Source organism: Saccopteryx bilineata, chromosome 5 (genome assembly GCF_036850765.1).
Source record: "Saccopteryx bilineata isolate mSacBil1 chromosome 5, mSacBil1_pri_phased_curated, whole genome shotgun sequence".
In the NCBI taxonomy this organism is placed as follows: Eukaryota; Metazoa; Chordata; class Mammalia; order Chiroptera; family Emballonuridae; genus Saccopteryx; species Saccopteryx bilineata.
This window is the reverse complement of record NC_089494.1, coordinates 263,435,380-263,574,988: the sequence shown is the minus strand read 5'-3', so window position 1 is coordinate 263,574,988 and position 139,609 is coordinate 263,435,380. Positions and strand designations below refer to the sequence as shown.

The 139,609-nt window shown below is 58.2% G+C and overlaps 3 protein-coding genes across 7 annotated transcripts; 1 reads left to right on the top strand and 2 right to left on the bottom strand.

Annotated features, from left to right (window-relative positions):
* Positions 1–3,804: 3,804 nt before the first annotated feature.
* LOC136337874 (peroxisomal acyl-coenzyme A oxidase 3-like) lies at positions 3,805–15,703 on the bottom strand. The gene is made up of 3 exons (XM_066279775.1): positions 15,566–15,703; positions 12,959–13,116; positions 3,805–4,494 (listed from the first exon to the last, which is right to left on the bottom strand). Exons 2-3 carry the CDS (start codon positions 13,100–13,102, stop codon positions 4,153–4,155), a joined length of 486 nt encoding a protein of 161 aa, XP_066135872.1. The 5' UTR covers positions 13,103–13,116; positions 15,566–15,703; the 3' UTR covers positions 3,805–4,152.
* Positions 15,704–33,608: 17,905 nt separating this feature from the next.
* On the top strand, positions 33,609–71,503 carry ACOX3 (acyl-CoA oxidase 3, pristanoyl). Of its 5 annotated transcripts, none has more exons than XM_066278950.1 (20): positions 33,609–33,830; positions 35,369–35,498; positions 35,999–36,099; positions 36,597–36,837; positions 37,230–37,463; positions 38,608–38,682; positions 39,586–39,675; positions 40,824–40,967; positions 42,320–42,408; positions 48,143–48,239; positions 49,955–50,137; positions 50,690–50,812; positions 52,274–52,394; positions 55,469–55,591; positions 56,041–56,154; positions 61,222–61,337; positions 65,865–66,039; positions 67,588–67,655; positions 69,344–69,430; positions 70,944–71,503. In XM_066278950.1, the coding sequence occupies exons 3-20, from the start codon at positions 36,074–36,076 to the stop codon at positions 71,061–71,063; spliced, it is 2,226 nt and encodes a 741-aa protein (XP_066135047.1). In that variant the 5' UTR covers positions 33,609–33,830; positions 35,369–35,498; positions 35,999–36,073; the 3' UTR covers positions 71,064–71,503. The 5 variants fall into 5 exon arrangements, with proteins under 5 accessions (XP_066135047.1, XP_066135044.1, XP_066135049.1 ...); XM_066278947.1 differs by having other exon boundaries at positions 37,200–37,463; XM_066278952.1 differs by lacking the exon at positions 35,369–35,498 and having other exon boundaries at positions 36,680–36,837; positions 37,200–37,463.
* Positions 71,504–103,943: 32,440 nt separating this feature from the next.
* HTRA3 (HtrA serine peptidase 3) lies at positions 103,944–139,106 on the bottom strand. Its single transcript, XM_066232575.1, has 9 exons — positions 138,516–139,106; positions 126,638–126,737; positions 122,886–123,108; positions 121,519–121,713; positions 120,858–120,890; positions 118,135–118,249; positions 108,300–108,348; positions 107,072–107,167; positions 103,944–105,019 (listed from the first exon to the last, which is right to left on the bottom strand). Exons 1-9 carry the CDS (start codon positions 139,024–139,026, stop codon positions 104,854–104,856), a joined length of 1,488 nt encoding a protein of 495 aa, XP_066088672.1. The 5' UTR covers positions 139,027–139,106; the 3' UTR covers positions 103,944–104,853.
* Between the last annotated feature and the right edge of the window lie 503 nt (positions 139,107–139,609).

Genomic DNA, 139,609 nt, shown 5'->3' with positions numbered 1-139,609 from the left:
TAAACAACACAGTTATTCTCACCTAATTGGCCCATCGCAACTTTTGTAGTGTTTCACATCATTCAGTTGGTGTTAATTTGAAATAAGTGTCAGTCAAAACTGTTGTAAAAGCTCGTTGATTTAATAAATATACATATATATATATATTGTATAGATATAGTTGGTAAGTATTTGATTTTATTTTTATCAATATTAAACTCTTTATTAAGTACTTCTTGCATTGGGGCTAGAAAGCACTAATATTTTATAAATATTATTGGGGCTATAATAGTGCATGCACGACAATTTTAATTTTAGAAGCATAACTTTCCAGAAAATTTTGTCAAGTGGAAAAAATATAGATACTTCTTGATTTGCGGTGGTAGTGTAGTAAATGTGTTATATACATTTAAATAAATATGAATTTTTAGTATACGTTTACTCTAGGTCACATTGAATATATTTTAACACATATTTTAATATTAGTTTTTAATTGACCTTATTTTTATTTCTTATAGCCCATAGTAAAATGAGTGGTGCAAGCAAGAAAAAAAACTCGTCAATATTCGGAGGAATATTTAAAATTTGGGTTCATACCCGCTGTTTACGATGAGCGGATTCCTTTTTGTCTTTTATGCCAGCAATGTTTGACCAACGAATCAATGAAACGAGGTCGTCTTGAGGCGCATTTGAAGGCAAAACATAGTGCTCATATTAATTCAAATTTGAGTTACTTTAAAACTTTAAAGAAAATTTTTGAAAAAAGAACAACATTAAAGTCTCTATTTACTGCTCATACTTCAACTAATAATCGTGTTCTTGAGGCTAGTTATCAAATTTCTTTATTCATCACTAAAACTGGAGAAAATCACACTATAGGAGAGAATTTAATAAAACCGTCAATATCAGCATTTCTTAAAATGATTCTTGAAAAAGATGACAAAGATGTAAAAGCTATGCCACTCAGTGACAATACTGTTAGCAGAAGAATAGATGAAATGAGTGAGGATATTGAAAAACAACTTATTGAAAAGGTGAAAACAAGAAAATTCTCCTTGCAAATGGATGAATCAACTTTGAGAGACAGTGAGGCAGCATTGATAACTTATGTAAGATATATTGATCAAGGACATTTTGCTGAAGAAATGTTGTTCTGTAAAAGATTAGAAAGCACCACTACCTCCAAAGATATATATAATAAGCTAAAAAACTACTTAGATGTCAATGATATACCAATGAAAAATATAACATCTTGCGCTGCAGATGGTGCTCCCAATATGATGGGCAAGAAAAATGGCTGCTTAAAATTGATGAAAGATGCGAATCCAGAAATGATTCTTGTGCATTGTGTTATTCATAGGGAAAACTTGGTAGCTAAAAACATCTCGCCTGTTCTGAATGAAGTATTACATACAGTAATAAAGTGTGTTAATGCTATTAAAGCTAGTGCCAAATGTGAGCGTCTTTTCAAGCTATTTTGTGAAGAAGAAAATGAAGACCATGTGAGACTTTTACTTCATACTGAAGATGGCTATCTAAAGGAAACTGTTTGAAAAGATTTATGAAACTGTTTGATACTCTTAGTGATGTTTTAAGCGACAAACCTGAAATGAAGTATCTGTTAACAATAGATGGTAAAGCATTTGTGAGTTATTTAGCCGATATCTTTGAAAAACTAAATATATTAAATAAGCAACTTCAAGGAACAAATAAAACTCTTGTCGATGCAAAAGCAAAGATATTTGGTTTCATTACCAATATTGAGTTACGTCAGAAACATATTAACAACAAAAACTTTAAACAGTTTCATTGGCTCCAAAAATGTGAAGTAACTGATACCGCTTTACTTGTTATTGTCAATCATTTGAATATTCTATCGGCTGATTTAAAAGAAAGATTTTCTGATTTAAAACAAATTGATTTCCCAACATGGATGATGCAGCCAATGTTAGTGGATTTGTCTGATATATCAAATATGCAGTATCAAGAAGAACTCGCAGAATTGCAAAATGATGAGTCAGTTAAAGCTTTATTTAATATCAAAGGAGAGATGGCATGGCTTTGTGAAGAAACAGAAATCAAATACCCAAATTCAACCAAATGTGCAAGAAAACTATTGCTACCATTTCCATCTTCATTTTTAGCTGAATGTGGATTTAGTGCTGTAAATGATTTACTGGTAAAAAAAAGAAATCGGCTGGATATAACACAACGTGGAGACTTGAGACTAAAGCTAACCAAATTGGAACCTAATATAAAATCTCTGTGCAGCAAGCATCAAGTGCAAGGATCACACTAAATTAAAATAATAAATTAATATAGAAAAATCTGTATTAAAATTATTTGGAATTTAAATTTCTGTTTTTCATTATATGTTTTGAAATTTTACTTACTGTGTTTTGTTAACAATTTCATAGTGATTTCTTCCTAGAACCTATCATTTATGTTTATTAAGTGAACAAATCAATTTTTTAATGTTAAAGATTATGTATGTTACATAGGGGGGGAACATAAAAATTTTAGAAAGGTTAAGGTGGGGCATGGCACAAAAAAGGTTGGGAAACACTGATTGGGCCCTGCTTCAATAGTGGGAAGGAAGGTCATTGAGCTAAAACTTGCCAGGCTTCTCGGCCCCCACCAGGACATGCATTTGCTGTGGGAAAAAAGGGACACCGGAAGGTAAGCTGCCCCCTCGCTCCTCTAAGGGAGGGTTCAGTCTCTTCCAGCCCTGCTCCAGCCTGTGACCTAACCTTGCCCAGCCTGCTGGGACTTGCCACTGAAGGCTGAAGGTGCCCAGGGTTGTCGGTCCCATCTCACGTCACCGTGGATGAGCCTAGGGTATTTTTTCCAAGTAGCCGGTAAACTGATCTCATTTCTTATGGACACAAGGGCCACTTACTATGTCTTGCCTGAATATTCGGGTTTTTATTCATCCCCTCAAAGATTTCTGTTGTGGGTGTTGATAGTCCTATTTTCTGCTGCTCTGTTTAATATATAGTGTTTCTTTTATTCCTCCTGCCTCAATGCCCCATGCATACTTTAGTCTGGGATCTACTCCTAATTTAGAGCTCTCTTTCACCTTTTTGCCAATTTCTGTTACAAATTTACCTTTGCCACCCAGCATAGTGTATCCCAAGGTTCTCTTCACCACGGCACGGTTGCAGAGTTCCAGGGAAAAGCACCCTGGTCTCATCTCTCCAGTTTTGAAGAAAACAGAAGCTCCACCTCTACACATGCTGCAGGTGGCTTTTCCAGTCTACCTGAATCATTACCAGCTAGAAGCAGCAGTCATTGGGACTCAGATGCGAGCTGCAACGTATAGAAATGTGACAATTCCAGTGCCATGTGAACTTTTCCTGGAATCCTGCTTCTTGTAACAGCTCTTAATGGACTGAACTGGGGTTGGGTTGCATTTGCAGGGATGTGAAATGGTGATGGTGCCAACTTGGACTTGGTGAAATTACATATTAAGGACATTTAACTATTATAAATCCTTTTATATTGGCTAAGAATTTGCTTAAAGGCTTTAATCACTGTAATGTATTAGAATGTTTGTTTGGGTATCTGTTTAGCATTGGTTATACTAATTTTGTGTTTATTCTGTATTTTTTCAGTCTGCCTCCAAATTAGGATCTGGGAAACTAGGAAATCAGACGAGTTCAAATCTCAGCACACAAACTTAAAATAAAAACGAAAAGGGGAATATGTTGTAGACTGCAAGTGGCAAAAAGCATTTGTAAATTCGAGGCTTAGCAAAAGGCTAAGTTCTCCCCCCCCTCCACCTCCATATTGGCTAGGATGCTGAGTATTTGCACCCACTTCACTTGTTTCCTTGAGTTGCGGGAAGCAAGACTCTTACTCTTTGTTTGTTCAGATGTTGGTTGATTCGCTTATGCATGGTGGGGGGATTCCCGTTTATGCCTTGGGAGAGTTCCTGTTTTTGCCTCAGATGTGTAACTTTGTATCAAGGATCTCCTTGATTTGCATACGGCTATATAATAAAGGAAACTGGGGCTATGGGGTGCTCAGATATTGCCATCAGCATTTGAAGAGTCCTCCCGATCCCATCCTTTTTTCTTAATGAGTATGTTTTCTTAATTCTGCACCGTTCTCACTCAAGACCCAGAATTACAAACCACGCTGGTCCACGGCACTTCAGAGTAAGTGTCCTTGTCACCTGCTTTGGCCCTGGCCCAGGCGACGACCCACCCCACACCCCACGGCCTCCCGGGGAGGCGTGAAAGCAGACGTAGACCTCCCTCTCCGGAGCCGCCCACTCACAAACACGTGCAGGAAGGCCTTGATGCACAGGGACCAGTCGTCCATGCCCAGGCAGCTGACCAGCGCCAGGACCTTGAGAGGGTTCTGGAGCACGTCGTCCATGCGCAGGAAGTCGTACTCAAAGAGCCGAGTGCAGCGCAAGAAGTTCACCTCCCGGTACTTCTCCATGGGGAGATGGCGTCCAGCGGGACAGGCGAAGAGGGGGTCGCTCTCCAAAGTCGAGAAGATGGTTTTCTGGATACGCAGGGGACAGGAAACAGGTGACTTGGGGGGCAAAACATAGAGGCAGTCTCACCACACTCTCACTCACCCCGGTTTTCTGGAGGCTGCTGGCCTCTTGGAACACACAGTCACCCCAGAGACTCTGAGACGGAGAGATGGAAGTTCTTCCCGGATGAGGCTTAGGAAGCTTAACCAGTTTGTGCTCGTCTCTAGACGCCTCGACCATCCCCAGAGTGTTGTGGACCATAAATGGCAAAAAGCCATTGTAGATTCGAGGCTTAGCAAAAGGCTAAGTTCTCCCCCCTCCACCTCCATATTGGCTATGATGCTGAGTATTTGCACCCACTTCATTCAATTGCTTCCTTAAGTTGCTGGGAGCAATTTACATGCCCTTTCTCTTACTCTTTGTTTATTCAGATGTTGGTTGATTTCACTTATGCATGGTAGGGGGATTCTTGTTTATGCCTTGGGAGAGTTCCTGTTTTAGCCTCGGATGTGTAACTTTGTATCAAGGACTTTCTTGATTTGCATATGGCTATATAATAAAGCAAACTGGGGTTATGGGGCATTCGTATATTTCCATCAGCATTTGAAGTGTCCTCCTGGTCCCATCCTTTTTTCTTAATAAGTCTGTTTCCTTAATTCCGCACCATTATTAGGAGCTGTGCTGGTCCGCGGTAAGTGGCGCCTGAACAGAAGACTTGAGTATGAGGAAACTTAAAACTGAAGGCAGGTGCCTGACCTGTGTTGGTGCAGTGGATAAAGTGTTGACCTGGAAATGCTTCAAAACCCTGGGCTTGCCTGGTCAAGGCACATGTGGGAGTTGATGCTTCCTGCTCCTCCCCCCTTCTGTCTGTCTGTCTGTCTCTCTCTCTCTCAACCTCTCTCTCCTCTAAAAATGAATAAATAAATAAATAAATAAATAAATAAATAAACTGAAGGCAGGTGACGGAACTCCCCAAAGTGAAGTGTGCACAGTAGGTAAAGAAAGTTTTGGGGGAAAGTATAAGTGGGAGTAAAAGATTATAGGACAGATAGGGTAAAAAATAAGGGACCTTTTTGTAGAAATGTTTCCGTATGAAGACAAATCATTGTCTGAAGAGTATCAGAGGGAGCCGGAAACAGAGGGATGTGAATACGAGGACAACTTGGACTCTGAGGATGACAGGGGGGATAAAAAAATCCACGACTATGGCTGCCTTAGCCTCGGGGCCTCCGCTGCCCTTGGCTCCTTCCTATATTCAACCCTCTGCTCCTCCGTTCCCTTATCGGGCTGATTCCGGAGTCTATAGCTCAAAATCTGGGAAATCCCTCCTCCAACAATCTATAGACCAGGCTCAAAATGTAGGGGAAACAATAAATGGCTTTACCCGTTTTCCTGTTGTAGAAAGATAGGATGATACAGGGAGACTAGTGCGAGAACATGAACCTGTACCTTTTAGAACTCTGAAAGAGCTTAAACTTGCTTGTGTTCAGTATGGGTCTACTGCCCCTTTTTCACTTGGTTTATCAGATATTATTAGTGCAAAGACTCTTTTCCCAAATGACTGGAAGGCGATTGCTCATGCTTGTCTCTCCGGGGGTGATTATTTGCTGTGGAAGTCAGACTTTCATGAAAAAGCCGTTGAGGTAGGAGAAAAATCTCAGCATAGTCAACCTGAGCCACCGGTTACAGCAACTATAGAATTTGAGAATGGATAGGAGACTCAGGAATTAGGAAAGTTACAGCTTTTCCTGTTATGGTCTGATTTTATTTAATGTTCTAACTACAATCTTTTGAACTATCATTTTGTTTTTCTTATCCTTTGCCTGGAAATTGAGGCAGGGGACCTGTGTTGGATCTGACTATGGAAAATATCCCAGCAGCTGCCGAGAGCAAATTTTCTCGGGGAGATTTTGTTTAGTCACATCCTTCAGTCCCTCTGTCAGAAAATGCCCCGACTAAAATCAGGCAGGCATCTTTCTAATCTGGTTGTGCTCTGAAATCCCGGTTTCTCTCTGGTTTGTCTGGTTCATCTAATTCTTGTTTCTGTTTAGTCTTCGTTTAATGTTGTCTAAACTGTGTCTGTTTTTAAGGCCTGAATTAAGTTCTTTTTTTGCAAGCAAAAATTGGAAATTCTGGCTCTAATATTTAGAAAAAATAAAATGTTTTTAAAACTTGTAAGGAGTGCTCATTTAAATTTAAATAGAATAGAATGTAGATCCTTAAGACTTACTGATTTGGTTAGTGCATTGTGAGGTGTGTTCAGAGTTAGGAGCCAAATAGCAATTTAAGTATTAGGATTAATCAAAGTTATATATTATACTTGTGTTTTCTGTACGTAAATTGCCTTGTTTATGTGTAAGCTTGTACTCAGGTAGGCAAATCAAAGGATTTGAGCAAAATTAAGAAGGGCCTTAATAAGTCATTTTAAGAATTTGTCTCACAGCTAATTCAAGCAGTCGAAAGAATAGTATTGGATAAAAATGTGGGAAAGATTTCAATAAAACAACTAGCCTATGAAAATGCTAATTCTGCTTGTCAGGCTGCACTTGGGCCTCACCGCAAGAAGGGGGATAGAGAGGACTGTATCAGAATATGCGCCAATGTTGGGCCTTCATACATGCAGGGTCTTGCTTTTGCCACAGACGTTAAGGCAAGATTTCCAGGACGATATTTGATAAAGGGCAGACCAAGTGAAAGAAGGAAGGTCAGGGAAGTACTTCTGCCCATGGATATTGTATCCATTGCGGGGGTTCGGGGCATTTGGCTAGAAACTGCCCTGCTCCCCCCAGAAATCAGTCTCGGCCTCGCCCTCAAGGACGGCCAGCCCTTAAGCTCCGGACCTCTGCCCGTTTTGTAGGAAAGGGAAACACTGGAAGAATAAGGGGAGGACTAAATATACTACCGGAGGGCAGGGAAATGGACAATGGGGCCCTCCCTGGCCCCATCAAACAACAGGGGTGATGTCGGTGTTTCCTCAGCAAACTCTGATTCCAGCAGGCCAAACATTGCCCAACTATCCCGGGCAACAGCAGGCAGTGCAGGACTGGACCTCAGTCCCACCTCCCAACTCGTATTCACTCCAGAGATGGGACCTCAAGCTATACCCACTGGAATTTTGGGGCCATTTCCCAATAATACAGTAGGACTCTTATTAGGCAGAAGTATTTTAACTATGAGAGAATTTTTTGTTCTTCCTGGAGTAATAGACTCGGATTTTACAGGGGAAATTAAAGTAATGGCTCACACTCTGAGGAATGAATATAGTTACAATCTCCCCTGACATGAAAATTAATTAATCCTTTTACCTCTTTTAAGACAAGGCCAAACCCTGCTAAAGGGGCCCCAAGGAAATTGGTGATTTGGCTCCTCTGATTTTGCCTATTGGATTCAAAAGGTAGCTCAGGAACGCCCTGAAATGGAACTAACAATACAGGGGTGTAAATTTAAAGGACTTTTAGATACTGGAGCTGATGTATCTGTTATTGCTGAGCTACACTGGCCTCCTTCCTGGCCCACTTATGCAGCAGCCACAGAATTACAAGGTATAGGGCAGAGAAAATCCCCTCAACAAAGTTCTAGTTTTTACAATGGGAAGATAAAGAAGGTCATTCTGGACTTTTTCAGCCTTATGTGCTCCCTGGATTGCCAGTTAATTTGTGGGGTAGAGGTGTTTAGAAAAATATGGGAGCATTGCTCATCAGTCCTAATAGTTTAGTCAATACTCAAAAACTTGATCAGGGATTTTTGCTCACTAAGGGACTAGGGAAAGAACAGTGGGGAATTCTCACCCCCATAGAAGTGGCACCCAATACCAGAAGGTGTGGATTAGGATATAAAAATTTAGCATAGGGGCCTTGGTAGCTCCTGCTACCCCAACAATGCATTGTGCAGACCCAATTACTTGGAAATCAGATAATCCTGTATGGGTAGACCAATGGCCCCTTTCTCAGGAGAAACTTAGGGCAGCTGCTCAATTGGTACAAGAGCAGCTACAGCTTGGACACATTAAACCATCTAATAGCCCATGGAATATGCCTATATTTGTTATTAAAAAGAAATCAGGAAACTGGAGGCTATTACAAGATCTGAGAGTAATACATAAGACTATGGAAATTATGAGTCCTCTCCAGCTAGGACTCCCTTCTCCTACTGCCATTCCATGGAATTAACACCTTGTAATTATTGACTTGAAGAATTGATTTTTTACTATTCCTTTAATACCCTCATGCTTGCAAACGTTTTGCATTCAGTGTTCCTTCACTTAATTTCCAGGCTCCAATGGAGCGATACCAGTGGAGAGTTTTGCCTCGAGGTATGGCTAACAGTTCTACCTTGTGCCAAAAATACACTTCTCAAGCTATCTCTCCAGTATGAAGGCAGCACCCTAAGATGTACATAATTCATTATATGAATAATATTCTTATTACTCATTCAGATAAAGATACTGTGTTGACCATTTTGCAACAACTAGAATATTCTTTGAAAGAATCAGGACTTTATATAACCCCTGAAAAGGTACAGTAATCTTTACCTTTCTCTTATTTAGGACAAATTATTGAGGAACAACAAATTTGTCCACAAAAATTAGAAATCAGAACAGGTCATTTGCAAACTTTAAATGATTTCCAGAAATTATTAGGAGACATTAATTGTCTTAGACCTTCCTTGAAATTAACTACTGAAGAACTGAAACCACTTTTTGATATTCTTAGAGTCTCGGCTGAACCAGCTTCTCCTCGGCTACTTACAGCTGTGGGACAGCAAGTTTTAAAGCTTGTAGAAAAAGCCTTGCAACAAGCACAACTAAAATGCATAAATCCTGAAGAATCAGTTGCCTTACTAATTTGTCCCTCAAGTTACACTCCAACGGGACTACTGTGGCAAGCTTCAGGTCGTATTGAACAAATTCATTTATCTGTTACTCTTAAGAAAGTTTTATCTCCATATTTTGATCTTGTCACCTCCTTGATTTTCAAGGGACATAGGCGACTCTTATAGCTTATAGGTTTTGAGCCTCAAGTTATTGTTGTTCCTTTTTCAAAGGATCAACAGCAATGGCTCTGGGAAACTTCCACTAAATGGCAAATTGCTTTTGCAAATTTTACAGGCCAAATTGATTCTCACTACCCAGCTGATAAAATAGTTCAATATTCATTAATTACTACATTTGTCTTCCCTAAGACAATTGTTAATGAGCCCATTCCTGAAGCACCTACAGTCTTTACTGTTGAGTCCAGCTCAGGAATAGCAGGTTGAATAACAGATGGACAAGTTTATACTAAAATAGTTTGCTTGAAATCAGCTCAAAGAGTAGAACTACATGCCATTACCATGGCTTTTCAGCATTTGCCATATTCCTTCCTCCTTTAATCTGTATACAGACAGCAAATATTTACTCATGGTTGTTTCCACTACAGAGACTGCTGTCTTAGGGACAACTGCTGATGAACTATTTCAGCAGTTTCTCCTTCTTCAAAGACTTGTACGTCAACATAGAGTTCCATGTTTTATAGGACATATTTGAGCTCACGCCATGCTCCCTGGAGCTTTAGCACAAGAGAATACCCTTGTTGATCAAACTACCCAAAAGAAAATTATTGGAGCAACCATGTTAGATCAAGCAATCCAGTCTCATACTATTCATCATCAGAATGCTGCAGCCCTGCGTAAACAGTTTCAATGTTCTCGGGAGGCAGCACTGCAAATTGTTAAATCCTGTCCAAAGTGTCCTATGCTACAATCTGCCCCTTTCTTTGGAGTTAACCTTTGAAGATTCCTACCAGGAAAACTTTGGCAAATGGGATGTTACTCATATACCTTCATTTGGCAAACAGTCCTTTGTCCACATTATAGTGGATACTTATTCTGGATTTATAGTAGTCTCTGCCGAACAGGAGAGGCTGCTAAGCATGATATAGCTCATTGCATGTATGCATTTTCTATTATTGGACTTCCTAAACTGGTTAAAACTGACAATGCTCCTACATATGCAGGAAAACAATTTACTATATTTTGTCAAACCTTTCACATTACGGGTATTTTTTACAATCTTTAAAGTTAAGGCATTATTAAAGTGTACTCAGCAAATATTTAAGGTAAATTTTAAAAAATATAAAAGGGGGAGTCATATCCTAGAACTCCTGCAAATCTACCGTATCTTAAAAAACTTCTTTTGAATGCTGATGAACAGGAAACGCCGAGTCTTTTTCTCCTGCAAACTTCTACCCTCTTTTATTTGATCCAGCTCATAACACTGTTTTGTCTTTTTCCAAGTAGTTCCAAATATACGAAAAAGGCTTACATAGGTGGATGGGGATCCTCAAACCCCTCATCGGGATCTTCTGAGCATGGTTTTTAAGGTCTATAATTACCAAGAGGCAGAAAAAGCCCAAAAGAGATCAGTTGAAATACCAGCTCTTGGCATACGCCCTTAAAGGCTCCAACGCCCCAAAGGGGCTTCGTAGAACTCCAACTGGGCCCTGCTTCAATAGTGGAAAGGAAGGTCATTGAGCTAAAGCCTGCCAGACTTACATGCCTTTGCTGTGGGAAAAAGGGACACTGGAAGGAAGCTTCCCACTCAATCCTCTAAGGGAGGGTTCAATCTCTTCCAGCCCTGCTCCAGCCTGTGACCTAACCTTGCCCAGCCTGCTGGAACTTGCCATTGTAGGCTAAAGGTGCCCAGGGCCGTTGGCCCCATCTCACGTGGACAAGCCTAGGGTATCTTCCAAGTAAGAGGTAAACTGATCTCATTTCTTATGGACATAAGGGTCATATACTATGTGTTGCCTGAATATTCGGGTTTTTATTCATCCCTTCAAAGATCTCTGCTGTGGGCCTGACCTGTGGTGGTGCAGTGGATAAAGCGTCGACCTGGAAATGCTGAGGTCGCCAGTTCGAAACCCTGGGCTTGCCTGGTCAAGGCACACATGGGAGTTGATGCTTCCAGCTCCTCCCCCTTCTCTCTCTCTCTCTCTGTCTCTCTCTCCTCTCTCTCTCCCTCTCTGTCTCTCTCTCTCCTCTCTAAAAATGAATAAATAAAAAAAAAAGATGTGAATTCTTTAAAAAAAAAAAAGATCTCTGTTGTGGGTGTTGATAGTCCTATTTTCTGCTGCTTTGTTTAATATATAGTGTTTCCTTTATTCCTCCTGCCTCAATGCCCCATTCATATTTCAGGCTGGGACCTACTCCTAATTTAGAGCTCTCTTTCTCTTTTTTTCCAACTTCTGTTATGAATTTACCTCTGCCACCCAGCTTAGTGTATCCCAAGGTTCTCTTCACCACACCACGGTTGCGGAGCTCCAGGGAAAAGCACCCTGGTCTCATCTCTCCAGGTTAAGAAGAACAGAAGCTCCATATCCACACATGCTGCAGATGGCTTTTCCAGTCTACCTGAATTGTTACCAGCAAGAAGCAGCGGTCATTGGGACTTGGACACAAGCTGCAAAGTATAGATATAAGATAACAATTTCAGTGCCATGCGAACTTTTCCTGGACTCTTGCTCTTTGTGACAGCTCCTAATGGACTGAACTGGGGTTGGGTTGCATTTGCAGGGATGTGGAATGATGATTTGTCAGCATGGACTTGGTGAACATGTTAAGGACATTCAAAACAGCAAAGGCTCTTTTATAGATGCTGTTATATTGGCTAAGCATTTGCTTGAAGGCTTTAATACCAGTAATGAATTAGAACACATGTTTGGAAATCTGTTAGCATTGGCTATACAAATTTTGTGTTTATTCTGTATTTTTTCAGTCTGCCTCCAAATTAGGATCTGGGAAGCTAGGAAATCAGGTAAGTACAAATCTCAGCACACAAATTAAAAATAGGAAAAAAAGGGGGATGTGTTGTGGACCATAAATGGTTAAAAGCCTTTGTAGATTCGAGGCTTAGCAAAAGGCTAAATTCTCCCCCCTTCACCTCCATATTGGCTGTGATGCTGAGTATTTGCACCCACTTCACTTGCTTCCTTAAGTTGCTGGAAGCAATTTACATGCTTTTCCTCTTCCTATTTGTTTGTTCAGATGTTGGTGGATTTCACTTATGCATGCTGGGGGGATTCCTGTTTATGCCTTGGGAGAGTTCCTGTTTTAGCCTCGGATGTGTAACTTTGTATCAAGGATTTCCTTGATTTGCATATGGCTATAACAATGCAAACTGGGGCTATGAGGCACTCGGATATTGCCATCAGCATTTGAAGAGTCCTCCCGGTCCCATCCTTTTTTCTTAATAAGTCTGTTTCCTTAATTCCACACCGTTACTAGGAGCCGCACTGGGCCGCGCTCCAGAGGCTCCGCCATCCCCGGGTGCAATAGGCGTCCGGCCTGTGCCCCACCCAGGAACAGCCCCACACCTTGCAGAGACGGACGAGAGGCCCCAGGAAGCCATGTGGCAATAAGGGCACAAAGCCCCGTCTCTGCCCATAAACTGAAACACCTGCCCGAGCCCTCTGTGGGTCAGCATGGACATCGCCGCGCAGCCGCAAGCCTCACCTTGAAGCGCAGCATGTCCTCGCCTTCCAGAAACAGCGCCAGCTCCTTCCAGTTGAAGGAGGCACGGGCGCGGTAGACGTCCAGGGGCCCCCTGGGGAAGTCGGGCAGCAGGGTATCTCTGCTTCCTTCCTGCGTGGGGGCCATCGCGTGACGTCGACCTGCACCAGACAGACAGGCTGGGTCAACGGGCTTCACCCATCGGTTCACAATGTCCACCAACAACTGCGTTAAGTGCGAGATGCTAGAAATAAGAGAAAGAGCTAACTCCAAAGGGCCGGCGAGACAGAATGACCACATTCCAAGCTAATGCTGACGTTCCCCAAACGGAAGGGGAGGGGAGGGGAGGGGAGGTTGCCTCCTTTCCACTCCTGAACAAAGGGGGCGGGGAGATGGATGCCAAGGGGGCAGGAGCCAGACAGCGCCAAGTAAACGGGCTGCGGTCACCATGGGCAGACGGCTCCCAAATCCACACGCTCATGTGGCAGTTTCCTGGGCACCCTGTCTCTCTCCTCTTCTGCAGGTCCTCAAACTCCGGATATTCAGCACTGAACGCACCTTGGCACCCTGACCCAGCCTGTCCTGTAGTCTCACTCCCACTTTGCCAGTGGCCCAAGGGTCAGGGCGCTATAAACCCAGATGCCATCCTGACATTCCCACCTGCTTCATGCCCAAAGCCTCCCACTCCCCTCTTTAATGCCCACTGAACCTTTCAGTTCTCTCCACTCCCATTAAATCTGGCAGAATAACCTTAGTTCTTGAGCAATCCCTGCATGCAGGTGGACACCTCAGTGGTGTCCAAGTACTATCTGTCCTCTAATTTTTGGCTGACAACATTGGGACTTGTGAGAGTGAAGTCAGTCGCCCAAGGCCTCACCATCAGGGGCCTTCAGTGAGGACACAGTACCTAGTATCGGGACTATTGGAATTAGCAAAAGGCACTAGGAACAGTTCCCAGCATGGAGCTGTGGCTCCCACACCACCACAGGGCCAGCAGCCACCTCCAGCCAGCTTTCCTCTCTGCAGTGGAAGAGGTAGCTTTAAAAATCAGATCTGCCCCGGTGAATAGCTCAGCTGCTCAGAGCGCTGTCCTGAACAGACCAAGGTTGTGGGTTTGATCCCGTCGGGGCACATACAAGAATCAACCAATACACGCATAAATAACAAATTGATGTCTCTCTCTCTCCCCTTTATTCTCTCTCTCTAAAATCAATCAATATAAACATACTTAAAAAATAAAATGCATCCTTATCAGTGGTGGCCCAGTGGAGAGTACATCGACCAGGGACACTGAGGTCCTAGGTCTGAGACCCTGGGGTTGCCGGCTTGTGCACGGGCTCATGCAGTTTTGAGTACAGGCTCACCAGGTGGAGTCCAGGGTCGCTGAATTGAGCCCTGCTCTCTGGCTTGAGCCCAAGGTTACTGGTGTTTGAGATGGAAATAAGCCAGACTTGTGGAGACTAAAATATGTCAGCAAGCCAACTTTAATCACTTCTGCAGAAGGGCGTGCGGCCACTAGTGAAAACCAGCTTGCAAGCGCATGGACAGAGGGCAAATTCTGGTTTTATCCCTAGCACAGGCACTAGGCTGCTGGGTCTTGCTCCACTGGCTGGAGTATTGACCATATAACCTCATTTTTTCTCAATTGGCTAGTTTAAATGGCCACACCAAGGTAGAAGGGAGAAATGGGGATATCATTATCTAGGTAAGGGGGTTGGGGAATGGTCAGAAAAAAACAAATGCACAGACAAAGGGGGTTGGGGGTTGATAAACAAGTTAGGTGGTTCTCATTCTACTCCCTGGTCAGAGGAACCCGAATGAAGGGACTTAGGAACTAGTTGAAGAAAAGGACATTCACTGGGACAGGGGTCGGGAAACTTTTTGGCTGAGAGAGCCATGAACGCCACATATTTTAAAATGTAATTTCGTGAGAGCCATACAACGACCCGTGTACGTTAGGCATTATCCAATAAAAATTTGGTGTTGTCCCAGAGGACAGCCGTGATTGGCTCCAGCCACTCACAACCAAAACATGAGGGGTAGGAAATGAATGGATTGTAATACAAGAGAATGTTTTATATTTTTAATGTTATTATTTTTTTTCATTAAAGATTTGTCTGCAAGCCAGATGCAGCCATCAAAAGAGCCACATCTGGCTCACGAGCCATAGGTTCCCAACCCCTGGCAAGGGGCCACGGGCTCAGCTGGAGGACCCCCTCAGCCCCGCCCATTCCATAAAGACATGTATGAGAAGTAACCTGTGAACAATTAAAGTGTTGCAACTACAAGTCTATGCTTCTCATCTCTCTCCTTTTCTCTCTCTCTTGCAAAAAAAAAAAAAAAGGGTAAAATAAAATGTAATGCAGATCTGATCACACTCCTTTTAGGTGACTGCTGTCCCATGACCTTAGGGGACTATGTCCAAATTCCTCAAAATGTCTCTCACGTTTACTCTCCGGAACCCCGGCCCTTGCCACCTGTGTGCCCCGCAATTCCACTATGTCAGACTCTGCACAGCCCCCCCACCCCGCCCCGGTTGCCCCAGGGCCTTTGCAGGAGCCGGATCCTCGGCCCCTCGGCCTCTCGCCCCCACGCAGACGCGGGCTTGACCTTCGGATCTCGCTGATCACTCCTATTCGCCGAGTCCTCGCTCCGCTCAGCGCACACAGCAGGCGCTCAGTAAATGTGCTTGGAGCTGAGCGCTAACCAAGAAGAGCCAAGGGCGCGCAGCTGCCTGGAGCCCGTTCGTCGGAGCCGCACTGCCTCTCGGCCACCGTCCGGCGCTGACGTCATCGCGCCGCCGGCCCGCCCCCGTCGCCCGGGAAACGTGGAACGCGGCGTTCTGCCCCGGCCGGCTCTGCCCTGCTCTGTCCTGAGCGCGGGGCGGGTACTCAGTCAAGTTCCAGAACCGTGGATGGCGCTCGCTCCCGCGTTCAGGAGAGGGTCCTTGGCTGCCCACGGCGGTGACCGCCTGGACAATGCAGCCTTTCCTAGCGTTTCCTTCCGCCGCACACCTCCCACTCCTCGTTCTGGCGTCTGCGGTCAGCTCCGTCTTCAAACACGTGCGCCCCAGGCCTGTCGCAGTCTCTTCGGGGGAATCCGCATCAAGACCAGCCCATCATGCGACATAGAATCAACTGGGCTTGACCAAGTGCCTTATAGAGGAGAGGGAAAGATCAAGAGGTGTCTTCCTTTACAGGGGACTGGAAGGTGGGCAGGGCAGGCAGTCGTGGGGAAGCGACAGGTAAGTGACAGGTAAGTTCCACTTGGGAGACGCGTCAAGTTTAAGAAAGATGTTGGGAGGACATCTGGATGGAGACTGCCAGCTGACAGCTGGACATTCTCTCTCTCCGCCTACGTTGAAAGAACCTTCTCTTTCATTCCATGACCACCTATTTCTTCACAGTTGTGACACATCCCAAACAGACTGAGGATGAGGGGTGTCGCTGCCCCCCGACCCCCCACCCCTGTTGCAAAAGCAGAAGAAAGAGAATGATGGGCAAACTAGGGCCCTGAATGGGTCCTGCTGAGCTTTCAGAAATCAGCCTCCACCTAGGCAGTGTTTTCCAGCCAGGGACCCCGTGTCCATAAGAGCACCCAGGGAAATGCAGATCAGATAATAGCTGTCTAATAAAAACACGCTCCTGTCTTCCAACTATCCTTGAAGATAGTTTGGAGAGCATAAAATCGCCATTCGTCCCAGAATTCACACCTCCGTTAGGTCACAGTTTCTTCCAAAATGACCACTCCTAGAAAGCAAGTCAGGTTCACACGTTTTATGGACGTTGGAAAAATATCTTTCCACCCGGAAGTTAGTTGAGTCCCCTGCGGGAGTGAGAGGGAGTGAGAGCTGAGAGGCTTTCTCCGCAGACGATGGAGGGCCGGCTACAGGTGAGCTTCCGGTGCCGGTGCCGCATGGAGCTGGTGTCAGCAGCAGGGGAGGTGAGCGCTGGTCTGTAACTCAGCTGACAGTGACAAGGCAGTTTGCCATCAGTCCCCACCCACCCAACTCACTCTTGTTCATTTTGACAGGTGTCCCATCCTGCCCTGTGTGGCACACCCATCCCCTGCTCATTTTTTATTATTATTATTATTATTATTTTTCTGAAGCTGGAAACGGGGAGAGACAGTCAGACAGACTCCTGCATGCGCCCGACCGGGATCCACCCAGCACGCCCACCAGGGGGCGACGCTCTGCCCACCAGGGGGCGATGCTCTGCCCCTCCGGGGTGTCGCTCTGCCGCGACCAGAGCCACTCTAGCGCCTGGGGCAGAGGCCAAGGAGCCATCCCCAGCGCCCGGGCCATCTTTGCTCCAATGGAGCCTTGGCTGCTGCGGGAGGGGAAGAGGGAGACAGAGAGGAAGGAGGGGGGGGTGGAGAAGCAAATGGGCGCTTCTCCTGTGTGCCCTGGCCAGGAATCGAACCCGGGTCCCCCGCACGCCAGGCCGACGCTCTACCGCTGAGCCAACCGGCCAGGGCCCCGCTGCTCATTTTTAGTCATTCACTCTATTGGCCATCATTGGAAACTGCAATTATTTGAACATATTTTTAACACTAATGTTTCCTTCCAAACTCTGGCCATTTGTCTCTCCATATTCCCCTCCCTGCTCCCCCCCCCCCCCCCCCCCCGCCACACACACACGTCCCTGGCTAGTTCAGCAGTCACAGAAGAGCTGTTGGAAAGGAGTCAGCAGGTCACTGGGTTGGGATGGGCCATGATGATTTGGTGCCAAGCATGGGGCTGTCACAGCTCTGCCATGGCCGCCGGCATGCAGCACCCACCTCCTTCACCCCAGTAAAATTTTAGAAGTCAGTTACATATGAGCAGAGAAGGAACGAGGGGCCAGGTGCAGAGGGTCACCAGGGCGGAGTGCCCCCAGTGCCTACAAGCCCTTGCACGACCACTCCTTTAAGCATGAACCCCTGGAGATGACATCTAGGCCTCAGAGGTGTGTCAGCTCCGGGCCCAGAAAAGCAGAACCAGGCAGAGTAACACCATGGCTGACATCAGGACCAGCTGCATTGACTCACGGCCCCCTGGTGCCGACCAATCAGAGGAGACCACAAGAGGCACACCTGGAAAACTGATGAATGTTCCATTGGGATCCTCCCCGAAGGCCTCCAGATAAAAGCCCTAGGTTCAGAGATGCCCCATGCATGCATGCTCTCCCTCTTTCCTTTTTTCTTTCCTTCCTTTCCCTTTCCTTCTGTTGGGTAAACAAATGTGTTGTCTTGTTTTTTAAATTTGCTCCTTGTCTGGGGGCGGAGCCATGGCCCTGTGTGTATAGTCTATGGGAGGCTGCAGGGGCGTGCCCTCAGGGCGGCAGATGGCAAGTCGCAGATTGCCTTCCTGCTTGGGAGGGGTGAATGTTTGCTATTCTTTGCTGGGGAAGGTTTTATTCCCCCAGGCTGCTTTGCAGAGGATTGCAGAGAGAATCCAGAGAGAGTCCCTAGAGAGAGAGTCCAGAGAATGAGTCTTGGGCTTTGGGAATCCTGAGGCGAGGGAAGCGGTCTTCTCTGCCTACTTACTCGTCCGCTGTTAGGAGACTTTAATAAAGGGAATGGTCCACCATTTTCTGGCTCACAGTTCCGTTACGTCTGCTTGATTCCAATGAGAACTTGCGTGGCCAAGGCAGCCACTGGCCCTACACTTTCCCTTCCCTTCCCTTCCTTTCCCTTTCTTCTTTCCTTCCTTCCTTTCTCTTCTTTCTTCTGGAGCACATTCTCTCCCTCTCCCTCTCCCTCTCCCTCCCCCTCCTTCTGGCCCTCTTTCAGTTCCCTTGTTCCTTCCCTCCCTCCTTCCCTCTCTCTTTCACTCTCCAGGGACCCTCAATTTGCCTCTGTAACTTGTTTCCTGAGCCCGTTTCTCCTACGCTCACTTCTACCTCTGAGTCTTTCTAAATAAACTCTCTCTTACAGTTTGAGTCTTGACTCTGAATTCTGTCTTATCCAGAACTCAGGTACTGAGGTTGCTAAACTGAGGTCCGGCCTGAGTCGTTGCTTACACCTGGTGCCATTTTCCCGCTGCTAATAAAACGACATCAAGTATAGAGGCAGCTGAGAATGGGAGGTGTGCTGCAGGACGTGGTTTTGTATGAGATGCACATACAAGGAGTTTGCAGATTTGAGTCATGGCAAATGTGCCTGGCATGAGCCAATGAAGGAATTTTTTTAAACTATGAACACAATGCAATCAATCCAAAGGGTTTAAATGCTGAAGGAGCGTTGGTGTCAGGGGAGTTTCTTGCTGAGGACCTGGAAGGTCATGGGGAGGCCAGGGCTGACGCCCACGTTCAATCACACGACGAGGCTGGCACTTCGGTGTGCCACACTCAGCAAAGAGGGCCTTCCTCTCACCAAAGCCTCAAGCACCTCCACCTGGCTTCCAGCACTTAGAGGATGAGGACAGAGCATGTGATGGTCTGGAGACTCCCACTTGGGTCTCTCTGGGGCTCACTATCCAGTACAATAACCACTAGCCTCACGCAGCTGTTTTCATGTAAATGTGCTCTAGTTAAAAGGAAATGAGTTGAGAATTCATTCCCCAGTTGGGCCTAGGAAGGGGAAATCAGGTTAGAAAGGGAAGTAGAACCACATTTGGAAATGGGAGCCAATAGGCAGGTTCAATGTATTCCTTGTTCAATGGGTGGGTTTCCCACAAGGATATTAGCCTGTATCAAATTTTCCTCCTCCCCGAAAAATTGGCCTTTAAATTTATGGCCTCTCACTCCAAGCCGTTGTAGGCCTCCTGCTTTCTGTTCAGAGATTGATCAATCGCTCTTTGCTATGCTCATGTGATATGCTGCAGAGCAATAAGACTCCATCAGTCAGTGTCTGGAGGCAGGGAGGCCTCAGGGCCACACAAGGACCCAGAAGCCAGGAGCCCAGAGCCTAAGAGATGAGAGTTGTGTGAGGAATGGAGCCCCCATTTCAAAGAAACTGCAGTCCTGCCCTACATGAGAAACCCAGAGTGGACACCTTGCCTTGTTGCCATCTTGATTAGGGAGGCTACGTAGTTAGGAGCTAGATAATAAAACGACATCAAGTATAGAGGCAGCTGAGAATGGGAGGTGTGCTGCAGGACATGGTTTTGTATGAGATGCACATACAAGGAGTTTGCAGATTTGAGTCATGGCAAATGTGCCTGGCATGAGCCAATGCACAGAGCTGGAGCTAGAGCCCGGAGCGCCTGCGCAGTAACTGTGCCAAAGCACATGGACCCAGGAGTGGCCAGTTTTTTATATTGTGTAGAAGGATTTATATATGTGACCCCCTTCTGCTGAAGTGAACGATAGCCAAGGCAGCAGGTTATGTAAGTGTGGGAGCAACTGCGCAGGCGCTCCCAATTTTGGGTCCTGTCTTTGGCACAGTTACTGCGCAGGCGCCCCAGGCTCTACCTCATAACTGGGCTCTCGCACTCCACCCTTCTAGAGTTCAGGGCACCTGGTCTTTTCCCTTAGGGCACCACCTTGGGCCCAGAGGCCACCACAGTCGTAGTAGAAGGGACAACAGGCTATTACTAGCCACCCTGCTATGTTTGTTAAAATAAGCAAGGCCCCCTTTTAGGATATTTTTAGGCTCTCCCACTAGTGGGAGAGAGGAACCTTTGACAGGGCCTGGATGGCTGACATTTTAGCATTTATTTTTTTGCACAGCCTCTCGGATTTGCTGTTGATTATCGGGGATATACACGCAGCAGTCCATATGCACAAGGGCACAAGTACCGCCCTGCACTGCAGTAAGTAAATTTAAGGCCATGCGGGTTTTTTTTTTTTTTTTTTACTGTATTTATTCATTTTTAGAGAGGAGAGAGAGACAGAGAGGGAGAGAGAGACAGAGAGAGAGAAGGGGGGAGGAGCTAGAAGCATCAACTCCCATATGTGCCTTGACCAGGCAAGCCCAGGGTTTCGAACCGGCGACCTCAGCATTTCCAGGTCGACGCTTTATCCACTGCGCCACCACAGGCCAGGCTTGCGGGGGTTTTTTTAAGACTACTTTCCGCTTCTGGGTAGTCTCATCAAGGAGGAGACTTAGGGAGTGGCGAGTGACATTTAAGGCTTGGGCTATGTGTTGGCCCAACCTCTTAACCTGTAATTTTATATTAATAGTGCCACCCCCACCCTGACCCCTGGGTACAAAGAGATTCAGAAAGTAAAACCACCAGTGAGCTCTCTTTCTTTTTTTTTTTTTAATGTCAGTGGTGATATACGGGGTCCCAATTTTGGGGTTTTTGTGGCACTGTCTGTGTACCATCTTGTCATAGCTAAACGGGCGACCCCAAGTATACTGGCCAGTCCAGTGAGCCGGCAGGTAGGGCTGGCCATACCTGTCACAGACTTACAAACCGTCTTTTGGCAGAAAATTTGTAGGTTTCGTATTTACAGGCTTCTTTTGATCCCATCAGTGATTCGTGGTGCAAGACACTGTCAGATTGGCACACACCTCTGTGGCGGCCAGCCCATGGTAAGGTTGGGCACACTGTCATTGCGCTGTTTTATATAAAGAGGGGGCTACCTGTAAAAGCTTTACATGAATGTCTGTCACCTGCTCCCAACTGTTATACACAGATTTTCCTAGCAAGGGTGGTTTATTGTGGCGAGAGTTTTGGAGAAGCATTTTAATAGTTTGTTGCATGCATTTGATTCCGGACTCATGTGATGGGCGCTCCAGGTACGTAACTTAGTCCAGCTCTGGAGGGAGGCAGGGGCAACAGGCCAGGGAAGCCCTTCCGCCGTCTCTGCAGGCAGCTCGGTGCAAGCCCAACAATGGGACAGCTGAAGCCCCCACGCAAAAGTGTGGGTGCATGTCACGAGACTGTTGCCGGCAGTCAGCTTGGACAATATGACAGGGTAGAAAGTGAAGTCGTCCTAGGCAGTCCCGCCCTCCAGGGAGAATGCAAGCCACCCTGTCGCCCTGTGAGAGCATGGTGGTGGGCATGGAAGAGCTTCCTGGTCGGTGGTCCCAGACTCGAACACCCACAGTCGGGGGAGGGGCCCCCACTAAGAGCCACTGTGTGCAAGAAGCATGCTGCACAGTCTGAGGGCAACCAGCAACCGCGCCTTTTAGAAGGGAGGAGGGAGCTGCAGCAGGCAACCTGGCTCTCAGCCTCCACCGGCCACATGGTGAGCCAGGGTGCGAGGGTCAAGTCTTTTTTTAGGCCTGTTTCTCATGGTTTTAGTAACACTATTTATGGACACCCCTTTGTCTCTAGTTTTTATAGCCAGTTTTCTTTTTTTTTCCCCATCCTGGGGCCACTGTGGATGGAGCTGGTAGCTCTAGGGCTCCGTCCTGTACCTGTATGTGTAGGTTTGTGGATCCAGAAGGGGTCACTTTAAGGCGACAAGTTGTCCCTTTCAGTACCCGGTCCAGAGGGCTTTATTTCTGTTTGGCGAGACTGCTCATTTAGCAGCTGCACTGCCATGGGAAGCTGTCGCTTTTACTGTTTTTTGTTTGTTGGTTGGTTGGTACTTGTGGGAGACTACAAGTAGCAAAGCTCTTGTACTGATAGTTTGAGGCTTAGCAAAAGGCTAAGTTCTCCCCCCACCACTCCTCCATATTCGCTATGAAGCTGAGTATTTGCACTCATCCCAACCTCTCACCTCACTTACTTGGTTAAGTTGTTAAAGGTGAAGTTTTTCTCCACACCTCCTGTAAGCTGTGATGCCCGATTGTACTCTTCCTATCCCCCATGTCCCTCGGAGAGACTGGAGGCAGTTTCCTTTTTATTCTTTGTTTCTTGAAATTAAGATGTTATGCAGGGTGGAGGTTTTCTGCACTTGGGAGAATTCTTGGGTTGCCTTGGAAATGTGACTTTGTTTTAATTATCTCTTTGATTTGCTAATGGCCTCACTTTGCCCTATAAATAAAGCAGGTAGTGGGGTGGAGACTCACCTTTTGCAAGCTGTTTTCTGTGTGGCAAAGAGTCCTCCTAAAAAAAAATAAATAAATAGCCTGACCTGTGGTGGCGCAGTGGATAAAGCGTTGACCTGGAAATGCTGAGGTCGCCGGTTCGAAACCCTGGGCTTGCCTGGTCAAGGCACATATGGGAGTTGATGCTTCCAGCTCCTCCCCATCTTCTCTCTCTCTCTCTCTCTCTCTCTCTCTCCCTCTCTGTCTCTCTTTCTCCCTTTCTCTCTCCACTCTAAAATGAATTTAAAAAATTAAAAAAAAAAAGAAATCTTAAAAATAAATAAATAAATAAATAAACTTAAAAAAAGAGTCCTCCCGAGCCCATCGTTTTCTCTTTAAGCCTATTAATTCCACGCCGTTCCCACTCAGGACCTGGGATTACTAGCCACGCTGGTTTGCAGCAGGTACTAGTGTCTTTAGCTTTTTTTGTTTGTTTTGTTTTGTTTTGTTTTTTTAACAGCCCGATGTAACATTTAAGCATGCCGGCAGCTTGAGGGTGATACGGCACATGCAACTGTCCGTGTACATCATTGTCCTCAGCCCACCTCTGGGTAGCTTGTCCAGTAAAAGGGGTCCCTTGGTTACTAGTAATTGTTAGTGGGCAGCCATAGGCCGCTGAAAGGCCCTTTAAAGCCTGTGTGATGTGTTTTTGATCAGCCCTGGCTACAGGGTAAACATTTCCCAGGCTGGTGGCAGTATTTACTGCTGTGAAGACGTACCGGACTCCCCAGTTTTCTGGCCTGGGCCTAGGGAATCTACCTGCCACGATGGCAGTGGCTTTTCCCCACTAGCTGTCTGTCCTGGGGCGGTAACCAGGCATCTCCTCCATGGGTATTGCTGTGCATACCACAGGCACTGCCTCACAGCCTCTTTGGCCTCTGCACGGGGCACAGCTAGTCCCCAGCGCTGTGTAACAAGGCCCATTGTATGAGCCCTTACATGTCCCAGTGTTTTGTGTGACCACGCTGCGATCGCGGCTGGCTTTGGGGTTTGCATGTTCGCTCGGACCCGTGCCAAGGCATCTGCAGCATCATAACCAGGGGCCTGCAGGGGTCGATGTCCAGAAACATGGTAAACCGTGGCTCCTTTCTGTAAGCCACGCTTTTACAGGTCCCACCATATTTTTTTTTCTCATCGAGGGCAGTGGCCAATAGCCAAGTTTGAGCAGCCCAACTGGGAAACCACAATGTCAGGCCATGACATACACAGCCAGATGTCTGTGCCGAAGTGCAGGTGTCCAGTGTCCCTTATTAGAACCAGCCGACTGCTCGTAGCTCGGCCCGCCGGCTGGCTTGTCCTGCACTTGTCTCAAACCCAGGGTCTCTGTTTGATGCAGCGACAGCCGTCCATATCAGTGGCTGCCCCTTACAGGACCCACCCATGTACATGTTTTCACGCAGGGGAGGCAGCTTCTCCTCTTGGTCCCATGCTCCTGTACTTTATCTAGGGCCGGCTCTGTTTCCCGTGTTGTTGTTGTTACAAACTGTATGGGTCCCAGCAAGGAGTGCAGCTCCCGCGTCAGGTGACGAGATGAGAATGGGCCTGCTGTTTTAGATACGCACCCCACTTGGTCAAGGCGGGAGTCTGCGCCACCCCACTTGGAGGGCGTTTAGCCCAAGAACGAAGCCAGCCTTTGACCGGGTGTGTGGTCTGCACTGTGACTGGCTGTGGCCCTGTGATCCTCGCACAGGCCAGCAAGGCGGCGCGCATCGCTGCCAACTGTTTCTCCACGAGCGGGTCCTGGACAGCAGCTCCCTTCCACGTCTGGGACCGAAAGCCAAGGGCTACTTTCCGACCACCCTGCTTTTGCCGAAGACCCCAGACAAACCCTGTTCCCTCAACGCAGACCGTCAGTAGGAACAGCAGGGCGGGTCTACTCCCTGTAACGTCTGGGCTTGTGCCACGTCCTGCTTGGTGACACTGAAGGCATGCTCTGTCTCGGGCTATGTCTCTGTCCTAGGGCTCACCCTTCCGGGTTAGCCGATACTGTGGTTTGGCCAACAAGGCCAAGGCTCGCCAGAACCCTAGCAGACCCACATAGGTCTGTAACTGTTTCACAGAGTTTTCAGTCAGGGCTATGTTTGAGTTTTGTCAATTACTGCCTTAGGCATCAGCTTGGTCTTACCCAACCAGACAACATTCAAGAACTTGACAGAGCAACCAGGTCCCTGGACCTTGTCCTCACTGACGGCCCACCCTCGGCCTGTCAGGGCTTTTTCAGACCTTGGCTGCCATTTTGAGATCTATCTGTAAGGGAATCAGAGGTTAGTATTGTGTCATCAATGTCATGGAGCAATTGCACTGCCCCAGGGTGGTTCCACGTGGCCAAATCCTGGGCCACCAGGCCATGACACAGAGTAGGGCTGTGCACATACCCCTGTGGCAGGACTTGAAGTGTCCACTGCCGGACTTCCCATGTGAGGGCCAACTTCTCTTGACGAGCAGCATCAATGTCCACAGAAGAGCAAACATTGGCCAAGTCCCTGCATAGTGGCATCAGCCCCATTCCACTGAGAATCAATCCAGCAGCTCCACAATGTTGGGAGAGCAGCATGCAGGGGCGGGGTGACCTTGTTCAGCTCTCGGCAGTCCACCGTCACATGCCAGGAACCCTCAGGCTTCTGGACAGGTCACACGGGGGAGTTGTATGGGCTGTGTGTTGGCCGAATGATTTTAGTTCTTTTCAGTTTTAAAATGATCCGGCCAATTTCTTCATGCCCCACCCCTCCTGGAGGGAATACTGCCTCACCGAGACACCTCGGGTCGCCTGGGGGAGGCGCAGGGGAGCGCGGTGGGGATGTCCTCTCCCCACCTCCCCACCGTCCTCACCGCTCATACCAGCACCCGGAATTCTCCCTGGGGCGTGTTCACAGCCAGTCCAGCCAGGACATCGGCCTCGAGGGTGGATTTTGCAACAGGGGATCTACAAACCTCATATGCCCTAGGAGGCAGTCTGCCAATCCCCGTAGTCACAGTGCTCTTACGAACCCGTATTTGGAACCTGCCATAGCCCTCTAGGGTCGCCAGGGGTCCCAGGAGTAATAGGTCTGGGTTGCTAAAAATCAAAGTAGAGTCTGCACCTGTGTCCACCAAAGCTAGGACATGATGGACATGGCAGGGGGACCAATAAATGGTTAATTTAACATGAGGCCTCCAGCCCTGGCCTTGTCGGCCCCCACCCCCGCAGTTAGACAGATAATTAGCGAGAGTCGGGTCTCGCTTCTCAATCATGCCAGAGCCGACACCAACCAACCTTCAGGAGCCCGCCATCCATCCGTGTGTCGGGCCGCACTACCCTTCGCCTTCTCACCGCGCAGCTGCAGATTCTCGCTCGCTCGCTCGGACCAGGGAGAACTGACCTCGGGGGCCCTGCCCGTATTTACACTGCCCAGGCTGTTCCAGCTCTCCTCCCTGCGCTGCAGCCGAGCCACCCGGCCCGCCCCTTCTCTGTGGGCTGCTGGGACCTTTGGTGCTCTAACTGTTCGAAGTTCTCCGGATCCTCTCTGGCCAGAGAGGGACCGTCCCCGGTCCTTTGGCAATGTCCAGTTTGCCAGATACGTTGTTACTGAATACTTGTGGGCTAACATTCCGCCTGCTGCTCCCCCCACCAACACTACCCCCCCCCCCCCGGGTTTGTGCCTCCACAGGGCAAGGCGTTCCTCAGCACCCAGCACCCAGCACTCACCTTGTTTTGAACACCCGGCTGGCTGTACCACGTGTCAGGGGTAAGAGGGTTTGGGGAGGTAAGGCCGTGTTGAGGGAAAAAAATGTACGAGGAGTCCGCATGGAGGGAAAGGAAGTTACAGAAGCGGCTACACACCTTATTTCCCAAGGCCAGTTTTATACGGTGCAGAAGAATTCAGGCATGTAGACCCCACTTCTGCTTAAGTAAAACTATAGCTAAGGCCGCAGGTGATATAACTGCGGGAGCAACTGCGCATGCGCTCCCACTCCCGGGTCCGTGTGCTTTGACAGTTAACTGCGCATGCGCTCCCACTCCGGGTCCATGTGCTTTGGCACAGTTACTGCGCAGGTGCTCTGCGCTCTATCTATCTAACTGGGCTCTCACAGTACGTAGTGTCCCTAATCAAAACGGCAACAAGGCTGTCCACTCTGGGTTTCTCATGTAGGGCAGGACTGCAGTTTCTTTGAAATGGGGGCTCCATTCCTCACACAACTCTCATCTCTTAGGCTCTGGGCTCCTGGCTTCTGGGTCCTTGTGTGGCCCTGAGGCCTCCCTGCCTCCAGACACTGACTGATGGAGTCTTATTGCTCTGCAGCATATCACATGAGCATAGCAAAGAGCGATTGATCAATCTCTGAACAGAAAGCAGGAGGCCTACAACGGCTTGGAGTGAGAGGCCATAAATTTAAAGGCCAATTTTTCGGGGAGGAGGAAAATTTGATACAGGCTAATATCCTTGTGGGAAACCCACCCATTGAACAAGGAATACATTGAACCTGCCTATTGGCTCCCATTTCCAAATGTGGTTCTACTTCCCTTTCTAACCTGATTTCCCCTTCCTAGGCCCAACTGGGGAATGAATTCTCAACTCATTTCCTTTTAACTAGAGCACATTTACATGAAAACAGCTGCGTGAGGCTAGTGGTTATTGTACTGGATAGTGAGCCCCAGAGAGACCCACGTGGGAGTCCCCAAACCATCACATGCTCTGTCCTCATCCTCTAAGTGCTGGAAGCAGGTGGAGGTGGTTGAGGCTTTGGTGGGAGGAAGGCCCTCTTTGCTGAGTGTGGCACACCTAAGTGCCAGCCCCATCGTGATTGAACGTGGGCATCAGCCCTGGCCTCCCCATGACCTTCCAGGTCCTCAGCCAGAAACTCCCCTGACACCAAAGCTCCTTCAGTATTTAAGCTCTTTGGATTGAATGCGTTGTGTTCATAGTTTTAAAAAATTCCTTCATTGGCTCATGCCAGGCACATTTGCCATGACTCAAGCTTCACACTCCTTGTATGTGCATCTCCTACAAAACCAGGTCCTGCAGCACACCTCCCATTCTCAGCTGCCTCTATACTTGATGTCATTTTATTAGCAGTGGAACAATGACACCTGGTATAAGCCAACGACTCAGGCCGGACCTCAGTTTAGCAACCTTGCTACTTGAGTTCTGGCTAAGTAAGACAGAATTCAGAGTTAAGACTCAAACTGTAAGAGTTTATTTGGAAAGACACGGAGGTAGACGTGTGTTTTTCCACTGTGTGTATTTTGCCCGCTGGGTGCGAGCTAGGATTAAAGCTAATGGCCCACCAGTTCTTGGCTCCATTGTTTCATTACCGTCTGTCTGAATCAACCTGAACCTGCATGGGCCAGGCCGCAGTGATGGTGGCCGTGGCTACTTGCTATACATTTGGTGTAGTCTGTGGCAGGATTCGGAGATCGGTATGGAGCCACTGCCACCTTTGAGTGGTGGAGTAGAGGACTGGCTGTTGTTATGGTTCCCCATGGCTGTCCTTTTGGGGACTGTAGGCTGGCTGACTTTTACAGCCATGCATGAGGAAACTGAGAGCTCTGTGGAAGAGGCTGCCTGGGACCTGCAAACCGAGCAGTGGAAGGAGCTGGAGCGAACATGGGAGAAAGAGATGCCGACCCTGGAGCTGGCGCAAGCACCGGAGGGGGCCGACCAGGTTTGTGAGATTCGCTTGGAAATGGAGCAGCCGTTGAAGAAGGAATCAGAGGTTCGTGAGTCGCAGATTGCCGTGGGCGTTGTGGGGAGCCAGTAGCGGTGGGAGTCTGGGGCAACAAGGCCCATGGAGCAGAAGGCAGCGGCCTGGGGCTCAATCCCGGCAGCTGGTGCTGATGTTTCCAGTTCCTCTTTGCAGGATGAGGAGAATCAGGCTGGAGTTGCAACCCACAGTCTCCAGAAGATGAGAGCCCAGCAGCAAAGAGTACCTACTATGCCACTGGAAGGTCTGTGATTTTAGGACATATGGATTCCATCATGCTCTCCAGAGCAGAGATGGAAATGCTGGCTGCCATTGCCATGTGCTCCTCTTTGGGAGAGTGTAAGACCTGCCAGGACGGCAGGGATGAGGGGGGTGGCTGAGGCCCCATGTTTGTGGATTGTTTCCTGGACTACAGCTGGAGTGAGCACTGGCTCCTTTGTTGGATGGACTTACGGGTTTTGGACAATGTGAAATACCTGATGGGGGTGGGGGCGCCTTTGCTGGAAGCACTCCCCTACCCCAGGGAAGCTTTTCCCATGGCTAGAAAACAGGCCAAGGACATTTTGCACTTTTGGCAAAGTGCTCAGAGATTGGTGAAATGTACTTTTGTAATTGTTGTAACTGTATGATTTGTCATGTTGTAATTTGATAATGTGTCTAATTTCCTTTTGCAGGAATACCTGTGCTTTAGATTGTGAAGCAAGCAAATGGGGTGGAATGTTGGTCAAATGAGTTTTTAAATATGATGTATATGTTTGCTCGCTATGGGTATGAGAGACGGGCTGTAGGTTGGCAAAGTTATAGCCTAAGGCTTGGTTTTTTTTGTTTGTTTTTTTGTTTTGTTTTGTTTTTAAACAGAGACAGAGAGTCAGAGAGAGGGATAGATAGGGACAGACAGATAGGAATGGAGAGAGAAGCATCAATCATCAGTTTTTCGTGGCGACACCTTAGTTGTTCATTGATTGCTTTCTCATATGTGCCTTGACCGCGGGCCTTCAGCAGACCGAGGAACCCCATGCTAGAGCCAGCGACCTTGGGTCCAAGCTGGTGAGCTTTTGCTCAAACTAGATGTGCCCGCACTCAAGCTGGCGACCTCGGGGTCTCGAACCTGGGTCCTTCCGCATCCCAGTCCGATACTGTATCCACTGCGCCATGGCCTGGTCAGGCCTAAGACTTAGTTTTTTTTTTTTTGTTTTTTTTTCCATTTTTCTGAAGCTGGAAACAGGGAGAGACAGTCAGACAGACTCCCGCATGCGCCTGACCAGGATCCACCCGGCACGCCCACCAGGGGCGACGCTCTGCCCACCAGGGGGCGTCGCCATGTTGCGACCAGAGCCACTCTAGCACCTGAGGCAGAGGCCACAGAGCCATCCCCAGCGCCCGGGCCATCTTTGCTCCAATGGAGCCTTGGCTGCGGGAGGGGAAGAGAGAGACAGAGAGGAAAGCGCGGCGGAGGGGTGGAGAAGCAAATGGGCGCTTCTCCTATGTGCCCTGGCCGGGAATCGAACCCGGGTCCTCCGCACGCTAGGCCGACGCTCTACCGCTGAGCCAACCGGCCAGGGCAAGACTTAGTTTTAAGACTAAGCTTTTCCCCACACTCTTGACTGTTGCATGATAGGGGGTGGTGCACTCTTAAGAGGAATCCCATATATGCCTCAGATAAGTGACTCTGTATCAAAGACTTCCTTGTTTGTATATTGGATTAAAAGTTTTGATTTCTACACTATAAAATGGGGCAGAGGAGCCCATGTGGGAGAGGAGAGCAGAGAAAGGCCACGTGGAGAGGAAAAGCAGCCAAGGTGGTGGAGTGCTGAAGGAGAAACCAGTTTGTGCAGAGTTTGTGCAGAGAGGAGATGGGTATAAGGCCAGTAGCCTCACCAGCCTTATTCACCTCTGTTCTCCATTGTTGGGCAGATAAAATATATTATGCTTACTTTGTTAAAGATGGCGCTGCCCATGGGGAAGCCTGTTGTCCAGGTGATAATATTAGTTGCCCTTCTGGCTTGGGATGGGCATGATTATATTAATGTGTATTGGGGGAGAGCTTTCGCGCCAAAAGGTTTTAAGGGAAGAGAGATCACATTGTTCCAGGGAAGAGTGATTACGTTCTAGGAGGAGCCCGTGCTGGAGGAGGGCAGAGAGGAGAGCAGAGAAAGGCCATGTGGAGAAGAGGAGAAGCAGCCAAGATGGCGAAGTGTTGAAGAAGAAGCCAGTTTGTGCAGAGTTTGTGCAAGAGAAGCAGATGGGGAGCAGAGGTGAATAAGGCTGGTGAGGTAGAACCTTTGATTCTAGGAAACTCGGATAAGTCAGTGGCTTTGGGAGCCCTGAATGAAAAGGGAAGTGTTTTCCCACTGTGTGTATTTCTTGCCCAGTGGGTGTGAGCTAGGATTAAAGGTAATGGCCCACCAGTTCTTGGCTCCTTTGTTTCATTACTGTCTGTCCAAATCAAATGCGAACCTGCATAGGCCAGGTGGCTGTGATGGTGGCTGTGGCTACTTGCCATACACGTAGAAGAAAGGGGCTCAGGAAATTAGTTACAGAGGCAAAGTGAGGGCCCTTGGAGAGTGAAAGTGAGAGAGAAGGAAGGAGGGAGGGAAGGAGCAAGGGAACTGAAAGAGGGCCAGAAGGAGGGGGAGGGAGAGGGAGAGAATGTGCTCCAGAAGAAAGAAGAGAAAGGAAGGAAGGAAAGAAGAAAGGGAAGGGAAGGGAAAGTGTAGAGCCAGTGGCCGCCTTGGCCATGCAGGTTCTCATTGGAATCAAGCAGACGTAACGGAACTGTGAGCCAGAAAATGGTGGACCATTCCCTTTATTAAAGTCTCCTAACAGCAGACGGGCAAGTAGGCAGGGAAGACTGCTTCCCTCGCCTCAGGATTCCCTAAACCCAGGACTCATTCTCTGGACTCTCTCTCCAGGGACTCTCTCTGGATTCTCTCTGCACTCCTCTGCAAAGCAGCCTGGGGGAATAAAACCTTCCCCAGCAAAGAATAGCAAACATTCACCCCTCCCAAGCAGGAAGGCAATCTGCGACTTGCCATCACACAGGGCCATGGCTCCGCCCCCAGACAAGGAGCAAACTTAAAAAACAAGACAACACATTTGTTTACCCAACAGAAGGAAAGGGAAAGGAAGGAAAGAAAAAAGGAAAGAGGGAGAGCATGCATGCATGGGGCGTCTCTGAACCTAGGGCTTTTATCTGGAGGCCTTCGGGGAGGATCCCAATGGAACATTCATCAGTTTTCCAGGTGTGCCTCTTGTGGTCTCCTCTGATTGGTCGGCACCAGGGGGCCGTGAGTCAATGCAGCTGGTCCTGATGTCAGCCATGGTGTTACTCTGCCTGGTTCTCCTGCTTTTCTGGGCCCGGAGCTGACACACCACTGAGGCCTAGATGTCATCTCCAGGGGTTCATGCTTAAAGGAGTGGTCGTGCAAGGGCTTGTAGGCACTGGGGGCACTCCGCCCTGGTGACCCTCTGCACCTGGCCCCTCGTTCCTTCTCTGCTCATGTGTAACTGACTTCTAAAATTTTACTGGGGTGAAGGAGGTGGGTGCTGCATGCCGGCGGCCATGGCAGAGCTGTGACAGCCCCATGCTTGGCACCAAATCATCATGGCCCATCCCAACCCAGTGACCTGCTGACTCCTTTCCAACAGCTCTTCTGTGACTGCTGAACTAGCAAGGACAGAGTTTGGGAGGAAACTTTAGTGTTAAAAGTATGTTCAAATAATTGCAGTTTCCAATGATGGCCAATAGAGTGAATGACTAAAAATGAGCAGGGGATGGGTGTGCCACACAGGGCAGAATGGGACACCTGTCAAAATGAACAAGAGTGAGTTGGGTGGGTGGGGACTGATGGCAAACTGCCTTGTTACTGTCAGCTGAGTTACAGACCAGTGCTCACCTCCCCTGCTGCTGACACCAGCTCCATGCGGCACCGGAAGCTCACCTGTAGCCGGCCCTCCATCGTCTGCGGAGAAAGCCTCTCAGCTCTCACTCCCTCTCACTCCCGCAGGGGACTCAACTAACTTCCGGGTGGAAAGATATTTTTCCAACGTCCATAAAACGTGTGAACCTGACTTGCTTTCTAGGAGTGGTCATTTTGGAAGAAACTGTGACCTAACGGAGGTGTGAATTCTGGGACGAATGGCGATTTTATGCTCTCCAAACTATCTTCAAGGATAGTTGGAAGACAGGAGCGTGTTTTTATTAGACAGCTATTATCTGATCTGCATTTCCCTGGGTGCTCTTATGGACACGGGGACCCTGGCTGGAAAACACTGCCTAGGTGGAGGCTTATTTCTGAAAGCTCAGCAGGACCCATTCAGGGCCCTAGTTTGCCCATCATTCTCTTTCTTCTGCTTTTGCAACAGGGGTGGGGGGTCGGGGGGCAGCGACACCCCTCATCCTCAGTCTGTTTGGGATGTGTCACAACTGTGAAGAAATAGGTGGTCATGGAATGAAAGAGAAGGTTCTTTCAACGTAGGCGGAGAGAGAGAATGTCCAGCTGTCAGCTGGCAGTCTCCATCCAGATGTCCTCCCAACATCTTTCTTAAACTTGACGCGTCTCCCAAGTGGAACTTACCTGTCACTTACCTGTCGCTTCCCCACGACTGCCTGCCCTGCCCACCTTCCAGTCCCCTGTAAAGGAAGACACCTCTTGATCTTTCCCTCTCCTCTATAAGGCACTTGGTCAAGCCCAGTTGATTCTATGTCGCATGATGGGCTGGTCTTGATGCGGATTCCCCCGAAGAGACTGCGACAGGCCTGGGGCGCACGTGTTTGAAGACGGAGCTGACCGCAGACGCCAGAACGAGGAGTGGGAGGTGTGCGGCGGAAGGAAACGCTAGGAAAGGCTGCATTGTCCAGGCGGTCACCGCCGTGGGCAGCCAAGGACCCTCTCCTGAACGCGGGAGCGAGCGCCATCCACGGTTCTGGAACTTGACTGAGTACCCGCCCCGCGCTCAGGACAGAGCAGGGCAGAGCCGGCCGGGGCAGAACGCCGCGTTCCACGTTTCCCGGGCGACGGGGGCGGGCCGGCGGCGCGATGACGTCAGCGTCGGACGGTGGCCCAGAGGCGGTGCGGCTCCGACGGCCGGACTCCAGGCAGCTGCGCGCCCTTGGCTCTTCTTGGTTAGCGCTCAGCTCCAAGCACATTTACTGAGCGCCTGCTGTGTGCGCTGAGCGGAGCGAGGACTCGGCGAATAGGAGTGATCAGCGAGATCCGAAGGTCAAGCCCGCGTCTGCGTGGGAGCGAGGAAGCGAGGGGCTGAGGATCCGGCCCGTGCAAAGGTCCTGGGGCAATTGGGGCGGGGTGGGGGGGCTGTGCAGAGTCTGACATAGTGGAATTGCGGGGCACACAGGTGGCAAGGGCCGGGGTTCCGGAGAGTAAACGTGAGAGACATTTTGAGGAAGTTGGACATTGTCCCCTAAGGTCATGGGACGGCTGTCACTCAAGGGAGTGTGATCATATCTGCATTACTTTTTATTTTATTTTTTAGAGAGAGAGAGAGAAAAGGAGAGAGATTAGAAGCATAGACTTGTAGTTGCAACACTTTAATTGTTCACTGGTTACTTCTCATACTTGTCTTGACGGGATGGGGGGGCTGAGGGGTCCCTCCAGCTGAGCCAGTGACCCCTTGTTCTAGCCAGTGAATGTTCTTTTCTTCAACTAATTCCTGACTCCCTTCATTCGGGTTCCTCTGACCAGGGAGTAGAATGAGAACCACCTAACTTGTTTATCAACCCCCAACCCCCTTTGTCTGGGCATCCGTTTTTTTCTGACCATTCCCCAATCCCCTTACCTAGTTAATGATATCCCCATTTCTCCCTTCCACCTTGGTGTGGCCATTTAAACTAGCCAATTGAGAAAAAATGAGGTTATATGGTCAATACTCCAGCCAGTGGAGCAAGACCCAGCAGCCTAGTGCCTGTGCTAGGGATAAAACCAGAATTTGCCCTCTGTCCAGCGCTTGCAAGCTGGTTTTCACTAGTGGCCGCACGCCCTTCTGCAGAAGTGATTAAAGTTGGCTTGCTGACATATTTTAGTCTCCACAAGTCTGGCTTATTTCCATCTCAAACACCAGTAACCTTGGGCTCAAGCCAGAGAGCAGGGCTCAATTCAGCGACCCTGGACTCCACCCGGTGAGCCTGTACTCAAAACTGCATGAGCCCGTGCACAAGCCGGCAACCCCAGGGTCTCAGACCTAGGACCTCAGTGTCCCTGGTCGATGTACTCTCCACTGGGCCACCACTGATAAGGCTGCATTTTATTTTTTAAGTATGTTTATATTGATTGATTTTAGAGAGAGAGAAGAAAGGGGAGAGAGAGACATCAATTTGTTATTTATGCGTGTATTGGTTGATTCTTGTATGTGCCCCGACGGGATCAAACCCACAACCTTGGTCTGTTCAGGACAGCGCTCTGAGCAGTGGAGCTATTCACCGGGGCAGATCTGATTTTTAAAGCTACCTCTTCCACTGCAGAGAGGAAAGCTGGCTGGAGGTGGCTGCTGGCCCCGTGGTGGTGTGGGAGCCACAGCTCCATGCTGGGAACTGTTCCTAGTGCCTTTTGCTAATTCCAATAGTCCCGATACTAGGTACTGTGTCCTCACTGAAGGCACCTGATGGCTGCCAACAGGTTCTGGGTTAAACAGAAGTATAAAGAAACCAGTTTTACTATTGACTGATTGATGTAAACCAGAGTTAAGTTTCTGTGCATCTCATCAACCTTCTAATAAAAGTGACCTTGAGGGAAATGAGTTTTTCGAGGACCTGGCGTTCTAGATACTACCCTAACCTTCCTATGTTGTCATCGCTCCATGGAGTAGAGAGGTGACATGACTCGCTAACTGAACAAGCGACTCCAACCCATCATCAGCTCTGACGTCAGGATCTGACACCAACCGGCCAGTCTGGATGTAGAATCCTTCTTTCCAACCATGACGTTGGTGACCGCAGGTGGCGTGGAGCCAAGGGGACTTATTTATTTATTTATTTATTGTATTTTTCTGAAGTTGGAAACGGGGAGGCAGTCAGACAGACTCCTGTATGCGCCCGACCGGGATCCACCCAGCATGCCCACCAGGGGGCGATGCTCTGCCCAACCGGGGTGTCGCTCTGTTGCGACCAGAGCCACTCTAGCGCCTGAGGCAGAGGCCACAGAGCCATCCTCAGTGCCCGGGCCAACTTTGCTCCAATGGAGCCTTGGCTGCGGGAGGGAAAGAGAGAGACAGAGAGGAAGGAGAGGGGGAGGGGTGGAGAGCAAATGGGTGCTTCTCCTGTGTGCCCTGGCGGGGAATCGAACCCGGGAGTCCTGCACGCCAGGCCGACGCTCTACCACTGAGCCAACTGGCCAGGGCCCATAGGGGACTTACTGATTTATTAGGACCCTGGGACTCGGGGTGGGATGTGCCCAAAAACAGCTGTGTGGCCTTGGGTGACTGACTTCACTCTTACAGGTTCCAATATGGTCAGCCAAAAATAAGAGGACGGAAACTACTTGGGGTTGCTATACCACTGAGGTGTCCACCTGCATGCAGGGATTGCTCAAGAACTGGAGGTTATTCTGCCAGATTTAATGGGAGTGGAGAGAACTGAAAGGTTCAGTGGGCATTAAAGAGGGGAGTGGGAGGCTTTGGGCATGAAGCAGATGGGAATGTCAGGATGGCATCTGGGTTTATAGCGCCCTGACCCTTGTGCCACTGGCAAAGTGGGAGTGAGACTACAGGACAGGCTGGGTCAGGGTGCCAAGGTGCGTTCAGTGCTGAATATCCGGAGTTTGAGGACCTGCAGAAGAGGAGAGAGACGGGGTGCCCAGGAAACTGCCACATGAGCGTGTGGATTTGGGAGCCGTCTGCCCATGGTGACCGCAGCCCGTTTACTTGGCGCTGTCTGGCTCCAGGCCCCTTGGCATTCATCTCCCCGCCCCCTTTGTTAATGGGGGGGAAAGGAGGCGACCTCCCCTCCCCTTCCGTTTGGGGAACGTCAGCATTAGCTTGGAATGTGGTCATTCTGTCTCGCCGGCCCTTTGGAGTTAGCTCTTTCTCTTATTTCTAGCATCTCGCACTTAACGCAGTTGTTCATGGACATTGTGAACCGATGGGTGAAGCCCGTTGACCCAGCCTGTCTGTCTGGTGCAGGTCGACGTCACGCGATGGCCCCCACGCAGGAAGGAAGCAGAGATACCCTGCTGCCCGACTTCCCTAGGGGGCCCCTGGACGTCTACCGCGCCCGTGCCTCCTTCAACTGGAAGGAGCTGGCGCTGTTCCTGGAAGGCGAGGACATGCTGCGCTTCAAGGTGAGGCTGCAGCTGCGCGGCGATATCATTGCTGACCCACAGAGGGCTCGGGCAGGTGTTTCAGTTTATGGGCAGAGACGGGGCTTTGTGCCCTTATTGCCACGTGGCTTCCCGGGGCCTCTCGTCCGTCTCTGCAAGGTGCGGGGCTGTTCCTGGGCGGGGCACAGGCCGGACTCCTATTGCACCCGGGAATGATGGAGACTGGGGATGGTCGAGGCGTCCTAAGCCTCATCCGGGAAGAACTTCCATCTCTCCGTCTCAGTGTCTCTGGGGTGACTGTGTGTTCCAAGAGGCCAGCAGCCTCCAGAAAACCGGGGTGAGTGAGAGTGTGGTGAGACTGCCTCTATGTTTTGCCCCCCAAGTCGCCTGTTTCCTGTCCCCTGCGTATCCAGAAAACCATCTTCTCGGCTTTGGAGAGCGACCCCCTCTTCGCCTGTCCCGCTGGACGCCATCTCCCCATGGAGAAGTACCGGGAGGTGAACTTCTTGCGTTGCAGGCGGCTCTTTGAGTACGACTTCCTGCGCATGGACGACGTGCTCCAGAACCCTCTCAAAGTCCTGGCGCTGGTCAGCTGCCTGGGCATGTACGACTGGTCCCTGTGCATCAAGGCCTTCCTGCACGTGTTTGTGAGTGGGCGGCGCCGGAAAGGGAGGTCTAGGTCTGCTTTCACGCCTCCCCGGGAGGCCGTGGGGTGTGGGGTGGGTCGTCGCCTGGGCCAGGGCCAAGCCAGGGATCAGGGATGCTCACGCTGCAGGAACCAGTTTACAGGAAATACTCGTAGGGGAAGGATTCAGATACTCACCTGGGTCGTTTGGGGATTGTTAGTGTTGCCTTGTGTTTTTAAGGTTTTCTGGGGATTTATGTATTGGGGGGGGGATGCTTGTGTAAAGAGAGTTCTAAAAATAGACTGTGTGTGGGCAGATCCTGTGGTTTTTAGTGAGAGGTCCACAATTTTTTTATTTTTGACCTGGATGTGCAAATTTGCACACGGGAGTCCTTGAGAAATACAGTGCTAGGGAAGCGGAGAGGAGGAGCTTTGGGACTGTTACACTTTATACAAAAAACAAACGAAAAGAATCCTGGGCACGACAGCCTGGTCCTCCCGCTTGATGTCTTGTGATGGGAAGTGGGCCCGCTCTGCCCTCACGCGTCCTGTCCCGGTTCTTCCCAGACCCTCCGATGTCTCTCAGGCATCTCAGGTCTCGGGATTCTGTTGAACTTCCGAAAACGGCCCAGGACGGGGACCCAGGTCTCCCCGCCCCCAGGAGCCTCAGGTCTCCCCGCCCCCAGGAGCCTCAAGTCGCCCCGCCCCCAGGAGCCTCTGGTCTCCCGGCCCCCAGGAGCCTCAGGTCTCCCCGCCCCCAGGAGCCTCAGGTCGCCCCGCCCCCAGGAGCCTCTGGTCGCCCCGCCCCCAGGAGCCTCAGGTCGCCCCGCCCCCAGGAGCCTCTGGTCGCCCCGCCCCCAGGAGCCTCTGGTCGCCCCGCCCCCAGGAGCCTCAGGTCGCCCCGCCCCCAGGAGCCTCAGGTCGCCCCGCCCCCAGGAGCCTCAGGTCGCCCCGCCCCCAGGAGCCTCTGGTGCACGTCTGCAGTGTCTGTCTCTTGTCCCCTCAGAACTGCCCCGCCCTGGGCTGGCCTGGTGGTGTGGGGCTGGGGTAGGGGTGGCGGTGTGAACGTGCTGTCACCAGTGGTGTCACAGGAGGGCAGAACTCCTCGGCTCCCCCTCCGCCCCGAGCCCCCCACCCACGTTGATGGGATGATGTTACATTTTCAGGTTTTCGGATTAGCGATTTTCAACTCTGGTTCTGAAAGGCATTTGAAGTACATTCCGAAGATCTTCAGTATGGAGGTACGTTTAGGTCGGAGGTGAGCTGTGAGCCCACACTCTTTCCTGTTCTCCTGAGATCTGTGGGAAGGGCAGCCTGCTTGGGGGGGGGGGGGGGCGGAGCAGTCCTCGTGGGGGAGGGCCTCGCTCCTGATTGACAGGTGTTCTCAGGCCGCTCACTGAGTAGTTGATGCTACTGTTCACAGACATGGGTCTGCCGAGTCCTAGCACTGTGAGGATTTGGCTTTTTCTTTTTTTTTTTTCTTCCATTTTTCTGAAGCTGGAAACAGGGAGAGACAGTCAGACAGACTCCCGCATGCGCCCGACCGGGATCCACCCGGCACGCCCACCAGGGGCGATGCTCTGCCCACCAGGGGCGACGCTCTGCCCACCAGGGGGCGTCGCCATGTTGCGACCAGAGCCACTCTAGCGCCTGAGGCAGAGGCCACAGAGCCATCCCCAGCGCCCGGGCCATCTCTGCTCCAATGGAGCCTTGGCTGCGGGAGGGGAAGAGAGAGACAGAGAGGAAAGCGCGGCGGAGGGGTGGAGAAGCAAATGGGCGCTTCTCCTGTGTGCCCTGGCCGGGAATCGAACCCGGGTCCTCCGCACGCTAGGCCGACGCTCTACCGCTGAGCCAACCGGCCAGGGCTTTGGCTTTTTCTTATCAAAGCGAAAGCTTTCCCATGTCTTCCGCTGCCCGGGAGCAGTTCTGGCCACCGTGCTGACTTAGCGGGACCTGGGCAGTGTGTGGCGTCCAGCATGGCAGAGGGACGCGGGGGGTCACTAGGCGGTCAGATAGGAAAAGGAGATTCGGAGTTTTAATCGTGGCGACCAGGTTTCTCAGTCCTTCACGGAACGGGGGTGGCAGGGCCCCTCCGGGGACAGAGCCTTTCTGAAGCCTGAGAGTCGTTGTTGCTTCCGTGTTAGATTTTTGGATGTTTCGCTCTGACCGAAGTAAGCCATGGGAGCAACACCAAGGCCATCCGCACGACCGCGCATTACGACCCGGCCACCGAGGTGGGTGCTCCCGCCCCCTCACCCTCGCTCTCTGAAATGGCCCGGCCGTGAGTGAGAAAGCAGTGAGACCCTGACACCTGTCTGTCCCACATGGGGGCTGGCAGAGTGCGCCCTGAGCCCCATCGTGCTGGCAGGCGGGGGCTCGGGGGATGGGGGCCGTGAAGCCAGCCTGTGTCATCTGGAAGCCTCATTCATCGGAGGTCCGTTAGGGACAAGGCAGGAGAGAATCCAGGTTGGCTTCACCAAGAAGACAGCACGTCCTGGGGCTTGGCCGGTGGCTGGAGGCTCTGCAGATATTATATCATGCAGCATATCGGTCATGGTTTTCCATAGGAGGGTCCTTTTTAAAGACGTAAGACCCGGGAACACGCTCCATGTAGGGAAACAGGGCCTTCTGGGAACTAAAACCACAAGTCAGTTCTTCACCTTGTGTCGAGCAGGGCACACACGTATTGGGGGGGCTCTTTGTGTGTGTGTGCGCGCGAGTGAGTGCGAGTGTGTGTGTTTGTGTGTGTGCGAGTATGTGAGTGTGTTTGTGTGTGTGAGTGTGTATATTTGAGTGTGTGTGTAAGTGTGTGTGCGAGTGTGTGTGTGTTGTGCAAGTGTGTATGGGTGTGAGTGTGTGCGAGTGTGTGAGTGTATGTGAGTGTGTCTGTGTGTGCATGTTAGTGTGTGCAAGTTTTTGAATGTGTGTATGAGTGTGTGTGCAAGTGTGTATGAGTGTGTGTGAGTGAATGTATATGAGTATGTATGTGTGTGTGCGAGTGTGAGTATGTGTATGAGAGTGTGTGTGAGCGAGTGTGAGTGTGTGTGTACAAGTGTGTGTGTGACTGCGAGTGTCAGTGTGTGAACTTGTGTGTGTGTTTGTGTGAGTGTATGTGTGTGCGAGTTTGTGTGAGTGAGCGTGAGTGTGTGAGACTGAGTGTAAGTGCGTGTGTGAGACTGAGTGTGTGGGTGAGTGTGAGTATGAGTGTGTGAGCGAGTGTGAGAGTGTGTGAACTTGTGTGTGTGTTTGTGCAAGTGTGAGTGTGTGCGAATGTGTGTGAGCGTGAGTGTGCAAGTGTGTGAGACTGTGAGTGTGTGTGAGAGTGAGTATGAGTGCGTGAGTGTGAGTTGCTGATCGCTGCCTTTCTCTCTCTCCCGTGCAGGAGTTCATCATCCATTCCCCCGACTTTGAAGCCGCCAAATTCTGGGTGGGCAACATGGGGAAGACGGCGACGCACGCAGTGGTGTTTGCCCAGCTGTGCATGCCAGGGGGCCAGTGCCACGGCCTGCATGCCTTCCTCGTGCAGGTGGGCTGCTGCACCAGGAGACAGTGTCTGGGACGTGGTCGTCACCACTGGGGGCGGCGGGGGGATGCTTCCGGCCTCTAGTGAGTGGACGGGGACACAGCTAAACCTGCCGGGCGCAGCATGGGCCCTCCTGCCCGAGGGAGGACCGTCCAGCCCCCTGGACTGGGTGCCGCTGCGGCCAGAGGTCATCTGGTGCAGGAGCTCTCCGCCCTGGCGGCCCCACAGGCACCGCCTCCGACACTTGGCCCATGTCTGGACTCGCTGTCCAGGGCTGGGGGTGCTCCTGGAACTCGGACCTGAAAGCCCAGCTGGTGGGGCGGGCACCTCGATGGAGCCCGTTCCTGGGTCATAAACAGGAGGGTGACTGCCCAAGGGGTTGGCGCTCAGGAGTGGAGGCCGGGCAGGGCTTCCCGCCTCCCTAGTGGGGCTCCGGGCGGCTGCAGTGACTGCAAATGTCCTGCTTCCAGATGCTAGCTCCCGCCTCCTGTCCCGGCTGATGGGATCCGGAACGAAGCCCCGCCCCCAGCCCCATTCTGGTATTTCTGTCCTTGAAGACCTTCCCGCTGGGGGAGAGGAGACAGCGGGTTTTTTATGTTCTTTTTTTAATTGAGGGGAAATGCATATAACATAGAAGTAGCCATTTCGAAGTGAACGAGTCCGAGGGCTTTATAACGGCCCAGGTGTCTGCAGCCCCTGCCTGTCTAGTTCAGACGTTTCCTCTCTGGAGCACCCTCCCCACGGGACCCCCCAGGCTTTCCAGAATGACACCCCACCTGTAGCACCGAGCTCCCAGAGTGAGGAGCTATCTGCTGGCTGTATCTGTGTGTTTTTATGCACCTGTTTCCTGGGAGCTCGTTTTGGGGAGCAGAGAATTTCAGAAACAACCAGAGGCTGTCTCCCCCTTAGCATGTGTGGGTAGCCGCTTAGACACTTTATGAAAACCAGCAGGAAGTCCTCTCCCTGGTGCAGGAACAAGGGATTCCTGAAATCCCCCCCACCCCTCAGCAGTGTCCGGGGTGGAGGTGGGGGTGGGAGGCTGGTTCTCGAATGACAGAAGGTCATCAGCTCACTGTGTGCAGGTTGCGGGTCCAAATCCAAGTGTGGGCAGGGCTGCGCTCCTGCTGCAGGCCCTCCGGGAGGGTCCTTCCCACCTGGCCCAGCCTCAGGTCCAGCCCGAGTTCCCGGGCTGTGGCCCCATCATCACTCCCGTCTCCACGTCTGTCTTCTCTCCCCTCCTATGTCCTCTCTGCCCCTCCTGGGACGGACGCTTGTCATGGGGTCTGAAGAGATTCGTTTCGAGCCGGTGTGTACTCAGCCCGGTTCCGGTTCATTGTGCTCTGTGGTCTGTACAGATTCGGGACCCGAAGACCCTCCTGCCCATGCCCGGGGTGATGGTGGGGGACATCGGGAAGAAGCTCGGACAGAACGGGCTGGACAACGGGTAAGTGCACCGTGAGCTTCGCGGCCTTGGCGCCCTGCTGCGCGGCGGCTGTGCCACCCGAGGCTGCTGGCTCCGAGCTTCGGTTTGTATCGGGTCCCAGGGTGCCCGGCTGCTCGTGCCTGTGATCTCACAGGGACCCCCAGTGCTGTCCCTGTGCCCCCCAGCCCAACGTGGCAGGGACACATGCCTCCCCTCGCACTGGAGAGCCGTGTCACAAGGGCTCTCTCCTGCACCAACTCCGGTGCCAGAAGGCGTGAAGGACCCGAGGCCTGAACAAGTGACCCTGTCCTCAGGCCTCCGCCAGGGCTGGGCTGAGCTGTGACGGGCCCAGCCCCCCCCAGATGAGGCTCCCATCGCACAGCTGGCATGTGTCCCCACAGACCCTGGGGGTGGAGCGGTGTTCCGGGGAGTGGGGGCAGTGTGGTGTGGACTCCAGGGTTGGAGAGGGTGAGGGGCCCAGCAGTGGACAGGGTGGGTGGCAGAGCCTCTCCTAAGGGCCTTGACATCTTCCTGAGCTGATGTGAGTTAGCGCCCAGGGTCACTAACAGCCTGAGCGTGGGGACCCCACGGATCTGGATTCCGGCCCTGTGCCCGCTTCGAACTCCTCTGTGGCCTGTTTCGTCCTTGGTGACGTGGGCACGATGACAGTTCCCGGGCCGGACCCCGACTGTGTCGTCTAGCTGCTGTGGTGTCTGCTCCCCCTGCGAGCTGGCGGAGGCCGCACTCTCTCTCCTGGAAAGCCTGGCTGAGTGAGGGGGTTTGCGCCCCTCTTCCCACGAGCCAGTTTAACACTGGGAGGCAGCAAAGCTGGGGTGTCCCTGAGCCCTGCGTCTCGCGTGTGCCAAGAACGATTCTCTACCCGCTGCTGTGCGGGAAGGCTGGGGACAGAGGGAGCCCACTGTCGATAGTTGGAACTCACTGGTTGTCCTGATTCTGGTCATTTTGAGTACAAAGCGGGAGGCAGGTGGTCTCCAGAGAGAGACGCTGGACCAGGTGGTCTCCTAGGATGCTGAGCACAGAGAAGCCTCCTCTCGGCGGTCCGTACCGAGAAGTAGGGGTCCGAGGGGCAGGGGGCGTGTGCCTCAGGTCTGTGCTTGGACCCTCAATCCAGAGGGGGCCCCGGGCTCTGCCGCAGAGGCCTGGGAAACCACTGATGTTCGCAGTTTGAGGAGCACAGAGGAAGCTGTTAAAAAGCAAGACACACAGAACCCTCCGAAGTTAGCCTCGGCGTTCTGCACGCCTCTCTCTCGCCGACCTGTGCGGAGAGCCTGTTAATTAACGCAGGGCCTGATCGGGGTCCAGCAGTTTCCTTAGCTCGCTGGTTTGTGCAGGTCCATGGAGGGGGGGCTGGTGCAGACAGGCGGCCCTGTGGCCCTTGTCCTCAGCTAGCAGTGATGTGGCTTGGTCAGACTGAGCGCGCTCTGGCCGTGGGGAGGAGGCTTCAGGGGCCGGACAGGAAGTAGGGGTGGCAGCTACGGTCTTTGCTGGACTTGGAAAGCCAGCACCTCCTCCTTAGATCTGTGTGTTCTAGTTTGGGGACTTGGAAAACACACGTATTGTGACTGCATCTCGGAGGGGGTCTGCGCGGACAAGTAAGGCTGGTCAGGTGCAGCCCCCGGCCCCTGGTGGTGGTGACAAGGGTCCGTCCGGCTGCGTCCAGATGGACCAGGTCACACCCAGTGGGCGGTGTCCCTATTCATGGTTCATGTGGTTTTACCACTGAGCATCTTTTCACGTAGTTCTGGGACGGGGCCGCAAACCCCTGCTCTTGGTCCCCCTGCAACAATGCAGTTTCTAGACACTGAATACTGTCCCTGAGGGGACGGTGCCTCGGGGAGGGTTCAGGGGGCACACGCGTCACTCCCGGGTGGCGGCACAGGCTCGCCTGAGTCGAGCGTGGCCACAGGCAGCACCGTGACCACCCACCACCCCGTGGACTTGGAGAGCAGGTCCTCCCAACCAGAGTGACGCTGGGCCCCGTGGGGCTGCTCAGTGCCATCAGGCCCGTGACACGTTGGGGGTGGCCGTCCCTGGTCCCCGAGCCTTTGAAGGTTCAGAGACTTTTGACCAGAGTCTCGGGCTCCCTCCCTCCTCAGAGGACGCCCTCCTCCCTCCCAGCAGAGGGTGCACGGGCTGTCAGGACGGAAATCCTGGTGGATGTCTGGGCAGGCTTCTTGCCTTTCGCGTTCTAACTCTAGTCTCTCTGTTAGAATAGAGTGATTTTTTTTGTTGTTTTTTTGGTCCAAGGTCATTTATCTTGAAAATATAAGTTAGATTTTTGTCATTTCACAAGAATTTCCAAGGATATAGGATGACCCTAGAAATCAGAGGCAAACATAAACATTATGTATAAATTTAGGCAAAATAACTCTAAAAGCCAATGAAGTCCCCCTGAAATGCGGTTTTGGCCTCCGAACGTGTAACGGGCAGCAGGACCTGCTCACCTGTTGGTTCTGAGGTGCAGCAGGGCCCAGGCCTCGGGAAACCCATCTGGAAAGTGGCCGGAGGACGTCCCACTCGGGGACGGGGTGCTTGGGTCCCGGGAGGAAGGGTGTGTTCGCGCCTGGGTCTGGGACCCGCCACCTCCCATGTCACTGCATGTCACACACACCCCATGTCGCACACACATACCCCTGTGCCATGTGGGGTCCCGGGAGGAAGGGTGTGTTAGCGCCTGGGTCCGGGACCCGCCACCCTCCCATGTCACTGCATGTCACACACACCCCATGTCGCACACACATACCCCTGTGCCATGTGGGGTCCCGGGAGGAAGGGTGTGTTCGCGCCTGGGTCTGGGACCCGCCACCTCCCATGTCACTGCATGTCACACACACCCCATGTCGCACACACATACCCCTGTGCCATGTGGGGTCCCGGGAGGAAGGGTGTGTTCGCGCCTGGGTCCGGGACCTGCCACCTCCCATGTCACTGCATGTCACACACACCCCATGTCGCACACACATACCCCAGTGCCCTCTGGGGACACGGGCGTCCTGGTCTTCAGGCTGGACCCCACAGCCTGGCCAGCAGCCAGCTGGTTCTGGGGCAGCTTTGTGGTGCCCAGGCGCTCAAAAGAGAACGCGTGAAATGGCATTGTCGGTAAACTCCCTGAATACGTGTGCAGCTGTAAACGTATTCAGACTTGTCCCATCTCCGTGGAGCAAGGAAGGTGACAGTTTTCCACTGCCAACAAAGGGCGCTGTGACTTGACAGCATTGTACGAGAAGAAGCATTCCTCGGCTTCTAGTGACCAGGAGGAGCAGCCTGGGAAAGTTGGCACCGGGTCTGGGTGTTCTTATAAACAAGGGCATCGGATCTGACCCAATGGGCCCTCCAGGGCCTGGGGCCTCCACGTGGCCCATCAGAGTGACCCCACAAAGGCCCAGATGCCACACTCACCCCCCAGACAAGGCCCCAACCCACTGGGCTGGGCCTGCTGGACCTGGTCAACGCTGACCTTCATTTCACTCTTGGGAGGGCGGCCAGCAGAGCTTGGCCCCTTGCCTGGGCAGTGGCAGCAGCCTGGCCGCCCGCTGAGTGCCCCGTCTGCAGGGGCTGTGGCTTCCTGAGGAATTTGGGAGGGGGCTCCTCTAGTCTGCCCGTGCCAGCCCCGGGGGTTGGCTCTTCCCTGGGGGTGTTGGAAGGAGCAACTCATCCTGTCCCCAAGGTCCCTAGACCCCGATTTAGTGGCAATGACTGTGGTGCCCAGAAGATGATGTTTCCCTCACAGTGGGCTCACCCCATGGCTCTTAGTAAGTCTGGTAGGTTCTGGGCCCCGTAGCCCCATAATAAAGGGTGAATAAGACCCTAGAAACTGCCCACGAGAAGCAGGTGGTTTCACAGGGAACATGGACAGTAGGTGGTCACCCAGAACGGGACCACCCTGTAGTGTCCTGAGACCACCAGTAGCCCCCTCCTTTTTTTTTTTTTTTTGCAGGCTGGGTAGAGAATCATGGCAGGCCTCCTAGAGGAGGTGGCATTAGGAGAGAGAGCCTGTCGGTAGGAGGGGTCACAGGCAGGTGGAACCCACTGCAGGCTGTGAGGGGCCAGGCCCCGGGAGCAGGAGGCAGCTCCCTCCAAGGGCGTCCCGTGTTTTTCGATGGGTTTAGATTCCCAGGTTGTAGGGTCGGAGGTCTCACGAGGGGCGGGGCCTTCTGGTGTGCAGTTTGGAGAGGCTGGAGGGGTGGGGTCTGCAGAGAGCCTGGGGAGATGGCTGTAGGCAGTCAGGCAGGCAGGTGGGGCCCAGCAGGGCAGGGCTGCCAGGGCAGAGGGGAGGACAGGGGCCGACGGGACAGGGACGGGCACTCTGGCCACAGCTGGGGTCAGCGGCGGGGCTGGGCAGACGTCGGGCTGCTGCTGGGGGTCAGCCTGTGCTCTGTGGTCCAGTACAGGGTCAGTCTGGGGGGCACAGGGGTGCCCCGTGTCCGCTGAGCGCCTGCAGGAACAATGGAGCGTCGGGGTGGTTTGGGGTTTTCTGCGCCGATTATGTCACTGCAGTGACGTGGCTGAGCTTGTTCCTGGGTGTTCCTGCCCTGACGATTATGAACGTGTCAGGTTACATCGTTGTAAGGAAGGTGCGAGCCGTCCCCTCCTCTCCACTGGCCAGACACAGTTCCAGGACCTGGCTGGCTTCCCTTCAGGGCAGGGACACAGCCGCACGGCCCCCGTTTGACCTGAGTTTCAACACCTCAATCTGCTGATTCTTTTTCTTTTTTTTTTTTTTTTTTTTTTTTTTTTCATTTTTCTGAAGCTGGAAACAGGGAGAGACAGTCAGACAGACTCCCGCATGCGCCCGACCGGGATCCACCCGGCATGCCCACCAGGGGGCGGTGCTCTGCCCATCCTGGGCGTCTCCATGTTGCAACCAGAGCCACTCTAGCGCCTGGGGCAGAGGCCAAGAAGCCATCCCCAGCGCCCGGGCCATCTTTGCTCCAATGGAGCCTTGGCTGCGGGAGGGGAAGAGTGAGACAGAGAGGAAAGCGCGGCGGAGGGGTGGAGAAGCAAATGGGCGCTTCTCCTGTGTGCCCTGGCCAGGAATTGAACCCGGGTCCTCCGCACGCTAGGCCGACGCTCTACCGCTGAGCCAACCGGCCAGGGCCTGCTGATTCTTTTTCATGCGGTGGTGTTGATCCTGGTGGGAGAGGCGCCTCCTCAGGAGCACACGGTCCGCAGGGGTGAACGTGCTCTTCTGTGGAGTGGCCTCTGTCCCCGTGGAGTGGCCTCTGTCCCACAGAGTGGCCTCTGTCCCCACGGAGTGGGCTCTGTCCCCACGGAGTGGCCTCAGTCCCTATGGAATGACCTCTGTGTCCCTGGCGTGACCTCTGTGCCCCTGGCGTGACCTCTGTCCCTGCAGAGTGGGCTCTGTCTCCACGGAGTGACCTCTGTCCCCGTGGAGTGGCCACATGGAGCTGCCTTTGTCCCTGTAAAGTGGCCTTTTCCCCTGTGAACTGGTCTCTGTCCCCTCAGTGTGGCCTCTGTCGTAGGAGCTCACTCAGTAGCCCCAAGACCTGGCCTTGTATGGCCATTTTGTTTCACAGGAAAACACACCCACTTTTTTTTTGGATAGAAATAAACGTGTTGAACTTCTGCCCCTGGTGTCTCCTCCCCCGTTCTCTGTCTGTGGGGCTCGTCCCCTTCCGAGCTGTCCTCCGTCCCATGGGGCCGGCTTTCAGGAGGGGAGGACGTGAACCCAGGGCCAGACCCAGTGTCACCCGAGGTCCCCGCGTCTCCACAGGTTCGTCATGTTTCACAAGGTTAGGATTCCTCGCCAGGACCTCCTGAACCGGACCGGTGACGTCACTCCCCAGGGCACCTACGTCACCCCCTTCAAGGTACGGGTGTCTCCACGGGGGACAGCTCCCCTGTGCCCACAAGGACATCAGTCACGGAACCACGTTAGCCGGTGGCCGACCTCACTCGGGTTGGGACCCGGGTGTGAGGACGTGTTGTCTGCCAGCCTCCGCTCCCCGGCTCTGCCCCCGCCAGCCCTCAGGGTCAGTGAGGGCGCCCCCCACCCTCCCCCATCACCAGGCTGTTCCCCAGGGAGGGTTCCACAGTGAAAGGTCTCTGCTCCACACAGGGGGGCGACAGTGTGGCCTAGTGTCCAGGGCTCGGTGTCCCCTAACGTCCTTGAGTGGTAGACACACAGCTGTGGCCTTGGGCCCTCTCCAGACGCAGCCCCCGCCCGGGAAGCCGACCACCCTCCCGAGTGGGTCTCATACCCACAGCCTGGACGATGTGTCCTCGGAGCACGTGGTTCTGTAAATCCTGCCTGCACAACGGCCCTCAGCGCCAGGCACTGAGACAGCGTGACAAGTGTCCGGAGGTGGGGACAGACATACCAACACAAGCGAGGACGTCTTAGCAATGGAGGCGGCGTTCACGTAGAAATCAATCAGCTCTACGTTACTCAGGAAATAACTCCCTGGAGGAGGAGTGGAGTGGGGGAGAGGCGGAGGTTGGGAAACCCCAGGGAAGGCGCCCCCCAGGACAGCAGAGGGGACAGAGCAAATGAGAAGGCGAGAGTCTGGGGAGACGGTGACGATAAATGCCTCAGTGAGAAACGAGAGCGAGCGGAGTGCAGGGAGCAGAGCCGTCAGGAGCGGGCACAGCCGGGCACCCTGGGGAATGGAGAGTTTCAGAGGATTCTGACATCCCCGGAGGGAGTGGCTGCGTGTCTGATGCTGACGGAATACAGCTCACTCCCCTCAGATTCCTGCAGCGGCCCCCGGGCCCCAGGGCACGGGAAGTGAGGTTTACCCCGTGGAGGGAGGTGATTGGAGGTGCCTATCTTTAGATCCAACCCTGGTGCGTATGTGAGAACGCAGCGTCCTCCAGACTGCGGGGTTTGGGAAGGTGGCCACTCAACACTGCAGGGGGCGTGGTTTTGTTGACGAGCCCAAATAATGAGGAGAAGAACCCAGGATAAGGCGGCTGGAGGAGGGAGGGCAGGGTGACTGGGCCCTCAGGAAGGCTCCGGGCTAGACGAGCCCATGGTCACTGTGGGACAGGGCGCAGTGCTCTGAGTTGTAAGTGAAGATTAGAAGTAGGTGTCCGCAGGGCCGTGATCTGTTCTACAAGGACACAAAGAACACAGGTGAACATCACACCCCTAACATGGTGTCAGTTGGGGAGAGGGACTTTGGGGTGTGGGGGTCACAGGGAGGTGTCCTATGAACAAGACGTGGGCTCCAGCAGCGGGCTGCGCATCTGGTCTCGGGGAGACGGACAGCAGTGCTCTGGACCCCGGCTGGCGGCCTGCAGGCAGGCTCCCTCTGACCGGAGCCGCCTTCCTTGTGGAGCTGAGCATCCTCAGGTGCTGCCCACCCGCCCGCGCTGGCTCGCAGACGGCACCTGCTCTCCTGCTGCCGGCCCTTCTGCATCTGGAGGACCGTCCAGGGCTCTTGGGGTCAGGGCCTCGCGGGGCTCTTGTCTGTGCTGAAAGGGCGAACAAGCGCCCCCATCTCTGCGCCTCTCTCCCTGATGTGGCCGTGGCCGTGGTGGCGGCGGTGGCCCCGCTGACGCTCCCGGTGGCTCCTCCCCGCAGGACAACCGGCAGCGCTTGGGAGCGTCCCTGGGCAGCCTGTCTGCGGGCCGCGTCTGCATCACGAGCATGGCCGTGGTCAACCTGAAGCTGGCCGTGTGCATAGCCCTCCGTTTCTCGGCCACCCGGCGACAGTTTGGACCCACCGATGCGGAGGAGGTGCCGGTCCTGGAGTACCAGCTGCAGGTCAGACTTCCCGGTAGGGTTTCCTGTTCTTTCTGGTGTGCACGCAGGTGAGCGCTCTCTCCAGGGAGCTGCGCTTTGGCTGCTGGGAGGTGAGCCAGCCCGGGCAGGTGGTTCACAGAGCAGACGGCAGCAGCTGCCACTGCCACCAGGGGGTGGCGTCCTCTGGGCAGCGAGGCTTTTAGTAAACGGTCTTGACTTAAAAGGAGCCCGTTCCATGCCCCCAAGTAAGGAAGCCAGGAGAGCGCATCCTGGAGAGGCCGTGGGGAGGCAGGTGTGCACACCTCACTGGAAAAGGCCCTGGGGAGACAGGGTAGGGTGAGGTTGTTGCGGGTGGGGTCGGGGGGAGGGGAGAGGCTGAGCGTCACGGGAGCACCCAGAGAAGCACAGGATCTTCCCGTTACGTGGGACAGCGGGCAGTGACTTCTGTTGCTGACCTGTGGCCTGCGCGCCCCCTCCTGGTGTCCAGGGCCATTGTGAGGTCGGGGGTGGGGGCTGTGCGGGTGCCTCCCATGAGCGCGGCGTGACGCTCACGCCGGTGCCCCGCCCACGCAGCAATGGCGCCTCCTCCCGTACCTGGCAGCAGCCTACGCCTTAGACCACTTTTCCAAGTCGCTCTTCCTGGACCTGGTGGTGCTCCAGCAAGGCCTCCAGAGAAACGACCGAAACGCCAGGCAGGTGAGCACCACGCTCTGTTCCCGTCCCGTCCCCGGCAGGGCTCGTTATTACTTAACACCCACTCCGGCGGTTCTTTTAAAATAACACCCCCCACCCCTGGCTCTGCAGAGTGAAGGCCCCCGCGCCTTCCTTCCACGCGTCCGGCCCCTGGGAGCCTGGGGGTGGGGGGTGGGGGGTGGGGGGTGCTCACCGATGTGCAGGCTCAGCGCATGGCCACCTTCCCGCTCCCGAGGGCGTGCTGATGCGGCTTCCGCGGCCTCAGGGAGCTCGGCTGCTGTCCTCCCAGAACGTGACAGCTTTGCACAGCCCACGTGACCAGCCCCTTCAGCGGATTTCAGGGTCCGCTCCTTTCATAAACAACCCACAAAGATCGGAACCCAGCTGACAATCCGGGACACACACAGTCAAGGTTTCCATGCCACAGCCGCCTCGTGGCTTCCGGGGCGGCGTCAGGTGTGAACCACTGACAGCAAAAGGGTTAGAAACGCGGCAGGTCAGGGTTCCTAGGACACCCTGGGAGGCCTGTATCTAATTGTTACATCTTGGGATGTTCAGCACAAATCTCCATGGCGGCCAGCAGGGGGCACAGCCGAGCAGCAGTGAGGGAGTGGGGAGGGAGTGTGTGCGTGCGCGCGCGTGCGCGCGCGTGCATGTGTGTGTGTGTGTGTGTGTGTGTGTGTGTGTGTGTGTGTGTTTGGGGGGGGCTTTTCCCCAGGAAGGCAGGGGTTAAGCCTGTTCTTCCCTTAGTGTGAGTCACTGCAACCTTTGCCAGCTGACACTGGAATCGTTCTCCTGTTAACAGTGTTATAGTGCACTCCGGCTTTATTCCTCCTGAAACTCGGGTGCAACCCAGGCACCTCAGGACCTCCAGGGCGCCGGGTTTGAAGCGGAAAACAGAGATTTAGCAGGCCCCTGTGGGCCTCTCTTTCTCTGGATTGTCATTCATACCCAGCAGAAGCCAAGGCTGTTTATAAGGCCTGGAAGGCCCAGGGAGGCTGACCGGTACCAGTTCAGAGCCCGCTGGCCATCCTTCTGGCCACAGCAGGACCCGGTCCCCGCCTGGCCCCCTCTGCTCAGAGGAGCGTCCCCTTGACGTTGTTTGACCCCTGCTTTTCACCAGAAATGCTCGGAGCCTCCAACAGCGCGCGCTGCTCCGTGTCATGTCCGTGCACTTGACACACGCGAGCCTTCATGTGCAGCCCCCGTGGTTAGCTTCTACAGTCAGCCCTCCGCCCCGGGGTTTGTTTGCGGGGGCAGAGCGGGCCCAGGAAGCCGCATGAGTACCTGGTGCACCCATCCTCAGGTGGACCTGCCTTTAGGCTGAGAGTGGGTTTCTTTCTGCTGTGGTTGTGCAGTGTGTCGGATTAGACCGGAGGGCTTTCACGCTGCGGTCGGACTGACTCCCTCCCTCTGGTGCCGGGGCCTCCTTTCACCTGTGGCTTTTGGCTATCCCCTCCCAAGGCAGAGCTCGGACGGGAGATCCACGCCTTGGCGTCGGCCGCCAAGCCCCTGGCCTCGTGGACCGCGCAGCGGGGAATTCAGGAGTGCCGGGAGGCGTGCGGAGGACACGGCTACCTGGCCGGTAGGTTTTGGAGAAGCGTGGGACGGCCCCCGGTCTTGACCCTTCGACTCCATTTTCCTCCAGCCCAGGGCTCAGCAGACTGCGGCCTGGGGCCATTCCAGCCGCCATGGTTCTCATGAACAGCGTGTTGTTGGGACGCGGCCATCCATGCCCGTCCGTGCACGCCTTCCTCTGGCTGTGTTCACACTCCGTGTGTGGCGTTCAGGACTCTCGACAGAGCCCGAAAGGTTTACTCCTGGCTCTGCCCACAACTCATTGGGCGCCCCCTGCCCCGGACAGGTCCCCACTTCCCCACGCCGGATGTTCCTGGAAACAGGGACACCAGGGTCAGGGTGACTGTGGAGGAATTCTGAGGGCACCACTGGAGACCAAAGCAGAAATGAGGTCCCCTCTTCCTCTGAGTGGCGGCTGTCTGATTAATGGCTCGACCGCAAACTGGCACCAGGTGTTGTTCTGATGAAACACTCTCACACGTAGGAAAGAGGGAGCTCGTTCTGAGCGGCCTTGGCTGTTGTTTGGGCAGCCGGCGTGTGGGTCACAGAGTGGGCCACCCGGAGCCTGGGACCCGTCCCGGCGTGTGGGTAACAGAGTGGGCCACCCGGAGCCTGGGACCCGTCCTGGCGTGTGGGTCACAGAGTGGGCCACCCGGAGCCTGGGACCCGTCCCGGCATGTGGGTCACAGAGTGGGCCACCCGGAGCCTTGGACCCGTCCCGGCGTGTGGGTCACGGAGTGGGCCACCCAGAGTCTGGGACCCGTCCCGGCGTGTGGGTAACAGAGTGGGCCACCCGGAGCCTGGGACCCGTCCCGGCTCAGCCACTCCCTCAGCTGTGTGAGTATGGGCAAACTACCCGACCTCGCTGAGCCTCGGTGTTCTTATCTATAAAGTAGGACGCTGAGGGTATCAGCCGGGGAGTCTTTGCCGTGATCAAGTGAATTCACACGTGGAAAGCATTTGTTTCAGGTGTTGGGCATATAGGGAGTGCTTGGTAACGTTTTTTGTTTTTATTTGAATTGTTATTTTAGTTTGGAGTCATTTATTTATTTATTATTTTTTATTCAGTGAGAGGAGGGCCGGCAGAGACAGACTCCCCGGGGGTGATGCTCTGCCCATCTGGGGTGTTGCTCCATTGCGGCCAGAGTCATCCTAGTGCCTGAGGTGGAAGCCATGGAACCGTCCTCAGCGCCGGGGCCAACTTTGCTCCAATGGAGCCTTGGCTGCAGGAGGGGAAGAGAGAGAGAGAGAGAGAAAGGAGAGGGGCAGGGTTGGAGAAACAGATGGGCGCTTCTCCTTGTGTGCCCTGGCCGGGAATCGAACCCTGGACATCCACACGCCAGGCCGACGTTCTACCACTGAGCCACCCGGCCAGGGCCTTGAATTGTTATTATAGCAATCGTTATTTGCCACTCTCCCCTGCCAAACGTCCTGTGTCCTGATCTTTAATAATAAATGGGTAAGGTCTTGGTTACTCTGAGAAGGCCACACACACCTTCCAGACAACAGAACGGGCAGAACCCTTGCTGGTAGTTTACATGGTGAGACACGTTTCAGGGATGGCCTGTGGGTCATCGCGTCCTTCCAGCGAGGGTCCATCCCAGTTCTCTCTCGAACAGGGTGGCCAGCGGCGTGGCCCGGGGTTCCCCTACGCTCTGCCTCTCCCTGTCACTGACATGGGGGTGAGCACACCAGTTCCTCACTTACAAGCTCTGCCCTCCCCCACATGCTCTTTGTAGCTTGTGTTTGTTACAGCTCACGGAGACACTATAAATAGCTCACAGTAAGGGCACTGGATCCTGCAGCTCCCGCAGACAACAAGAAACGTCCGATTCAAGTGTTGTTATTGTGTACAGGCGCTGGGTTCAGACCAGTGAGCCCGATGTCAGCATGGGGGGAGCGTAAAGCCTTGTATCTGGGGTTCACTGTCAAGTGCACATTGTTTCTCCGAGGTCATTCCCCGCTCTTCACGTCCAGTGGTCTGGCTCTGGCCTGTGGCAGCGAGTCAGGGACTGATCAGGGTCTCACAGGCCACCACAAGCCCAGCAGCGGGTGAGCCTGTGGAGTCCACGTCCACCTTTCCCTGCCTCACCTTTGGAGAATATTTCCCTCCAAGCAGGGGGACCCTGGGCAGGAGGGTCTGGGGAGCACACCTTATAAGATATGCAAAAGAATCAGGCCACTTACCTGCCAGGAGAGACAACAAAAGACACGAGAGTGAGAGTTTTCTTCAGCTATTTGGACCTGTTTTTTTTTTTTGTTTTTATTTGTTTGTTTGTTTTTGTATTTTTCTGAAGTTGGAAACGAGGAGGCAGTCAGACTCCCGCATGCGCCCAACCGGGATCCACCTGGCACGCCCACCAGGGGGCGATGCTCTGCCCACCAGGGGGCCATGCTCTGCCCATCCAGGGTGTCACTCTGTTGCGACCAGAGCCATTCTAGTGCCTGAGGCAGAGGCCATGGAGCCATCCTCAGCACCCGGGCCAACTTTGCTCCCATGGAGCCTTGGCTGCAGAAGGGGAAGAGAGAGACAGAGAGGAAGGAGAGGGCGAGGGGTGGAGAAGCAGATGGGCGCCTCTCCTGTGTGCCCTGGTCAGGAATCGAACCCAGGACTCCTGCACGTGAGGCCGATGCTCTACCACTGAGCCAACCGGCCAGGGCTGGACTTGTGTATAAAGAAGGGCTCATTCAGTTTTAGAAAGTGGCAGCCAGCCCCCCCCCAGCACCTGTCTCTGACCCCCACACTGCAGGCAGGTCGGCCAGGTGACCTCCCAAGGACAGGGTGCTGGTGACGTGGGTGTTTCTGGAGCACTCCCTGCTCCCCGGCTGTGCCGAGTGTTTCTCGGGGAGCCGCCCGGGTCCCTGCTGACGCCCACTGGGCGGTCACCGTATGTCCTGAAAGAGGAGCCACTGCTTAGAGCGGTTGGGGGCCGCAGCCATCAGGAGGGGCGGGAGGGGCATGGGGTGAGGTGGGCAGTGCTTTGTCCCCCATCCCACTGGGCCCAGGACTTAAATTCCCAGGGAGTGGCGGCTGTTTCTCACACATGCACCAGAGGTGATGGAAATGGGGCTTCGTTGCAGTGAACCGTCTGGGCGACCTCAGGAATGACAACGACCCCAACTGCACGTACGAAGGGGACAACAACGTCCTGCTGCAGCAGACCAGCAACTACCTGCTCAGCCTGCTGGCCCGTGACGGCCCAGGTGAGAACAACCTGCTCAGCCTGCTGGCCTCGGGGGCCCAGGTAAAGCTCCACTGAGCTCCTGGCAGCCTCTGAACTCACACAGGACGTGAGTTCTCGTGCCCCCAGAATTAGCTCTTCTCTCACGATGGACCCTGTCCAGAGGCGGATGAAGGTCGGTTGAGGCCCCAGGCGCAGAAGAAAATATTGGGCCCCTTGTCATTAGAACGAAGTATCAAGTTGGGGATTTGCGGAGCCCTTCAGAAGGCGGGGCCCAGGGCGTGTGCCCAGTGCGGTGTGCCTGCCGTTAAGTCCCGCCTCTGACCCTGTCCTAGGAAGGGTGGTGTCACTGCAGACTAACTTCCAGAATCACTGCAGAGGCCCGGGTGGGGGGGGAGGTTCCTCTCTCCCACAGGGCCTGTGCTTGGGGTCCCCGGCTTTCCCCAGAGTGACCGGTGTGTGTGCTTCTAGGTGGCACTCGCTTCGAGAGCCCGCTGAAGAGTGTGGACTTTCTGGAAGCCTATCCTGCCGTCCTTGGCCAGAAGTTCGAGGCTGCCAGCCTCCAGGACTGCTTGGACTCCTCAGGTGTGCCCGCGCCCGCGCTGTGGTCCGCTTCCGCCCTGACCGGTGCGGTGTGCGGCGCGGCGACGGCGGTGGCCGTGGGTGACCCCCTCGTCCGTTCCTCCGGCATCCCCGTGCCGACACGGAGCCCGGCGCAGACTCCAGGGCGGGGCCGAGGGCCCCCGGTCCCCACCGCGCTCTCCCTCCCAGGGTGCAGTAGAAGCCTCAGCTTCTAGGAGCCCCGGTCCCCACCACAGGCCCTCGTCACAGAAATGCGGGGTGTCCCCGGGCCTGCGCCCTTGACTTCTCCGTGGGGACGTTCGCCGTTCACTCTGCAGGTGTGTGCTGAGCACTTGCCATCTTGCTGGGTGCAGAGGTGACGGAGACCCGCGTCCTCACGCTCCCCGGCTTCAGTCTAGGTTGGGGGTGGCCGCACAGGAGTAGGTCAGAGGCCCGGTCAGAGCCTCAGGAGGCCTGGGCCGGGTGGTCCCCACAGGGGCTGGGCCAGCTGGGACAGTCCCTTGAGACTGTGCCTCGCCGCCCAGGTCTCAGAGGAAATAACAGGCAGCCGCGGGGGACCCGGGGGTCGGATGTCCTTCCAGGGCCGTGGGCATCCCTGGGTGGTTCTGGCAGGGGAGCAGCTGCCCGGAGGGGGACTGTGCTGTCTGCTCTGCCGACTCACATTAGAAGCCGTCCTGGGAAAAAGGGCGCTGGGAGGTGGGAGAAGATGGTGGCAGGGGCTGGAAGGCAGTGGGGGCGGGGCTGGAAGGCAGTGGGGGCAGGAGGGTGATGGGGGCGGGGCTGGAAGGCAGTGGGGGCGGGGCTGGAAGGCAGTGGGGGCGGGGCTGGATGGTGGGGCGGGGCTGGACGGCAGTGGGGGCGGGACGGTGGGGGGTGGGGGCGGGGCTGGAGGGGCGGGGCGGGCGGGGCAGGACAGCACAGGGGCTCTGGGGGAAGGACTGCAGGTTCACCCAGAGGCGGGGGCTAGCTGTGGGTGCCAATGGAGAGAACACGGGTGGGATCCACCAGGACAGTGCACTGGGTGGGAGGCAGAACCCAGGCACTACTTGTGTGTGACATGCCCGCGCGGCCCACAGACGTCTGAGGTAGGGCGCGGAGACGGATCTGGACCACATGCGGCCTTTGTGCTCTGGGGCTCAGGATCACCCATGGCAGCTTCCAGAAGCTTCCTAGTGGGCCCTGGGAATGAGGCTTCTCAGGAGGACTGGATGGGAACTCCTGCCCGCATCCCCAGGTCCCCCTGCCCCTGGCAGATGTCTCTGAAGGAAGTGCCTTCCCCAGACGACCCTTTTTTTTGTCGAATCCCATGACAAAAGTAGCAGCCTGTGCCCACAGCAGAAACGCCATGAGTGTCGGCCCCTGTCCGTGCTGGTTACGCCACAGCCCACGGCCCTGTTTCCAGGTGCCCTGAGGGCCATGGAGTGGGCGTCCTGGCCAGCGGTCAGAGCTGTCCCTTCCGCTGAGACCCCCCAAGAAACTGGACCAGCAGCCCTCCTGCCGCACGGTGGGGGGACGGACGGGGTGTGGTGTTGGGCCCCCCAGGCTGCCTGGCCCTGCCCCCAGCTCTCCACCGCCCTCCTGCCCCGTGTCCTTGCCTGCGCCCCGGTGGCAGCAGCGAGCCCACCTCCTCGGGTTTTCTTGAGAACTGAGAAGCTGATACTTGGACGAGCTGTCAGCAGGGGCCCCGTCGCCACGGGGTCAGACAGCACCCGCGACTATTTTAAACACACAATCTGGTCTCAGCTGCAACTTTCGCCACGGGATCCCCGTCAAGATGCTGTTTATTCCCCTGAACTCTTCCCAGAGAGCCTTGGATGTGGGAGGAGGCCCCTGCGCTGGAGTTAGGAGACTCCAGTATGACTCATGGCGGTGGGGGGGGGACAAGGGTGACAAAGCCATCCCCCTCCCTTACACGAAGGACAGAGAGCTCGTAACATTGTAGCGTCAGCAGCTGTGGGCTCTTCCGGAGAGGGGTCTGCGGCGGAGAGCCAGGGTGCCCGCTCGCCTGCCCGGGTCCACGGAATCGTCATCATCATCATCATCGTCATCCAGAGAGCTGGTCACTGGCCCTCGCTGTGTTTCTCCGTGGGCACCAGCCTTTGTTCCTGCTTTTCTGATGTTCGCTCACGTCACCATTCCTCGTCGGCTAAAAGCAGAGGAAAACACGGCGGGGGACACTCTGGAAGCTCTGTTTCAGGGTCACAGACGTCCCCAGCCGGCCGTCACCACGGAAGGCCCCAGAGAGTGACCTCATTGTTCCGGTGACCTCAACCCAACCAGGACGTTTTCTCCCCCGGAACCACCGCCCTGCCCTTCCTGAAAGGAGGAGTACACAGGCCCTCCAGCCCCTCGGAGGGGTTTCCGCTCCGGCCCTGGCCGGCAGTGGACGCCGGGGCTGCAGCCTCGCCGGCAGTGGACGCCGGGGCGGCAGCCTCGCGGGCCAGCGTCAGGAAGCGCGCCAGGGCAGCGTTGTCTGTTTCTTCCTCGGGGTGCCCTAATTTTCTGCAAGCTCCACAAAGTGAAAACATTGTTTCTGGAGGAAACACAGACGCAGCTCACACAGTATCTGGCAGAGGTGGCTTCGCCCCGCACCCTGGCCCGGCTCTCGGAGCGTGGAGAGTGTGGAGCGGGCGGCCCGCGGCCAGCCCCCGTCTCCAGGGCATTGGGTCATCCGGCCCCACGTCTCCGGGCTGGCCTTCGTCCCTGGGCTGGGTCTTCCGTCTAAATGACATAAAAGATTTATGGCCCTGGAGCTCAGTAGGACAGGAGGCGCGAGGTGTCCCCAGTGCCGGGTGCCCCCTGTTTGGAAGGGCAGGAGATGTTTCCCTCTCGGAATGCAGCGGTGACCTGGAGAGCGAAGGACAGGCCGGCCCCATCCAGGTCCTGGGGGACGCACGTGCCTCAGCACAGAGGATGGTTTCCCGGGTGGTCCTGTGCAGCCCAGGACCCGCACGGCCACTTGGCGATGGGAGGCCACTGCTGCAGTTGGCTCATTTGCAAGCATGTGAAATATTTGCAGCTCCATGTGTCCTGCTGCTCTGACCCCTGTGTGTGCAGGGCTGGGGGCTCCGTGCTGCCCCCGCGGTGTGACTCTGGCCGGGTACCTAACCTCTCTGTGCCTCAGTGTCCCTTGCAACAGGTGGGGAGGGAACATGGTCAGCCCCGTGCTGTGCACCGTGGAAGCCGGGCCTGCCTGGCGCTTTCCCTGGGGCAGCCGCATGTGGTGGGGCCCCGCTCGGAGCCCTCCCTGGGCCCAAAGACACAGGGTGGGCTGTGTGGTGAGCTCTGCCCTTTCCCAGGAAGCAGCTCCTGAGCTAGGTCTCGGAGGCTCAGAGCAGCATGTTGGGAGCAGGCGGCCACACAGGAGCCCAGGGTGGTGAAGGGCGTGTGGGCCCAGATGCAGAGCGGGCGGCACTGGGGCTGCGTGTCCACCGAGGAGCTGGTGGCCTGGCGTCTGGGGCTCCCTGGGGTCAGAGCCGCCCCGGGGTCAGAGCCGCCCTGGGGTCAGAGTGGCCCGGGGTCAGCGCGCCCCGGGGTCAGAGTCCCGCTTCGGAAGCTGTGCTTAGAGGAGCCCAGATGCAGGAGATCAGTCGGGAGCTGGTTCGCAGGCAGAGGCACAGAGTGGAGAAGGGGGAGCAGGCTGGGAGGGCAGGGGACAGGGTCAGAGGGTGGAGGACGGGATGGCCGGGGCTGCCTCCTAGACAGAGGACCGGGCGAGCGTGAAGGACTCTGGTGACACTGAGAACTCAGGTGTCACCTGGAGAGAGTCTGGTGGGCGTGCTCAGAAGCCCCTGGGCTACGAGGTTGAGCAGGAGCCGCAGACCAGGAGTGAGTGGAGGGTGGTGACAATGACAGCTGGGGAGTGTGCTGGCGGGAATGAGGCCACATGTGGGGTGAGGTAGTGCCAGCTGCTGAGTTACCGTCCGGGGGCACAGAGGGGATGGGGGAGCCCCGAGGAGGCCGTCTGTGACCAGCAGGACGGTGGGGGAGCCCCGAGGAGGCCGTCTGTGACCAGCAGGACGGTGGGGGAGCCCCGAGGAGGCCCTCTGTGACCAGCAGGACGGTGGGGGAGCCCCGAGGAGGCCGTCTGTGACCAGCGCTGGAAAGTCGAGCCTCAGAGGCCTCCGGGAGGATGCATCTCTGTGCCCAGCTCAGCTCCCAGCCGGGTCTGCTCAGTGATGGCAGCTGGCTTCCGAAGAATCCCAGGAACTGGTGCTTCCTTCCGTACGCGCACCGGGGTCTCCTCCCTTCCACGTGAACCCCTCAGAGCAACGTGACACGCTTTCTTCTCAAAAACTGACAGTGGAAAGTGGAGTTTCAAAAAAAACAAAAACAAAAAAGTTCCAACAGCTCATGTATCAAAGCAGACTCCAACTAGCCACTGACCTCGGCCACCGTGGGCGCGTCCACTCCGTCCACCGCAGAGGGGCGCCTCCCAGGGCGCGCTGGGGAGCCGCCTGGCGGGGTCCTCGAGGGACACAGGCAGGGTTGGTGTGTCATCCCTCGGGCCTGGTTGTGGCATTAGCAACAGTGATTCCTGGCACACGGTGAGGTCCTGGGTTTGTTGTTGGGTGAACACATCGTGGAAAATGTGAGTCTGCTGTTGGTGTGAGTTCCGTCCTGCCCGGAAGGGCTCCAGGATGCGGCAGCGTCTCGATGACTCCAGCGCAGGTGTCTGTCCCCTGCGTTCTGTCACATCCACGTTGGTACCCAGCGTTGACCTGGGTTTTCTGGGTATTCCGGGAGGACAACCTCCCAGGCTCAGGAGTGCGCACTGGGCCACCTGGTGTGTCCGTGTCCATGGGCGACCGTGCTGAAGTCCCACAAACGGTGCTGAAAACAGAGGAGTCCCCAAATCCAGGTGTGAGCAGGGCTGGGACCCTCTCCCTGGTGGGGGCTCCTTGGGCAGTCCCTGCCCCGTGCCTCAGTTTCCCTCTCTGTACACCAGACCCGATCCACACACTCGTCCGTGTGCGCAAGGAGCCGGTGCTGCTGTCTGTCCTGAGGACGCAAGCGCTCGGCCGCGGTGGGATGCTCAGTGGTCACCGTTTCCTGTTTTCCGTCTCGCAGTCCCCCTGGCGGCGTATGTGTGGCTGGTTTGCTACCTGCTCCGAGAGAGTCACCAGAAACTAAGTCAGGAGAGGAGATCGGGACGCAACGACTTTGAAGCCAGAAACAACGCCCAGGTGTGTGCTTGTTCCTACAATTGCTTTATGATTTGCCCCTGATCCCCGTGCTGCTGGGTCCCGACGGCGACGGCCCCACCCTCCAGCCCCCGTGACCTCTGCCGCGGCCTCTCCCCCAGCCTCCAGCCCCCGTGACCTCTGCCGCGGCCTCTCCCCCACCCTCCGGCCCCCGTGACCTCGGCCGCGGCCTCTCCCCCACCCTCCGGCCCCCGTAACCTTGGCCGCGGCCTCTCCCCCGCCCTCCGGCCCCTGTGACCTCGGCCGGGGCCTCTCCCCCACCCTCCAGCCCCCGTGACCTCGGCCGCGGCCTCTCCCCCGCCCTCCGGCCCCCGTGACCTCGGCCGCGGCCTCTCCCCCACCCTCCAGCCCCCGTGACCTCGGCCGCGGCCTCTCCCCCGCCCTCCGGCCCCCGTGACCTCGGCCGCGGCCTCTCCCCCACCCTCCAGCCCCCGTGACCTCGGCCGCGGCCTCTCCCCCGCCCTCCGGCCCCTGTGACCTCGGCCGGGGCCTCTCCCCCACCCTCCAGCCCCCGTGACCTCGGCCGCGGCCTCTCCCCCGCCCTCCGGCCCCTGTGACCTTGGCCACGGCCTCTCCCCCGCCCTCCAGCCCCTGTGACCTTGGCCACGGCCTCTCCCCCGCCCTCCAACCCCCGTGACCTCGGCCGGGGCCTCTCCCCCACCCTCCAGCCCCCGTGAATTCGGCCGCGGCCTCTCCCCCGCCCTCCAGCCCCCGTGAATTCGGCCGCGGCCTCTCCCCCGCCCTCCAGCCCCCGTGACCTCGGCCGCGGCCTCTCCCCCGCCCTCCAGCCCCCGTGACCTCGGCCGCGGCCTCTCCCCCACCCTCCAGCCCCCGTGACCTCGGCCGCGGCCTCTCCCCCGCCCTCCGGCCCCCGTGACCTCGGCCGCGGCCTCTCCCCCACCCTCCAGCCCCCGTGACCTCGGCCGGGGCCTCTCCCCCACCCTCCAGCCCCCGTGAATTCGGCCGCGGCCTCTCCCCCGCCCTCCAGCCCCCGTGACCTCGGCCGCGGCCTCTCCCCCGCCCTCCAGCCCCCGTGACCTCGGCCGCGGCCTCTCCCCCGCCCTCCAGCCCCTGTGACCTTGGCCACGGCCTCTCCCCCACCCTCCAACCCCCGTGACCTTGGCCGCTGTCTCTCCCCCACCCTCCAGCCCCCGTGATCTCGGCCGCGGCCTCTCCTCCCTGCAGCTTGGTTTGCTGTGGGGACGCGGCACCACCCTTGCTAGGTTGAGAAAGAGACTGGTTACATCACATTGAAAGTGCCTGGTGGTACCTGGCCCCTCTGCCAGAGCTGGGGTCACTGGAGTGGGGGGGGTGTCTTGGAGTACAGGACCCTTAGATTCACAGAGGGCCGGGACACCAGCCCTTGTCCTGACCTATTGACGGGCAGTGACTTGGTGACTCCACATGAGGTCACACACCAGTGCTCCGCCTTCAGGTTTCAGAGTCATTGTCATCCTACCCAGGGAGCCTCTGGGCATGGCCAGGGGCACCTCTGGTCCTCACCCTGAGCGGGGAGTCTGGGTACAAGAGCAGTGTTCTGACACGACCCGTGGCGCGGGGTCTGTCTGTCCCCTGTGATCCCCGGGTCCCACGTGTCTGCAGGGACGGGGTCGTTCAGGAGGCCGGGGGGGTGAGGGAGGTGCCGGGACCTCTCACGCTGGTGGTGTCCCTTCTCGGTGTTGCCTAGTGGGTCTCTGTGTCCCCGGAGACCTCTACCTGCCTCCTCCTGACCCCTCCTGTGTGGGGAGGGGCAGCTTCGCCCTCACGCAGACGCTGAGCCGGGGTGTCTCTGGGGACCTGCGGGCACACCGCCTGTCGGGTGGGGGAGAGTCGAGGAGTTGGGTTGGGGTCTTGGTGGGAACGGCTCCAGCTGAGGGTGACTACACCAGGGGTGAAGCTATGACTTAAAGGAATGCAGGGCCGCCCGGGATCAGCACAGCCCGGTCAGTGCCACGTGACCGAAACAGGAGGCAGGAAGCGGCCCGCCCGGAGCACGCCAGCGTCCCGGCCGGCTCGGTCCCTCGGACAGCGATGCTGCCAATCAGCTCGTCCCGAGTTACTTTGTGTCCGAGCACCATTCTGAAAGGAAGACCCTCCCGTGAGCTCCTAAGCAAGACGCCACAGAGACGGACGGCACAAAGGGCGACCCCACCTCCACACCCCAGAGAGCTGCCCAGGGGCTGCTGTCCACCTCCACACCCCAGAGAGCTGCCCGGGGGCTGCCGTCCACCTCCACACCCCAGAGAGCTGCCCGGGGCTGCCGTCCACCTCCACACCCCAGAGAGCTGCCCGGGGGCTGCCGTCCACCACCACACCCCAGAGAGCTGCCCGGGGGCTGCCGTCCACCTCCACACCCCAGAGAGCTGCCCGGGGGCCGCCGTCCACCTCCGCACCCCAGAGAGCTGCCCGGGGGCCGCCGTCCACCTCCACACCCCAGAGAGCTGCCCGGGGGCCGCCGTCCACCTCCACACCCCAGAGAGCTGCCCGGGGGCCGCCGTCCACCACCACACCCCAGAGAGCCGCCCGGGGGCCGCCGTCCACCTCCGCACCCCAGAGAGCCGCCCGGGGGCCGCCGTCCACCTCCGCACCCCAGAGAGCCGCCCGGGGGCCGCCGTCCACCTCCGCACCCCAGAGAGCCGCCCGGGGGCCGCCGTCCACCTCCACACCCCAGAGAGCCGCCCGGGGGCCGCCGTCCACCTCCACACCCCAGAGAGCCGCCCGGGGGCCGCCGTCCACCTCCCCACCCCAGAGAGCCGCCCGGGGGCCGCCGTCCACCTCCACACCCCAGAGAGCCGCCCGGGGGCCGCCGTCCACCTCCGCACCCCAGAGAGCCGCCCGGGGGCCGCTGTCCGTCCCTCCTGGCTGCCCGTCTTCACCCCGGGTGTCACCTGGCGCGTGCACTCTGATGCCAGAATGTGACGAGGGCTCAGCTGTGTGAGAGGTAGCTCACCTCCGTCCGGACGTTGTGACCACGGTTCAGTGAGCTCACGGCAGAGGATGGAGGGGCCAGCGGGAACCGTGGACGTGGCCGGCACACCTGAGGAGAGGTACACCCTTGTGGAGTGGCTGCGATCATGGACAGCAAGCCACTGCGAGGCCTGGAAGGGGCGGTGATGACCCGAGCGCGTCCGTGCTGCCCACACCTGACCTGATCACGCAGCATTTTAAGAGCGTTCTCAGAGCCCCGGGTTGGGCACTGGGGGACCAGTAAGACATAACGCCACCCCCATGATGGTCTGAGCAGCGTGGCACACAGGAGGAACACCGGGACGACGTTTGTGTACACGCAGCTGGGAGGCTGGGAGAGAGGAGGCGGCCGTCAGCGCTGACCACGTGGGCACCGTTTCTCAACAGCAGGTGCTGCTGTAAACAAGTCTGAAGACGGACCGCGGACAGGATGCCCGTGAACCACGTGCCTGCCGGCGGGTGCTCAGCGGGAAATGGCTCCCACAGATTGACGGGCAGCCTGGCCCAAGGGCGCAGCCGCGAGGTCTGTGAACCAGTGCAGGGGACGTGCAGGTTGATGACAGCGTCCCAGTGACAGCGGCTACTCCATCCGCTGTGGATGGATGGTGGGAATGGCTGGGTCTTTGGAGAACTTACTCTTCAGTTGAACTATAAACGTGCCTCATCTTTGACCAGGAGGAAGTTTAACTTGACCTGCTTGCCCCTGCCAGGAACAACGGTCACTTGCTGTTGTTAACTGAGACAAGCCAGACACCCAGTAGGTCCTTGAAAACATCAAATAGAGTAAAAATATGTCTATCACATGATTTGGCTACATGATTCCATCATCTGTTTAAGAAATATAAAAAGGCGGGAGGCGTCCCCACGCTGACTGTCAGCCTCTCCACGCCTGCCTGGGGCCGACCCGTCCCGAGTTCCTGGGGATGCCCTGCAGAGACGTCTGTGCCCCGGGAGACAGACCCTCCTGCACCGTCACCTTTGATGGCCGAGAAGCTCGGAGCCAGGAGAAATGGCCCGGGTTGCCCACCCTCCTTGTCAGGGCCAGCCTTGACCCCAAGCCTGCTGACGCCAGGGCCCAGCTCTCTCCCCCACACGGCACGGCTGACCGCTGAAGTGGACAGTTCTGACTGTATCGCCAGAGTATCCATTCCTTGTTTGGCTGTCCTCAGAAACCAGCGTGCCGCAGAAATTGATGCCTGGTCCCAGCTGGTTCATCACACCCTTCCCTGATGTGGGGAGCATATTGGGGAGGGGGTCCGACAGGAGGGGGGCTGGGGTTGGGCCCAATGTGGAGGGCAGGGACCGGGCTGGGGGGGACCGCCCCCCTGGCTTTGGACCCCTGGCGTGGGTGCGCTGTCTTCCCCAAACAAGCTCCAGGGGTGACGGCTGTGATGGACAGCCGGTCCTCAGCTGATGGACGGGCCCAGGAGGTCCCCTGCTGCCGCTGACGGGCAGGGGGGGCCCTGTGCTTGTCCTCAGGTGTACTGTCCTTGTCCTCAGGTGTACTGTGCTTGTCCTCAGGTGTACTGTGCTTGTCCTCAGGTGTACTGCTGCCGCTCCCTGGCCCTGGCGTTCCTGGAGCTCACCGTGATTCAGAGGTTCCACCGGCACACGCACCAGCCCGGCGTGCCGCCCCCGCTGCGGGCCACGCTCCGGCGGCTCAGCGCCCTCTACGGGCTGTGGTCCCTGAGTCAGCACACAGCGCTGCTCTACCGAGGTGAGGGCTCCTGCCGCAGGCCCCGCCCACCCCGCCCCCGCCCCGCCCCTGCCCCCGCCCCGCCCCCGCTGCGGGCCACGCTCCCGCAGCTCAGCGCCCTCTACGGGCTGTGGTCCCTGAGCCAGCACATGGCGCTGCTCTACCGAGGTGAGGGCTCCTGCCGCAGGCCCCGCCCGCCCGCCCCGGCCACGCCCCCCGGCCACCCCCGCCCCGCCCCGCCCAGGACCTGGGTACACGCTGCTTTATCTAGCACAGGGGTTTCCAACCGCTGGTCCGCGGGAGCCCACCACCCTGGTGTTCTCTGAAGATTGCAGACCCGATGCTCTCAGTCGCCTTTGCTTATGCTCTGGTGATTCTGCCTCAGTGGTCCCTGAAATAACTCTACTTTCACCAGTACCCAGGGGTACAAAGGCTGAGAACCACTGGTCTAGGGGAGCTCCTCCCGTGCGGAGTCAGCCCGTGACGGAGAAGGCCCAGAGGCCCCAGTGAGGACGAGTGAGGGCAGAGCAGCATCCGGACAGCGCCCACAGGGCACAGACAGGCCTGCATGGCTGGGGAGGCACCCCCAGAAGTGCCCAGGCTGGGGGTGGGGGCGTCCTGGAGGAGGTGATGGCTGGGAGGACTGGTGGGAATGGGGTAAGCCTGTGTTCCTCAGCCATACTTGTCCCCTAAGGAGAACTTACATTTTTCCCTAATCGCCCCCATGGCGTTAGTGCTGCGGATGGTCTGCATCTGCTCACATCCTGTGTGCGTGTGTGGGCTTCGTGGAGATACATTGTTGCCCTTCCCCCTCGCCAAGAGCCCACGCTGCTCCCCTCCGGGCTTGCCCTGCGGAGGCGAGGCGGGAGGGTGCGTGGCTGACAGAGGCAGGCTCAGGGCTGGCAGGCTCAGGGCGGGCAGGCTCAGGGAGGGGCAGGGATGGTGCTCTTTCAGGAATGCCAACCCGAATGGCCACACGTAGTTATTTTCTGTGTCAAAATTGAAACAAAAGATTGTGCAGCAAATGTGGTATCTGACGTGCGGGGCCTCCTCCTTGTGCCTGTTAGATACCACGACCCAGCCCTCTGCGGTGCAGGAATTGACCGTGAGGAGGTGGTCACATGTCCTGTCCCCTGGGGGCTCCAGAAGGCCCCCGACACCCCAGCCCCCAGCCCCACACTACCCTCCCTCCCATGCTGGGTGTCCCGAGAGCCACCATCCACACTTCCCTCTCCTAGAATCCCTCCTCCTTCCGAAGGAACCTAGCCCGCCAGCCTCCCCTGAGCCCTCTGCCCCGAGTGCCACACACACCACCTGCCTCACGTGGGCCCCCGGCTCCCGCAATCCCAGCTTCTGGCCATCGCCTGGCACGAGCCCCCTGAACCAGCGGGTTTCTGCCCAGCCAAGGGGCTGCAGCTCAACTGGGCTTCTCGGCAGTGGTGACACATTCCTGCACTGAGACTGGCCGTTTTGGAAAGCTGGTTCAGGACGATGGCTACCCGGGGGGTGACTCTGGACTCAGGGTGACAGACGGGACAGACCCCGCAGTAACCAGCACTGTGCTTGCAGGTGGCTACTTTTCTGGTGAGCGAGCAGGTAAAATGGTGGAGGACGCCATCCTGGAGCTGTGCGCACAGGTGAGCCGTCATCCCCTTTGTGTCTCACGACTTAGCGGTATTTCCCGCGGCCACGGTGTGTCAGCACGCCCTCCTGCTTCCCTCACACCCGCGCACACACCGCCCCAAACCGGGAAGGTGACGGGAGAAGGCGCGGATGCTGGGGTCTGGGGAACAGGGGAGCCGGGGGAACATCTGGGGACCTGTGCCCAGGCAGCTCCGATGTCCTCTTCCCAGCTGACCAGTCCTCCTTCTCCCGGGCCTGGCAGGTGCCTCCGCCTCCAGTTTAAGTTTATTTCCGTTATTTCCTCTTTTCTTTTGCCTTTCATCTTTGTCACCTGGAAAACCCCAGTGGTCCCGATCCTCACAGCATCCTGCTGATGCTCTGCCCAGCAGAACGTTCTGACCCAGGGTCGGACATGTTCTGGTGCCGCCTGGCTCTGCCCGGTCCCCACCGCCAATGCCGGGGTTGTGGGAGGCAGTGTGGCCCCGTGGCTGAAGGGTTTGATTCTCATTTATGGCAAAGTATTTAAAGGGAGAGAGGCACACAAGCTGTGGCCGCCCCACGGGGCTGTGCCGTCGCACTGAGCCGAGTCCTCGTCCAGTCAGGGGGGCAGGGAGTGAATGAGATGCCCCTGGACTGTGCCAGGCCATTCCAGGGCTGATGGGCTCTGGGTGGTATCTCTGACTGCCGTGAAGCCTGTCTCGCCCGCATTGATTCCATGAGCCCTCAGCGCTGTCTCCCTGCGCTCTAGGTCACAGGGCATGGCAGGAAGGGGGGGGACTCTAACAGCCACACTCAGCTTCCCCACAGGAAAACCAGTGCGGTTTAGGACGGTGAACTGCTGCTCCTAAAGTCACAGGAGAGGGCTCTGCGGCTCTCCAATGCGCTGCCCCCTCCGTGGCTGAGCCAGCGGGCAGTCACGGATACAGTGATGCAGCCCACATCTCCCCTTCACCCCCGCCTGGTGGGTCCAGGTTCATCTGCAGCCCGGGGGGCAGGGGGTGCGCGGGCCCTGGGACAGCGGGCGTGTTGGAGACCAGCATCTGAGCTGTGCCGGATGTGCCCCATCCTGTTGGCTGTGGGTTCTATCGCTCTGTGCTGACCACTTGCTTTCAACCTGCGTCGTAGCAGTTGCCCCTATGTCCCAGCACTCTGTTCGGCGTGGCTGTGGCATTTCATAACTGTTGCAAGAAACAAAAATTGGTTTTGCATTTCAAGAACATTCTTGGGAGTCTTATATAAATTCCGTACCGCAGACTGATTCGCACAGCGGAATGGGAGGGTCGTGAAACCGCAGCGGACCCGCAGCGCTCACATTAGGACTCGGGTGCTCACGGGCGCCTTCTCGGTGGCTCTTTTACTGGGCACAGCTTCCTATATTGGAGCAGCCCCTGCCCAGATTGAGTCAGGGGTCAGGGACAGATCAGTTTATGTGCTGCGGGGTCATTTTTACAAGCGGTCCCCACCTTGTTGACACAAGATGAACACGTGGGGGCGTCCCAAGTGGGCAGCAGCACGGTGAGAATATTCCCGGTGCAGCAGGGGAGCCTCGCCAGGCCACGAGCAGACAGCGCACTGGGACCGAGCCTGCGCTGGGGTTCCCGTTGCTAGTGCCTGGGGCAGCAGACTCCAGGGCTCTGTTCCCCCGTGGTTGCCATGGAATGTGGGGCGTCGCCAAGTGTGCTTGGCCTTTGTCTTCCAACAGCTGAAAGATGACGCGGTCGCCCTGGTGGACGTGCTGGCCCCGCCCGACTTCATCCTGGACGCCCCCATCGGCAGAGCCGACGGCGAGGTAAAGGGCCCCCCTGCATCCCCGGGGCCACTCCGGGTTCTGGTCAGTGTCCGCAGAGCCTGCGATGGTGAGCTGCCCCAGGACTCTCCTGTCGTCGTCCGGGAAGTTGTCACATCCGGGCAGCAGAAGAGGGGGTGACGGGAGAAGTCGGGGTGGTTGTGACCCCCAGAGCCTTCCTCTGAGAAGTGGGGGTAACGCGGCCTCCGTGGGGCCGTGATGCGGCGTCCCCCTCGCTTCACACTCGCCCTTGCCCCTGTCCAGGCCTGGTCTCACCGGCCATCTCGCAGGGCTGGCTCCTGCCCGTCAGCTGGACCAACCAGCCCTCAAACCTGCACCCCACAGTGGTCCCCACACAGCCCCTTGATCACCTCTCCTGCCTGCTCCCCACCTCTTCTCCCCAGAATGATTTTTGAAACTCATGCTGACAGGCTGTTCCTCTGAGCTCCTCCACCAACGCCCCCCTGAAATGCCCCCAGCCCTTGTGGCCTGACCTGTGTCTGCTTCTCCAAGGTCATTGTACGCTGTGCTCCTGTTCCCCTCAGGCCACCCTGCCCTCTCTGCTGGGCTCATTCCTACCCCAGGACCTTTGCACCCGCTGTCCCTGCTGCCTGGAGCACTTTCGTTCATTTGGTGCTAAGCAAAGTGCTGCCTCTCAGAGAGGTCTTCTCTGGCCTCCCGCGAGGTGCCCCCAGGCTCACGCCCCCACTCTGTCCTGCGGTGTGTCCCTTTTTACTGAGCTCACAGGTGTCCCCATATCACTTTCTTTGCCACACGGAGATGCCAGTGTTGGTTGACGCTTGTGCTTCCCACGGGTGTTGTCCCTGTGAGACCACGAGGATGTGCCTACGGTCTCTCAGCTGTCAGCAGAGGAACAGGATTGACCCTCCCCCTTTCACCCCTGACCCCAAGGCCATGTCCTCTCTGCTGAGACACCAGCTGCCTGTGATTCTCAGGGCCGCTCTCCCCGCTGATGACCGCTCTGTTTCTCCAGTGAGGAGACTCGGCTACAAGCCGTTTATTTTGAAAGCTCTGGAGGAGACGGCTGGGCAGGCGGGGAGAGGCCGTGTATGTGAGGTATGCCGCCCCGGGGCCCACAGCACAGCCAGCCCAACGGCCGTCATTCTTGGCTGGAGCCCCCCATGCGAGCCGGCAGCCCCGTGGGTGCCAGGGGACGGCCGTCAGCACAGACCAGGCACAGAGACCCCAGAACTCCTCCATGGCCACACGCGGCCAGGAAGCGGCGTTTGCTCTCAGGACTTTCCAAGGAAAAGGCTGGTGGGATGTTCGGCCCTCACTGCACTTGACGGTGTTTCACAGTCTCATTCCCCGTTGTTCTCCGCTGGGGGAGAGAAGGTTTATCTAGATGAGACCTCAGTCACCTTCCCCTTTCCTCAAAGAGCAACGTGAGACCTGCCTGCATTTTAACGGAAGCCGACGAGGGGAGCTGCGTCCGCCCACGTGGCCATCGGGGGCTGTGTCTTTATCCCTGACCTGTGTGTGTGTTTCTCTGCAGCTCTATAAAAACCTCTGGGCCGCCGTCCTGCAGGAGAACCAGGTGCTGGAGAGGGTGCCCTGGTGGCAGGAGTTTTCCACCAACAAGCCTGTCGTGGGGAGTTTGAGCTCGAAGCTGTAGCTTCCGGCACCCGCTCAGCTCCGCCTGGTGAAGCCAGCCGACCCGCTCGGAGGACCCTCTTTCTCACGGTGCTCCTGCCTGCATTTAACCGGCTGGGGTCCCGTGTGCCGAGGCTGGGGGTGCTGGCTCTTCCTGGTGGGCCCTCCGAGTCTCTCCCCGGGAGAGGCAACCCTGGAGGTCAGGGGTCCCCCTTGCTGTGTGAACAGAAGACCTGTATGGCCGCAGCTTCCTGATGAACCGCCGATTTCTGATAACGAGAGTCTATTTTCATACACGGAACACGAGGCTGACGGTTCACAGCAAGGCCCTCTCTGATTCACAGCTAGTAGCATCACCGGGGTTTTCACTGAGTTCTGCCCTCGCCGAGTGCTGGGGGCTGCCCATCTGATTCCTTCACTGCTTGACTTGACGCGTAATTAAATAACTGTTGATTTGCACTATCGGTCATCTGAACGGCATTATTCCAGATTTTTTAAGAAGAAAATCAGGTTTTTTTTCTTGTGTGGAGCTGGAAGTTTCCATCATGAATAGGCTTCCAAAGAAACGTATGAGACTCTGAACGTCTGGTCAGTTCAAAGCCCTGGCCCCGGGGTGTGCACATGTCATTGAGGTGAAGCGGTTCGTTCTTTCAGTTGGTATGTCCAGCTGTTGGCTCAGCGAACCGAGTCATGTGTGTGCGTGTGCATGTCCTCAGCGTGGCCCGGGTCTGTGAGTGCCCGTCCAGTCGGTGAGACCAGAATGAGGGGCCGATGCTCACCTACCCCCACCCCCCTCGGTTGCCTTTTCATGGTCAGGAGGGTGGCTGGTGGCTGCTGCTCCCGAAGGCACGGGGTGTGGTCAGCAGCGGCCCCAGTGCCCTCCCGACCTCTGCCGCCTTGGAGCAGCAGGTCACTAGGACCCGGGTGCCCACGGCGTGCAGAATGCAGGACAAATCAGGACGGGGTCTTAGTTTTCATCGCCCAGTGGACCTCCGGGCATGGGAAGGGTGTGGACGAGAATCTGATTTTAAGACCAACTCTCCAGCTCTGGAAATGACACGGGTGCTTCCTTGACTTCTCAAGCCTCAGTTTTCGTGCCTAGAAACGGGGCGTGCACCCCCCACACACACACACACACAGAGCTGCTGGAAGCGTCCGTGCCTGCTGGAACCCTATCCATGTCATGGGCCCCTCAGACAACTGGGAGGGGGGTTATGGTGTCACGCCTGTTTCATGTGGGAGAGACCTGACCTGAAAGGCTGCACGTCATGGGCCAGATGCCCGGGATGCGACAGAGTTGGACCTGGCCCTCAGGCCTGACCCAGAGCCCCACAGGGACCCCTGGTGTCCTCAGGGCCCCCAGCACATCCTCAGGGCGGGGCACGGGGCAAGTACTTGCTAGGATCGGTGCCAGTTTAAGGAGCTATTGGCCTGAATTTAATACGTCTCTGGCTCGGTGGTTGCCTTGGTTTTAAATAAACCTTTGTGTTTGTAGGGATGGTTTGTACATTATAGCCCTCTGTGCCGACTTGCAGAAAGATGGGAACAACAGACAGGATTCCAGACCCTGGGTAGTTTAGACGGGTCAGTTCTGAGCGCAAATCCAAATAACGTCAGAGGAGCCTGCTGATACGGGGGTGGGGGGGCTCACTTCTTAGGGGCCCCCAGGGTCCAGCCACTCTGCCCGGGGTCCAGCCACTCTGCCCAGGGTCCAGCCCCCCTGCCCAGCCCCGCCCCCCTCCCTGGGCCTCCACCCACTCTGACCGGGGCCCACCACCCTGACCGGGAGAGCCTGTGGGCCTGCTGGTTGGGCTCATGCCGATTTCTCTCAGGTGTCCCCTTGTAGGACAAGGCGTGTGACGGCCAGGCTGCTTGACCCAGGGCCCGTGGTTTCCTCAGCAGCGGGGGACTGGCCAGCAGGGCCTCTGGTGTCTGGGGGGGCCCTGTGCCTCGCCACACCCCACGGGCCCTCGGTGACCCAGTGACAGCCTCATCTGAGCATCCCTGGGGTGTTGTGTTTGGCCCCTTTTGTCCACTCTGGCTTGTTACCTGGCCTTGTCTCTGAAACCACCTGTTCAACGAACGGGTCAAGTTGCCCAGGGTCAAGAGGCTGCTGCGTCCAGGGCAACAAGCTACTCTGGCTGTTCGTGTCCGACGGGCCAGGGTTTGGGGGTCAGGAACGCTCTGGGTCGTGTGCCCACCGCGGTCACTGTACTGTGTGTGTTCATACCCCCCCCCCATTTAGAATGTGTTGGCCCCCCCCCCCCCCCCCCCCCCCGGTGTGGTAGCCGGCACGCCCACAGCTGTCTTGTGGGCGTGGACGTGTAGGATAAAGACAAGAATCAGTCCACACCTGTATTCATCCGCGATGGCCTGTGCCCGAGGCGGGACTGAGGCCCCTTGATGCCTCTAAGGTTCCGATGCCGGTGGAGAGGGCGGGGCGGCCATGCTTTCCCCGGGATGTGTAGTTGAAACGGGCAGACCTTTGGGAGCTGTCACTCAGATGCACCTGTGACAAGGCGGTCCTTCCGCCTGTTTTGTAAGGTGGTCCCCACCCTGGGCTGCCCGCCAGCAGGCATCTTTCCTTCTCTTTCTCTTTCTCTTGCTTTTCTTTTCTGTTTTTGTATTTTTCTGAAGTGAGAAGCAGGGAGGCAGTCAGACAGACTCCTGCATGCGCCCAACTGGGATCCACCCAGCACGCCCCAATGCTCTGCCCATCCAGGGCGTCGCTCTGTCCCAACCAGAGCCTCTCTAGCACCCGAGGCAGAGGCCACAGAGCCATCCTCAGCACCCGGGCCAACTTTGCTCCAATGGAGCCTTGGCTGCGGGAGGGGAAGAGAGAGACAGAGAGGAAGGAGAGGGGGAGGGGGGAGAAGCAGATGGGCGCCTCTCCTGTGTGCCCTGCCTGGGAATCAAACCCGGGACTTCCACACACCAGGCCAATGCTCTACCACTGAGCCAACTGCCAGGGCCCAGCAGGCATTTTTTACACAGCTGGTGTTTATCTGGGCACCACGCATGCAGGGGTGGAAGGCACACTCAGCACAGGAAGGTAACCTCCTGTGGCACTTGGTCCTTGAGCCGTTTTGGACATTCCCGGGACTTCATGAGGACTGTGCCTTGCCAGATGGCATCAGGCCTGCGCCACGGTCCAGTGGAGGTCAGGTGTCCAGGTCTCCCCGTCTCGTGAGTTTCCCACCCAGTGTCCGAGCCCCTTCCGTCTCCCTAACGGACACAGGTTGTCCAGGCTCTTGCTCCCGGGCTGGGCCCACGCTGGCCAACACTCGGCCCCTTTCCTTCCGCTCTGCTGGGCCTGGAGTCCGAGAATCACGGCCTCTGTGGCGGGTCTGAGGCGGGAGAACGGGAGTGGTCAGTGGCCCCGGGACGGGGCAGGTGCTGAGAGGGCATGACCATGCGTGTCCCACCACCTGCCCGCATTGTGCCCAGGTGGCTCTGCTCTGGCCGCCTTTGCTCTCATCTCCAAAGACGGTCTCTCCCAGGGTCCAGGCGGTCCTTCTCTGCAAGTCCTGGGCCTGCTCAGAAGGCCCGCCCCTGGGGGAGCCCTGGTCACGTGGTCATTGTCTCCGTTGAGTGCCCTCATCACCTAACCTTCGAGGGCCAGGGGCCCCGTGGACAGGTCACTCCGTCCCCGGGCACTGCCCACTGCTGCCTTACCACGTGGACCCCCAACCCCTAGGGTAGCTGCTGGGGCTGCACCTGACCAGCTCCCTCCATCCTTACTCGGTGACCCCATGTTCCTGACCAGTGGCCTCTCTGCATATGGACCTGGACTTCCTGTTGGCAGGAGACTCACTTCCTACCTGGCGTCCTGTGTTCCTGAAGGAATTGTGGGACTGGTGGCCTTCACCACAGTAGAGCCCCGATTTCCTGAACAGCACTGACTGGTTTGTGGTTACACTTCCCACCGGTCTGAGAAAGGTCATTGAGGTCAGATCTGAATCATCTGTGTGCTGCCAGCTTCCAGAATGAGGCCGCACCCAAGGGAGAACTTAGCAAGCACTGGAGGAGGTGTGGGTGGATGATGGGTGGACGGGTGGGAGGATGGGTGGGTGGCTGGATGATGGATAGATGGATGGACAGAGCACAAATGAATGAAGGAGTGGGAGTAAAAAATAAAGGAGTACATGAATGAATGAAGAAGTGAACGAATGAGTACAGGAATGATGTGAGTGGATCCGGATGTTGCGGAAAGAAGGACCATTTTGGCCCCACTGCCCGGTGACGGCATTTACAGCCATGGTCTTATCGTGCCGAGTGATAAGACATGAGCAGGGGGCTTTCCTGTTACCACCCTGGGCTTGTGCTGTTGTGCTGACCCCCACAATGACACCCCCCACCCTCTGTCACCTTTCCAGCATCAGTGATGGCTGCAGTCCCTGGTCAGCAACATCTGGAGCAGCTGCCAGCGGCCGTGGGTGGTCTGCACCCTGGGTGGGACCGCATCCCTCTGCAACCAGGTCCTGGTGCCTCCTTGCTGGACCCCTGAGGTGCTGGGTGGACAGAGGGGTGAGCTGAGGGCTGGACTAGCACGCAGGAGAAGTTAAGACTAGATGGAGCCCTCCAGCCAGTGGAAAAGCCATTGTTCACCTTGTAATATTGTGGTTGAAATTCTTTAAAAAAGTCACCACGAGGAGGAACAGAAGTAAAAACCGCCACTGCTCTCCAGCCCTATCAGGGGGACACATGCTGCTTCCAGGGGACCGTCCCCTGCCAGGCACAGGCAGGGCAGTGGTGAAGGCCGGCATGTCCGTTCCCGGGACCCGGGACCAGGGCTCTGTGAACACACAGCCCGACGTCGCCCCAGGAAGCCGCGGTCGCTCAGGCTCAACCTTTGTCCCCAGCACAGGCATGTCGGCCGAGCACACAGGGGGACACCCCCAGAGATGAGGCTGCTCCCCGGCTCAGGCGGAGTGAGGGGTGCAGGGAGAGCCGCCCCGGAACCCTAGCATCAAGGGCCTCGAGGTCGCGGGCCTCCCTTTGCGTCCACAGCGCTGCCACAGCTCAGCTTCTCCATCCTCCTCCCCGAGGTCACGGCCACACGGGGTGTGGTGGCCGAACTGTGTCCCCCAGATCCGCAGGCTGGAGCCTGAGCCGCAGCCCCTCTGAATGTGGCTGTGTTTGGATGGGCTTTTTAAAAGGGGGTTCAGGTAAAATGAGGTCATCTGGGTGGATCCTGATCCCATCTGACTGGTGTCCTTATGAGATTAGGACACAGACACTCACCGAGGGGTGACCGTGTGAGGACGCAGGAAGAAGACGGCCGTCCGCTCACCACAGAGAGGGGCCAGGAGGAACCCCCTGCCCAGCACACCTTGGTTCTGGGCCTCCAGCCTCCAGGACAGAGAGAGAACCGCCTTTGTGTTTGAGCCCTGTCTGTGGGGTGGCTGCACAGGGATCCATCCCTGGGTGACATCTGTGAGCCCCGTCTGTGGGGTGGCTGCCAGTGAAGTAATTAACGCACAGGGATCCATTCCTGTGTGACGTCTGTGAGCCCTGTCTGTGGGGTGGCTGCACAGGGATCCATCCCTGTGTGACATCTGTGAGCCCCGTCTGTGGGGTGGCTGCCAGTGAACTAATTAATGCACAGGGACCCATTCCCGTGTGACATCTGTGAGCCCCGTCTGTGGGGTGGCTGCCAGTGGACTAATTAATGCACAGGGACCCATTCCTGTGTGACGTCTGTGAGCCCCGTCTGTGGGGTGGCTGCACAGGGATCCATCCCTGGGTGATGTCTGTGAGCCCCGTCTGCGGGGTGGCTGCCAGTGGACTAATTAATGCACAGGGATCCATTCCTGTGTGACGTCTGTGAGCCCCGTCTGCGGGGTGGCTGCCAGGGAACTAATTAACGCACGGGGATCCATTCCTGTGTGACGTCTGTGAGCCCCGTCTGCGGGGTGGCTGCCAGTGGACTAATTAACGCACGGGGATCCATTCCTGTGTGACGTCTGTGAGCCCCGTCTGCGGGGTGGCTGCCAGGGAACTAATTAACGCACGGGGATCCATTCCTGTGTGACGTCTGTGAGCCCCGTCTGCGGGGTGGCTGCCAGGGAACTAATTAACGCACGGGGATCCATTCCTGTGTGACGTCTGTGAGCCCCGTCTGCGGGGTGGCTGCCAGTGAACTAATTAACGCACGGGGATCCATTCCTGTGTGACGTCTGTGAGCCCCGTCTGCGGGGTGGCTGCCAGTGAACTAATTAACGCACGGGGATCCATTCCTGTGTGACGTCTGTGAGCCCCGTCTGCGGGGTGGCTGCCAGTGAACTAATTAACGCACGGGGATCCATTCCTGTGTGACGTCTGTGAGCCCCGTCTGCGGGGTGGCTGCCAGTGGACTAATTAACGCACGGGGATCCATTCCTGTGTGACGTCTGTGAGCCCCGTCTGCGGGGTGGCTGCCAGTGGACTAATTAATGCACGGGGATCCATTCCTGGGTGACGTCTGTGAACCCCGTCTGCGGGGTGGCTGCCAGTGAACTAATTAATGCACGGGGATCCATTCCTGGGTGACGTCTGTGAGCCCCGTCTGCGGGGTGGCTGCCAGTGGACTAATTAATGCACGGGGATCCATTCCTGGGTGACGTCTATGAGCCCCGTCTGCGGGGTGGCTGCCAGGGAACTAATTAATGCACAGGGACCCATTCCTGTGTGACGTCTGTGAGCCCCGTCTGTGGGGTGGCTGCACAGGGATCCATTCCTATGTGACGTCTGTGAGCCCCGTCTGTGGGGTGGCTGCCAGTGGACTAATTAATGCACAGGGACCCATTCCTGTGTGACGTCTGTGCGCCCCATCGGGGCTGGATGGTTCCACCCCTTTCAGATAAGGACACAGGCAGGAACTGGCCCAGTGGCTGTCCACAGGCCCTCTGGCAGTGGGCACACTGCACCCAGCATGGGCAGATTCCCACTTCCGGTTCCACTACCCAGAGCAGGTGTCCCCAAAATACGGCCCGGAGGCTGCATGTGTAAAGTTTGGGGACCCCTGACCCAGAAGCCATTTATCCAGCCCCCGCCGCACTTCTGGAAGGAGTACCTCTTTCATTGGTGGTCAGTGAGAGGAACACTGTATGTGGTGGCCCTCCAACGGTCTGAGGGACAGTGAACCGGCCCCCTGTGTAAAGTTTGGGGACCCCTGACCCAGAGGGATAGGGCTAAGGGAATAAGGGGGAGGTGAGGGCAGGACGTCTTTGGTGTGAACTGTGGAAGGCCAAGTCCTGGGGGGCAGAACGCAGCCCTGGCAAGCACAGATAAGAGTGTTTAAAAGAAGCAGCTGACCCCTGTGGCCATATCCTGCACACCTGAAAGGTTTTAGCTGATCAGCCTTTCTGCACCTGAACCCATGATGCTCTGCTAATTTGACCCAGGCTCTGCTAATTTGCTTGATGAGCAAAGACATGAATAAGTACGATGAGGCGCAGAGCTCTGGGCTCTCAGTCCTGGAGGCCGGGAGTCCCCTGGACCCATCTCTTCTCTATGTTGTGTCTTGTGTGTTTTTCTTCAGTCCTGCAGCGCCTTCCTCTCGTGCACACCACTGCCTGGGTTTAGAACCGGATAGACTGATCTCCAGGGAGGACAGCCCGCTCCAGGAAGGCACCCGTGAACCCAGAGAGGGCACTGGGGGATGGGAGACGTGCCAGTCTGGACCTCACCTTTCCTGTGTGCAGCCACAGCCACAGAGATGCTGGTGAGGTGATAACGGCTCTGTGGGTGGTCCCCACTCCACCCCACCCTCCCCCACCCCGCCTGGCCGGCCCACAGGGGCTTGGACCACAGAGATTATGCTTTGCTCAGGAAGCTGTGACACTGTCCAGACAGGGGGACACCTCTGTGGGGACAGGCAGGAAGCGGGCCTGGGGGTCCTACCTAGCTGTCAGCAGCATCGGTGTCTGGTCAGTTTGCTCGGGGTCTCCCCGCAGCCCGTGCACAGCGGGAACAGCTCTGCCCCAACGTGAGAATCTCCCTATCCCTCGTCACCAAGATCTGGGGATTGTGCAGAGCCGCCTTGTGGGGTCACGGCCGTCCAGTTTGTGGGCCTGAACTTGAGTGGGGCCACCCCCAGGGAGTGGGTGGGAGCGAGCAGGGCTGTCTGAGAACGTCCATGCCGTGGGCGAGCGTCTTGGGAAGAGAGGCCTCTGGAAACTGCCACCTGCTCCTCCGGCCTCGCCCCAGGCGACGGGTGACCCCTGCCGGTGCCGCCTGCTCTGTGTCTGGAGCCCCAGCTTGAGTCGGGCCAGCCCTGTGCTGACCACTGACTGCATGCCGACAGGGTCCAGACCCCTCAGCTGCGTGACTGTTGGATCTGCTCCCCGGATGTCAGACCGGGTGGTGTGACCCCAGGGGACGTGACCCCAGGGGATGTGACGAGGAGGCGGGCCCCCTGCTCGGCAGGCAGCGGTGCGCAGACACTGCCTCAGTCTCCCCTGCCCCCGGCTCGGCCGCCATGTCTGAAGTGCCCAGCACAGGGCCTGCCCAGGAAGGGCCAGGTGGAGGGGGCGGATGGAACAGGGCCGGTGGGGCTCCGAGAGCCAGGGGTCCCAGTGCAGGTGACTCAGGTCTCACCCCCTCCCCAGGCTGAGCAGGCAGGTGTGGTCCCCCCCGGGGAGCTGGAGTGGTGGACAGACAGCCCCGCGGGCAGAACAGGGAACATGGCCCCTCGTGTCCCTGCTAGGCTGGCGCTGAGGGGCTACTCACAGAGCCATTCTTCTCACATCTCATGAAGCCACAGTGACCTCATGCTCAGCCACGCCAGGTGTCCGGAGCATCCTCCCTGCCTTCCTTCTCCCCTGCTCTGGGTCATATTGAGTATCTGTCCCCTGTCCCAGCCCCATGCCTGCACTGCCCACTGCCCAGCCCTGCCCTTCAGACCTCATTCCTCCTCCTCCTCCTCCTCCTCCTCCTCCTCCTCCTCCTCCTCCTCTTCCTCCTCTCTGGGCTCTCGTCCAGCGCAAACCTGAGCCCTCCCCTGTGAAAGTCTCCACTGCCCTGGGGGGGGAGACCCAAACCTCTGGCCCCCCTTCCAAGGTGACCTGCAGCCCCTCTGCAGACTGCAGGGACTTTGTACAGCCAACATTGCCGTCACCTGGGGAACGCTGGTGCAGCATCCAGGCCCCGCTGGAAGTCACCCTCTCAGACTTCCTCTGTGTTCCAGCGTCTGTCTCTGGCTGGCTGGCCGGGCACAAGGGAGGTGCTCATGAAACACCCGCAGAGACTCAGAAGCTCCAGCCAGCTCAGGCCCCTCGTGAGGGCAGCCAGCCGGAACCTCATGGCGTGTAGCCTCCCTCGGCATAAGGTGCCCGCCCTGGCGGAGCTGGTGAGGGCGCCTGCCCACAGATTCCACTGCCTCGCAGCACAGCGCTCAGCCCAGACAAGCCAGGAAGGAGCCCCAGGCTGCAGCGTCACACGGACACGTGGGCAGGACGCCCCTTCCTCCCTGGTGCGTGGGTCGTGGCGGCCTTGGGCTGGCTTGCAGTGCCCAACTGACACGCGTGACTCCCCAGCCTTACCTGTAGCTGGGCTGGTCAGGTGTGACGGGCCAAATTGTGTCCTCTGCACTCTGGCCTCCAACCTGAATTTCTACTTTGAAGTCCTTACCCCCAGCCCCTCCAGAATACGGCTGTATTTGCAGATGGGGGTCTTTAAAGAGGTCATGAAGGTGAAATGAGGTCTTTAGGGTGGACCCTGGTCCAATGTGGGTGCTGTCCTTGTCAGGAGAGATAGAGGAACAGACACCCAGAGGGATGGCCATGGGAGCACACTGGGGAGGGGACAGACACCCAGAGGGACGGCCATGGGAGCACACAGGGAGAGGGGACAGACACTCAGAGGGACGGCCATGGGAGCACACCGGGACAGGGGACAGACACTCAGAGGGACGGCCATGGGAGCACACAGGGAGAGGGGACAGACACTCAGAGGGACGGCCATGGGAGCACACAGGGAGAGGGGACAGACACTCAGAGGGACGGCCATGGGAGCACACCGGGACAGGGGACAGACACTCAGAGGGATGGCCATGGGCGCACACCGGGAGATGACAGACACTCAGAGGGACGGCCATGGGAGCACACCGGGACAGGGGACAGACACACAGAGGGACGGCCATGGGAGAACACCGGGAGAGGACAGACACTGAGAGGGACGGCCATGGGCGCACACCGGGAGATGACAGACACTCAGAGGGACAGCCATGGGAGCACACCGGGACAGGGGACAGACACACAGAGGGACGGCCATGGGAGCACACCGGGAGAGGACAGACACTCAGAGGGACAGCCATGGGAGCACACCGGGACAGGGGACAGACACTCAGAGGGACAGCCATGGGAGCACACCGGGAGAGGGGACAGACACTCAGAGGGATGGCCATGGGAGCACACCGGGAGAGGGGACAGACACTGAGAGGGACGGCCATGGGAGCACACCGGGAGAGGACAGACACTCAGAGGGACGGCCATGGGAGCACACCGGGAGAGGACAGACACTCAGAGGGACGGCCATGGGAGCACACCGGGAGAGGGGACAGACACTCAGAGGGACGGCCATGGGAGCACACCGGGAGAGGACAGACACTCAGAGGGACGGCCATGGGAGCACACCGGGACAGGGGACAGACACTCAGAGGGATGGCCATGGGCGCACACCGGGAGATGACAGACACTCAGAGGGACGGCCATGGGAGCACACCGGGAGAGGACAGACACTCAGAGGGACGGCCATGGGAGCACACTGGGAGAGGGGACAGACACTCAGAGGGACGGCCATGGGAGCACACCGGGACAGGGGACAGACACTCAGAGGGACGGCCATGGGAGCACACCGGGAGAGGACAGACACTCAGAGGGATGGCCATGGGCGCACACCGGGAGAGGGGACAGACACTCAGAGGGACGGCCATGGGAGCACACCGGGAGAGGGGACAGACACTGAGAGGGACGGCCATGGGCGCACACCGGGACAGGGGACAGACACTCAGAGGGACGGCCATGGGAGCACACCGGGAGAGGACAGACACTCAGAGGGACGGCCATGGGCGCACACCGGGAGAGGGGACAGACACTGAGAGGGACGGCCATGGGAGCACACCGGGAGAAGGGACAGACACTCAGAGGGACGGCCATGGGAGCACACTGGGAGAGGACAGAAACTCAGAGGGACGGCCATGGGAGCACACCGGGACAGGGGACAGACACTCAGAGGGACGGCCATGGGAGCACACCGGGAGAGGACAGACACTCAGAGGGACGGCCATGGGAGCACACCGGGACAGGGGACAGACACTCAGAGGGACGGCCATGGGAGCACACCGGGAGATGACAGACACTCAGAGGGACGGCCAAGGGAGCACACTGGGAGAGGGGACAGACACTCAGAGGGACGGCCATGGGAGCACACCGGGAGAAGGGACAGACACTCAGAGGGACGGCCATGGGAGCACACTGAGAGAGGGGACAGACACTCAGAGGGACGGCCAGGGGAGCACACAGGGAGAGGGGACAGACACTCAGAGGGACGGCCATGGGAGCACACTGGGAGAGGGGACAGACACTCAGAGGGACGGCCACGGGAGCACACCAGGAGAGGGGACAGACACTCAGAGGGATGGCCAGGGGAGCACACCGGGAGAGGACAGACACTCAGAGGGACGGCCATGGGAGCACACTGGGAGAGAGGACAGACACTCAGAGGGACGGCCACGGGAGCACACCGGGACAGGGGACAGACACTCAGAGGGACGGCCAGGGGAGCACACTGGGCGAGGACAGACACTCAGAGGGACGGCCAGGGGAGCACACTGGGCGAGGACAGACACTCAGAGGGACGGCCATGGGAGCACACCGGGAGAGGGGACAGACACTCAGAGGGACTGCCATGAGAGCACACCGGGAGAGGGGACAGACACTGAGAGGGACGGCCATGGGAGCACACCGGGAGAGGACAGACACTCAGAGGGACGGCCAGGGGAGCACACTGGGCGAGGACAGACACTCAGAGGGACGGCCATGGGCGCACACCGGGAGAGGGGACAGACACTCAGAGGGACTGCCATGAGAGCACACCGGGAGAGGGGACAGACACTGAGAGGGACGGCCATGGGAGCACACCGGGAGAGGACAGACACTCAGAGGGACGGCCAGGGGAGCACACTGGGCGAGGACAGACACTCAGAGGGACGGCCAGGGGAGCACACTGGGCGAGGACAGACACTCAGAGGGACGGCCATGGGAGCACACCGGGAGAGGGGACAGACACTCAGAGGGACTGCCATGAGAGCACACCGGGAGAGGGGACAGACACTGAGAGGGACAGCCATGGGAGCACACCGGGAGAGGACAGACACTCAGAGGGACGGCCATGGGCGCACACTGGGAGAGGACAGACACTCAGAGGGACGGCCATGGGCGCACACCGGGAGAGGGGACAGACACTCAGAGGGACGGCCATGGGCGCACACCGGGAGAGGGGACAGACACTGAGAGGGACGGCCATGGGAGCACACCGGGAGAAGGGACAGACACTCAGAGGGACGGCCATGGGAGCACACCGGGAGAGGACACTCAGAGGGACGGCCATGGGAGCACACTGGGAGAGGGGACAGACACTCAGAGGGACGGCCATGGAAGCACACCGGGACAGGGGACAGACACTCAGAGTGACGGCCATGGGAGCACACAGGGAGAGGGGACAGACACTCAGAGGGACGGCCATGGGAGCACACAGGGAGAGGGGACAGACACTCAGAGGGACGGCCATGGGAGCACACAGGGAGAGGGGACAGACACTCAGAGGGACGGCCATGGGCGCACACTGGGAGAGGGGACAGACACTCAGAGGGACGGCCATGGGAGCACACCGGGAGAGGGGACACTCAGAGGGACGGCCATGGGAGCACACCGGGAGAGGGGACAGACACTCAGAGGGACGGCCACGGGCGCACACCGGGAGAGGACACTCAGAGGGACGGCCATGGGAGCACACCGGGAGAGGGGACAGACACTCAGAGGGACGGCCTTGGGCGCACACCGGGAGAGGACACTCAGAGGGACGGCCATGGGAGCACACTGGGAGAGGGGACAGACACTCAGAGGGACGGCCATGGGAGCACACTGGGAGAGGGGACAGACACTCAGAGGGACGGCCTTGGGTGCACACCGGGAGAGGACACTCAGAGGGACGGCCATGGGAGCACACCGGGAGAGGGGACAGACACTCAGAGGGACGGCCATGGGAGCACACCGGGAGAGGGGACAGACACTCAGAGGGACGGCCTTGGGTGCACACCGGGAGAGGACAGACACTCAGAGGGACGGCCTTGGGCGCACACCGTAGAGGACAGACACTCAGAGGGACGGCCTTGGGCGCACACTGGGAGAGGGGACAGACACTCAGAGGGACGGCCATGGGCGCACACTGGGAGAGGGGACAGACACTCAGAGGGACGGCCATGGGAGCACACTGGGAGAGGGGACAGACACTCAGAGGGACGGCCATGGGAGCACACCGGGACAGGGGACAGACACTCAGAGGGACGGCCATGGGTGCACACCGGGAGAGGACACTCAGAGGGACGGCCATGGGAGAACACCGGGAGAGGACAGACACCCAGAGGGACGGCCATGGGTGCACACCGGGAGAGGACACTCAGAGGGACGGCCATGGGAGCACACCGGGAGAGGACACTCAGAGGGACGGCCATGGGAGCACACCGGGAGAGGACACTCAGAGGGACGGCCTTGGGCGCACACCGTAGAGGACAGACACTCAGAGGGACGGCCTTGGGCGCACACCGGGACAGGGGACAGACACTCAGAGTGACGGCCATGGGAGCACACAGGGAGAGGGGACAGACACTCAGAGGGACGGCCATGGGCGCACACTGGGAGAGGGGACAGACACTCAGAGGGACGGCCATGGGAGCACACCGGGAGAGGACAGACACTCAGAGGGACGGCCATGGGCGCACACCGGGAGAGGACACTCAGAGGGACGGCCATGGGAGCACACCGGGAGAGGACACTCAGAGGGACGGCCATGGGAGCACACCAGGAGAGGACAGACACTCAGAGGGACGGCCATGGGAGCACACCGGGAGAGGACAGACACTCAGAGGGACGGCCATGGGAGCACACCGGGAGAGGACAGACACTCAGAGGGACGGCCATGGGCGCACACCGGGACAGGGGACAGACACTCAGAGGGACGGCCATGGGAGCACACCGGGAGAGGACAGACACTCAGAGGGACGGCCATGCGAGCACACCGGGACAGGGGACAGACACTCAGAGGGACGGCCATGGGAACACACCGGGAGAGGACAGACACCCAGAGGGACGGCCATGGGCGCACACTGGGAGAGGACACTCAGAGGGACGGCCATGGGAGCACACTGGGAGAGGGGACAGACACTCAGAGGGACGGCCATGGGCGCACACTGGGAGAGGGGACAGACACACAGAGGGACGGCCATGGGCGCACACTGGGAGAGGACAGACACACAGAGGGACGGCCATGGGCGCACACTGGGAGGGAGGGGCTGTCTTCGCACGTAGGACAGAGACCTCAGGAGACACGCCGCTGCTCACACCTGGACTCGAGCAGCCTGCCTCCAGGACCAGGGAGGGTCCCTCTCAGCCTGGTTCCTGGTGGTAGCTGCCCAGGCAAACAAGCTCCCTGTGCCTCCTGCCCTGGGCGGCGAGGTGTAGGCGTGCGTCTGGGGACGGGGTTTCTGGGAAGGTTTTCAGAAAGTGACTGACTGTCATCACGCCCGGAAGCCCTTCAGCTGCCCCCGCCTGCCCCTGGATGGACGACGCCTGTTCCAGACAGCGGGGGTTCCAGTTCCAGGGCTGAGAAGACGAGGGCAGCTGCGGGGCCTGGAACGGCTCTGTAAGGTCCCGGCTCCCCAGGCAGCTGTGCGCAGGCCCCAAAGCGCCAGACTCGCTCCTCTCCCTCCTCTCCAGGGAGGGGCACACCCTGGGCATCCCCATCCGGACACACCCAGGAGCCACCCTCGAGCCCTGGACCCCGGTCCTGCCGAGGGCTCCAGGGGCTCCTCTCTCGGGGGCCCCTCCCTCTCCTCCCCCCTCTGAGCTGGCGTCCACCACCCCTGCCCAGAGGGTGTGCCCCCACTGTGTCCCCCTCCGAGGCCTGGCACCAGCCAGCCAGCCCCACCCGCGGCCCCCTCAGATTGGACCCTCCCTGGACCTCCTCGTGTCTCTGTCCCCAAGGTCGCTACGTGGCCCCTCTCACTCGGCTGTCCTGTACTGCGGCGGGGAAGGGGCAGGTAGAGGCTGCCCTTCTCATTAGCGCCCACCCCAGGCTGCCAACCCAGCTTGGACTTCCAGCCCAGCACCCTTCCCTAACCTAAGCCCTGCTGCCTCTCCGCCCCCTCTCCAGCAGGACCCGGATACCCGGGGGGGGGGGGGAGAACTCTCATGCTGACATCAGAGCTCCTGGCCCCCACCCCTGGGGCTCAGGCCAGTGATGCGGCATTTGATGCCTCAGTTTTCCCATGTGTAAAATGGGTGGCATCACCCACATGGCAGGGCATCCCGGGAGGCGTCCGGGAGACAATGGGCCCAGCGCACGTTGGACGTTTGGTTAAGTGGTCACCTGCTGCTGCTGCTGGTGGTCCTGTCACCACTGCAAGGGGTCGTCTTGAGGAGGATGGTGCAGCCTGGGCGGGTGGGAGCAGGAAGGATGGGCCCCATGCCCGGGGGACGCTCAGACCGGCCCAGCGAGTGGGGGCTCCTCAGAACACGTGGGAGACGCACTGAGCGAGCTGGTCCGAGGCCCTCGGCCAGCAGGGGATGATCTTGTCCTAGGAACACGAGGGGCGGTGCTGGTCCTGTCGGCCCGTGTCTGAGGCCCGAGGAGCAGAACTGTCACCCTGCTGCTGACCACTGGACGGGCAGCTCAGCCCCGCCCGTGCATGGCCATCGCTGCGGCCAGCCCCGAGCGAGAGGACTGTTTGGGGACCTGGTCCTGAGTTTGAAAGCCAGCGTGTAGGATCAGAAGTTTCTTCAAGGCCTGACCTGTGGTGGCGCAGTGGATAAAGCGTCGACCTGGAAACACAGAGGTCGCCAGTTCAAATCCCTGGGCTTGCCTGGTCAAGGCACAAATGGGAGTTGATGCTTCCTGCTCCTCCTCCCTTCTCTCTGTCTCTCTCTCCCTCTCTGTCTCTCCTTTCTAAAAATAGATAAATTTAAAAAAAAATTAAAAAAAAAAGTTTCTTCAAAACATCCTGTCTCGGCCCTGGCCGGTTGGCTCAGCGGTAGAGCGTCAGCCTGGCGTGCAGAAGTCCCGGGTTCGATTCCCAGCCAGGGCACACAGGAGAAGCGCCCATCTGCTTCTCCACCCCACCCCTTCTCCTTCCTCTCTGTCTCTCTCTTCCCCTCCCGCAGCCAAGGCTCCATTGAAGCAAAAGATGGCCTGGGCGCTGGGGATGGCTCCTTGGCCTCTGCCCCAGGCGCTAGAGTGGCTCTGGTCACGGCAAAGCAAGGCCCCGGAGGGGCAGAGCATCACCCCCTGGTGGGCGTGCTGGGTGAATCCTGGTCGGGCTCATGCGGGAGTCTGACTGTCTTTCCCCGTTTCCGGCTTCAGAAAAATACAAAAAAAAAAAAATCCTCTCTCTCTCTCTCTCTCTCTCTCTCTCTCTCTCTCTCTCTCTCTCTCGGCCTTGCAGCTGTTTTTCCTTAAAAAGAAAAACACAAACGAAAAACACGAAACAGGATTTCGGCGGCGCGCCCGCCAGGCTGCTGTCGGCTGCGTGAGCAACACGAGCAACTGTGCTGAAAATGTCACCTCGAGTCGTGGCTGCACTAAGCTGCATGACGGGCCAAGGGCTCCCAGAATCCGGTCAGGACACGGGGCCAGCTGGGGCTCCTGCTCAGAGCCTTTGCACAGGCTGTTCCCTCTGCCTCCAACACTGTTCCCCTCACCGTCCTCCCAGCAGCAGGTCCTCTTCTGGAGGCCGTTCCCAGAGTGACCCTCGCTCTACCTCCCGCCCAGCCCTGTGGCTGTAGTTCTGTCCCACGGACTCGGTCACTGGTGGGTGTGGCTGGGTCACCACTCTGGTTGTCCTCTGGGTGGTTGCAGAGCCTCACACGTATGTGACAAGTTAGCCGTTGTTGAGTGAAGGCCTCGGTGGGCCAGGTGCCTGGGGCACAGGGATGAGCGTCCAGGACCCCAGCCCTCCACTGATGCTCCTTTAAGGCCGTGTCCCCTCAGCAGGGAAGCGAGGCGTCCTCACAGAGCCCCTGATGGGAGTCATTGTGCTGCACCGGCCCTGAATGTGCTCAGCCAGGCTGACCAGACCAGGCCACACCCCCTTCAGCAGCCCTCCTGAGCCCCGAGGTCAGCACCCCCTCCTCCAAGCTCCCCTCCCTCGTGCTTCCCGGGGGCCGGGGCCCCTGGTCCTGCATCTGCCCTCTCTGACCCTTTTCCAGCAGTGGCCCTTCAAGATATGAGTCGGATCCTGGGTTCCCTAGGTCAGCCCGTGCTTGTTCAGCTCCTGCCCTGCTCTGGGCACCGTCCGGGGACAGGGGTGCCCCCGTGGCATTGACATCCCAGTGAGGGGAGAGGTGACCCCTGAGGAAAACAGTGAGTGAGAACAGAGGCCTGGGCTGTGGGGTCGGTAGGGCTGGGGCAGGGCGGGGCCCAGGGTGGCCAGGGCAGGTGCACAGAGATGGCAGAGACTCCCACGGGGCCCCAGCCGCTGACCGTGATCCCCTACCATCCCACGTGGGAAGAAGGTTCTAGGGCTGCTGGGGGTGGGTTGCACGTGGCCCTGGGGAGAAAGGGGTGACAGCCGGTGAGCAGCTGTTCCTTGTGGGCAGATGGGACAACGGGCGGCAGCGTCTAGGGTTCAGACCCCCAGCTGTGACGTGGAGGGTGGTGGGCAGCAACCCTCAGAGCCTGCCACTGTGAAGTGCTCGGCACAGGACCCAGCCCGTGGGGTCGCCCCGTGTGGCCCCTCAGCGCCCGCGCCAGTCGCCACTGGGGCCACTCGAGTACACAGTCTCGGCGGGCTCAGAAATGGGCAAACTGCATCCTCGTGTTGGCCAAGGCGCTTGTGGGAGAAGGCAGAGTGCTCCCAGCTGTTGTCAGGAGCTGCAGAATCTGCCAGTAACTGGAAGGAAGCTGCTCAGAGCCCAGAGGACGGCCAGGCCTGTGAGTGCAGCTCCGCCCCCGCCCCCGCACGCAGGGTGTTCGTTCCCACACTGGGGCAGCGGGACCGGAACGTTGTCTTTCTCTCGGAATACAAATGAGTTTTGGCCCTTGCTCCCATGTGTTTCAAACAGGAAGAAATCCGTGTTGGCTTCGCCTGGCGCTGGCGGAGGCAGGGTGAGGGCCCAGCCCCGCGGTGGGGGGTGGGGGGTGGGGGGTAGGGGTGGGGGATGGAGGTGCTGGCCAAGTTAGCTCACAGCACTGAGCCCCAGGGCTTGCCCAGGCTTGTCCACGGCCCCCGCCCTCAGGTCTCCAGTTGCAATCTAAGGGAGGTGAGAGCAAGGTGCAAAGGCTGTCCCTGTCCCCTGTGTCCACCCCGCATGGTCTCTGCTGAGACCCCGCATGCTCCCCACCATCTCAGGGCACTCAGCCACGTGTCTCCTCCCAACTGTGGGCAGGAAAGTGGACACACCCCACGGAGCAAAGAGCCCCACACCTACCTGGTCTTAGGTCTCTGCTCCCTCCCTCCTCCTCCCCTCCTCCCCCTCCCCCCTCCTCCTTCTCCTCCCCCTCCTCCTTCTCCTCCCCCTCCTCCCCCTCCTCCTCCTCCCCTCCTCCCCCTCCTCCTCCTCCCCCTCCTCCTCTCCTCCCCTCCTCCCCCTCCTCCTCCTACCCCTCCTCCCTCTCTTCCCCCTCCTCCTCCTTCCCCTCCTCCCCCTCCTCCTCCCCCTTCCCCTCCTTCCCCTCTTCCCCCTCCTCCTTCTCCTTCCCCTCCTTCCCCTCCTTTCCCTCCTTCCCCTCCTCCTCCTCTCCCTCCTCCCCCTCCTCCCCCTCCTCCCTCCTTGGCCAGGCAGGGGTCCCGTGTGCCTCTTGGGCAAACCTCCCTCTGGCTACCCTGAGCTCTTCCTTCTGTACGTCTCACAGGAAAACATTTCTGTCTCCGTTTCTTTCAGAGTTGTGTGTGCATGTCATCTAAAGAGTTAATAATTCCCCTGGCTTGTTACAAAAACCAGCAGTCCCCTGCCCCCCCACCCCACCCCACCCACTCCAAATATTCTTCCCAAGAGACAACAAACACTTCCTCCCCCCCCCCCATTTTTGTTTTTTTTTAAACTAAGTCTTTTGGTATTTGTGTCTGTATTCCGAAATGTTTTGTATTGCTGCTCCTGGCCTTCCCTGTCACCAGGGTCCACCGACTTCCCTTCTGGAGGGGACGTTTGTGCCCTCTCATCCCCTGCCCCACCCCACACACCTCCTTCCCAGCACACCCCTCCCCCAGCGGCAGAGGGCCTGTGGTTTACGTTCAGTCCGCACCATCACGCCAGTGCGTGCCCACCCACGGCCAGAGCCATGCCGCACGCTCTGAGGACGTTCTCCCCTGTAGTTATCGATCGCTGTGCTATTTTATCTGGGGTTGTTTTTTTTTTTAATGTACTTATTTCTAATGCAATGCCAAACGCTCTGCCTCTCGTCCGAATCTTAGGCCTTCGGTACGTGGAGTGTCCTGTGTTTTCCTGGGCGGGAGCTGGTCCTCTGTTTAGTTTCTTACAAGGGTGCGGGGGAGATGACAGGCTGTGACCTCGGCTGTCTGAGAAGGACCATCCCGTCCTCCACGCTGGGTGGATCGTTTGGCCGCTGTCTCGGTCGGTCTGGCTGCTATAAAAGAATACCAGCCTGGATGTAAGGAGGGCTGGGGTGGGGTGGGGGGTCCAGGGTGGGCTTTGAAACAACAGACTTATTTCTCATGGTTCTAGAGCCCGGGACCCCAAGATCAAGGTGCTGGCTGATTCGGCATCTTGTGGGAGCTCATTTCTTTGGCTCCTGGATGGGGGTCTTCTCGCTGTTTCTCTGATGTCTCTTTTACGAGGACACTAATCGCATTCATGGCGGCTCCACTCTTATGACCTCATCTCCTCCAAATCCCATCACATCGGGGGGCAGGGTTTCAAAATAGGAATTTGGAGGGGGGGGACACAGACATTCAGTTTATGGTACTGGGTATAGAATTCTAGTCTGAGAGTCATTTTCCTACGGAAAGACTCGGGCGGAAGCTGAAGTTACAAGGGCCGCACCCTCATCATCTCGGGAGCCTCGCCCTCGTCAGGTTCAAGCCAATCTGATCCCCAATTCTTTAGACGGGACCTTTCCCTTCTGTTTACCGACTCAAAAATTAAGGTACAGATAAACTTAACTTCTGAACGGTCTTACCTGGCCCTCACCCCTCTGTCCCTGAAGTAGGAAAAGCAAGTCTTGGTTTTTTTGTGTTTTTTGTATTTTTCTGAAGTTGGAAACGGGGAGGCAGTCAGACAGACTCCTGCATGTGCCCAACCGGGATCCACCCGGCATGCCCACCGGGACGATGCTCTGCCCCTCTGGGGCATCGCTCTGTTGCAACCAGAGCCATTCTAGCGCCTGAGGCAGAGGCCGTCCTCAGCGCCCGGGGCCAACTCTGCTCCAATGGAGCCTTGGCTGTGGGAGGGGAAGAGAGAGACAGAGAGGAAGGAGAGGGGGAGGGGTGGAGAAGCAGATGGGCACTTCTTCTGTGTGCCCTGATCAGGAATCGAACCCAGGACTCCTACACGCCAGGCCGACGCTCTACCACTGAGCCAACCGGCCAGGTCCAAGTCTTGGTTTTTGCAAACAGTCACAGAAGCCAGGCTACCAAATCCCGGAATCCCCTCCAAGGACTAACTCTTCACTTAACCTCAAGTCTGTTTAGCACGGAGGCGCTGGGACCTCGTGAGGGGAGTGGATCAGAAAACGGCCTCGGGAAGCTGGGACACTCATTCCTGCAGGACCCGGGCGCCCACTGGGTCAGGGCGGTGAGGACTCTGGGAGCGCGTGGATGCTGAGCGCCTGGCGGGCGCACAGTGGGCCTGCAGTGGGTGGCGCTTCTAGAATTGTCATCCCTGCTCCGTCCCACCCACCCTGGAGCGGGGGCTCTCCCCAGCAGACTCCTGGCCCTGGTGGCCCTGGTGGCCCTGGTGGCCCTGGTGGCCCTGGATCAGTCCCTCCTAGGTCTCCACAGCCCTCTCAGCAAGCGAGAGCTGACCACGCACCTCTTCCAACTCGGGGTGCAGTGCAGGGTGCACACGACCTCAGGGGCCCGCGATGCTGCGGGGGACCCTTGCGGGAAGCAGACTGTCCCCTCCTCCTGTCGGCTCTGGGTGTCGTTGTCCTGGACACGAGTGCAGGGTGGAAGGTTAAGAGCATGGGTGCCTCCAGGGCTCTGTGAACGGGGGTGGTCCCTGGTCTCAGTTCCCTCATCTGTACAGTGAAGAGGACAGAGCTGTCCTGAAAACTAAACCAACCATGCTCTGGTTTGGTGAGGGCATTGCAGCGCACAGTAGGTTCTCACACTCACCGTTGAACTCCCTGCCAAAGAGCCCGGGCATGGGTGGGCCCAGAGGCTCACAGCAGAGACCTTCGCCCCACCTGGCCCCGCGGCGTTTGGGACGGAGGGGACCTGCCAGGAAGGACGGGGCGGCCAGCTCCCTCTGTTTCTCATTAGGACTACTTGTCTCCCCCCTGCCTTGGCCCCCCGCCTGCTGGCCACGTCGCTCCTCGAAGCTCTCTTGGGACCATCGTGGCCCAATCATTCCCTTCTGTTCACCGAGGTCCAGCCAGGGAGCCTGCCCCTTCCAGAAAGGGGGTGGAAGAAGGCCAGGCTGGGGTCTTGGGGTCCATGGGCCAGGCCTGGCTGGGCCGGGGGACCTGTGGACCTCCCTGCCGTGGGTGAGGATTGCACTTGAAGCCTCTCCTGCCGGCTGTTGGGCACGGCTGGGGATGTGGGCACGTTGGAGCCCGAGGCAGGGCCGGCAGAGACTGGCATGCCTGCTGGGATGACCAGCTGGTCTGCATGCAAAGGCCCTGGGACCACCACAGGGGACGGAGGGGGCCGGCCATATCCAGAGTGATTTCTCAGTGAAGGGCGTGGGGCAGGTGGGCTGCTGGGCAGGGATGTCGAGGTCAGTGGGTACCCAGCCCGGTGCTGGGAAGGCGACTCCTCTCGGCCTGCCCTGCGGCCCCAATCACCCTCCATGGGTCATCCTTAGGTCTCCGTCCTCGGGGGCTCCCCTTCCTCAGTGGTCCGTGGGCCCAACCCTACAAGGGCTCTGTGCACTGGTGCCTTTGTGGGAGCTGTGAGCAGGTGCCCTGCCCTCCTCTGCCTCCTTCAAGGACAGTTTTCCAGGCGGGCATTTCCTCTGTGACCCCTCAGCCCGCATTTAGGACGCCTGCTGCTGGGCACAGCGTCGGACCTCCGCACGCAGTTCCCTGAGCAGCTCACAGGTGACCACGCGTCGCATCCTCACTGGCCGGAGCCTTCCAGGCGTGCCCGCCGATGACCGAGGCCTCCCTGCGAGGGCCTCCCAGTGCCAGCTGCCCAGGGGACTGCGGGTGGCCCTCCGCACGGCAGCTCTGGCTTTGGGTGTCGTACCGTAAACAAGTGACACCCTCCGTCCCCATGACCTCATCTTTCCACGGCTCCTCCAAACCGTCCAGCTGGCGGGGCCGGGCAGCGCCTCCCTTGGGCCCTGGGCAGGAGGCCCATCGGGGCTTTCTCTCTCCCGGGCACAGGTGGGGACCGCGGCCCTCAGCGGGGAAGGGGCTGGGCAGGACCGCCTGGTGGCCCCTACCGGGCTCCCGTAGGGTGCTCTGTGCTGCCCCCTTCAGCTCTGCCTTCATCACATGGGCACCAGACCCAGGCCGGGCACAGACGCTACCTCGCCCGCCCGATCTGCCAGCTGTGGGACCACAACCATGGCCAGCTGGCCAGTCCGGGAGAGGGGACAGTGTGTCCTAGGTCCTCTTCAAGCAAGCTGCAGATCTGGGTGGGTGTGCGCTGTTCACGGCTCGGAGACCTCGGAGACTGGTGACCTCCTCACACCGCAGAGGAGAAGGGAAGGGGCTTCTGCTGGGGGCCCGCTGCGCGCACTGACCGCTTGACCATGGGTGGTCCGCAGCCTCTTCATGTGGACCCTGTGAGGTGAAGACCTGCGCACCCATCTCACAGATGAGGAAACCGGAGCCTGGGTGGTACACTGACCCACCGGGTCTCACAGCCACGCGGGGGAGGCAGGAGGCCAGACCACACCTGTCTGGCTCCAAAAGCCGTCCGCCCCAGGTCACGCCGCCTTCCCAAGGACAGGAAGGCATGACGGCACACTGAAACCCCACCAACGCGCTGCAGGCCGGGCACAGAGCCCAGCGGAGCCTGTCACCACGGGGTGAGGCGGCTGAGAAGCGACCCCAGGGTCCGCTGCCTTCTGGGGTCCAGAAGTCCAAGGTCGAGGCCTAAGCCCAGGGTGGGGACTGGTTCAGGAGAGAGAGGCACCAGGGTGTGACAGGGAGGCTGCGCTCTCTCTGGGACGACAGCCCTGCAAACGGGCAGCGGACACCCCCTAAAGGCCACACCCCAGTGCTGCACTCTCCTCCCCGCCACATCCCCACTCGGCGTCACATCCCCACTCCCCGCCACATCCCCACTCGGCGTCACATCCCCACTCCCCGCCACATCCCCACTCGGCGTCACATCCCCACTCGGCGTCACATCCCCACTCGGCGTCAGCCACCTAAGGTTTCCGCAAGGTGGGGGGGCGTGGAGCGGGGTTGGGGGGCGATGTGGGAGATGCGGCTTGGCGGGCATTCGGGGTGGACCCCGCTTGTGTGCTGGCTCTGCCCCCTTGGGCTGTGTGGCCTGGACACCCCCTGCAGCTCTCTGAACACATCTGCCCATTTGCATTAAGTGAGAGACAAACTCTGCTACAGGCCATCAGAGGACAGTGACAGCCTGGACACCACGTGCTCAAGCCGATGCCTTCCAGGTGGTGAGCGGTCAGCATGGTGTCACTGTGGTCCACTTCAGTGAATGTGCTCAAGAGACCAGAGGCAGGAAGTTGAGGAGAGAGCTGGTCGGAACTGTGTCCTTGTCCCCAGGGGGAGGGGAGGAGCATGCAGTCCCCTCAAACCAAGTGAGGGTCTTGGAGAGAACCGCTCACCCACATAGAGATAGCACCCCCGAGACTGCTGGGGTTGGGGACACAGAGATGGGCGCAGGCCCTGGGGAAGTCTGGAGGCAGGAGGTGCACAGGGAGACAGACAGGAGCACGGCCATCACAGAGCATGGTGGGTGAAGGCCCTCCTTCCGGAGTGGACACCACAGGGGAGCGCCCAGGAGTCTCCCTGCCCGGGCAAGCGGCCTAGGAGGAGCATGTGGGGGGGTGGCCTCCCCCACAGAGGCAGGGCCAGGAAGTAACAAGTTTTCCCAAGGTCACCCTCCCCTGCGACAGAGTCTGAGCACAGCCCGGAGAGGTCTCCTGAGCGTGGGACGTTGTGCAAGCGTATGTTTCTCCAGGGGGAGGGGTCTCTCGGGGCGGAATTGCTGGGTCCGAGGAGCGAGCATTCAGATGTCTAATGGACAGTGGAGGCCAAGCGCCCTGGGCGGAGGTCACTCATGGTGGCCTGTGTGCAGACTCTGTCCCCACACCCGCCCCGTAAGCTTTGCCCAGCGATGGGAGAATGGTTGTGGTCACTGTCACTCACCATCCCAGATCCTGGGCCTGCCCACCTCCACTGTGCGACCAACACCAGCTGTGACCCTCCTTGGAGCGTCACAGGGGAAACTTGCGGGGACCGCTCTCCTGAGAGGAGCTCTGTGGACACCTTCAGCCTGCCTGTTAGACATCTTTCTATGACCTCAGGGACAGATGTCACCATCCCATTCAACAGGTGAGGCAGCGGAGGCTCAGAGCGAGGTCACTCACCTAAGGCCACTCAGACCCTTCCTGGTCTCACGTTAGTTCCAGTGGACCGCTAGAACTGAGGACGTGATCGCTGACACAGGCTGGGCACAGCCAGGGTGGCACTGTGGCGCCATCCCGAGCATGTCCCCTCTTCCCGGGACACCACACCACCTATGGCCTGTGCCATGAGGGCCAGCTCTCTGACCGCTCTCAGCTGTGTGTCTTCTGGAAGGGTCAGATGAGATGAGGGGTGATGCACAGGGCGCAGGCCTCATGGAACACGTGGGACAGATAGATGGAAGCCATTGAGTGTCCTGGGGTTCTCTGTGGGACAGGCGCCTGGACATGTCTGAGTCAGGAGAGGCCATTGTGGCCACAGGTGTCTTCTGGGCTCAGTGCCACTGGGCAAGAGGGATTTGCTGCTCCTTGGGGACACCTGGGAGGGGAAGGGAGTAGCCTGCAGGGTGAGCAGGGTCCAAGGGCAAGGTGCCCCAGTGAAGGCGGGGCACACAGGGGACGCACCCCACTGTGGATTACAGGGACCTTTCAGGGGTTCGTAAGGTTGTGATGAGACTTCTCTCCCTTGTCCCTTAGTGCTGCTGCTGATGATATAGTGGTGATGAAGGTAATGACGGTGGTGATGGTGATGGTGGTGATGACGATAGTGTGAGGGTGGTGATGATGATAGTGTGAGGGTGGTGGTGGTGATGAAGGTGACAGTGATGATGATGGTATGGGGGTGATGCTGATGGTGATGGTATAATGGTGATGAAGGTAATGATGGTGATGATGAAGGTAATGATGGTGATGATGATAGAGTGAGGGTGGTGATGATGATAGTGTGAGGGTGGTGATGATGATAGTGTGAGGGTGGTGATGGTGATGAAGGTGACAGTGATGATGATGGTGATGGTATTAGTGGCAATAATTATGATGGTGATAATGATGATGGCTGCTAATATTTAGAGCAGGGGTCCCCAAACTACGGCCCGTGGGCCGCATGCGGCCCCCTGAGACCATTTATCCCGCCCCGCCGCACTTCCGGAAGGGGCACCTCTTTCATTGGTGGTCAGTGAGAGGAGCAAAGTTCCCATTGAAATACTGGTCAGTTTGTTGATTGAAATTTATTTGTTCTTTATTTTAAATATTGTATTTGTTCCCATTTTGTTTTTGTTTTTACTTTAAAATAAGATATGTGCAGTGTGCATAAGGATTTGTTCATAGTTTTTTTTTATAGTCCGGCCCTCCAATGGTCTGAGGGACAGTGAACTGGCCCCTGTGTAAAAAGTTTGGGGACCCCTGATTTAGAGGATACTCATTAAGAGCCCCTAAACTCTCAGGCAGAGTTTTAATTTTAATTTTTCTGACTTTCCCACTTAATCCTCATGCATCCTCCCTGGTACTGTTCCCAAGGTGAACTCGACACCCAGGCTGCTCCAGGTGAGAGAGCTGCTCAGGTGGGCACAGGTGGGCACAGGAGCCCGAAGGCAGCGAGAAAGGGAGGAAGCTCCAGTCCCCACAACCACCCCCGGGAGGAGGGGTGGCTGCTCTACTTCCCGGGTGCCGATAGCGAGGCCCAGACAGGGAGCGGGACTTGCCTGAGGTCACAGAGCTGGAAGTGGTAGAGACCAGGTGAGAGCTCAGGTGGGCTCAAACTCAAAGTTTTCACTAAACATGGAAGCCAACAGCGAGGAAGGCGAAGATGTCTCGGATCCACCCAGCCCCGTCTTCAGGAGCTCATAGTCTCACGGGGGAGACGGGCAGGTAATCTGACGGCAGGAGGAGCAAGGAGCCCCCGTCCCACCCCCGCCCCGAGCAGAAGGGTCTAGAAGATGCCTCAGGCCAGGCAGCAGGGGGCCCTGGGCCGAGGGGGAGCGCTGTCAGATGGTGGGGCCCGGAGTCCAGCAGGCAGCGTCTCCGCCAGCCCGCCCGGAGCGCCCAGACCGCCCAGACCTGCTGCTGGCCGCACGGAATACCAGCCTCAGCAGACACCTCTCCCAGAACTATTTTTAGACTCAATTCATTTCTAAACGCAAACATATTGTCAAGATAACGGCCAGCTTGGATCCCATCCACGGGCAGGCCCGCTCCCAGACACCAAAACAGAAAGCGGCTCTCGTCCTGGGTGACAGGGACCCCTCTGGCGGGGCGGTGACATCCTGTGGACGGAGTCCAGACCACAGCCCAGCCCTCGGAGGACCTGACCTGTCGATGCTTCCTCCCCAAATACAGGATAAAAACGCACACAAGCACGGGGCCCTCAATCTCACGAGAAGGTGGCTTCCTGCTCTGCCCAAGCCCAGTGCCAGGCCGGCAGCAGGCAGGCAGGCAGGCAGGCAGGCAAGGTCCCCACCCCGTTTCAGGGAGAAACAGTGCCGGTCTTGTACAGACTCTCCCGAGAACACAGAAAGAGCAAACACGGCCCAAGGCATGAACCGAGGTCAGGATCGTCTGGTCGCGCTCTCCAGTGTGAGCGTTAGGAAAAAGGGCCATGACAGACCTGCTGCTTTTAAAACACCCACACGCGGCCTGACCTGCGGTGGCGCAGTGGATAGAGCGTCGGCCTGGAACGCTGGGGTCGCCGGTTCGAAACCCCGGGCTTGCCTGGTCAAGGCACATCGGAGAGGCAACTGGGAGTTGATGCTTCCCTCTCCTCCTCCCTTTCTCTCTCTCTCTCTCTCCTCTCTCTGACAAAAATAAATCAATAAATAAAATCTAAAAAAATAAAACATCAAAATATCAAAAGAACACTAAAAAAAAAAATATTTAAAAAGGTTCCTACATCAGAGTAGAATCAGCTTCCGCCCAGTAAGGCAGTTGATAAAGTATCTCAATATCAAGAAATGTTATTACCAAAGGAGAAAATCCATTAATCATTTTAGTAGAAGCAGAAGAGTCTTCGGTGAAGATCCAGTGTTCGTGCACAGGAAGAACGCTTAGCCAAGTTGGACGGAAGGGAACTTTGTTAAAGCTAATAAAAGGACGAGGACAAAAAAATCTACCGCAAATGTTCTATCTAACTGCAAGCTGTCGGAAACCCGCCCTCTGAGACCAGGAACAGGAGCGAGGCGTGGGTGACCGTCCATTCTACAGGTCGCTGGACGAGGAGAGGCCGTAGCCAGGGCCACGAGGCGAGCCACGGCAGGAGGTCTCGGGAGTGGAAAGGGAGAAACAAAACTCAGGACTGACAGAGGACGCGGCTGGTGACTGAGGGGGGACCCGGAAAGGACCCACAGGTGCCTTCCCAGCGTGAACAGGGGAGGTCGGGAAGTCGGCCGGTATCAGGCCTGTCTAAAAAAAAAAAAAAAAAAAAAATCATTCAAAACGAAGAAGAAACAATATCGGACATACTGAGAAAATAAATATTGAAAGGCTCCAACTTACAAGACGAAATATAAAAATATACGACACGATTGGGGTAGTGAATAAAAACCAGGAGAAGTGGGGGTCCCCCCATCCCCCGTGCTCACAATGTTGGGAGCTGGAATAGCAGAAATGTGTCGCCTTCTCTCAAAACCGATCGGTAGGCGCAATGCCGCTCTAACCGAGTTCACGCGGGCGGAGCTGGCTACCCTCTGCCGTGCTCCGGAATAGATGCCGGCCAGCAGGGGCAGATAGCTAAGCATCCTCGCCGGAAACGCGGGACCTGGGTGGCTTTATTGGACTAAATAAGAGATCATAAAGCTAAGTCATGAAGACTCGGTGGTATCGGGGCGAAGACAGGAGGAGGACGGATGAAAGGGGTCCAGAAACAGACATCCCCACGTCCGGGGGGCTTGGTTTATGGCAGAGAAAGGGAGAATTGCCTTTTACATACATGGTCTAGGCTAGGGGTCCCCAAACTTTTTACACAGGGGGCCAGTTCACTGTCCCTCAGACCGTTGGAAGGCCAGACTATAAAAAAACTATGAATAAATCCCTATGCACACTGCACATATCTTATTTTAAAGTAAAAAAACAAAATGGGAACAAATACAATATTTAAAATAAAGAACAAGTAAATTTAAATCAACAAACTGACCAGTATTTCAATGGGAACTATAGGTCTGCTTTTGGCTAATGAGATGGTCAATGTGCTCCTCTCACTGACCATCAATGAAAGAGGTGACCCTTCTGGAAGTCGGTGGGGGCCAGGTAAGTGGTCTCAGGGGGCCACATGCGGCCCGCGGGCCGTAGTTTGGGGACCCCTGGTCTAGGCTATGGGGACAATCAGATATCCCTATGTCCAGATGAGAAAAATGACACTTGGCCTCTCCTTCATGCCCTGTGCGAGGTTCGTTCCCGTCGGACTGGGTCTCTGAGCGTAAATAACCACGCTTCCGGATGGCAGTGGCCTCTCTCAGTGGCTAGATGTCCCTGCATTCTTCGGCCCATTCCTTATATCGCCCAGCCCGTCCCTGCCATGGTCACATCTCCGACCCCCCTGCTGACAAGGACCCGGTGCTTACACAGGGCCACAGGGAGAATCCAGAGTCCCCTCCTATCATCAGGACCCTCCCCCTGACCACACCCACAAGGTCCCTCTGATCGTGTGAGGAGACACTCCAAGGTTCCAGGGGTTATGACGTGGACACCTCTGGGGCTGTTTTCCAGCCCAGCCACAGAGGACGTGGTCAGTGGGAACAGAAGCCCGGGAGCCGGGGAGAGGCTCCAGGTGGAGGGAGCGGCTTGCTCAGAGGTGGGGGTGCTGGAGAGGGGAGGGGAGAGGAGAAAAATGAGGCCTGGTGACCGGGGCCAGGAGCAGACCAGCCCCTGGGGCAGTGAGTGGGGAAGAGTGTCCTGCCACCTGCCAGGTGGTGGGGCGGGGAGCGGCCGCAGGCAGGACACCATGTATGGACGCAGACACGGGGCGGGCGGGCCCCCAGCCCCCAGCCCCTGGCCCCCAGTATTGCTCAGGCTGGGGAACAGTGCCAGGCGCCCCTGCCACTTCCCTCGGATCTGACCCATTCCAGAATTTCCATCTTTGGTCACCGTGATCTGGATCCACTCATCCTGCGGGGGAGGGTGGGGTGGGGGGTAGAGGGGGGCAGGGAGGACTCTGAGGATGACGCTGTGACCTGCAGGCCTGCCGCGTAAGGTCCTGGAGCTCCTGCCTGCCCCGCCCCTCGGCAGCGGCTGTGGGTGCTGCCCCAGCTGTGTCCGCAGCTGTCCGCTGGCTGCAGCCCAGCCCTGCTCCCCTGGAGAACAGCCACGAGCTCACATGGCCCTCCGTTCTTCTCTCTGAACCCTGCGTCCACTCTGTCCAGGGGAGCTTTAGGACAGAGGGGCCTGGGATGCCCCTCCACCCCGTGCCCCGTTCTTGTAGGATCCCAGGTGCCCGAGGCTGAACGGGGGCTTCTCCCTGTAGGCATCGCCTAGCCCCCCTCTCCCCTCCCCCCATTTACAGCTTCCAGGACCTGCAGGGCAAGGCGGGGGTGGCCTTGAGCCCAGCCATGGGGGAGGGGTGTCGTGTTAGACCAGGATGGCAGCTGGCAGGCTCTGAAAAAGTTGTTTTTCACGGAGCACAGCTGGAGGAGCAGCTGGGAGGCCAGCTCCACTGGTCTGGGGTGGGGGTGGGGTGCAGGGTGCGGTCAGGGCTAGAGGCTGGCGGAGGTCAGGCCCCGAACCCCACAGAGCCCACGTCCACCACGGCAGCCCCCATGGTCGGGGAGGGGCAGGGCTGAGACCACCGCCCGGTCCCGGCTCCCTCCTGAGCTGGACACCCTGCCTCCCATTTCCTGCGTGGACAGTCCGAGGACAGAGGGGAGAGGACACTGATTCCCCAGCGGGGCTGCTGGCAGGGAGCGAGAGGGTGGGGAGTGATGTTTGGACACTTGGTGGGGGGAGATCCTGAGTCAGGAACCTTCTACGAGACCAGACGTTGAATCCGGGTCTCCCTGCAGCAAAGCGGGCCCCTTCCAGCCCCTCCACTCGCCCCTGCATCTCACCCTGCCCCTCCCACCCTGCTCCAGACCTCAGGGCGAACAAGGTGCGGTGAGGTGCCCAGAGGCGGGAGCTGGGCGGCCTCTCTGGGTGCTGGGAGTGCACGAGCCCCCCCGGCATGTCCTGGGCAGGGGCTGTGGTTCCGAACAGCTCTGCACTGTCAGGGTCCGGGCAGCGGCTGTGGCTGTCCTACCCACGCCCCCCCTCCCCAGGCCACCTGCAGCTGTGATGGACCTGGGTTGCTCTGGGCACAGCCTCGGGTACCTGAGCGCCTCTCCCCTCGGCCTGAGGGTTCTGTCCAGCCCCGGGGACACTGGGCATCCTGAGAGGAAGAGAGGGTGGCTCCCAGCCTGGACAGGCCGGTTTCCCAGGACTCAGGTGCACGGCTCCTCAGAAGGTCTCCAGGTTTCACCTCCGGTCGTCCCGAGTCCGCCCGCTCCACGTTACATCCCCCGGCCGGCTTCTCTCTCCTCCTTGCCTCAGTCTCCACGTGACAGACTGAATTGTGAACCCCTCGCCACAAACCCATGTGAGAGTCCTCACCTCCAGCCCGATGGTGTGTGGAGCGAGGGCCTTTGGAAGGTGCGGGGTGGGGGTTAGTTAGAAGAGGGTGGGGTCTTCATAGTGAGATTGTTGCCCCCATAAGGAGCCCTGCCAACTCCCTCTCTCCCCCCTGCAGGGCGAGCTGTGAGCACACAGCCACGGGGCAGCCCTCTGTGAGCCAGGACCCGGTTGGGAGCCGACCTTGACCATGGGTGGACCTCCAGACCTTTCTCAGGGGCCTGGCCCTGGGCAAGTTCACGGCCGGGCTCTAGGCGCCTCGCCCCAAGCTCACCCCCTTCCAGAGCCCAGGCCCCACACTGGCCTTGCCCGGACCCCTGCTCTACCCCCCCTCCCCCCCCAGGCAGGCCCACGTGGCCTCTGGCACCTGGACAAGGAGGCCAGAGATGCACAAAGACCGTGCTCTGTGGGCTGCTGCGTGTGCGGAGAGCAGAATGCCCGGCCGGCGGGACTGAGAGCGGAGGCGGGGTGGGGGTGGGGGCAGACTTGGGGCGCCGCAAGGTTGTGGGTGCGAGGTGGGCGGGGCAAAGGGGCAGGGTGGTCAGAATGGCGCAGAGCCCGTTGGGTTTAGCCCACACTGGGTGGGATTGGAGGGATACGCACAGGCCGGGCGATGGGCAGCCCACCACGTGGCTCGGGCCAGGTTCCTGGCCGGGCTCGGACTCTTCTGGAGATACTGGCGGCGGGAGGTGGGGGGCAGGCATCATGGCCGTGCAGTGGGGGTGGTAGGTGCCCCACCGGGCTGCCTCTGTGCCCAGCCCCTCTCTCCCCAGCAGCGTGGGAAGGGGTGCTCAGGCCGTGTGAGAATCTGCGCCTCGGGATTGCGAAACTGGGTGGAGACCCAGATCACGGCACCTCCAGGAAGCTGCTTGCGACAGTTTCTGGTCCTTTTAAGGGTGTTCTTGGTCTAATTTCCTCCATCTGGTCGGCTGCAGTGTGCACAGCCGGCCACACCCAGAGTCTCCAGGGAGCTCCTCTGAGTCCCTCCGACGTCCCACATGGGATGCTGACTGCTGTCACGGCCACCGTCCGAGTCCCTCTCGAACATGAGCCCCATGGTGGGGTCATTGAATCTGAACCTGTTGAATCCCAGGCTCAAACTTCTGAAGTACACCCCCCTGCCCCCCACCCCAGCAACCTGCTTAGTCTCTTCCTGACTCATTTCCCTGTCACTGGGAGGTGCCAGTGAGGGTGACAGCAGAGGTGGGAGGAGCTCTGTGACCCGCAGGCACGCACAGCGTGGCGGGCCCTCGCGGTCGGCCAGGCACCTTTCTAAGCTCTCTGCCCACCTGCCCGGAGGTCAGCGGTCTCTGTCCCTTCCGTACGGGGGAGACACGAAGGCCGGGGGCGTCGCGCCCACGACGACAGGGACTCGAGTGGCTGGATGACCCCCGTGCCTACTGATGTCGGCTCTGGGTCCCAGGAGGAGCTGTGACTGGCGGCAGTGGGTGCCCCGAACGCCCCTGCTGGCTAAGAATCACGTGCTTGTAAACTTTAATTTCCGTACAGTAGAGAAACACAATACAAGCGGGGGGGGGGGGGGGGTGTACAGCAAAGCTCACAGATACACCTGGAACCGTGTGGCTCCGGCTCAGGAAGGGCCTCCCGCTGCCCCAGGGCAGGTCGGGGTCCAGTCCTCACAGCCCCTGCCCCCTCCCCTCCCCCGGGTGGTCCCGTCTTCCTCTGCCCGCCGCTCCACCGTCACCCCCATGAGGACAAGCGGCCTTCCAGACAGAGTCTGACACGCGAGGCTCTCCCACCAGGGGAGGGCACGTCACCGCCGGCCACAGGGCTCTGCTGGGCAGCCCAGGGACACCCCTCGCGCCTGCTCCAAGACAGGGCCCCCCACGCCTGATTCTTAAAGGGGGCGGACGCGGCCTGCCCTCCAGGGACGCCAGGTTGGCCGGGCAGACAGCCCTGGCCGTTGGACCTGGGGGTGGGGGCCCGGGGAGGCTTGGGAGCTGAGCCCTGAGTTGCGCGTCGGTGAGGGGCCGGGTGGGCAGGCGAGAGGCAGAGGGATGAGGAGCAAAGGCAGGAAGGTGGGAGAGAGGGTGGACCTCTGGGGGCTGCAGAGGCGTCGTCCCCGGCGTCGGAACCCCGCACGGTCCCGGGAACTGGGAGGGCGGCTCTCGGGCGTGGGGGGAGGGCGTGGGGCTGCCCCACAGGCACCGTGACGACGGGGAGCTCCCGCTCCCGGAGGCTGAGATCTGGAACCCTGGCCACGCCCAGCCCGCGGCTCTGTCCCTGGACGGCGGGGAGGAGACGGCTGGCTCTGCTGAGGACCGACCTCGGTCCTTCGTCCTGACCCCGCCGGAGGCAGCGGCTCCCGACGGAGCGGCTCTGCTGGCACCGGTCTCCGGCTGCAGGCTCCGGCGCTTGGTGACGTGCGGGGAGGGGCCCCCTTCACAGGACCACCTCGGGCGCGATGCTGAAGAGCAGGTCGTCGTTGCCCCGCCGCACCTCCAGCAGCAGGGGCGACTCGGTCAGCACGGCCTCCTGCAGCTCGCTCGAGTCCGCCAGGGGGCGCCCGTTGACCTTGACGATGATGTCGCCATCTTGGATGCCCCCTCTGCCAACAGGAGGGACACGCGGTCAGCGCCCACTCCCCGCCAGACTGGGAGCCCCCGTCAGGGCACCCCAGAGGGTTGAACAGCCCTCAGGATATCGCTTGAGAAACACCGTTTCGACAGGTGAGGTCAGTGCCTCGACCACGTGACACTTGTACCCGGGGAGAGATGGAAATGGCTACTTCTTCCCTACGTCAGAAGGGGCAGGCTCACGTCAGAAGGGGCAGGCTCACGTCAGAAGGGGGCAGGCTCACGTCAGAAGGGGCAGGCTCACGTCAGAAGGGGCAGGCTCACGTCAGAAGGGGCAGGCTCACGTCAGAAGGGGGCAGGCTCACGTCAGAAGGGGGCAGGCTCACGTCAGAAGGGGGCAGGCTCACGTCAGAAGGGGCATGCTCACGTCAGAAGGGGGCAGGCTCACGTCAGAAGGGGCAGGCTCACGTCAGAAGGGGCAGGCTCACGTCAGAAGGGGGCAGGCTCACATCAGAAGGGGGCAGGCTCACGTTCTGCGGCAGCCTGGCTGCCTGGGCCGCCCCGGGCTGGTTCTCTGCCCAGCTGATCCTCATTGCCTGCGTCTGCAGCCCTGCCTGGGAACACGCTTACGCACATGACAGCTAGGTCCAGGGAGCTGACCCCAAAGCCGCCACGGTTACTAAGACTTGGGCAGAAGAGGAAGAGGCTGGGCTGGCCGCCCTTTGGAGCCCGGCTCGCCGTGACCTTCCCCGCCGCCCGGAGGGAAGGCAGGCAGTGTGGGGTAGTGGTCAGATTCCTGGCCGATGGTGCCGAGATCCGCAAGGGCTGGCTCTGCGACCTTGGAGAGGTAACTTCCTCTAAGCCTCAGTCTCCCCACCAGTGAAATGGGGTGAGAGCAGTATCCTGCACCTCCCTGGCTGCCGTGAGGAGTCACGAAGAGGAGGCCTGTGGAACACCCAGTTCACGACGCAGCCTCGTGGGTCATCGGCAGTCACCGTCACCACCAATCTTACCTCTCTGACTCTTGGGGTGCCCGGCACGTGGCTGCTCTCGGTAACCCCCCTGCTGAATTCAGTGGAGCATGGCACCCCAGAATAGAGAGCCAGGGTCTGGGTTCGTGGATCAATATTGCAACCATTTCCCTGCAGGCGTGCCGCGGGCTGGAACGTGCCTGCCCCGTGCTCATCGCTGTGCTTCGTGTCCCGTGCACTCTGGAGCAGCCCCTCTGCGCTCCACGCCACAACCCTGCCCCTCAGAGCAGCCCAGACCCCAGTGCCGACTGCCTCCAGGTCCCGGAATGACAGTTTAGAACGGCTGATCTGACACAGCCTGCTGACGTCACCGATGGGGACCTCAGCCAGAGGAGGGGCAGGGGCCTGTGTGGAGCCCTTCCTGCCAGTGTGGAGCCCTCCCTGCACATCTGCCTCAGCTCATGGTGCTGCAACATTCAACCTTTCTGTAGAGTTGCTTGTAACAGTGTCTCCCGGGGTACAAAGAAGAGGCTGAAGCGTGTCCCTTTTGCAGATGAGGAAACAAAGACCTGGGCCAGGCACTGGGCTGACGAGGTTCAGGCTGGTTCTCAGCCCAGGATGGGGGGAGCGGTGGTGACCCTCTGCTCTGTCTCCCCCCTGAGGACAGGGAACATTCAAGCCACAGAAAGGCGTGGGCAGTGCCCTAAGGCCCTGGTCGGCAAACTGCGGCTTGTGAGCCACATGTGGCTCTTTGGCCCCTTGAGTGTGGCTCTTCCACAAAATACCACGTGTGGCTGCTACCTCGATAAGGAGTGTACCCACCTATATAGTGTAAGTTTAAAGAATTCGGCTCTCAAAAGAAATTTCAATCGTTGCACTGTTGATGTTTGGCTCTGTGGACTAATGAGTTTGCCGACCACTGCCCTAAGGGATACAGTGTCTTTCCACCTGGACCCTAGCTTACAGGACAGGCCAGATTGTCCCACTGGCCACTTCACATCACGTCTCGCCAGGAAGCTCGAGGTCAGTGAAGCCGGCCATCCCAGGGTCCCATGCCTCCGGGATGTCTGACTGCCTCCCACCCACCTCCCCACTTCCTCCGGCGGAGCCTACCTCTGAGAAGGTGAGTTTGGAACCACTTCTTGTACGTAAATCCCACTGCTGACCTCCGGGAAGTCCGGGTTGTTGGCCTTGAGTTCTTCCACCAAACTGAAAAGACAGGACCGCTGTTAAGGGTCTTCCTTGGGGCCTCTGAAGCTGCCCCCTCCTCCCTTCACGACCCCAGCCAAATGAGGAGCCTCGGGCCCCCAGCCTGCCCTGTCCTGCCATTGACCGCTCCAGATTGTCACTGGCTCTTGTCTGTGTCCCCCACTCCTCACGGGATCCTCAAGACAAAACCTAGAGAAGGCGGGTGGTTAGAAGTGTGGAGCGAGGAGGGCGGTGAGTAGATGGAAGTCGGGTGGGGTGTGAGGGTGGATGAGAGACAGAAAGGATGGAAGGTAGAAGGATGGGCGATCAGATGGAGGATGGATGGGAGTGGGGTGGAGCTGGGGGCGCAATCAGGCGAGTTCCAACAGCACGGGACCAGTGCGACGCTGGGGAGGGAAGCACGGCTGTGCATGCTAAGAGGAGACACTGCCCCCCCCCCACTCGAGAAGCCTGTGGAGGAAGAACAGCGTTCCCCCAAAATTCACGGCCACCCAGAAACTCAGAAGATGACCTTGTTTGGGAATAGGCTCTTTGCAGATGTAAGGGGTTGAGGATCTCAAGATGAGGTCATCCTGTCTGCGGGTGGGCCCTAGGGCCGATGGTGGTTGTGTTTATAAGAGAAAGAAGAGGGACGTTTGGAAATGGACACACAGGGAGAGAAGGGAGCCCTGTGAGGTCAGAGGCAGAGATTGCAAGGATGCAGCTGCCATCCAAGAAACACCTGAGCCGCCAGACTGGCACCCTCACCCCCAGGCACTGGGAGAGGCTGGAGAGAACCCTCCCCTGGAGCCTTCCGGGGAGCACAGACCTGCCCATCCCTTGATTTCGGAATTTCTTTCAGAACTGAAAGAAAACGAACTTCCTGTCGTTTCAAGCTGAATTTATAGGAATTAGCAGTGGTAGCTACAGGAAACTAAATCTAGGAGGCTTCCTGGAGGAGAGGGCACCTGATGAAGTCCTGAGGAAGTTGATGAAGTCCATTGGGCAAAGGGGAGAGAGGTATTGCAGGCAAAGGACCAGAAGCCTGAGTGGGCCTGACACACTGGAGCTCCCGCAGGTGGCAGGACAGGAGTGGGCCAGGGTCAGGGACCACACTGGGGGCAGCTGAGAGGGGCGTCATTCAGATACTCGCCTGGGTGTGATGGTCCTCATCCGTATGCCAATGAAGCGCTTCTTCCAGTCTGGAAACAGAACACAGCAGGACATGGTCAGAACCACCCTGAGGAGTGAGCGGAGTGGGCGAGGGTGGACATCCACCCACAGGAGCAGAATGCAGCACAAGCCGTCCTGCTGGGGCAGCCTGGAGCCAACCCGACTCCCGGGAGCTCAGGCATCCAGGGCCACCTCTCTCCTCTTGGGCTACTCTTGAGGCTGGGAGATGTCCCGGCTTAATCCAGGGGCTCCGTGGCACCCTCACCCCCAGGCACCGTCCAACCACATCAGCTCTGACAGCTGCTCTCCCTCCTAGCTCTCTGCCCAACCACCCAGTGGCCAGAGAGCTCCTCTCCAACCTCCCTCCCCCAGATTCCCCAAACTTGCCTTGCTCAGGTCTGAACTTGTCACCTCCCCTGCCTTTCCCCAAAATAACAATGTTAATCCACAATGCCCAGTAAGATAACTGTGTGCCAGGCCCTCTGGTTGGAGCATTATACATACAACCCCTTAAGATGGCACCTCTCTCTCCCCCGCTGCTCAAACCTGTGATGTAGCTGGTGTCCTACTGTATGTAAATAACATTTACATATTCTGAACCACAGGACAAACCTCAGTACATCTTTAAAATTTCATATTATAGAAGTACACTCTCAGACCACAAGGGAATTAAACTGGACATCAGTAATAGAAAGAGGCCTAATAACTTAGAAACTAAATTATACACTTCTAAATAACTGATAGTTGAAAAAGAACCATGAGGGTAACTAAACAGTATTTTAAATTAAATAAAAATAAAAAAATACAATCTATCAAAATTTGTGGGATGCAGGTAAAGCCGTACTTAGAGGGAAATCGTAGTATTAAAAGTGCGAATATTAGGCCCTGGCCGGTTGGCTCAGTGGTAGAGTGTCGGCCTGGCGTGCGGGGGACCCGGGTTCGATTCCCGGCCAGGGCACATAGGAGAAGCGCCCATCTGCTTCTCCACCCCTCCCCCTCTCCTTCCTCTCTGTCTCTCTCTTCCCCTCCCGCAGCCGAGGCTCCATTGGAGCAAAGATGGCCCGGGCGCTGGGGATGGCTCCTTGGCCTCTGCCCCAGGCGCTAGAGTGGCTCTGGTCGCAGCACAGCAACGCCCTGGAGGGGCAGAGCATCGCCCCTTGATGAGCAGAGCATCGCCCCTGGTGGGCGTGCCGGGTGGATCCCGGTCGGGCGCATGCGGGAGTCTGTCTGACTGTCTCTCCCCGTTTCCAGTTTCAGAAAAAATACAAAAAAAAAAAAAAAAGTGCGAATATTAGAAAAGAGATGACCTCACGAATGAGTCTCAAATCGATGACCTCAGCTTTCACCTTAAAAAAATAGAAAAAGATGAAATGAAACCCAAAATCAGCAAGAGAAGGGAAATAATAAAAAGTAGAAATCAATGAGACAGGAGACAGCAATACAATAAGGAAAATAAATGAAAACCGAAAGCTGATTCTTTGAGATCAATAAAACTGATAAGCCTTTATTTAGCCAGACTGATGAGAAGAAGAAGAAAAAAAAGAGAACAGGTGCAATTATCAATTGAATGAGACAGGAGACATCACCACAGGTTCTACAGGTATGAAGAGGATAACAAGACTGTGATGAACAACCGGACACCAATAAATTTGACAACTGAGATAAAATGTCCAGACTCTTATAATTTTCCAAACGACCAAAGCTTGCTCAAGGGGGGGGGGGGGGATAAAAAATAATCTGACTACCCCTGTCGCTATTAAAGAAATTAAAATTATAGTTTTAAAAAAATCTTCCCACAAAGAAACACCAGACCCGAATAATCTCACAGGAGAATTCTACCAAATGTTTGAAGAAGAAAGACTATCGACGCAACACAAATTCCTCTAGAAAGCTGAAAATGAGTGGCTGCTTCTGCGATACTGTGATTTATACGAAGCAAGGTATAGTTCGGTCTTTGACCGCCGTTCCTAACACTTTTTTATTTCCCAAGAGCTCAGAGCGATAAGGGGCAGCTTCTGCACCCGGCTTCTGGAATGGCCCCTGGACCAAGGAGGATGAACAGGCTTCTGTCATTCACCACAAGCCCCTTTGAATTAACATCAGGGAGGTGACTTTTGGAAAGCCCCTCAGGATGGGGGCTGGTTGTCAGAAGAACCAACCCTGTGATTAGAGGGCTGGCACTTTCAGCCCCACCCACCCCCTGACCTCTGGGGAGGGGAGAGGGGGCAAGAGGGAGAAATAATCACCGGTGGCCAGTGACTTAACCCACCCGGCCCACATAGCGAAGCCTCCAAAAAACCCCAGGGGGCGGGTTCGGAGAGCTTCCGCATTGGTGAAGACCAGAAGGTGCCCGGAGGGCCATGTGCCGAGGGGCAGGGACGCTCCCCGCTCCGCCCCACCCCCGCCTGTCCTGTGCCTCTCTTCCACCACGCTGTTCCCCAGTTGTGGCCTTTAATAGTAAACAGCTGATCTGATAAGGAAACTCTTTCTGGAGTTCTGTGAGCTGCTCTAGCAAGTGGCCAAACTCCAGGAAGGGATCACGGGGAACCCCAGATGTACCACTGGTCAAACTCCAGGAAGGGGTCACGGGGAACCCCAGATGTACCACTGGTCAAACTCCAGGAAGGGGTCACGGGGAACCCCTGATGTACCACTGGTCAAACTCCAGGAAGGGGTCACGGGGAACCCCTGACGTACCACTGATCAGCCAGTCAAAGGCACAGGTGAGGACCTGCGTTGCTCATTGGCGTCTGAAGGCAGCTGGCCGGTCTTGTGAGACGGAGCCCGAGTTACACCGTGAGACACCTGTGTGGCACGGGGAAACCCCACCCATCTGGGAGGAGACTGGCAAGGAAGAGGGGCCTCCGAGCAGCAGGGAGCTGACGGCAGAGGGGACGCAGGCAGGCACGGGAGGGGGGCTCTTCCTAAACCACCTCCCACCTCGTCATCCTGAGACCCAAACTGGGAAAGGACGCTGGACCATTGTCCCCCAAGGAGATGCTGCAACGCCTCGTACATCACCTTCAGCAGAACAAACCCAGCCGTCTAAGAAAGGGAGACCACATCATAACCCAGTGGGGTTTATCCCAGGAAGGCACGGATGGTTTGACATTCAAAGAGTAACCAATGCAATTTTCCACATGAACGAAAAGATGCAGGGGGGAAAAAAAATCTGACCGAAAAAAAAAAAATCTAACATCTACTAATAAAAACTAGAAATCAGAGGGAACGTTGTCAATGAGAAAAAATCTAGGCAAAACCTTTATCAACATCATCCCAAATGACGCCAGATGGAAGGGTCCTCCCTAAGATCAGGGAAGAGGCAGGGATGTGCATTCTCAGCACTGTTTTTCAGCGTTTTATGGGAGGGCCCGGCCATGCAATAAAAAATAATAAAATGAAAAACAGGCATTCAGATGGGACAGGAAGACATAAACTGTCTTTATCCGCAGGCTGAATAATTCTCGATGTGGAAAAGTTGATGAAATCTGCAAAACAAACAAACAAACAAACAAAAAAGCTACAAGAATGAATCCAATGAGGCCTCAAGGTAGCAGGCTACTACTCTAGTAACGAACAATCAGAAATTGAAATCGGAACGCTAGACCCTGGGCAATAGCCTCAGATTTTTAAAAATTTTTTAATTTCTATTTATTCATTTTAGAGAGGAGAGGAAGAGACAGAGAGGAGAGGAGAGACAGAAGGGGTGGAGGAGCTGGAAGCTTCAACTCCCATATGTGCCTTGACCAGGCAAGCCCAGGGTTTCGAACCGGCGACCTCAGCATTTCCAGGTCGACGCTTTATCCACTGCGCCACCACAGGTCAGGAATAGCCTCAGATTTTTGAAAGACCCGGGTATGAGGCTGATGGAGAAGGAGAGGACGTGGCCGAGAGAAACCAAAGAAGACGGACGTGGCGGAGGGATCGTCCGGATTCACGGGTCAGAAGACGCAATATTGTCAAAATGCCACCCCCACCCCCACCCCGCCCCAAAGCGACTATTGACTCAACACCACCCCCAAATCAAACTATCAGCAAGCTTTGGGGGTTGGGACTAGACAGCTGATTCTAAAGTCCGGATGCACAGGAACCAAAGAATCAGAACCAGAACCAACTTTGCGGAAGGTCGTGGTGGGGCTGCCGCCGCCCGCCTGGCTTCGGGTTCCAGGCTCGGGACAGTGAGGTGCCGGCCTGAGGAGGGGCCGGGAGACCCGGGGGACGGACGGGCACGTCTTATCTGTGACAACGTCTGAACAGCAAGTCCGTGCAGAGAGGACAGTCTCCTCGACAGACGGTGCTGCCGGAACACCCGAATCTCCAAAGTAAAAAATACATAAAGAAAATAAAAAATAAAACGATCAAGAACGTTGATCCGTGCTTTGCACTATTTAAATAAAATGGAGATTCAAAATGCATCATCATCCAAAATGTACCCACCCCGCCCTCGCCGCAGTAAAAACTTCTAGGAGAAAACGTGGGGGGGTGTCTTTCTGACCGGCAGTGAGCCGAGGTCTCCTCGCTACAACACCAGGGACATAACTCATTTCACACGGCGGCGGCAGGTCAGACCTGAGCAGAATTCACCGAACTTCTGCCCTTTTGAGGCAGTGCAGAGGATGAGAAGAGCCACAGGCCAGAGAAAATATTTGCATTCGTTTATCTGAGAAAGGGCCCCCATCCAGAGAGCAGAGAGAACTCTGGAAACTTCATAAGGAGACAGACAATTCCTCATTTTTTTTTTTTTAATCGACAACACAGATGAACAGGCGTTTCACCGGGGGAGATTATGGATGGCCCCCTGTGGGAGACAAGGCCAGGGAGGGGGAGGTCCGGTGCGCCAGGGCGGCTGTGGTGTTTACCCAGGGGAGGTGGAAAGTGGAGGGTGTCCAGCAGAGGCTGGACAAGGAGCCCTGGGGCTGGGGGAGGGTCGGCGGGGGAGGGGGCGTGGCTTTGGAGCAGAGAGGAGGCAGTCCCCCAGGTGAGTGGCCCTGGTGGCCGGCCTGCGTGCTGGGGCAGGTCCAGAAGGGACAGACCCCACGGAGAGGCCCCCAGGGCTGGTGTGCTGGGTGCAGGTGTTGGGAAATGCAGAAGGACAGGTCGTAACTGAGAAGGGGGACGGGGACAGGGCACCCAGGGAGCAGAGGTGACCAACCACATGGGGTCTAGAGTTCGGGGAGAGGGCCGGCTGGAGACATAAATGTGTGGGGAGGAGTCACTGAGAGAAGGCACTGAAACCCGTGACTCTGGATGAGGTCTTAGGGGAGAGGGGAAGGACCCTGGATGGGGGCCGCGGCCGGCTATCCTGCTCCTAGCACGGGACTGGCCACGAGGCAGCTCCCTCTAACCCCAGGGTCACGCTTCGAAAGGGGAAGAAACCTGTGTGCCCCGTGCTTGTGCGTGACCAGCGCCCCGGCAGGCGGGAGGGCAGCCCGGGGCCACCTCGGAGGCCAGCGCCCTCATATTTGAGTCCTTGGGCAGGTTCAGAACCCCCTCCATGCCCCCTGCCCCCTGCCCTCAGGCCCAGCCCACAGGTGGGCTGTCCAGACACACGGCCTGGGGGGCCTGCGGGCAGCCTGGTCGAATTTCTAGGTCAGTGGACACATGACTGTCAACCCTGCGTCTTCCTACCTCGAATGGAAAAGCAATGAGTGTCTGACACGCCACGCTGGACACGGGTGGACAGAAGTTGGAAGCCCTGACCCGTTTCTTTCTGAAGGTGTCATGAAACCACTGGACACAAGGTGAGGCTGGGACCTGCTCAGTGATGGTGACAGGTGAGGCTGGGACCTCAGTAATGGTGACAGACACCAGCGGGGTGGGGGTGGGGAGGAGGTGGTCCGGCCTGAAGGTTTGGGAGTGAGAGGGAGGGGACCGCTGCAGGGCGCCATGGTGACTGCGCTGGCGGCCACAGGGTGTACACTTGAAAGGGGTTCGCGGTACAGGCCGTGACTCGCACCTCCGTAAAACACCAAAACCAACAGCGAGGGAGAGTCTCTGCTCACACACCCTCCACCCCTCCTTCCAGCAGGTCCTGGGGCTCAAGCTCGGAACAGACCCGGACCCAACCGCTCCTCACCGCATATATCCTCCTTCCAGCACCCTTAGAACCCCGGCGTCCACAGCCTGATGGAAGCTCTCACCTGCGCCCCCTCTCTCCCTGCCCCCAGGTCCCCGGGATCACTGCCCTCTGCCCTGGGGCCCGTCCCGCTCGAGAGCAGAAGCTCAGGATCAGAGACTGCACGCGTGGGGCCCACGGCTCCGAGCAGGTGCTCAGCTCAGTGCTGTTGTTGCCCCTGAACCTAGACCCACTGTGCAGATGAGAAAGCTGAGGGGCGGCATCCCAGCTGCAGAGTGGGGAGGAGCCTCGACCTAGACCCACTGTGCAGATGAGAAAGCTGGGGGGCCTCGACCTAGACCCACTGTGCAGATGAGAAAGCTGGGGGGCGGCACCCCAGCCGCAGGGCGGGGAGGAGCCTCGACCTAGACCCACTGTGCAGATGAGAAAACTGGGGGGCGGCACCCCAGCCGCAGAGTGGGGAGGAGCCTCGACCTAGACCCACTGTGCAGATGAGAAAGCTGGGGGGCGGCATCCTAGCTGCAGAGTGGGGAGGAGCCTCGACCTAGACCCACTGTGCAGATGAGAAAGCTGGGGGGCCTCGACCTAGACCCACTGTGCAGATGAGAAAGCTGGGGGGCGGCATCCCAGCCGCAGGGCGGGGAGGGGCCTCGACCTAGACCCACTGTGCAGATGAGAAAGCTGGGGGGCGGCATCCCAGCTGCAGAGTGGGGAGGAGCCTCGACCTAGACCCACTGCAGATGAGAAAGCTGGGGGGCGGCACCCCAGCCGCAGGGCGGGGAGGAGCCTCGACCTAGACCCACTGTGCAGATGAGAAAGCTGAGGGGCCTCGACCTAGACCCACTGTGCAGATGAGAAAGCTGGGGGGCGGCACCCCAGCCGCAGGGTGGGGAGGGGCCTCGACCTAGACCCACTGTGCAGATGAGAAAGCTGGGGGGCGGCACCCCAGCCACAGGGCGGGGAGGGGCCTCGACCTAGACCCACTGCAGATGAGAAAGCTGGGGGGCGGCATCCCAGCCGCAGGGTGGGGAGGAGCCTCGACTGCTCTCGGCTTCCAGGACAGGAAAGCCCCCGACACCTTGAAGCGGGGACCGCGGGAGAGGCGGGCAGAGCCCCCACCAAGCGCCGGGTCCTCTGGGCTCCAGACACAGGTCCCTCCCAGGCCCTCCTGCACCCTCCTCTGCTTGGGAAGCATTCAGGACTCTGACTGCTGTGACCATGAGACCGAGAATGCTCACCCAGACCCCTTCTTCCCGGCCCACCCCCCATTAGAGACCGGTTCCTCCAGGGGGTGAAGGAGGCCCTCCGCCCCCCAGGCCGCAGGGGAACCCTGAGGAGCCGTCTCCCACAGTTCACAGTGGGGGTGGACTCCCCTAGCCAGCCGGTTCCATTCACGCCAACACCCCCTCGGGGTGCGCTCTAGTCCTAAGGTGCAGCCCCGGAACCAGCAGGATGGTCCCTTTTACCCTGAAAGCCCCCCGAGACTTCTGGACCCCGACCCCGAGATGGGAACAAGTGGGGAATCTTAACTGAGGTTTCCGTGATTTAATAAAAAGATGGTTTGTTTTATTTTTTTAAGGTGTTTTTTTAAAATGTTTATTTTATCAATTTGAGAGAGAGAGAGAGACAGGAACGTCAAGCTGTTCCTGTGTCCTGACCAGGGATAGAATGTGAAACGTCCACACTTTAGGATGACGCTCTAACCAACCAAGCTATCCGGCCAGGGCTAGAAGATGGTTTGTTTTAAAAGAACTTTAGCTGGGTTTGCATGATTTGATTTAAAAAAAAAAAAAAAAGCAAAAGGGAACACCAGATGATTTTAAATTCTAGATGCGGTCATTCGGTTAAGATTTACTGGGCTCTTCCAGGAGTGCACATGTCCTGGCAGAGAGGACAGCTCTGGGGGTGGGGGGAATGCTTCCTAGGGGCCTGGGTTGAGGTCGGGGCGGACAGGGGTGACCTGTACAAGAAAGGAGTGAACCCTGGCCCCTGGTGGGTTCCCGTCTGAGAGAGAAGAGGAGGAGAGGCAGGAAGAGAGAGGATGCTGTCACCCCGTTTCCAAAGAACTTGCCACCTCCCAGCCGAATGTGTGCAAAGTGCAGTCCCACCAGCTTCCAGGAAGGTGGCCACAGTCAAAGGCCCCTCCCGGAGCAGGAGGTGATTACCCGGGGAAGGCTCAGTTGTTAGAGAAGGCACTGAGGCTGAGAGGGTCGCCAAGGCGCAGCCCTGGACCACGTTCTGAGCTTCTGAGAAGCCCAGGGGGAAAGGGCTCCAGAGGTTAGACGCCCCTCTGACCAACAGATCTGGCTCTGCCTGGCAACAGGCTATCTTCACATAAGGGACACCGCTGGACCAGAGTCCTCGACAGCAGCTCTTCGTGGGACCCGTCCTCACGGCACTGGTCCTGGCTGGCGGAGGGGAGCAGGAGGGGGCAGGCATGCAGAAGCCCCCTGCTCTCAGTGAACTGCTGGCGGGAGGGCTGGGAGGAGACAGGGAAGGAGTTTGAAGGGGTGAGGATCGGGGCTGCTCAGGTGTGGCCAGCTCGGCCGGGAGCTGAGCATGCAGACAAGACGGCAGGGGGAGAAGCTAATTGGGCTGAAAAGAAAGGTGGGAAGGCAGAGGTCACCAGAAAAGGTCCCGAGATCAGAAGGGTGACCCTTCTCTGGACAGCGTCTGTGACCACTGACTTTAGGATGCCCTCACTAGGGAGAGTCACCTGTGCCCATTGAGGCCGCTCCCAGAGAGATGTTCATGGCCATCTACGAGCGGGCAGGGTGGGCAGGACATCCCTGTGCGGAGGGGGGTGAGGAGATGGAGGCTAAGAGGAAGGTGACTTCCAAGGGTCAGGGGCTCGGGCTCCACTCACCTGGAGTACAGAGTGCCATACCTAAATCTGCATGGCCAGAGGACAGAAGGAGGAAGTAGTTAGGGACAGGCGGATGGATAGTAGGAAGGGTGGATGGATGGATGGATGGATGGGTGGGTGGATGGATGGATGGATGGATGGATGGATGAATGGGTGGATGGATGTGTGGATGGATGATGGATGGGTAGATAGGTGGGTGGGTGGATGGATGGATGGATGGATAAATGGGTGGATGGATGTGTGGATGGATGATGGATGGGTAGATAGGTGGGTGGATGGATGGATGGATGGGTGAATGGATGGATGGATGTGTGGATGGATGATGGATGGGTGGATGGATGGATGGATGTGTGGATGGATGATGGATGGGTGGATAGGTGGGTGGATGGATGGATGGACGGATGGACAGATGGATGGATGGATGTGTGGATGGATGATGGATGGGTGGATGGATGGATGGATGAATGGATGGATGGATGTGTGGATGGATGATAGATGGGTGGATAGGTGGGTGGATGGATGGATGGACGGATGGACGGATGGACAGATGGATGGATGAAAGCGCCAAGTTCTGACAACTGTGGAGCAGCCCAGACAAGGGGAGTCCGGGAGCCCAAGCGGTTGGAGGTAGGAGGCAGGGTCAGAGATTCCAGGTGGTCTGAGGGGTGGGTGTGAATGTGCTCATGAAGTGAGGAGGCAGAGGAAGATCAGAGAGGCTGAGACTGAGCTACCCCAGGGTCTCAGGACCTTGGGACCAGTGGGACTGAGCAAGGACACAGAGCACTGAAGGACAGGTTGGTCCCCACTGGAAGCTGAGGGTCCTGAGCCCTGGCAGTGTCCCTGGCCTCAGCCAGCCCCTGGGGTGCCCTCTACCTTTCACGTGCTTATCCTGGAACTCCGTGAGGAAGCGCGTGATGCGGTCCGAGGGAATGGCGAAGGAGATGCCAGCTGCGACCTTGAGCGTGTTGATGCCAATGACCTCGCCGTCCTGGGTGAGGGGAGACCAGGGAGGGTGATCACGCTGGGCGCCCAAGCGGCCACTGCCCTCAGCTGCAGAGCACCACGTCCAGGGCACCAGTGCGGCCCTGGCGCCAGGCCCAGCTGGAGGACCTCCTGGGGCAGCTGTCACCTCGGAGGGATGGGTGCTCTTGGACTCACGTCCGGCCCAGGGACTGCCAGCTCTCTCACCCTCCTCCTCACACCTGAGCCCTCCTCCCTTGTTGGGGCATGTGACTGCCCTTTGCACGCAGTGGCCACTGACCCGGACACCCCCGAGCGGTGTTCTGAGGGCCCGGAGCCGAGAGAGGGATGTGAAAAGGACCATGGGGACAGGGCCTCCTCTCTCCCTTCCTTCTGGAAGCAGAGTGGGCAAGTGGGGGCCAGGGGAGCTCTGCAGTGTCCCCCACTCTCTTGTTCCTCCATCCGTTTGGAGCTGGCCTCCCACCCTGACCCTGCCCGGACCCCCACCAGGCCGGTGCCTCAGGCCTGCTCTGCCCTGGCCAGCAGGGACTACACACTCCTAGGACTGCACACTCCTAGGACTGCACACTCCTAGGACCGCACACTCCTAGGACCACACACTCCTAGGACCACACACTCCTAGGACCGCACACTGCTAGGACCGCACACTCCTAGGACTACACACTCCTAGGACTACACACTCCTAGGACTACACACTCCTAGGACTGCACACTCCTAGGACTGCACACTCCTAGGACCACACACTCCTAGGACTACACACTCCTAGGACTACACACTCCTAGGACTACACACTCCTAGGACTACACACTGCTAGGACCGCACACTCCTAGGACTGCACACTCCTAGGACCGCACACTCCTAGGACTACACACTCCTAGGACTACACACTCCTAGGACTGCACACTCCTAGGACCGCACACTCCTAGGACTACACACTCCTAGGACTACACACTCCTAGGACCACACACTCCTAGGACCACACACTCCTAGGACCGCACACTCCAGGACCGCACACTCCTAGGACCGCACACTCCTAGGACCGCACACTCCAGGACCGCACACTCCTAGGACCGCACACTCCTAGGACCGCACACTCCTAGGACCGCACACTCCAGGACCGCACACTCCTAGGACCGCACACTCCTAGGACCGCACACTCCAGGACCGCACACTCCTAGGACCGCACACTCCTAGGACCGCACACTCCAGGACCACACACTCCTAGGACCGCACACTCCTAGGACCGCACACTCCTAGGACCGCACACTCCAGGACCACACACTCCTAGGACCGCACACTGCGAGGACCGCACACTCCCAGGACCGCACACTCCCAGGACCACACACTCCCAGGACCGCACACTCCCAGGACCGCACACTCCCAGGACCGCACACTCCCAGGACCGCACACTCCCAGGACCGCACACTCCCAGGACCGCACACTCCAGGACCGCACACTCCTAGGACCGCACACTCCTAGGACCGCACACTCCTAGGACCGCACACTGCTAGGACCGCACACTGCTAGGACCGCACACTCCTAGGACCGCACACTCCTAGGACCGCACACTCCTAGGACCGCACACTCCTAGGACCGCACACTGCTAGGACCGCACACTCCTAGGACCGCACACTCCTAGGACCGCACACTCCTAGGACCGCACACTCCTAGGACCGCACACTCCTAGGACCACACACTCCTAGGACCGCACACTCCTAGGACCGCACACTCCTAGGACCGCACACTGCTAGGACCGCACACTCCAGGACCGCACACTCCAGGACCGCACACTCCTAGGACCGCACACTCCTAGGACCGCACACTCCTAGGACCGCACACTCCTAGGACCGCACACTCCAGGACCGCACACTCCAGGACCGCACACTCCAGGACCGCACACTCCAGGACCGCACACTCCAGGACCGCACACTCCTAGGACCGCACACTCCTAGGACCGCACACTCCAGGACCGCACACTCCTAGGACCGCACACTCCTAGGACCGCACACTCCTAGGACCGCACACTCCTAGGACCGCACACTCCTAGGACCGCACACTCCTAGGACTGCACACTCCTAGGACTGCACACTCCCCACAGCCTTGTACACCGACCCCTGGGCCAGCGCTCCTGCCCATCACAGGAGTGACATCCTGGCCAGCCCTCCAGGGCCCCCTCTGGGCAGAACTTTGGGTCAAGGCACACCTGACGGGGCTGGTCCCCTGAGCGCACGGCCCCGCCCGGTCCCCAGGAGCTCTCAGTGTGGGGGGACCTGAGGGGAGTTCTCTCATCGGCCCCGTCTGCCCATCCTCACTGCCTCCTGGCCTCCGGCTTGAAGCCTGCCCACACCGGCGGGACGGGCTGGACCCTGCTGAAAGCCTGACAGCTTCTTGGGGTGAAGGTCCATCCGTTGTCAAGACACGGGGATCCCATGCTGCTCTCGGGTGACCCTTATTCCTCCGGCAGCCACCCCGCTTTCCTGGGGACTCGGTGGCCCAGGGAAGCACGCCCTCTGTGTCGCGTCCTCTGGGCCTGCAGCCCAGCTGCGCCTCGAGGCTGTGCCCCCCCCATGCTCAGAGCCCCAGAAAACTAGAGGCCTGCCCTGGGGGACACTCACCAGGTTCACCAGTGGTCCCCCGGAGTTCCCGTACTGCAGGGAGAGAAAGCGCAACGTGAGTGGAGCCTAGCGCTCTATCCGAACACCGAGCATTCCCGAGGCTTCCTCGTCCCACCAGCACTGGGACGTGGCCAAATTCTACCCCCCCCCCCCGAGGCCTCACCACCATCCCCCGTTTCACAGGTAGGAATGCGGAGGCCCACAGAGACCCAGTGGACAGCCGTCCGATGGTGGGGTCTGGGCAGTGCCCTCGCCCAAACCTCCAGGCTCATTCGAGACCCAGCTCTGCGTTTCTGCCGTTCGCCAGCCGGGCAGCACGGGGCGGCCGCAGAGTGGGACAGGCGGAGCCTTGACCAAGACGCACGTTTCCAGCTCACCCGGAGAGGCAGGCGCTGGGCGTCTGGGCGAAGCGCTTTGGGAGGGCACACGGGCCGTCCAACATACTGCTCGCAATAAACGCCGACCGGGGCACGCAATTTGGGCAAAGATAATTCGGGGGCGTGGCTGTGCCTCTACATCCTGAAGGGCTGTCCCCAATCGGGGCAGCAGCCTCTAACTCTGGGGGCAGACCTGCACCACGGGGACTCTCTAGCAAGTGACGGGGTGGTGGGTGCTGGGGACGGGGGGACAAGCCCCGCGAAAGACGGCTGAGGGGACTCACGTTGATGATGGCGTCCGTCTGGATGTAGTCCATGTCCGAGTCCCGGAGGCCCAGCTCCTTGCCGTCGCGCTGGGCCGTGCTGACGATGCCCGTGGTCACGGTGTTCTGCAGGGCGAAGGGGCTGCCGATGGCCACCACAAACTCGCCGGGCCGCAGGTCGGCCGAGCTGCCCAGCAGCAGCGCCGGGAGCTTTTTCTGGGGGTGGAGGGGTGGAGGGGAAGGGGACGACACAGGGGGAGGCTCAGCTGTCCGCCTTTGGTGGGGACCACAGCCCCCAGAAGAGACCCAAGCTGCCGTCCATGGAGCGGAAGCTCAGCTCCGCCCCTGACCACAGGGGGCCACCTCCTCCATCCTGGGGAGGACGCACAGAGGGCCAGCGAGGCCCAGCCTCCGAGGCCCTCGGGCCCATTGGTTGGTCACAGGTCCTCTGCACACCTGCCGGAAGCTTTGGAAAGTGCACCACACACAAACGCTGTGCACGCTCACAAGATCTACGGGAGTCCCCGGCCTGGCTGAGGACCTGGGGCCCCAGTGATGGAATCCTTGACCCAGCTCCGCCCAACCTCCCGGTGTAGACACCTGAGGAAACTGAGGACCCGAGAGATAAAGCGACCCCACCCAGCTCGGTCATCCCCCCTGCGCACGGACACCCCACAACATCGGTTCTTTTTCATGCAAGGTGCCCCTCACCCTGCGGACGTGCAGCCGTGCCGTGTTTTTAAAGCCACTTCCCATGTCCCCTGGCTGTGCCGGGTGGGGACACCCCGCTTGCCCATCTCCACTAAGTGACTCCCACGGAGAAAAAATAAAAGAAGACCGTGGAGCCGTCCACACCCAGATGACAGGGACCTCACTGTAGCTTTGGGGGCGGAGGGGACAGGACCCCACACCACGGACCCTCCGGACTGCCGATGACACCCGGCCTCTGTCTTTCTTCCCCCGCGGTAGAGCCCCCCTTTCACTGTTTGCCATGTCACCTCAGACACTTTTTCTTTAAGGAGGCCTTTTTCATAGCAGCTGGGGGACCAAAGTGGGGGCAGGGGAGAGGACACATGTCCCAACTGCTCCCACCAGGCTCCGTCACACCCACGGCACAGCTGCACCTTTGGAGGAGGGGCCCCGGAGGGACGCCGTGCTCCTGGCCCTCAGAGGACCCCTGTGTGGCGGAGACCGCGGCCAGCAGGCAGCAGCCTCGCTCTCCTCTGACTTGACCCGTGACGGGACAGATGGCCGGTCCCTTGGCCTCAGTTCCTCCAACGGTCCGTGGGAAGGTCGGGATGCCAAGCCTCTGAGCTCTGGCGTCTCCAAGGCCCCCCACCCCCACCCCGCCCGCCAGCCCCGCCCGCCCCCTCCGCCCACTCCCTCACTTTGGGGTGGATCTTGATGGTGGCGATGTCCGACTTCTTGTCGATGTCTTTGATGGTGGCCTCATAGGTGTCACCGCTCTGCAGCTGCACCTTGAGCTGCTGCCGGCCGGAGACGGCGTTGCTGCTGGTCACCACGTGGGCGTTGGTGACGATCAGGCCGGCCTCCGACATGATGAAGCCGGAGCCGCTGGAGAGGGGCACATTGCGGCCGAACAGCGGGTGTCTGCGGGGGCGGGGGGTGGACAGAACGGGCATTTGAGGGCCAGAGCCTGGGAGCAGGGGTCTGCCACAGGGACAGCGAAGCCCCTGTAGGGGGAAGGACACAAGTTTGGGGGGCTCTCCCACACCCAAGTCCAAATCCTGGCTCTGCCACTTACTGGCTGTGGCCTTGGCCAGGCCACTAAGTCTTACAGCCCTAAAGAGCGGGCAAAGACCTCTAAGACATGAGGCCGTAAAAGTCAGCCCCATGATAACACTGCAGACACTCGCTGCTCTGACCACACCGGAGCCAGACGGACCAGGATGCTAATCTCAGGTCCACTCCCCACTTATCTGCCTGACCGTGGGCAGGTCGTTAACCTCAGTGAGCCTCAGTCTCCCCATCCAAGAAATGGGATAACAACATTTGCTCAGCTCAGCAGAGGCACCTGGTGCCTATTACACCTGGAGCCAGCTAGTCGCTCAACAAACAGCTGTTCCTGGCAGAGGGAAAATGCACTAACGCACGCACACAACCACCCCTGGGACGGTCACAAGTGGGTCCCCAGGGAATTTAGCGTCCCCGCTCTGTCTATGCAGAGAGAGGGCGAGCCCCGAGGTGGGGGGATGTGCTCCCACCTCCCTCTGGCCCCTACCCTCCGGCCAGCTGCCCGGAAGCCCCAAATGGCGAGCCAGCCGGTGTGAATGGCAGGCCCTCACTGTCCTTCTGAGGACACAGGGGACAAGGAGCGCTAGACATGGCAGAGCGGGTCTCAGGGGCACAAGTCAGTGCCTGGCCTCACCGGGTGCCTCTGTCACAGGGGACCACATGGGCAGTGCAGCTGGTGTGGGCTCTGAGATCAGCATTCACGGGTGGGTGACCATGCCCAGCCCTCCCAGAGCCCCCTGAGTAGGCATCACAGCCCCATCCCAGAATGGGAGGCAGAATGCTCAGGACCTTCTCCAGGGCGGGTGTCCCCTAGGGTCCCCAGAGACCTGGAGGCAGCAGGTACTTGGGACGAGAGGTGGCTTTGCAGACTTGAGTGGGCCCAAAACTGTGCACGAGAAAGGAGGGTGGGAATTTCCTAGGGAAGTGAGTCTCTGGGCCGGACAGGACCCATGGCCACGGCTCCTCCTGGTAGGAACCCTACGAGGTTCCCAGGGAAGTGAGTCTCTGGGCCGGACAGGACCCATGGCCACGGCTCCTCCTGGTAGGTACCCTACGAGGTTCCCAGGGAAGTGAGTCTCTGGGCCGGACAGGACCCATGGCCACGGCTCCTCCTGGTAGGAACCCTACGAGGTTCCCAGGGAAGTGAGTCTCTGGGCCGGACAGGACCCATGGCCATGGCTCCTCCTGGTAGGTACCCTACGAGGTTCCCAGGGAAGTGAGTCTCTGGGCCGGACAGGACCCATGGCCGCGGCTCCTCCTGGTAGGTACCCTACGAGGTTCCCAGGGAAGTGAGTCTCTGGGCCGGACAGGACCCATGGCCGCGGCTCCTCCTGGTAGGTACCCTACGAGGGAGATAGGTCTCCAGTTCACAGGTGGGGAAACTGAGGCCCACAGGGTCAGGCGGGCAAAGGGCAGAGCAGGGATTTGAAGCTGGCATCCTGGGTACTCGGCCTCTCTAAGGTGACCGCAGCATGTGTCCACCCAGCTCGGTGTGTGCCCTGGGCAGGGGCCACACCCGAGCACCCCTGGATGCGCCCGGCCTGCGCCCATCCTGACATGGATAAGATTTGGCTCTTGTCCGTAGAAGGGGCCGCGCAGCAGCCCAGGGGCCTCCTCGTCTGGGTCAGGGGTCACAGCGGAGGCTTCCCCTGCTTGGTGACCATCTCATCCGTGTCTGGGATCTCAGCACCCTGGGCCTCACCCACCCGCCCCTCGGACATCAGCCTCTGAGGGTGACATGGATACCTACTGCCGCCTGCCCGGCTGGGCTGCAGTCAGCAATTAGCTGGCTCAGGGCCTGGTGCCCCGGGCCTTTGGCGAGGCGTGGCCCCAGTCCAAGCCACCTGCAGGCCAGGGACTCAGCACAAGTGCCACTTAGCATGTCCAGTGGTAGTTTCCTCAATGACAGGTCTCAGGGTCTGGGACCCCACCAAAAGGGCAGTGAGAGGTCAGAGAGCCGCAGAGAGCCGGGCTCAGCTCAGAGGCCACACCCGCCCCCTGTGTTCAGCAGGTCGGGAGCCTGGGGGAGCCGGCTGGCCTCTGCTTCTGCGGGCAGGCAGTGGGCACCGGCAGCCTGCCCGGGAGGGTCACGGGAAGATGCCACGGGCGAGAGAGCGGAAGGGCCTTGGGGTGCAGGCAGGGCACATGCACACTGTCTACTAGCACTGAGGGGCGGCCTGGGCCTGGCTCTCGGGGGTGGGGGGGTCCCAAGGGCGCCTGGCTCTCTCATCCGAGAGGTGGGCCCGCACCAGGACTGCTTGAGAAAGGCAGGCAGAGCAGCCACCGCAGGGCGGGGCGCCAGGGGAGGTGTCGAGGACGTGGCTGGGCTCGTGGCCCTTTGTCCACTGGCCCCCATGGAGCACCTATTGGTGGTGAGCACAGTTCCTGCCCTCTGGAGACGGGTCAGTGACAGCCAGTGACCAGGGCTCCTAGTGAGCAGGGGACCCTGGGCTGGGGCCGAGTATCCCGGCGATTCATTACCTAGTCTTCGTACCACATGCCCCCTCCACCGGAATAGCAACACGCAGGAGCCACTCAGCAAAACGGGCTGAAGGACAAGAAAACCCCAGACGCTGCCCACGGGCCCCGGCAGAGTGCCTGCAGCTCTGCGAGGTGCGAGGTGCGAGGTTGCCGTCCGTCTCCCCAGGTGCGGGGATCACAGTCAGACAGGGGCACGTCCTTCCCATGGACACACAGCAGCCGGGAGTCTGGGTGCGGCTCATCTGACCCTAACTAAGCTCCGCCCCGTGCTGGATGGGAGTCTCCTCGGGCCCTGGCCGATGTGGGGGGGGGGCTGGGGAAGGGGGCGGGGCGTCACACACCTCAGGAAGAGCTCTATGTGGCCGATGGGGGGGGCTGGGGAAGGAGGGAGGGGCGTCACACACCTCAGGAAGAGCTCTATGTGGCCGATGGGGGGGGCTGGGGAAGGGGGGAGGGGCGTCACACACCTCAGGAAGAGCTCTATGTGGCCGATGGGGGGGGCTGGGGAAGGGGGGAGGGGCGTCACACACCTCAGGAAGAGCTCTATGTGGCCGATGGGGGGGGCTGGGGAAGGAGGGAGGGGCGTCACACACCTCAGGAAGAGCTCTATGTGGCCGATGGGGGGGGCTGGGGAAGGGGGGGCGTCACACACCTCAGGAAGAGCTCTATGTGGCCGATGGGGGGGGGCTGGGGAAGGGGGGAGGGGCGTCACACACCTCAGGAAGAGCTCTATGTGGCCGATGGGGGGGGCTGGGGAAGGGGGGAGGGGCGTCACACACCTCAGGAAGAGCTCTATGTGGCCGATGGGGGGGGCTGGGGAAGGGGGGAGGGGCGTCACACACCTCAGGAAGAGCTCTATGTGGCCGATGGGGGGGGCTGGGGAAGGGGGCGGGGCGTCACACACCTCAGGAAGAGCTCTATGTGGACCACGGCCGGCGCGATCTTCTCCACCACGTCGGCAATGAAGTTGAACTTGTACCGCGGGCTGGTCAGCTGGTGGAGACCTACACTGGCAGGAAGAACCCGGTGCATTAGTGAAGTCCAGACACAGCCCAGAACCTGCCCAGGGTGAAGGAGGAAGACGGCCCACCCGAGACCCCAACCCTCACCGGGTTCAGAGCCCTTTGAAGACACCCCACACTCAGCAGCACAGTGACACTCAGACACTGAGGCAGGCTCACCCCAAGAATTGTTCATGCTGACCTTCCTCACATCACCTCACTGGATGCTGCCAGGCCAGCCAGGAGGTTCAGAGAGGTTAGGACACTTGCTCTGGGCTGCACAGCAGGGATGTGCCACTCAATCTGTATCTGGGTTAGTCCCCCTGGGCCCTCGCACTTTCTGTCATAGACAGCAATGCCCTGGCACAAGGAGGCCTCCGCTCCCTCTGCCAGCCCTGGCCCGTCCTGCCAGGCCTTGGGCTAGTGTCCTGACTGCCTAAAGGTACAGAGAGCCCTGGGGTCTTCTGCCCTGAGCGGCCCCCGCTGACCACCGTGTGGGCTCCTCCTGGGTCACTCCGGGTCCCCCATCGGCATTTAACTTGGCTGCATCCGCCGTGACTTGCCAGGCGGTCCACAGACTTCTCTGGAACCTCCCCTGGCTCAGGTTTCTGCTGCCGTCAGCAGCGGGGTTGCCGCCTGCCGGGACCACAGGCTGGAGGCCTGTCGGTGGCACGAGGCCCAGACCCTTGGTCCCCCTGCTCTGGCGAGTGCCGAGGTCCCCCAGGTCCCTGCCAGAGCCGGGCGCTATCTGGAACCCGAGCTGCCCAGCACTGCTCTCCGTGGTCCTGGGGTCCGGAAGGAGCGCTGGGCTGTGCTCTCAGCACGCTGCGCTTGGCACAGCACCGCCACTTTCCAGCTGTGCGCCTTCAGGCAAATCACTTCCCCTCTCTGGGCCTTGAGTCCTTGTCTGGAAATGAGACTGAAGACCTCCCCTGCCTCCCCCCCCCCTGTGGGAACGAGGTGTGAACTGGATGTGTACTGTGGAGTCTCCCACTCAGGTGACGCCCCCGTCCCCCGGGCCACCCTGATGTTGGCGAGGGAAGTAGAGCCAGGCCTGTGAAGTCCACGGTGGTAGCTGCTCTCTCTCCTAATGACCTCAGGGACTGACCGAGTCCAGAGAAAACCCGGCTCTGGGCTCCGGGCTGCCCGGAGGGCGGGAGGTAACGCTGAGTCCCGCCACAGGGGCAGGCACGGGCCCAGGTAGTGCCCATAAATGTTTGTGGCAAAATGCAGCCCTCCCACACACACATCCTGACTAATGCCCCACCATTCAGGGGCAGCCAGGGCAGGGCCTCCATCTCCAAAGCGGGGAAATCGAGGCTCAGTGACAGGAACCCTTTTGTCCGAAGACACATATCTAGTGAGAGAACCAGGCTCCCTTCCTTAGGGGCCTCTCACCTCCCCCACCCAGTGTCCCGCAAGACCTCAGCTGTCCATTAAGCCCTGATCTGGACTCAGGCCCCAGGGGAGAGTTGGTCTCAGTCTCTGTGGGTCAGGGGGTGGCAAGGAGGGCCCACCCCACTGATCCTTCGATGTCTGCTGCAAGCAGCCCACGGGCACTGGCCACAGAGGGTCTAGCCTGCTGTGGTCAGCTTGAATCAAAGCTTGCCTGTCTGGGGTGGCCAGAGCCAGGCTGGGGAATGGGGCCCATTGCCAGCCACTGCCTGGCTCCTCACTGATCAAACAGTGGGCAGCCAGGGGTCACCGTGCCTGGGATCCCTCTTTCTGGAGGTGAAGTGTCCAGGCGGGGTGGGGTCTCCGGTCCAGGGGCCAGGTTCACAGCCAGCCCGGAAGCAGAGCCCAGCCTGGGCCAACACTCTGTGCTCCCGGCACGTTCACTTCCTTGCGGGATCCCGATCCTCCCGGGGACTCTGGGGGTGAAGCTGCCCGTCAGAGCAGCCTGGCTCTGTCTGCCTGCCCCGAGGCCCTGGGGACCGTATTCATGCTCTAGCCTCCGGGCCGAAGGAGCCAGCCACGGAACCTGCTCCCTGGCCAGGTTCTGTCTCTGACAAGATGCTCCCCACGGGGCGATCCCCATGGCCCGAGCCCTGGAGGACCTCTAACCCAGGCTGGTGGGGAGGATGGGGGTTTTAGCAAGGTCTGCTGTTCTCCTGCATGTACTAGGGCTCGACTCATTCCAGCCTGAAGCTCATGCCCACCGTGCGGTGCTGGGGTGGGCAGCCCCAGGTGGGCGAGGCCAGGAGTCACCCTTCCCCACTGTGTCACCTGTTGGACCACTTACCCCAAGTGTCTGCTCCATCACCCACCACTCTGCCTCCACCTGCAAGGACCACTCCCCGCTTCTCCCTTACCAAGATGCTCCAGCTTTTCCTGGGCACAGCTCAAATACCACCTCCTCCAGGCAGCCCTCCAGCAGAATAAGGTCTCCCTGCTCAAGGCCCCCAGCACAATGCCTCGCCCAGAGCACGGCTCTCACGTATTCTGCCTGTGAATGCCGAGTGCCTTCTGTGTGTGCTCCCTGAGCTGGTACAGGCCAGGGACCAGCCACACACACAGCACGGCGTGACCAGGGATGTGGCAGAGGGGAGGCCCAGGCCTGGGCCCATGTGAGTAACATGGGAATGACATGTCTCATCAGAAAAGGGCACATGATCACATGGCCTGGTCCCGGGTGTCGGGACCCAATGCCAGGGCTAAAAGCCCCTCAGGAATGTCTTTCCACCCCAGGGCCAGGGAGCCCACGTGCCGTTCTGGCTGACGTCCTGACCTGGCGTCCGGAGATCACTTAGAACAGCTGACACTCCATTTTATACGTGCTGATTAATAATAATAATAATAATAATAACAACAACTACCCTCAGTAAAATACCCAGAAGGAGAAGACCAGCAGGAAACACATCAGAATAAATCGCGGTGGCTCTCCGGAGGCAGGGGCAGTTCTGAGCGATTTTGTCTTTCGTGGCCTTCCCGAATTCCCTACGCGGGCGAACATACGCAGCAGCTTAGAAATGTAGCAAAGGGAACGCGGATGGCCTGGCGGAGGGCTGGGGGCGGGGCCTGAGCACCCCCTCCGCGTCCACGTCCAGCGGGCAGGGTCCGGGCAGCGGAGGGGCCGCAGACGACCCTGGGAGAAGAGAGCAGGCTCACCTCCCGCCCGGGCACCTGCTCCTTCGGGACTGAGACAGGTGGTAAGCAGCACAGGGGAGCCTAAGGGACGGACGCCTCCAAAGACATTGAGCAGGACGGGAGGGAAAGGGGAGGAAGGAAGGGGGGAGGGAGGACAAGGACGCCCCCTCGACCGCTTCGGACGCAGCACACGGCCAGCCTGCAAACACCGCCACCCAGGCCGTCGGCAAGCCTACCAGCCACGTCTGGCAGAAGCAAACTCCCAAGGGAGGCATCGTGGCCCAGGTTACAGCCCAGGAAACTGAGGCTGGACGTGGAGGTTGTTGGGGGGGAGGATGGGGACAGGACCTGGAGCAGCTCTCAGGGCTCCCGGGTCAGCCGGCTGGTGGCGGGGTCCTGTCTCTTTAAGCCCACGGTGGTGGGGGCCTGGGGTGGGGGCAGGGCCTGGCTCCCGGTCCTCCTCCCCCCCACACACAGATGATTCACCCCGTGAATCAGTGGGGAGGGAGGGCTCGGTTCCCACCGCCACTTTCCACATGGAAACCTCGGCCCCACGGCTGGCTGGGAAGCGGACTGTTTGTTTATTTGGGGGTTTGGACAACCCCCACCCCCATCCTGTCCTCCAGCCAGAGTTGTGAAGTCAACAGACAGTCTCGACCAGATTCAGCTGTTAGCATTTTTTTTTTTTTCCAAAAATAAACTAATCCACAGGCCCCTGGACTATTTAGTCGAGAGGAACTTGACACAGAAAAGCCACCAGGCCAGGTGTCCTGAGGTGCCTCCCGGAAGAGGAAGGAGAGAGAGAGAGACATGGGGCTGGGGTCTCCCCCTGCAACGTCCCCACGGGAAAGAGCTCCCGGGGGTCCCGGGGTGCCTCCTGGAAGAGGAAGGAGAGAGAGACATGGGGCTGGGGTCTCCCCCTGCACCGTCCCCACGGGAAAGAGCTCCCGGGGGTCCCGGGGTGCCTCCCGGAAGAGGAAGGAGAGAGAGAGAGACATGGGGCTGGGGTCCCCCCTCCAAGGTCCCCGCAGGAAAGAGCTCCCGGGGGTCCCGGGGTGCCTCCCGGAAGAGGAAGGAGAGAGAGAGACATGGGGCTGAGGTCTCCCCCTGCAACGTCCCCGCGGGAAAGAGCTCCCAGGGGTCCGGGGGACAGCGCAGACCCCGACGGGGACACACTGTGCCCACTCTCCACGGTCACGCCTGCCATGGAGCAAGTGGGCAGCTGAGGCCCAGACAGCCTGTAGGCCCACTTGGTACTGCCGGGCTGTCGCTGACAAAGGTCACACAGCGTGTCCGGCCTCCCTGCAGCTACGCAGCGCACTCCTGCCTGGCTGCACCCCGTGGTCCCTCCAGCACAACGAGCAGAGCCCCACTGTGACCCAGTTCCAAGGTCCCTATCCCTTCTCCCATTGCCCCTTGCCACCAGAAGACTCCCCGGTCACCCAATGGCTAGCTGTGACCTGAGGACGACCTAGATGACCACGAGGTCCCGGGCTGTGCCCGCCAGACGGCAACGTCTCAGCCACGCCCTCAGGTGCTGGATGTCTGTCTGGGTCCCACGGAGAGCCGCTGTCCCTCTGTCCCTCAGCTCTGCTCCCCTGAGCTCACATGCTCCTCAGTGTCCCCCGGCCCCTGTCCCTCCCCTCCCCCATCGAGGCCCAGGACAACACAGCTCTAGGGGGCTTGCCCTAACTCCACGGGCTCAGTGACCCGTCTCTCCTCTCTGGGTCCCAGGCTTCCTCCTCCGAATGACCCCCATGTCCTGAATGTCCCTGACCTGCGGCAGGGAGCAGGCAGAGAATGAGTGAGGAGTGCACGAGCAGGGGGTGGGTGAGTGTTCTCCAGGGGCGGGGGCGCGGTCCCTGGGCCCCCTCCACCGCCCCCAGCGCCCACCCTCGGTCCCCACCCCCACGAAAGGCAGGCTTTGAAGCCCCAGGAGTTTCCTCCCGGGTCTAATTAGTTCCCAGACAGTCCCTGTGTTTTTCTTTCCCTTGCACACTTGCCTGTCCCCAGTGAACCTTTCCCCCGGAGCCGAGGACAGTGGCTTCGAGCCGAGCCTGCTGCAGCTCGGGAGTGGTGCTGTTTTCAACCCGGAGCCCCCTGTTCCTGTCTCTGGGACCCGGGGCCGAGGGCCACAGCCCAGGCATCCCACCCTCCATGTGAGCCACACCCCGCGGCAGCTGGGCTCAGAGCGTTTATGATTTCAGTGAATTCACCCAGTAATTCTGCCAGGCAGAGGTCGTTTGCCCATTATTCAGGCGAGGAAAACAAAGGCTCAGAGAGGTCATGAGACATGAGACCCGCCTAAAGCCCGCAGCCAGGTCCTCTGACCCTTGTCCCAGGCTCTTCCTCCACTCCCTGCTGGCCCTCGGCCAGTGTGACTGGCTGCCCGGCCCCCAGGGGAGCTCAGCCTCAGCTGGTCCTGGGCGTGGGGCCAGCCTGGCTCCTCGGGTTGTGAATTCCATTGAGGCTGCAGCCAACCCTGGGGAGGAGGTGGCATTGCCACCAGCTTGTTTGTGCTCTGTCGAAGCGTGTCTGCCCACCCACTCCCCTGCGGACCAAGGAGGACTCCAGGCCACCCACAGGGTCCCCCATCCCTCTGAAGCCAAGGTGGGGTCAGTCCTGGACCCTCCTCCTCCAGGAAGCCTCCAGGTCCTGACTCCTCTGGGGAAGGCCAGTGGAACGCCCTTGGGCACATGGCAGCCCTCGCCTGCAATCCATCCCTGCTCCCTCCTTCTGTGACCACCTCTCCTTCACTCCCCAAACTCCACTCACGTCACCAACACACACTCGTCCACATTCAGGTTTGTTTGCACTAATGTCTGCCAGTCTTGACAATGTGCAAAGCACTCTTCATTTTTCATCTTGTTGACTGTCCCATCAGCGGTGAGGAGGGTACCCCCATGGTCCCCGTTCACAGGTGCAGAGGACTTAGGGGACCTGCCACAGGAAGTGGGGAGCTGGGCTTCATCCCTGAGCAGCGGGACATGGGAACAGAACCGGGTCTCAGCGCCGGCTCTGCCCATGGTGTGCTCCAGGGGCTGCGGCAGCCAGCTGGGTGGGCTGTGTACACCGCGCACGCCGGGGCCACCTGCTGCCTCTACACGGCACCTGCTCTTTGCTGTGGGGGACACACACCCTCACATCCCGGCCACATCTTTGCTGCACTGAGGACAAGGTGCCTGTGATTTTATTCTCTTAAAAACCCAGTTTTATAGTTCAAAACCCTAAAAAACCCAGCGGGAGGCCTGCCTGGTGTGCAAAGTTTTACAGAAGTCAAGCTCAAGGTCCTGGGGCAGGTTGCTGAGTTTATTCTTATAGGGGCTATGATAAAACACCTAAACAATGTGAGTCCTGGGCGGGGAGAACAGGCCCCGTGTTTCGCCCTTGACCCTGGTCCCGCCTGGTGGTGCCTCTTCCAGGCCTCTTCACAGGAGAATGTGAAGGCAAGGACGCCCGCCCGAGTTTGGGCTGGGCGGGGTGAAAGTGCAGGGGCTGGCGAGGCGCTGAGCCTGAGGCCCTGTCCCAAACGTAGGCCACACCCTCCCCATGACACCCAGACAGAGCCACACATTAGACAGGCTTTTGTCCTGGGACCCTGCCCTGCACGGGACACCCTTACACCAGAGCCCCCGCCAGTATCCAAGCCGAGCTCATCACCTTGCCTCTCCAAATCAGCACCTCCTGGGTGCCTCACCACCTATGCGCCCTGGCACTGCCCCCTCACCTCCAACCCCTTTCAGTGCCAAGATCCTAATGTCCCTGCAGGCCGCCCCCTCAGCGACCACCAGGCCTCACCAGCTCTCCCTGCCCAGGGTGATGGCTTCCGACTGGCAGGGTCCCTCTACCCTGTACACCTCTGTCACCCATAAACCTTCCTCGGCCCCCCTCACCCCGACCAAGAGATGGGCCCCCCTCACATCTCCTCCATCTGCACCCGCCTAAACGCAGCATTTCCTGTCGTCTGCTCTGCACCACTGGCTCTTTGTACCTACCTCTCCATGCCGTTTAGATGCCACCTCCTCCAGGAGCCCTCCTGGATCTACCCCTCTCCTGGTCTCCACACCCTGCCACCTGTCCCTCGTAACATGGGGTTGGGGGTTTCTCGGGGGTCTGCCCGTGGTGGTGTCGGTGGGCAGGAAGCAGAGGCCAGGTCGCAGCAAGGCCGCAGGCCACAGCTGACATCTATCCGTGCTTCTGAGGACAGGGGGAGCCATGGCGGGAAGGGGCTCCCGGAAGCAGGAAGGGGAGAGCCTCACCTCACTGTGCAGAGGTATGAGGACAGGTGGACCCCTAGGGGGTGCCTTGGGACCCCAGCTGCACCTCCGGGCTGGCAGGTGGGACCAAAGGGAATGTGGAGGGTGAGAGGGAGGGTGCTTCCTAGGCCAAGCCCTGGCTGGGACCACCGCAGGGCACCCTGGCCCGTATGCCCCTCTCTGGCTGGGCTCTGGGCTCCCAGCGGCCTTGGGTCCTGGCAGCTCAGCCAGGGCCCAAATGCTGCAGCTCTGCTGCCCTGGGAGGGGGGAGGGGGGGAGCGGGGGAGTCATCCTCTTGCCTGACTTGCTAAGAGGATTAAAAATCAAAAGCCAACCAAAGCTCTTAAATAAATGAAGCTGAGAGCCCCCTTTTGGAGCAATCTGCTCTGTGGTTGCAGAATACAGGCTGATGATCAAGTGGCATGTTGTAATCCCCCCCTACACCCATCCTGGGCTCTAAATTCTCAATTAATTACATGCTCAAAGGCCTGTGTGCCTGCAGTCAGGCAGAGAGGCTGCGAGGACCCCACGGCTCTGGAGTGGAAAGGGCGGTCCCCTCTCCTGGTGGAGCCTCTGAACCTCTTCATCTGGGTTTTCCCCTCCTGTTACAGAGGTATTCACCCGCACAGGGCTGCCTCTCCAGAGAGATGGTGGAGCCCCCGCCACTGGGGGGATGCAAGGGGGGGGGTCGGGGAAAGGGGTGGGGGTGGTAGGAGATTCCCACTTCAAATGGCGGCCACAGCACCTACTGTGCGCCAGGGGCTGGGCCAGGTCCCCGCCCCATGAGGCTCAGGGCCTGGTGACCGTGCAGTGAAGGCGCTGTGTCAAAGGTGGAGTGAGGGGCTAGAGAGGCGCCCAGGGTGCACTCATGAGGCTAGTCAAAGGGGTCACCAGGCACGGCGGTCAGGGAAGGCAGCTGGGTGAGGAGACAACCAGGCCAAGGCAGGGTGAGGACTCAGCCACATGGAGGCGAGGGAACGAGGGTTTGGGGCGGCGGGCACAGCATGTACCAAGGTCCTCTGGTGAGAAGACCAGCCTGGAGCACAGAGGAGGAGATGCCGTTCAGGGCGGGAGGGGGCCAGAGGCACAGGGACTCGTGGGTCAGGGTCAGTGCTGTCTGGGGTTGTCCCGCTGGTGACGGCAGGGCAGATTGAGCGAGGCGACCCTGGCGGCCGAGCTCAGAGGGTGGAGGGAAGGGGCGGAGATGAAGGTGGGGGCAGCACGGCCAGGACAAGTAGGGGCGATGCCTGGCCGGTTTCACGGTCGAGCTAAAGAGTCCCCTGTGGGTGTGAGCTAAGTAAGAAGGCAAAGTGACAAAGCCTTCCGAGCTTGACTTCCCTGGCTGGGTCTCTTGGTTGAGGTCCATGGCCGGCTGAGAAACCGGACTGCAGCTCAGAAAAGAGACCGGGGCTGGAGACAGGAGCCCTGGGTCATTGGCACCCGGTGGACGTGAAGACATGCCCAGGTGCGGGTAGACTGGCAGTAATTCTGTGCAGAAAGGCTCGGACCGGCAGAGCCTTAGCCACTGCGATGTGTGGACCTCACCCAGTGACCTCTGGCGCGGGCCTCCGGGGAGCAAATGGGTGTGGGGACCCTGCCCATAACACTCTGGGAGCTGAGGCCTGACCCGGACTCCACTCCTCGGGGACCCTGCTGCCTCCCAGCTGCAGGAGAAAACCTGGGACCCTGGAAAATGTGACTTTCAAAGCCAGCCAGCCCGGGGGCCAGGCCTGGCTCGGTCACTTCCTGGCTGACTGACCTCAGACAAATCCCTCGCCCTTCTCCCGGCCTCCGTGGACACATCTGGGGTGGATGAAGGGCTGGATTCGCCGAGGCGCATGGACAGCGCGGCGGGAGACCTGGCCCCAGCGAGTGCGCCGCCACGGGATGGGATTTTGCCTGGGTAAGCCTGCAGAAACCTGAGTGTCTGAGCCCGACAGCGCCCGCAGGACCCTGGACTGCCCGGTTCCCCCTCCCGCAGCGAGGCCTCGCCTCCACCCGCCCTCTCTGGCCCTAGCTGTCCATCAGCCTTCGCTTTGCTGCTGTCCCTCTCCGTCCTGCCCATCCTTTGTCTGGAGAGCCCCCACTCACCGCCCACAGCTCAGCACAGAGCCTCCCCCCGACTCTGCGGAGGATGCAGCGCTGGTGGACGCAGCAGTTGTGGTCGTAGTATTTGTAAGTGAGGCACAGACGCCCTGCCGACCCGCCCGGTCTCCCCGGTATGTGCTGTGCCTCCTCCCCTTCCAGAGGAGGGAACTGTGGCTAAGTGACTCGTCCAAGGCCGTGACTGAGGCAGAAGCATCCCGGGGTGCCCCAGCCCAGGACGTCCTGGCCCAGCCACTCCCTGGCCGCTGAGCCGGCTCTGGGCCAGTCTGTGGTCATCCGGCTATTTGTCTCTTCCTAGCTGCCCATGTGTCTCCCCAACCCCCTCAGTTTCTCCAGGGCACAGACAGGCGCTGCCTCGTTGAGGTGCCCTTGTCACCAGCCCAGGGCCAGCGTGACACACAGAGAAGGCACTTCACAGAGGCAGATACAATCAGTTAAGAATGAGGGCTTCAAAATGCCTAGACCACCTCCAACCTCACTGACTGCCCCCTGGGCCTTGGAGTCTTATTTTCTTTTACTTTATTTTTTAACATTTAAATTTTTTTGGATTGATTTTTAGAGAAAGAGAGAAACATTAATTGGTTGTTCCACTTATTTATGCATTCATTCATTGGTTGATTCATATATATATATATATATATATATATCCCTCCCAGGGATCTAACCCACAACCTTGGTGTATTAGGAGAATGCTCAATCCAACTGAGCTACCCAGCCAGGGCGCTGGAGTCTTATTTGAATAGTGTCCACCACATGGGGGAGGGGTCAGGGTTTAGGAGGGGCCCCCACAGACACAACCAAGCTGCCAGGGGGCAGGCACCCACCCTGAGCCCTCCACATCTCAGACCTGAGATGAGCCCATCAGTACCAAGCTCCAAAGAAAATAGACCACTCGTTAGGGTTGCCACAGGCACCCCTTAGATAATAGTCCCCATCTCTGAGACATCCAGGGGCAGCACTATGCTCTCACCCCCCCCCATCCTGGGCACAGTCTAAACACGCATCTGACATATCACCCTCCCTGCCCTCAAAGCCCTCAGAGCAATGGCTCTCCCAACTAATCACAGTGAATCCCGTCGAAGGCCCCCAGGCTGGGCTCCCTGGAGCCCCAGTGTGCCAGGAGGGGGTCATGTATGTTCTTCCAGGAAAGAAGAGCTCTCTGCTGAAATTCTCCTGAGAAACCCTGGGTTTTAGCATTTGTGCATGCATGTGCGTGTGGGCGGGTGTGCACGCCTGTTTTCTGGCTGCAGGCTTTCTCAGAACCTCCGACAGAATCCCATGTGTCTCCCCACGGCACAGACACGCTTCACTTCCCCAATCTTTTTGGGCCTCAGGACCCTTATTTTCAGAATACCAGACATGGTGGGAAGCTTGGCTTACTGGATGACGTCTGAGCCATCGGCCTGATGCTATGGCCGCTTGTCATCCCACCCCTGCCAACCTGCCCGGCCTTGGGCGTCACACACCGGCATGCACACGCACACATGTGCACACATGCAACCTGCACACGCTCACGTACGTGCACACACACCATCCCCTGCACACCCGCTGCTCAGGGCTACCTGCCCTCCCCATGGGCTCACCGCACACAGCCAGCCTCCGCCAGCTGGTTGATGTGCTTCCCTCTTCCCTGACAGCGCGCCCTCGGGCGACCCGGCAGGCACAGACGTCCTCAGTGGAGGTGCACCTGGTTCCTGAAGGCTCCGGGTGCCCAGGCAGCTGTGCCCGTGGTGGTCTCCCCCTGAAGCTGCAGGCTGGGAGCCCACACAGGCCTAACCCCTGACCTGGGGCGTTTGCGAGTACCTGTCGACCCAGGGCTGGAGCCTGCCTCCCTCAGCAGCCCCCTAGACAAACGTGAGGCAGCAGTACTTTCTAGCATTTCCTTCCACACACAGCGTCCACCTCTGTGGCGAGGGGCAGTCGGGGCGACTCCAGGTCAGGGGAGGCTGTTCTGGGGTCTGAAGGGCCTGAGAAGCCCCCCCACCCAAGCTTCTCCCTGTGGAGCCCCATGAGGTCTCAGACCCCAAACGGCCCTTGGGACATCTGCATTTTAAGTGCAGCTAAAAACAAAGAAAACACCAAACATTGCTCAAGAGGGCACACGGCCTGGGAATTTAAGGTCAGGAAAGATGGTTTTCCACCCCACATGCTGATGGAGCAGGGATAACCAGCCTGAGAAATGGGACACAAGTGGGGTGAGGCCCCCTGGGGTGGTCAGAACATCAGGGTTCACTTTTGAGAGCAGTTTACCCCTCTGGGCCTCAGTTTCTCCAGGAGAAGGTTTCCAGACCCCTCCCTTCCCGCACCCCCTCCCCCAAGCCAGAGCGCTTACCCAAAGGGCAGGCGCCCTTCTGCAGCTGGCGCACAGGCGACCCCGAGAGCTGCAGCGCCCGCCGGCTGGCCGCCTGCAGCGCACACACGTTGGCATAGGTGTGCCCGTCGGTGCCACACACGGCGTGCGCCCAGCGGCAGCGACACACGCCGCGCGTGCACTCCAGGCTCTCCCCGCACGGCGAGTCGAAGGGGCGGCCGCAGGGCTCGCCCTCGCTGGCGGCGCACACCAGGCAGCAGTTGCAGAGGTCGGGCACGTAGCCACCAGGGCAGCGGGGGCTCGGACACCGCGACACGTCGCAGCGCGCGGGGCACGGCGCCGCCGGGGGCTCCCGAGCCAGCGCCAGCGCGGCCAGGGCGGCCAGGAGCAGCGCCCGCGCCTGCATGGCTGACGGGCCGGCGGCGGGCGGCAACGCGGAGGACCGGCCGAGGGCCAGCGGGGACACGGAGGCCGCGCCCGGGCCGGGTGCCGGGCGCCTGCGGAGCGGCCGGGGACGGGCGCACAGCCACATGCGCCGGCGGCTCAAGCGGGCGGGTGCCGGGACCGCAGGGGCATGACCGGGGGGCGCGGGGACAGCAGAGGCGCCCGCTCCCTCCGGGCCGACAGTCTGCGGGCGGCGGGCCGGACCGCATTTAAAGGCGAAGCCCAGCCCGCCCCCGCTGGAAGGGGCGGCCCGGTCCCTCCGCCAGCTCCGCCCCGGCCCCAAGCGGCCCCCGCCCGGCCTTCCGGGCCTGAACCCACCCGGCAGCGGCAGCCGCGGCAGGACTGGGCCTGCCTGGTCTGGGAAACCCCCACGATGGAGATGCCGGTGGCCTGGAGGGGTGGGGGCCACAGGGAGAGGTCTCAGGGAGCTCTAGAATCCCTGCGCCAGTCATGTCCATGCCCAGGGTTCCGGCGACCTGAGCTGCCCCCCACTCCCCACAGAAAGGGACCAGTCCAGACCCTCCAGCTCCTCTTCCCCAGCCATCCTGCCCCCTCCCCTCAGCACAGGGCCCTACAGTCCACAGCAGGGGTACGGATGGATGTCACTCCAGTCCCCCACCTCCGTTAGGGACAAACCCTGAGGAAGCCACAGCCTTGTGCCCTGACTTCTT

Coding starts and splice junctions, on each gene's coding strand:
- LOC136337874 (XM_066279775.1), bottom strand. CDS start 13,102: ATGGCCCCCACGCAGGAAGGAAGCAGAGATACCCTGCTGCCCGACTTC. Junction 4,495..12,958: donor AGGACATGCTGCGCTTCAAG/GTGAGGCTTGCG, acceptor CTGCGTATCCAG/AAAACCATCTTCTCGACTTT.
- ACOX3 (XM_066278948.1), top strand. CDS start 36,074: ATGCAGGGATTGCTCAAGAACTGGAG. Junction 36,100..36,596: donor GGATTGCTCAAGAACTGGAG/GTTATTCTGCCA, acceptor TCTTATTTCTAG/CATCTCGCACTTAACGCAGT. Junction 39,676..40,823: donor ATTACGACCCGGCCACCGAG/GTGGGTGCTCCC, acceptor TCTCCCGTGCAG/GAGTTCATCATCCATTCCCC.
- HTRA3 (XM_066232575.1), bottom strand. CDS start 139,026: ATGTGGCTGTGCGCCCGTCCCCGGCCGCTCCGCAGGCGCCCGGCACCC. Junction 107,168..108,299: donor ATGAGGACCATCACACCCAG/GCGAGTATCTGA, acceptor CTGTCTTTTCAG/TTTGGTGGAAGAACTCAAGG. Junction 105,020..107,071: donor CCAAACTCACCTTCTCAGAG/GTAGGCTCCGCC, acceptor TCCTGTTGGCAG/AGGGGGCATCCAAGATGGCG.